Source organism: Camelus ferus, chromosome 12 (genome assembly GCF_009834535.1).
Source record: "Camelus ferus isolate YT-003-E chromosome 12, BCGSAC_Cfer_1.0, whole genome shotgun sequence".
Classification (NCBI taxonomy): Eukaryota; Metazoa; Chordata; class Mammalia; order Artiodactyla; family Camelidae; genus Camelus; species Camelus ferus.
In genome coordinates this window covers 3,682,063-3,811,236 of record NC_045707.1, presented here as the reverse complement: position 1 = coordinate 3,811,236, position 129,174 = coordinate 3,682,063, and the positions used below count along the sequence as shown (strand labels likewise).

General features: G+C 51.3%; 6 protein-coding genes and 1 non-coding gene across 12 annotated transcripts; 2 read left to right on the top strand and 5 right to left on the bottom strand.

Moving 5' to 3' along the window:
• Positions 1–33,503: 33,503 nt before the first annotated feature.
• On the bottom strand, positions 33,504–37,005 carry LOC102521933. Its single transcript, XM_032493859.1, is given in 6 exon segments — positions 33,504–33,734; positions 33,736–33,997; positions 33,999–34,099; positions 34,101–34,232; positions 34,234–34,388; positions 36,843–37,005. Coding segments are annotated over 6 exon segments (1,044 nt in total).
• On the top strand, positions 36,195–46,749 carry SOX10 (SRY-box transcription factor 10). Of its 2 annotated transcripts, XM_032492227.1 has the most exons (5): positions 36,195–36,419; positions 36,534–36,579; positions 36,926–37,437; positions 42,034–42,302; positions 44,851–46,749. In XM_032492227.1, the coding sequence occupies exons 3-5, from the start codon at positions 37,004–37,006 to the stop codon at positions 45,552–45,554; spliced, it is 1,407 nt and encodes a 468-aa protein (XP_032348118.1). In that variant the 5' UTR covers positions 36,195–36,419; positions 36,534–36,579; positions 36,926–37,003; the 3' UTR covers positions 45,555–46,749. The 2 variants fall into 2 exon arrangements, with proteins under 2 accessions (XP_032348118.1, XP_032348116.1); XM_032492225.1 differs by lacking the exon at positions 36,534–36,579.
• Positions 46,750–50,449: 3,700 nt separating this feature from the next.
• POLR2F (RNA polymerase II subunit F) lies at positions 50,450–59,207 on the bottom strand. The gene is made up of 5 exons (XM_006174901.3): positions 59,053–59,207; positions 57,558–57,627; positions 54,753–54,883; positions 51,086–51,157; positions 50,450–50,631 (listed from the first exon to the last, which is right to left on the bottom strand). Exons 1-5 carry the CDS (start codon positions 59,070–59,072, stop codon positions 50,541–50,543), a joined length of 384 nt encoding a protein of 127 aa, XP_006174963.1. The 5' UTR covers positions 59,073–59,207; the 3' UTR covers positions 50,450–50,540.
• Positions 59,208–59,223: 16 nt separating this feature from the next.
• C12H22orf23 (chromosome 12 C22orf23 homolog) lies at positions 59,224–66,280 on the top strand. Of its 4 annotated transcripts, none has more exons than XR_004324326.1 (7): positions 59,224–59,382; positions 59,712–59,823; positions 60,568–60,630; positions 63,460–63,642; positions 64,354–64,485; positions 64,615–64,791; positions 64,961–65,097. XR_004324326.1 is itself a non-coding variant. In XM_014550797.2 (7 exons), the coding sequence occupies exons 2-7, from the start codon at positions 59,721–59,723 to the stop codon at positions 65,198–65,200; spliced, it is 822 nt and encodes a 273-aa protein (XP_014406283.2). In that variant the 5' UTR covers positions 59,232–59,382; positions 59,712–59,720; the 3' UTR covers positions 65,201–66,280. The 4 variants fall into 4 exon arrangements, 3 of the variants coding, with proteins under 3 accessions (XP_014406283.2, XP_014406282.2, XP_032348129.1); XM_014550797.2 differs by having other exon boundaries at positions 59,232–59,382; positions 64,691–64,791; positions 64,961–66,280; XM_014550796.2 differs by having other exon boundaries at positions 59,233–59,419; positions 64,691–64,791; positions 64,961–66,280.
• Positions 66,281–66,983: 703 nt separating this feature from the next.
• MICALL1 (MICAL like 1) lies at positions 66,984–90,844 on the bottom strand. Its single transcript, XM_032492212.1, is given in 18 exon segments — positions 66,984–68,370; positions 69,404–69,450; positions 69,647–69,761; positions 72,310–72,383; positions 72,536–72,626; positions 72,765–72,891; positions 73,512–73,646; positions 76,284–76,699; positions 78,102–78,306; positions 78,308–78,479; positions 79,122–79,179; positions 80,444–80,889; positions 82,055–82,158; positions 82,160–82,198; positions 83,320–83,408; positions 85,404–85,545; positions 85,996–86,044; positions 90,346–90,844. Coding segments are annotated over 18 exon segments (2,577 nt in total). The 5' UTR covers positions 90,492–90,844; the 3' UTR covers positions 66,984–68,248.
• Positions 90,845–103,556: 12,712 nt separating this feature from the next.
• Positions 103,557–124,686, bottom strand: EIF3L (eukaryotic translation initiation factor 3 subunit L). 2 transcript variants are annotated; one of them, XM_006174902.3, is made up of 13 exons: positions 124,575–124,686; positions 123,989–124,037; positions 122,899–123,109; positions 121,766–121,845; positions 119,173–119,234; positions 116,609–116,678; positions 116,339–116,412; positions 113,068–113,239; positions 111,330–111,484; positions 110,394–110,564; positions 108,931–109,428; positions 104,629–104,709; positions 103,559–103,780 (listed from the first exon to the last, which is right to left on the bottom strand). In XM_006174902.3, exons 1-13 carry the CDS (start codon positions 124,605–124,607, stop codon positions 103,742–103,744), a joined length of 1,695 nt encoding a protein of 564 aa, XP_006174964.1. In that variant the 5' UTR covers positions 124,608–124,686; the 3' UTR covers positions 103,559–103,741. The 2 variants fall into 2 exon arrangements, with proteins under 2 accessions (XP_032348102.1, XP_006174964.1); XM_032492211.1 differs by lacking the exons at positions 121,766–121,845; positions 123,989–124,037; positions 124,575–124,686 and having other exon boundaries at positions 103,557–103,780; positions 122,899–122,977.
• Positions 113,433–113,505, bottom strand: TRNAA-CGC. Its single transcript has one exon. It is a non-coding gene; the product is annotated as a tRNA-Ala (tRNA).
• Positions 124,687–129,174: the final 4,488 nt, after the last annotated feature.

Genomic DNA, 129,174 nt, shown 5'->3' with positions numbered 1-129,174 from the left:
TTTGGAGCTGGACGCAACCTCAGAGGTCATCCAGGTCACACACGAGGAAACAGGCTCCAGGAGAAGCAGCCACTTGGCCGGGACACCACATAGTTTGATGTCAGGGCTGAGGCTGGAGACCTGGCCTGGGTCAGTCCTGGAGGCGAATCAGACCCAGTCCCCTTCCTCAGGAGAGTCAGGCATAGCCACAATTACCACGTGGTCAAACAGGTACCCACACGGCAATGTGGGGACGCAGATGGCCGAGCCTACTTTGAGGGAAGTGAGGGGAGGGAGAGCCACCAAGGAATCACCGTTACCAGAAGTATCACATTAATCAGAAGTAGGGCCCCCTGCACCACGCGCATCTCGTGTAATCCTCGCAACCATCCTACAAACTATGTAGTTCATTGTCCCCATTTTACAGATGAGGTTGAGAAAAACTAAGCAGGCTGTCTCACAGGTCTGATGATGCCCAAACTCGTGCTTTTCAGCCCTGCTCTTTGGAAGAGCTGTGCTGGAACTGAGGCCTGACAGATGAGTAGGAGTTTTCTAAGCAACAGGGAGGAAGGGGGCAGCACCAGGCAGAGGGACCAACATGTATCAAGGCCCAGCAGCCCACCCTTCCACTGGCAGAGTTTGAGGTGTTGGTCTGTAATCGACTTCAAACCTCTTGCCCAGGGCATCCTCCCCTGACCCTCCCCACCCCCATCCCCAGGTCCTTCACTTCACAGGACCCCACCTGCCCCACCCCCTACCGGTCATCTGATAGAATTGCCAGGTGAATGAACTAGGGGTGGGTGGGGGTGGGTGGGGGTGCGTGGGAGTGGGTGGGCCTGTGCCCCATCCCCAGGGCACCGTTGCCCATGCTCCCGGGGCCTTCTCAGCCCAATGTTGCCCCATCCCCTCTTTCCCACAGCACCATCTTCTCATCCCAGGAGTGATCCTGCAAAGTGAGTCAGCCCGAGGAGGGAGAGGTTGGCCTGAGTCACCCAGCCCGTGAGCAGCTGAGCTAAGGCTCAAAGCCACAGGGCCTGGTCTCAGTCTGTGGGGGAGCTCCCTGAGCTGGGACAAACCACGGAGTGGTCCCTCTCTTACTTCTCCGTCCTTGGGCTCCCATACGTGCGGTCACCGTGGGAGTGAACCAGGAGAGAAGGAGGGCTGAGCGCTGGAACCACAGCTTAAAACTCAGGACGCAGTAGTAGTGCTGGCGTCAGCTCATACCAGCTCATGAGAGCCAATTACTAAATCTGGAATTTTCCAAGCCTGCTGATGTCACCTTGGAGGCTTGAAACTGGCCCTGGTGGGAGTGCTTACATTGTGAACATTAGCAATCTGTCCCTCTATGGCCAGCCCCCCATCCCTGACGGAGCTGGTTGTTAAGCACTTGCCAGCACACCGCTGTCCAGGAGCCCCACCTCCCGGCTCCCCTGGAGGCTTCTGGGTTCTCTCAAGCTCCCAGCCCAGTCTTGGACTTTTGGGGGAGTTACTCTTGCTCTAAATCCATTGGCATCTCCTGCTTGCCACAGATGAAAGCCCCAATTCCCCCTCTGGGCTGTCCAGTCCCAGCATCAGCCAATCTTTCCTGCTGCGTCTTCACCTGCCCCCTTCCTGCCCTTGTGCTCCAGCTACACAAAACCAGACGACGCTTACTGAATAAGCCCTAGCTTTCCAGCAGCCACGCCTTTGCTCATACTGTTCCCTTCTCCTGAAACACCCTTCCCTCATCTCTGCCTCTTGAAATCCTCCACACTCTGTAAGGTTTATTCATAACTGGTGATCAATAAACATTCTTTGACTGAACAGAAAGGGGATGAATTGAAGCCTCTGCAACCGGGATTGAAATGGGGTCTTGGCTGAGCCTGGGGCTCTGGGAAACCATGGATCCATTCCCCTGCCTCAGGACCGAGACACACCAAAACCCTCCTGCCGTCCCCAGCCTGCTGGTGGCCTCTGAGGGAATGGGGTGTTAATGGAGGACAGACTGGTCTCTGCCCTCAGGGGTGGCAAAAACAGGAATCAACTTAAACCACCCAGGTTACCTGGAAATTAATCCCTTCATTCACCGTTCAGCCTTTTGAACTCCTCTTCATCCTTCAAAGCCCAACCCAGATGCTACCTCTGCCAAGAGGTCTTGCCCAGATCATAGTCCTCCATTACCCCCTTGCCCCTCTGCCTTGAGCTTGCTTTGATGGTCACACTCATGGCACTAAGTAGTGCTTATCTGTCTGTGTCCATTTTCCCACTAGACCACAGCTAACTGAGGCATGACAGGCCCTTTTGTAAGGGTGAGCCCTCAGCCTGGTGCCCCACAGGCTTAGGAACAGCTTGTTGAACTGACTCCATCACTGTCTTGGGCATGTCCCCTCTTCCCCTTGGGCCTCGATTTCTGCCCTATATGAACTAGACTTGAACTAGGTAATGTCCAAGAACCTACCTCTTATACCCTAGGATTCTGTGAATGTATACATATACCCTCCCACTCCTCCTCAGTCTCTAACCTTCCAGTCTCCTTCCCCAAGTTCCCCGTGGGTGACACCCCTTCCTCAGCTGGCTTTGCCTCCCCTCAACACACTGTGGCAGACCACACCACTTATGCCTCAGATCCCTGGACTCCATTTTCTGGATGCTCTTTTCTCTCAGACTTGGGGTTCCTCTGAAAGGGCAGAGGCCTTGTCCACCTGCCCCTGCCCCACCCACAGGCCAGGCACACAGTCAGCATCCATAAGTGCCCGTCAGTCTGCTGTGATGGAGAAGCTGGGACTTGCAGGGCCTTTGGCGAGTCTCAGCGCCACTGTTCAGACAGGCCTGGAGCTGCCTGCCCCTCAGAGCCAGGCTCCCCCTCAAGCCCGCAGGGCAAACAGCCACATCCCGCTCTCTGCCTGTTTTGCTCTGACCCTCAGAGGGTGTGTTTGTGGGAGTGTGCAGGGGCAGATGGCAGGCCCTTCATCTCCATCCCACGCGGAGGACTCGGGTGGCCGTGGAGCCACTGTCCCCTCCCACTCTCTGCCCTCTACTCACCTCCTGAGCACACCCAGAGCCAGAGGCAAGAGCACGCACACACACACACGAGTCATGAAGGCACAGATCAGTTACCCTGCACTGACATTTGGAACATTGGGAGTTGTCAGTCGTGCCATTGGACATTTTGACCATGGTGGGGACCATGTGGGATTGTTACAAGGGGCTCTGCTGGTCCTGAAATCCAAGTACCAGAGGCCGTCCCTGCCCCTGAGGCAGCGCTGTGCAGCAGGAAAGAAGCAGCCTGGCCTCCCATCCTGGCCCTGCCTCTTTGTCTAAGTCCCCAAGCCCCTCATGGTTCCCAAGAGGCGACCTCCTGCAGCCAAACCTCAATGTCTAGCCATCTCTCACAGGTACACGGGGCAGAGTCAGGGCCCAAGGATGGAGCAAACAGAGCTTGCCGCAGGATGAGGGAAGAACTCAGAGAAGCCAGTCCATCCCGGAAGGCTCCAGGGAGCGGTGGCTCTCAGGCAATGCAGATGTAATGGCTTGCAGCCCAGACTCTGATGCCTCTTCCCCTGGGAGCTGGTTGATCTTCAGCAAAATCCCAACTGCTCCGTATCTCAGTTTCCCCATCTGTAGAACAGTGATGTGTCATAGCTCCTACCTTATAAAGCTGTTGCAGCTGAATAAGTTAACAGATGTGCCCGCAGTGTCTGGCAGGCAGTAGCTGCTCAGTAAACATTAGCCCTGCTATTAGAAATATAGAGGAGGGGCGCCCAGCCCTCCTTGCTCCCTTCCTGGGCACAGCCCTGGTGCTAGGTGCTGGGAAGACACGCAGGGCCCTGACCTCGATGAGCTCGTGAAGATGGGGGAGGGTGCAGACAGGTTGAGAGCAGCTCACAGCCCTCTGTGTGTTTGTGCCAGGGGGACAGACGAGGACAGCTGAGGAGCCAGTCCTGATGGAGGAAGGTCAGGGGCCAAGAGCAGAGGTGGAGCTTCAGAACAGAGGAGAGTGAGAGGAGGGAGTTCCAGATGAAAGGAATGGCCTGAGCAAAGGTGCAGATGGTGAACTGTGGTCAGGGAGGGCGTGCTGCAGAGTCCACCAGCTTCGGGACCATCAGCACCAGCAAGGGAGGCTGTCCTTGACCCTGTGCCACTTTGTGCACAAGGCCTCCCTCCCCACGCAGGACGACACGCCTATTTCTCATGCCTCTGCACGTTTGCTCATGAAGCCCCCTCCATAGATGCACCTCCTCTAAGCAGTGCTGGAACTTAGCTCGATTTACTGTAATCTTCGGGGTCTCTTTATCCCTCCAGGACAGGAGCACCCGAGACCTGCCCATGGTGGCCACTCAGTAGAGATTAGTTGAATGAATGAATGAATGAATGAATGAATGAATGAACGAATGAAAAAATGAACAAAGGCAGTGACTGCCACTTGCCCCCTACACACTGGTGATTCACCTGATGACAGACACCATCACGTACCCTGTGACCACATGGCACAAGCCGCAGGAACACAGACACACACCCCGCCAGGCCGTCACCACCCCAGCGAGCCACGTGGAAAGCTGCTCTCTCCCCACATGCCCCCTCCCCATCCATCCTCCCACCCACGCACACTTTCCCTCTCGCCTGGGGCAGCTGGTGGGAGGGTGGGGGCTGGGGTGGGGCAGGGCCAGAGGGGCCTCAGAGGCAGTGGGGGCAGAGGGCTGGGGGAGGCTGGGAAAGTCCAGGCTCTCTTCTGGGGGGCGGTGAGCGGTGTGGTGGGGCGCTCGCAGGGATGAGGGAGGGAGGAGGGTCTCGGCCCGGTACAGCTGCGGTCCCCTCCCCAGCAGCCTGCCCGGGTGCAGAAAGGCCTCTTTGTTCTCCGCCTTTAAAGGGTAAGAGAAACACTTATGCATGGCAAATTAGCCCAAAAATGTATTTCTCTAAAACACCCAATTGTCTCACCAGGCCTGCAGCTGCAGGGAAGTTCCAGGGAGCCAGGGGAGGGGGCGTATTTGGGGTGACCCTGAGGGACAGGGAGAGGTGGTGGGGAGAGAGGGGCCATCTCTCCTTCCCGTCTCTGCTCTCAGACTCCCACAGTCGCAGAAGGGCACAGCTGGGGAGGGCCCTAGGATCAGCGAAACAACCCCCAGCAATACAGAGAAGGAAACTGAGGCTCAGGGAGGTAGCTGGTGGCAGAGAGAGGGCTGATCCCAGGTCCCTTGGACTCTCCTCTGTACCCACTGCCTTGTCCATGCTGGGAGGGAAGGGGCCCCAGGTTCCCAAGGTCAACCAATCCAGCTGTCCTGGGCACGCAGGGGAAAGAAAGAAACCAGGTGGCTTTGCTCATAAGCTGCGCACTTGGGGCTTCGGTTCCCAGGAGGATGGCCAAGGGCACCGACCAAGGTGGCCTCCTCTCCAGCCTGGTACATCTGAAGGTCAGCATGCATGGGGTGATGGGGGATTCGGGCAGTGGCACCTGAGGGGAGTCCTCCACCAAAGCCTTCCCGGAAGCAGGCAGGAGAGCCCTCTTCGGCAGGAAGGGAACCATCACATGTAGGGAGAAGGCTCAGGATCCTACACTGTGCCTCCAGTCAAGGCACATTCTCCAGGAGCCTGCTCTGCACAGGCCCCGGGAGCATCTGGGCTCCCAAAGGTGAATCAGAGACAGCCCTGTCCCCAGGGAGCTCCGAGCCCCATGGGGGAGACAGATGAGTAAACAAACAACAATCTTGAAAGAGTCTCATGGGGAGGTGAAGTCCAACTGAACGACGCAAACATGATGGATCAGGATTTGGGGGTAGGGGCAGGGTTTCCCAAGAATGGCCCGAGGGCTGGGCCCTGAAAGGTGAGTCTGCGAGTGGAAGGAGGGACATTCCAGGCAGAGGAACACAACGTGGCTCCTAAGACCCCCCCTTGACATCAGAATTCAGAGTCATTGATTTAAGATAATTTACTGAGCATCTTTAGAGTTCCAGCCCATGTAGGAGATACAAGAGAAGGAGACAGCATGGTTCTGACCATGGAGGGGAGGTCTTGCCAACTTGATGAAGTGAGCTTATGACAGAGAAAAACCCCTGAGCTGGCCATGAACACTGCTAAGAGGACGCAGAGTCAGGGCCCAGCAGCTCCTGCAAGGACATCAGCTCCCCAGCTGTTTGCGCATCTGTACGCTGCGGCGACTTAACCACCCAGGGAGACTGTCATGAGGAGGCCTGGAAAGGGCAGACCCATTGACTGACACCTCATAGATTTCAGTAATAGTTCTGGCCCCCACCCCAGAGAAGTCTGGAAATGAGAGAGATGGGGAAAAGTGGGGGAGGGGAGATTGTGTGTGTGTGTGAGTGTTGTGTTCATGTGTGTACGTGGATGAGAGTGTGTGTGTGTGTGACCACATGCATGTGTAGGTGTGGGAGTGAGAGGGTATTGTGATGAGTGTGTGCATGCGTGTGAGAGGGTGAGTTGTGCACGTGCATGTGTGGGTGCTGTGGTTGTGTGCAAGTGCACATCTGTGTATGGGTGTGAGTGCACACCAATGAGCTTGGGTGGGAACAGTGAGTGTGCATGCAGGCGTGTCTGCGGAGATGGGATCACATCCAGGATGCTTCCTGGGAAAGGGCACTAAGACTGAAAAGCGTGAAGAGGCCAAGCAGACGGAGCAGGTCCACTCAAAGCGGCGGGAAGGACCACAGAGGAGACCAGACCCCTTGGGCAGGCGAGAGGTCGGGGACACCACGGAGAAGGGAGAAACCTGCTGTGGGGCGGAGGCCTCTTCCTCGCCGGGTCTTCCCTGTTCCAGGAGGCACCAGCAGTTGAGCCTGACCTCAAGAGTGGGGTGAGTCTTACCTAGGCCCCCCTCCCTCACTTACCCAAGAATCTTCCTGGCTCCCTCTTCCCTCCAGGAGAAATCTGGGTTCCTCAGCATATCAGACCATGCCCTCAAAGGTCTGGGCCCTGTCCCACTCTCCCCATCTGTCTCCTCCACACCCTACCCTTCAGCCAGGTGGCTTCACCTGCGCAGACACACCAGCCTCCCTCCATCCTCTGAGCTTTGTCCTCCCCACACTGTCTGCCTGAGGAATCCCGAGTCAGCCACCAAATTCTGGTCTTCCCCCATTTGTCCTTTCCCTGCCTTCCTGCACCCTCATAACACTGTCCTGTGCTTCCACGTACATCTGTGACCATCCTCAAAGCATGCTGTAATTTACAAAACTGTGATCACTGGACCCACAACCACGGGGAAAACCTGTCAAAGGAGCTTCTCTGTACAAGGCACCAAGGAATTGAAAGCAGGGACTTGAACAGGTATTTGTACACCTGTGTTCACAGCAGCATTATTCGCAATTCAGAATTATTCACAATTATTCACATTTCATCCACAAAGATGGAACCCACCCAAGTGTCCATTGACAGAGGAATGGATAAACAAACTGCGCTACATACATACAATGGAGTATCATCCCGTCTTAAAAAGGAAGGAAATCCTGATATATGCTACAACGTGGGTGAACCTTGAAGACAACGATGCTACTAAGTGAAAGAAGTCAGACACAAAAGGAAAAATAGTGCTAGATTCCACTCATATAAGATACTTAGAATGGTCAAATCATAGAGACAGAAAATAGAACAGTGGTTATCCGGGGCTGTGGGGTGAGGGGAAAATGAGGAGGTATTGTCTAATGGATAGGGTTTCCATCTGGAAGATGAAAAAGTGCTGGAGAGGGATGGTGGTGATGGTTGTGCAACGTCGTGAATGTACTTAATGGCTCTGAACTGTACAGTTAAAAATGGTTAACATGGCAAATTTCATGGCATGTGTAATTTACCACTGGGGGGAAAAAGATACCAGGCACAGATAGTTTTTTGAGGAAGTTCTTTTTAGATTTTAAGAAACAGTTTCTTTCTGTGTAGCCTGTTCGGAATAATCGAAAAAGATGAACATCACCGAACCCCTTCAGGCAGATGTCGTATCTCCTTCTCTTTGGGGACACAGCATAGGGTGGTGGTGGGACAGTGTGTTGTGTGAAGTGTGTTGCTGACCAATGGCTCCTATGACTAGATTCCCTCAGACCCTCCCGGATAACCATCCTTCCCTCTCCACACCCCCATTTCAGCCCAGGAATCCTCCGAGAGGGGTAGAGCACCCCAAGGGAAACACAGGATGACCCAGTGGGGTTCAGAAGGAAAATTTTCTTTCCATTTTAATTTTTACTCTCATTTTTTGGAAACTTCTACTCTGCATATGTTCAATATAGTAGTACCTGTATATAATTTGTAAGTAAATAAACAAACAGGTATACCTTGAGATCTGACTTAGGAACTGAATAGATTCTGAGAAATTCTTTGCAATATCTTTCCTATTCCAAGACTCAGGAACCAAATGTATTTCAGTAATGGCCTCGGTAATCAAGCTTGGCATCTGATTCTTGCCATTCAAACTCAGGAGCTAAACAGATTCTGATAGTGAGGAATATTGTACATATTCGGGACTTTGTGCCCCCACATTTTTACTGAGAGGGGTACATAGTCACAAAAGTCAGAGACAGCTTCTTGGACCATTGGAGTAGTGAAGTCTTATGGCCCCATTTAACAGGTGGAAGAGGCGAGACTATCATTTTCACACCGCTCCCAGGAGACAGATGACATTACCCCTTTAACAGATGATGAAATTGATGCTTAGAGAGGTTCATTAACTTCTCTAAGATTACAGAAGTCAACCCACCTGGGTCTATTCCTCAAACTATATTGTTTCTTCCAGACTTCTTGCTGAACCAAGGAGGAGCTTGGCAAAGGCAGCCCCGTAGCCAAGTTCCCTCTTTATCAGCAAGTTCTAGGCTGCTCCCCAACAACACACACACCCTGCCTGGCCAGTTCTTCCTTATCTACACACCTGAATAAATTCCAAGATTGCCTTTCCCCAGCTGGACACTCCCCTGGCCTGGCCTCCCTTGCTGGCTGTGGTCCCCCTCAGTGGCAGTGGGCTCCCTGAGGACCCTCCTCTGTGCCCTGGATGCTTGGTAGGGGTGCTGGTACACAGTAGGGCTCAGCGAATGGTTGAACGAAGGTGCAAGAGTGACACACACAGAGCAGCCCTCATACTTGGCCACCCACGAAGGTGTGGGACTCCGGTCCCTTCAGACAATGACACCCTACAATCACCCAGCCCCCAGCCCCCAGGTAAGTGAATGTGCAGCCAACCCTCAGATCAGAAAGAAACCGCAGCGGTTGCAGGGGGGAGTAGCTGAGAACGAGAAGGAGAACACAGAGAGGGGGAGAGGACAGAGACTTCCCGGGGGCATCTTCTACCTATTCAGCCCTTGGACGGCAATGGCAAAAAAGACCAAGAAAACAGCGGCAATGGGGGGGTGGGGGAGGATGGGTACGCAGGAGACCTTCAGATCCCATCCGACCTTCTCAAAAAGGCACTGAAGACCCTGGTTGCAGTGGACCACACCCATGTGACGAGGGGATACCACCTCCTCCCTGACACTGGCCTGACCTCAGCTGGTGCCCCCACTCTGGGCTCCCCACTGTCCTCCCACAGACTCCCCTCTGTTTGCCTCGGGGTGGTCTATTGCCCTCAGCAGTCCCTGAGAGCGGTGTCAGTTTTAGGCTGTGTTTGGGTGATCTGGGAGGTGCGTGGTCCACAGGGTCATAACCATGACCGGAGAGTCTCACTCCCCTCCACCTCCTGAGAACATCCTTGGTGAGGTCATGCAGTGTTCCAGAGAGGGCTGCTCCTGGACTGTATCCTACTACCAGGCAGTCGGTCACGGGCCCTCAGCTGATGGGCTGTCAAGGGCTCAGATGCCAGTCATGTGGGATGGCCAGGAACCCTAGGGGATGCAAAGGCTGCGGGCTGAAGAAGGGGCATCAGCAGCTTGGGGATAGAAGGGATGTAGAGGGTGGAGGACAGTCATCCTGCCATCGTGACCCCACTCACAGCCATACACATGCCCCTAAACACACATGCTGTCACCATCACACTCCCAGACACAGGTACGTCCATACACACACGCCCACAGGCACAAGAACATCCCCATCATCACCTTCCCAGCACTCATACACGCACACATGTCTACACACACATTCTTGATTCACCATACAAGGCACGTCTGCACAGGAAGAAGCGCCAGATGCCCCCGAAATCGCTCTTTCTCTCCTGTTCCACTCTCTTCAACCCCACCCAACCCTGGCCATTCTTCTCCACATCAGCCATGTTTCCCAACCAAACCACCCACAAAATCCGCTGGAAATCCTGAGAGTGGTAGCTTGTTTCTCATGCCCCTGGAGAATCAGGATTTCACCTGCCCAGGCCCCGTATCTGACCCCCAGCCCCCCTTGCTCACACACACCACCCCCTGGTCTCCTCCCGTGGGCTGCCTGGAGAGATGCTGCCTCCCTACAGTGCTCTCCTGGCCCACCTGGTGCTACCAGCCCTGGGGACAGCTTCTGGAGATTGGGGTCTGCCCTGAAAAACCTGGGTGAGCTGAGCCATTAGGGAGCAAGATGCAAAAAAAAACAAGCCATTCAGGAGTTCAGCCCCAAATGATGTCACCTAGTAGTCAAAAACCACCTCCGAACCCTGACCCAATTGACAGCTGAGCCCTAAGCTTAAACCAGCCACCGATGGAGCCTCGATTCTAGTTAGAGATTGCCCATCAAACCTGGGTGATAGCCTGAGACTCGACCCCAGTCTGGGCCTCAGGCCTGACCCTGACCCTGACCCCGACCCCAGACTGAAGTCTGACTTTAAGCCTCAAATCAATGCTAATAAACCTTGATCTTGGCCACAAAGTGGATCCTGATCCTGACACCAAAAATGAACCCAGGTCACAAACTGAGCCCTGACCCCAGACTGAGATGTCACCTTAACTCCAGAATGAACTATCTCAGACACTGTCTATAAACTGAGCCCTGTTCCAAACCACATGATCCCGACCTTGACCCCAGAATGAACCCTTGGAGGGGAGGGTATATCTTAGTGGTAGAGTGGGTGCTTAGCATGCGCAAGGTCCTGGGTTCAATCCCCAGTACCTCCATAAAAAATAATAAACAAGCAAACAAACAAACCTTATTATCTATACTCAAAGAAAATAAATAAAGATAAATAAAAGAAACAAAATTCTCATCAGAAGAAAAGAAAACTTTTTAGAAAAAAAAAGAGAGAGAGTGAACCCTTGATCTGGCCCAAGCTTGAGCCCTGATCTTGAGCCCAGACTGAGCCCTTAACCTCTCCCAGAATGAACTCTTACCCCAGATACAGCCTGAGCCCTGACCCTGCAGCCTAGTCCTGATCCTGGGCAGAGTGTGAGGCCTCCCCCTGAGCCAATCCTCTCAGAAATCTCTCCCTTTATTCAAATTAGGAATGGTCCTCACCTTCCTTCCCCAAGGACACGTAGCCCTAACTGAAGCCTAGGAAGATCTGGAGAACTTTCCACAAGAGCCACTTGACAGCCTTTGCTATGTGGCAGGAGGGCAGGGACTATCCTTCTCATTTTACAGGTAAGGAAACCGATTCTCAGGGAGGCTTAACTTTTTCCATGTGGTTCCAATGAATAGAACTGAAACCGAAAGGCAGAAACTATAGGGAGATAGATTTCAGAAAGAATTTCCTGATCATCTAAACTGAGTCCAGCTAGCTTCTAAATATAAAATTTTTCTCTATTAAAAAAAAGAAAGAACTTCCCAAAATTCTGGGCCAAGCCAGGACAGAACCAGCAGCGTGCAGAGGCCTGACTTGAGCTCTGTGTCACTGGAGGTGAGCCAGCAGAGGCGGGTGACTTGTTGGCTGGTGCTATGGAGAAGCCTGCAGGAAGCAGCAGGGAGAAGCCCATGGCCTCAGAGGGCTTGTCCAGTCCCAAAATGTCAAAGGGGCCTCACGCCTCATTCAGGTTCTCTGAGCTCTTCCTCCCAACCCAGCAGACCCCTAGGTACAGCCCATTTGGCCAGACCTGGAATGCTGAGAGTCCCACCATCTGACAAGGGAGAAACCCAGCCCAGCCAGGTGGGATCAGAGCTCCACCCTGCCCCACGCAGGCTCCCCTCACTGGCCCTCTACTTTGTCTGGACCAGGTGTAGATAGGAGATGAGGCCCACCTTGCCAAGCTGGCATTGGGCACTGTCACTCTAGGGCCAGGCTCTCAGTCCCAGTGTGAGTTCCCACTCTGCCCCAGGCTCAGAAGTAAACACCAAGGACTGGAAGGACACATCACTGTTTTCAAAATGCTAAAGCAGCCTTTCCTCCCCAGCATCCCCATTTTGTAAACCTTGAACACCAAGACTCAGAGAGGCTAAGCAGCCTGCCTTGGGTGGCACAGCCAGGCAAGGGGCACATCAGGATGCAGACCCCAGACCCTGGCACCTGCCCCACTTGCTCAGCCTCACAGCTGCCCCAGGGGAGTTGGAGGATGGTGGGGGAACCTGGTGCCAGGCGGCAGAGGCTGGGGTTGGGGGCTGGATGGCCCCTCGTGCAGCCGCCCCCCAGGCACCCCAGCCTGGCTCCATCCACCGGCCGCCCAGCTGCCGGCACATCCGCCCAAGCCCAGACATCAATCTACACCAGGGCCCGTGCTCCCTCGTTCTTTTCTGCCCTTCTCTTCCCTCCCCAACTCGCGTCTTTTTTTTTTTTTTTTTTTCTCCTCTCTCTCTTCCAACATGTCATTACAGTAGAAACAAAAAGCGCGGGGACAATGCGGGCATTGACGACGGCCCCCTCCCCGCCCCCTCCCCCCACGGTGCGTGCCAGCACTCTTTCCACCCGCCCAGGGCTGGAACCGCTGCCAAAGGAGCCCTGCTAATAAACAAGAGGAACCAGATAAACCAGGAACACAATAGAGGGATTTGTTGCACTTAGAATGGTGGGAACAATGTCAACGTCGCGCGCAGCTGCTTCTAAGCCCCCACCCCACTAAGTCCTGCCAAGCAGCCCCCTCGTCCCCCAGCCCCTCTGATTTATGAAAGGTCAGAGGGCATCATGGCTAAAGGGCCCCTTCCTCGCATCCCTCGTTAACCCTTCGGACACAATGGTCCCTTCTCTGGGAGGTGGCGGGTGGGGGCGGGTGTCATGCACAGCACTTCCTGGAGCATCCTGGGGCTGGCTGGCTGTGGGGCAGAGGGCGGAGGAGTGGGCTCCAAGATGCCTTCAGGCCAGGGGCTTCATTTGGAGTCACAGCCTTATGGTCAGAGGCCTTCTTAGTGACCCCACAAGGGTGTGGCGAGAGCCACAGTTGGGTCTACAAGATGGCGACCGAGGCTGCTGCCCGAGCCATATGTTCAGGGCAAAGGATTCATTTGCTGATGTTCTAGTGGCTTCTGGTCCCTCACTAGATGCTGGGCTGTGAGGATAAGCCAGACATAGTCCCTGATTTGGGGAAACACAAGTGATGGGTGTGTGGGAGCTCAGGGAAGTGGGCCTGACACTGCTGGTGCAGGGCAGGTAGTAGAGAGGACAGTCGGGGGAGAGTTCCAGGAGGAGGTGATGCTTGAACTGAGGGCGCAGCACAGGCATGACAGAGTTCCCAGCAGAGGTCAGGAATCAGACGCCTTCCTTCACCACTTTACCACAGCTTCTTCATTATTAATGTTGGGATAATATAATACCTATCTCACAGGGTACCTGGGAAGATGAATTGCTACAAATGAGGTGCTTAGAAACTTAGGTATGGCCATTAGGTATTATTACTATTGTTGTGGTGGTGGTGATTGTGGTACTCACAACCACCCTGAGCTTCATATCTCAGTCCGCACAGATAGGAAACTGAGGCTGGGATTCCCCTTGGGTCACACAGCTGGCCTTTACAGAGCCAGGATTCCAACCCAAGTCACCATACTCCAAACCCAGGAATCATTCCTGCCTGCTCAACTGCTTTGGGATGGACACCCAAAATTAGGAATCCAGGATTATGGACAGAGGAGTGCTAAATGATCTATTGCTGATCCCAAAACGAAATTTAACCTGTCTTCCCTCCTAAAACAAAACAAAACAAAACAAATGGAATCCTCTTAGTCCCTTCACATTTAAGCCCAAACTGGAAGAAGGAAGATGCATAGGAAAGTCTCCTGTTCACCCACCTCTCACCTCTGCTAAGCAGGTGCCTCCCTACAACACTCTGACCATTCCTGCTCCCCCACAAACCACCCCCACCAACCCTGCTGGGGCTTCAGGCCCCTTATGTGGGCACCAACTATTTCTCCAGCAGAAGAAAGTCAGTGTTCATAATAATCACTAAACTCCAGTCCTTTAGGAAGTTATCTTAGCTCTATCTTCAAAACATATCCAGAATGTCCAATCTCACTTCTATTCAGCATTATACTAGAAGTGCTAACCAATGCAATAAAGCAAGAAAATGAAATAAAAGGCATTATAGATTGGAAAGGAAGAAGTATCACTACCTTATCCACAGTCAACATAATCATCTATATGGCAAATCCTAAATAATCTTTTAAAAAAACTATTATAAAAAATCAGTGAGTTTAGCAAGGTTACAAAATACAACATCAACATACAAATATATATATGTATTTTTACATACTAGCAAAAGCAGTCAGAAATTTAAAATTTTTACATAACATTTAAAACAAAACATGAAATACTTAGGGATAAATTTATATTACAAATGCATGCTAGAATGACACTGAAGAGGGTAGAAAAGACCTGATCTAAATAACTTTGCACAATGGTGTTTTTACTAGGTACTTTAAAGCAAGAGAGACAAAAGGAGCTATAAACAAATACTATATATTAGTTGGTAAATTTGTTTCTCTCAAGGCATGGGTTGGCAATTCTGAGGCCATTTTACATGTACACTAAGTTTGAACAAATAGATAAATATACTATAAATATATGAGAGCCATATTTCTGTTAGAGAAAGAAATTACAAATAAGTAATGGGGAAAGCCTAGAATAAACCCTGTGGTGCTGGTAGTGGAGCTTAATTTCCTCTCCTTGATTGTGAACCAGACTTAGTGACTCAATTCTAACAGACAGAGTATGAAAATGGAAAATAATATCTTTACAGTTGAGAAACATGGGAAACACAACCTTAACTAAGTGGTCCAAGTTGACACCACCATTAATAAGGCATATCAATATCATGTTCCCCCCAATATGATTCACTAAGAAGAGCACATCCTCTACGTAGTGTTCTTCCCCCAAATTCATACCTTCAGATTAATAATGAGAAAATATCAGAAAGAGCCAAATTGAGGGATGGTCTACAAAATGCCTGACTAGTACTCTTACAAAAATGTCAAGGTCGTGAAACACAAGGAAAGACTCCTGAGGAACTGTCACAGATGGGAGGAGATTAAGGAGACATGACAACTGAATGCAGTGTGGGATCCTGGCTTGGATCCTGGAACAAAAAAAGGACATTAGAGGAAGCTGGGTGAAGGATATACAGGGACTCTTTGTACTGTCTTTACAGCTCTGCTGTAAGTCTAAAATTATTTCAAACCAAAAAGTGTTTTTTAAGTTTATCACTTAATATAGCATAAAAATACAAAATAGGGATAAATTGGACAAAAAAAATGAAACCTATAAAACATTGTTGAGAGACATTAAAGAAGACATAAATAAGTGGAGAGATATAACACAACATTGTTAGGCTATCAGTTCCCCCCGACACACACAACTTACTCTATAGGTTTAATTCAATCCTAATAAAAATCCCAACAAGCTATTTTGGAGACATTAACAAACTGATTCTAAAATTTTTAGGGAAATGCAAAGGATTTAGAAAGTCGAAACAATTTTAAGGCAAAAAAAGTCAGAGGAATTACACTGCCTGATCTCAAGAATTATTATAAGGCTACAGTAATCAAGACAGTGTGGTACTAGCATAAAGAAAGACATAGAGCTATTATATATCAAATATATAAACAATAAATTTCTACTGTATAGCACAAGGAACTTTATTCAATATCTTGTAGTAGCCTACAATGAAAAAGAAGATGAAAAGGAATATATGTATGACTATGTATGACTGAACCATTATGGGGTATATCAGAAATTGACACAACATTGTAAATTGACTATACTTCAATTTAAAGAAAAGGGAAAAAAAGACATACAGATCAAAGGAAAAATAGAGAGCCCAAGAATAGATCCACACATATGGTCAATTGATTTTCAACAAAGGTGCAAAAGACAAGAATCTTGACACTTACCTCACACAATATGCAAAAAAAAATCCAACAGCCTCCAAGCAGATCACAGACCTAAATGTAAAAATCTGAAACTTTCAAACTTATAGAAGAAAATATAGGGTGGAGATAGGGTGGAGGTATGTAACTCAGTGGTAAGGTGCATGATTAGCATGCATGAGGTCCTGGGGACTCTAGTACTGCCATTAAAAAAAATGAAAAAAATTTATATATATATATATATATAGAGAGAGAGAGAGAGAGAGAGAGAGGTGAGAAAATCTTTGGGACTCTTGTCAGGCAAAGATTTCCTAGATACAACATTAAATTCACAACCCATAAAAGAAAAAAAAATAGAGTGGAATTCTTCAAAATTTAAAAATTTTGCCCTTCTAGAGACACCATTAAAAGAATGAAAAGACGAACCAAAAATTGGGGGGAAAATATTTGCAAATTGTACATCTAACAAAGAACTGTAATTAGAATAAATAAAGAACTCTCAAAACACAATAATAAGAAAATAAACAACCTCATTTTAAAAATGGGGAAAAGATTTGAAAAGACACTTCACCAAATAAGATATACAAATGGAAAATAAGTACATGAAAAGGTGTTCAGGATGATTCGTCATCAGGGAGATGCAAATTGAAACAACTACACATTTATTAGATGGCTAAAATTAAAAAGACTGACCATGCCAAGTGCTGTCCAGGCTGTGGAGCAAGTAGAACTCCCATGCACTGCTGGTGGGAATGTAAAGTGGTAAAAAACACTTTGGAAAATAATTTGATAGTTTCTTAAAAAGTTAAATATACACCTAGCATACAACCCAGACATTCCACTCTTAGGCATCTGCCTGCTACAAATGAAGGCATGTGTACACAACGGCTTGTACATGAATGTTCACAGTAGCTTTATTTGTAATAGACAAAATTTGGAAACAAGCCAAATGTCCATCAACAGGTGAAGAGATAAACAAATTGTGGTCTATCCATACAATGGAATATTCTTCAGTAATAAAAAGGATAAACTATTGATACGCACAACTACATGGATAAACTCAAAACAATTATGCTGAGTGAAAGAAGCCAAGCCAAAAAAAAAAAAAAGAGTACATACTGTATGATTCCATTTAGATACAACTCTAGAAAATGTGAATTAATCTCCAGTGATTGAAACAGATGTTGGTTGCCTGGGGATGGGGTTGGGGCAGAGAGAGGAGGGATGGACCAAGGGACAGGAGGAAAGTTTGGGGGTGATGGATATTTTATTATCTTCACTGTGGTGATGGTTTCATGCATGTATGCAGATGGGTCAAAACTCATCAAAGGGCACATTTTAAATATGTGCTGTTTATTGTATGTCAACTATACCTCAATAAAGCTGTCAAAAAATATTAATTTTTAAAAAGGAGAAACAAACACAGCCAGGAATCTGCCTACCTCTCACAGCAACACTGAGGGCACCCTGGCCATCGCTGCCACCACCTGTCCTCTGAATTACCTCAGCCACTGCCTCACTGGTCTCCTAGCTCCTGCCTGGCCCCTCAGGCCATTCTCAGGCCCCCTCCCTCACTGCTCCTGTCCCTCCAACGCCCCAGGCAAGCTCCCACCTTAGGGCCTGTGCCCTGACTGCTCCCTCTGTCTGGAATGTTCTTTCCCAGATACCCATATGCCCAACTACCCACAAAAGATCAGGTCGTCATTCAGCGAGGCCAGTCTTAATCACGCTGCTTAAAACTGTGAGCCACCCTTCCCTCTACTCCTGACACCCCTTGCCCCACTTGACTTCCATATACAATTAACTTATGGGGGTTTGTTTATTTCCCTCAATTGGAGTCTGCGCTTGCGTTATAGTCCACTGATGTAGTTTGGGGGCCCCTAGAAAGTGTTCCATAAATGTTTGCTAAAGGAATCATTGTGTACCAGGGGTTCTAAGTGCTTTTCCTAGATCACAATAACCTCCAGGAGGGGGTGCTATAATTCCCCCTCACTTTACAGATGTGGAAACTGAGGCACAGGGAGGCTAAGCACGCCCAGGATTATGCCATGCTTTTAACCAGCGGGCTCTGCCACCTCCTCCCCAGGGACTGGGTCACCCACTCACAGCTTCTGATGTCTACAACCTGATTCCTCCCAGCTACTGGGGGCCAGGCCCTGTCCCTACCCCGATTCCAGAGGTTGAACCAAATCTTATAACAACAAGAAGAACCCTTCCTGGATTCCTCTGGGTGTTCTCTCTGCCTTGGTCCAAGAGGAATGTGAGGGAGACCAGAAGGGTCCATAATTAATCAATGGTTTCATTAAAAAGAGGGCAGGGGAGTTAGCGAGAGAAAGAGAGAGAGACAAGTGGGAATGTGGATGGGGCCCTAAAGGGAAGTTGGCGGCTGCAGACCACAGTCTGAGTGGGGCTCTGCATCCTGCCGGCAGGTCCCAGGGAGGCTGACAGTGCTGTGGCTCACAACATCCTCAGGACAGAAATCGGCCTGAGCTAGGACCAGTTTGAGCCCCCTCCTCCCGCACTCAGGCATTCGTGTATTCACTATTCATTATTCTGCAAGTCTTTATGGGGTATGGGGCCTGCTGCTTTTGTGCAAGGCCCCTGTAAGGGGCAGAGCGCCTCAGGCCCACCTTCCCGGGAACCTGGAGCCCCGTGGCACCAGCTGTCACTGGCCCCCACCAGAACCCCGGGAGGCATTGCGCCCACCCTCATCTTGCAGTTGTGGAAGCAGGTCTTGGAAGCACGGGGTCTGCTCCACGTTTGAGCCCAGCCTGACCCCACTCCTCAGACCACCAGATTCTTCAGCTTCCTCCTACCTCTCGTGTAACCATAGTTTATGCCCCCTCCCCACCTCCTCTGAACCCCGGACCTTCCTTTTTCTGGCTCATCCTCACAGGTCAGGACTCTGGTCCCTGCAGCTGGGGGCCCCTCCTGCCAGGCAGCCACCCTGCCAGCCCCTTAGGGTCTGCCCTGTCACCGAGTCTGCTCCTGCTCCACCCACTGCCTTCTCAGGAGGTGTCCCCACCCAGATGCAGTCCAGGGCGGGCGCTGTCCAGAGATCCAATGAGGAAGGGGTAGGGACCTGCCAAAGAGATGGTCCCTGCTGCCCTGCTGTCCAGGTGCCAGCACGGCTCCCCTCAGGCACCATGTGCTGGACCTCAAGTCAGGAGTCAGGTGCAAGTTCCCAAGCTGCTGCTCACCACTGGTGACCTCAGGCACACCCCTTGCCCTCTCTGGACCTCTTGGTTTTATTCACTGAAAAATGGAGCTCTTGTAACAGGTAAAATCCAAGTTCTTCCCAGATTTTTCAAACCTGTGACTTCCTGGAACATCTAGAAGACAGGAGCAGGGCGCCTTCCCAAGTCAGCCTACTGCCCTCTCCAAAGCTCCTTCTAATCACGGTGTCATTCTAATTTCAGTTCTGCGAGGTGAGGATGGAGGACCCCAGGATCCCCATCATGTAAAAGGAGAACCTGGAGATCAGAGAGGTGACAGACTTCCCCAGAATCACCGCACAAATGCAAGTGACAGACTGGGACCACGGCTGGGACCCAAGCCCTGCGCTCTGTCCCTCACCCTCTACTGCCTCTGCCCTGAGCCAAGCCCTTCCTGGAGGCCCCGTGTGGGTAGGGTGCATGGGGTGATAGATCAAGTGGATGGAAAAGCTACTCATTGCTCTCCTCCCCTGCCCCCTCCAGAGCTGAGTTGACCCTCCCTAAGTTGGGACTGAAGTGAGAGGTGTCGGCTCTCAGTGGGCCAGTATAGCTGTGGCTTGCCCTCCTCCCTAGTCACATGTGTGACAGCCCCTGTCTTGGCACATGGTGTGTGCGCCATCAACGGTTGCTGAGTGAATGGTCGGAGAAGGATGGCCCTCGACAGGGATGGGTGGTTTGCACAGCTGCCTGTGATCACTCTGACCCTCTGACTCCAGCAGATAATCCCAAGGTCCCTTGGGCACATGCACAGCCACCCATATGCCCTCTCACTGCCCTCTCTGTTCAGTTCACTGCTCAACCTGATACCAGCTGTCCATCCAGACCAGTGTTTCCCCAGCCCGCTGGAGGGAAGGACAAACTTTTTAAAAAAAAAAACCAATCCTTTGTGGGCCAATGCTTTTATAAAATACAATAAAAATAAATTATTAAAAATTGATCACTCTCTTGGAAATTGCAGCTATGCTAAATTCTTACACAAGTTTCTAAGGTCTGTACTTAGCTAAGTTCTGTATTGACAGGGAAGGTACCAGTCTGCAGACCTCACTGGAGGGTGTAGATTTCTGCTGCTGTAGATTTCTTCATTTCAGGTGCTAGAATCACCCTTCCCAACCCCACTTTGCCTGACAACCTCTCACCCTGCCACCTACACAGACCAGTCAGTCACCAACTTCCTTCCATCCCAATGGCCTATCGGTGGGACCCCTCATGTAGAAATCAGGTGCTCCACCTGACACTTGTATCAGTTCTGTATCTGAATGTGCCCTCACTCCACAGGCCCTGTAAGCAGCTGCTCAGAAATCAGCACAAGGCCCTGCAGACAATGGGCATCCACTCATAACAATCTTCTATTTTTAATGCAAGACTTTTCTCCTTAAGTCACAACAGCCCTATGGAGTTGTTATTAGTCTCTTTCATTGAAAATGGAGATTTTAAACCTTAAGATTTGACCTAGTGAGTGTCAAAATCAGGATTCCAACTCAGTTCTGCTGGCCTCTGGAGTTCAAACTTTTAAATATGTAAACTGTATATTGCTGATGGTAAAGGCATATCAAGAAAACACAGATGATCGGGGCCTGAAACCTTATGATCTGACAAGGTTAAGTTTAGGCCAAAAAGCATTAAAAATGATGAGAAAGCAGACTTTATAAAACTAAACTAAACATAATAAAGATATAAAAGTAGAAATACTGATGCACCAAAATAACATAGTGTCAACATCCATAAAGTGGAAACTATAGGAGATTCAAGGAGAAATTGAAGCATGCCAGGAAAAGGAGACTTTAACCGACTTCTCCCAGTCCCTGACAGATCGAGTGAGCAAAAGTAAGTAAGAACCCAGAACAGCTTGCTGTCCATGGAGCTGATGTAAACCCAAACAATCAGAAACACACATGTACACAGATGAACCCCAAACGTCTACCTTCTCCTCCACCTGGAGACAAGCTCAACTGCTGTGCGTTGACCTACTCAGACAGACACAGTATGCACACATACAGGGATAAAAGTGTGAGAACATTTACACGAAAATGTTACCACTCTGAACAGTGGGAGTAAGACTGAGTTTTACTTTCTTCTTTTAGTTTCTCTATATTTTCTAATTTGGCTATATATCACTTATACAGTTTTTTTTTTTTTGACATTTTTTAAAATGCGGGGCACATAGGACTATGGTTCTATATGGTTCTATATCATCGTGGAAGGATCACACGATGCATTTCAGTTAAGTGAAGCCTGCCTCGCATTATGAGGATTCAGCCAGGAGACACATCATGAAAGCGCCAGGCCCACAGTGAGCACTCAGGGAACTGCAGGTGTTGCTATTACCACCTGTTCCCAGCTTCTTTCACTCCAACCACTGCCTGATTAGTTCTCAAATCTCTCCTCCTCTTCTCTCCCTACTGTGGCCCTGTTCCAGCACAGGTCCTCATCGTCTGTCACTGGGATTAACACCTCAGCCTCCCAACTGGCCTCTCTGCCTCCAGGCTCTTCCAGCACCTCTCTCCCCTCCCCCCAGCATGCATCTTCCAAGATACTTTTGAGAGTGAACTTAAAAAAAAAAACAGCTGACCGTGTCGCCACCCCCTCTCCTTTTTATTTTTTATTTTTTGTATATATATTTTTATTGAAGTATAGTCAGTTAATTTCTGGTGTCCAGCATAATGCTTCAGTCATACATGAACATACATATATTTCTTTTCATGTTCTTTTTCACCATAAGTGACTACAAGATATTGAATGTAGTTCTCTATGCTATATAGCATGAACTTGTTGTTCCCCCTCTGCCTCTTAAAACTTCTCCATGGCTCCCCATTGTCCTCCAGATAAAGTCCTCTGCTAACCTTTCTAGTGTCACTCTGACCCCTTCCCTGTTCTCCACCCTAAATCCAAAATATCTTGCTTGTCTCACAAATTCTCCCCATGCTTTCTTTCCTCCTTATCTTTGCTCAAGCATCTCCTTCTACTTCAGCCACCATTAGGTTGCTTTTCCCTCTGTTCAACCCTTTCTCTGTCTTTAAGATTTGATGGAAATATGACCTCCAATCAGAAGCCCTCCTTGATTGCCCCAGGCACAGCTCCCTTTGCTAAGCACCCTCAGCCCATGGCACATGGAATCATTTCCTAAGACCCTTGTATGTCCCAGACGGACCCCACATCATATCAAGCATACTAAAATGTACCCACATCACATACTAAATAGAACCATTTGGCTATAAACAAGTTTTACAGGATTTTTGTGAATCTTCATTTGAAATTTTGATTAATTTCCATTTTGCTCTTTTCTTCCCATACTTTGAAGCTAGTGATTTTTTTCTTTAGTTCTCAAATATTTTTGTGGGTCAATAAAAAACTTCCCTTGCCAAAAGTTAAGACGATCCCCCTGGTGCTGTCTCCACCCAGCGCTGACAGTATTGGATAGAATGAATTAGGTATTTATCTACCTAACTCCTCCTCAGGACCATGAAACTCAAGGTCAAGGGGCAGAGTCTGATTCCTCTCTGTGTCCCTGGTGGCCAGCCAGCAAGGAGCAAGCACTCAGGCACTGTCCATATAATGAATAAATTCATGAATTCCCCTAAAAATCTTTCTCCTGATGAATCTAAGACAATGCAACTTATATTTATTTCTGTATCTGTCAACTGCGCGTCTATAAAATATTTCTATAATTGACATCTGTTCTCTCCAGAGAACCCTGTTCACATCACACCGTTTGAGTGTCCAGAAGCAGGCAGTTGATAGCCTGCATGTATTACCTCTCCTGAGCCCCACGACAGGCCCCTCTCTTTTCTAGACCTTAGTTCCCATCTCTTCATCACCATAAGGGGATCTGGCTGGACCACCTCTAAGATCCCTTTAGGCTTCAATATGCCCAGAGTCTACCATGGTGAGGAAAGCTGGCCGTGTTACTGAGGAGGAAACTGAGGTCCAGAGCTTTCTAGAGCTCCCACTGCACACTCTGCCCCTGCCGCATGCTGTCTGGGGGAAAGGCACCAAGTTCCAGCACGACCAGCGGGATGAGTCACCAAGTGTGGAAGTGATGTTGGCACCAGGAGGCTTGGGGGCTGGGAATCTCACCCCCACCAAAACCACAGCCCAGGAGCAGCAACCATGGGATTCTGAAGATGTGCCCAAGAGAACGCAGCCTGCCAGCAGCAGATTTAGGCAGTCAAATGGTACTCAGGTGAGCTTTTCAGCCCAAGGGCAGTGGAGGCCACCCAGACCTCCAATAATAATGATAATCAAAATATGAATAACAGTGCTCAGCGGTCTGCTATTGTGTGAGGCACCGTACACCTGCTGCCGCCTCTCAATCACCACAAAGCTGCCAGGTGAGTGTTACGTGACCCCGTTTACAGATGAGACCACCGGGGCTCAGGAGACTGAGGAGCTCTGCCCTCATCACACAGGCAGGGAGGGAGACCCCTGCTCTGACCACCCCGAAGTCTGCATCCTTTGCATCTGCCGGGCAGCTTCCACCCAGTGGCCTGGGAGGCCCTCTGTAGGGCAGAGTCAGGGCACTGGACTGAGAGGCGGATGACCCAGAGCGGGACAGGCTGTACCTTCCTGGGCCTCAGCCTGCAGGTTTGCAAAAACAGGAGTTTGACCTGGAGCGTCTCCGAGACCCTTCCTAAGGCTGTGACATTCAAGATGTCTCAGAGGCCTGCAGGACCTCCCCCAGGGGCCATGGCTGAGGCCGACACAGATGGAGGGGGCTGAGATCTTGTGGTGGCTGAAGTGCCCCAGTGCCTGCCATGTGCATGCAGCTGAAGGTGCCTGTTGTCACCAGGCAGGAACACATCTAGGCTGGACCTGGAGCCAGGCCCCTGGACCCTGGGACAGATGGTACAACTCAGGAGCCCAAGCTGGCACTCCACAGCGCCAGCCTCAGGGCTCTCTCCAGAGGGAACACCACAGACCCTTAGGCAAACATGGGTGCAGACCAGGGGTGCCCAGGAGAGCAGGCCGGTGGCCCGCCCTGACAGGCCCATAGCCCGGGCTGAGCTCCAGGCCTCTGGGGAGACAGTCACATGGCAGTAGAGGCTGCAGCCATTCTGGGGAAGAGGGAAGACAGAAGGTGGAGACCCTTGGTGAGGGAATGACAGGAGGGGGTCTCCATTCCGAGTTGGGACAGGGGTACATCTGTGACAAAAAGCAGGACTCCAGTATCAGGGCCGTGGATGCACCTGCCAGGCAGGGCCTGTTCCCAGCCGGACCCTGATGCCCTTCCTCTGACATCTCTGCCTCAGGCCTCTCCACCCCCAACCCCGACTCTCTCTCTCTCCCTCTCTCTCCCTCTCTCTCTCATTCCTCTGGGAGCCGATCAGGGCTTGAATGACACCCCAGATGACTCTTTGCTATTAATTCCCACACACAGAATGGGCTCCTTGTTCTCCTCTCCCGGAGGAATAGCCGTGGCCAAAGCTATCCCAAGAGTTCCTGACTTAACCCTTCTCCGGGCCGATCCTCTGCATGTCCCCACCCCTGGGGCCATGGGGCCAGCAGGGGGTTGGGTACAGAGAGGGCATCTAGGAGAAACAAGGTGCTCTTCTAGCCCACAGCTCCTGGGATGAAGTCCCCACGATGGGAGAGCAGGACCACCCAACCTTCCTGGGGGAGCCTGACCCCAGCTCCTCACCTGAGGCTCTCAGCCAGGCCCTGGGAGCCAGAAGGCCTCTCCACCAAAGTATGAGAGGCCCAGGGTCTACAGCCTCCCCCTGGGGTCAGCCTGAGGTCTCTGGCCACCAGGGAGACTCCTTCAAGGGGTAGCTGGGAGGCTAGGGCCCTTGGCCCCACCCTGGCCCTGAGGGGGTTAACAGAACAGGAGGCCTGACACCACCTGTCCGGGCAGGTCACTGAGGAGAGACAAGAGGTGCCCCGTGGCCTCTTTTGATCCTCCGAGCCAGGAGGACAGGGAGGAACTGGTCTGTTGAGTAAAAACCCACCATCTCTTCATTCCCTGTCCTCACCCCCACCCCTCCCAGTTTAGACAATGAGAGTAGGAAGAGCCTCAGAGACCACGAGGCCAGCCCCTCCCTGCTCACCTGGGGAAACTGAGGCCCAGAGATGAGGAGAGCATAGCCCCGTGCCTCCGCAAGTTCTTGGCACAGCCCTGTCCCCAGGTCCCTGGCTTCTGGACCAAGACACTGTCTCCCTCCCCATCACCCTCCCCTTCCATGACCCACCTCTCCCTGTCACTGTCCCAATTCCGCAGGCCTGCTATGCGAACCTGAGCAAATCCTCTTGGCTCTCTGGGTGCTGGGTGCACACATGAAGGGGACGCAAACACCTGCTCTGCCACCAATATCTGCCACCTTTGCCTCTCACCCTAGTCCTTCAGTTTGACCCAGTGATGACTGTTCGGGAGGCCTGACCTCATCCTCCGGCCTCATCTCCTACCTGTCCCCCACCCAGACTCAGTGCCTTGGGAGCACAGGAAGAAGAGTGACGCTGGAAATCAGAAGGAGACAGGGTACTGGCACTGGCCTGAGGGAGCAGCTGGGTGACCAGGGCATGGGGTGGCCCGAGCAAGGTGGCCTGGGGAGAAGCAAGCTGGAAACGTGGGCTGGAGCCAGGCAGGGAGAACCCTGAAGGTCGGGACAGAAGGACCAGCGCCTTTGGCCCCAAGAGCTGCGCTGCATCTTTCACACAAATCTCAGTTTCTCTAAGTCGTCACATCTCCCCACCGCTCTCATTTTCCCAGGGCCCTCCCGCCTCTGGTAGCCTCCCCACAGTTCCTGGTAGACAGGGACAGGGCAGGTGAGGGATGGTGGGGGGGAGACAGAGAAATGCAGAGAGAGAGAGACAGAGAGAAAGATGAGATTCTGAGAGCAGAGCCAGAGGTTGGAGAAGGAAGGAGAACAAGGACAGAGATGACAGCCAGCCAAGGGCAGAGAGGGCCAGAAAGGGAGGGACACCAAGACAGAACTACCACCTATGGGGGCAGAGTAACAGAGACTCCCAGAGAGAGGGGGCTGTGGACGGAAAAAAGAGGAAGCGGAAGTGATGGAGAGAGAGAACGAAGTCAAGGCAGAGAGAAAAACAAGGCTGTGGACAAGAGGCAGAAATACAAGTGGAAAAAGGAGAAAGTGGAGGTCAGGAGGAAGAGGAGGAGAGAAGGAGGAGGGAGGGGCCAGCCCTGGTCTCAGGCCCCTCCCAGGCTCCTCTGGGTTTCCAGCAGGTCCATGAAGCCCCCACCTGGGCCCCTGCAGCCCGTGCACCTCCAGGGCTCCAGCGCCACTGAGAGCCCGAGCCGTGCCTGCTTGGGTTGCAGCAGGGAGGAGGGCTCCACAGAAGCCCAGAAGATCAGCCTGCCCAAGAGGTGGGAGATTTGAGGCTGGGGATGGGGGCCTTAGAGACCATCTATTCCAATATTTCCCCCACCACCTGCAGCATAATCACCGTGGAACTTTCAGAAAGAAATCCCACCCAGATCTACGACTTGGAATGGGACCTGGGAATCAGTATTCACAGGAAGCTCTGCAGTGGGCTTGCAGTGACGCCAGGTTTGGGCCACACTGACAGATGAGGAGGATGCTGGTGGCCAGAACAGGGGTTGTACCCCACCCAAAGTCACACAGCAGTTCCCTGCAAAGCTGGACCTCACGGCGAGGCCTCCCAGGTCCCAGCCCAGGGCCACAGGGTGGTCCGCACAGTGCCAGGCACACAGGAGGGCTTAAGTGGGCAGTGCCCTCTCCCGGGCCCTCTGTCCCTCTAGCCTCAAGGCCCTGGGCCCAGCTCTCCAGGGGGTGTCTGAGATCCAGAAATCAAATGGGGGAGAGGAAGGCATTGGCCCAGAATGGGATTTCTATCCCCCATTTCCCCACCCCCGTCCCCCTAGTGCCAAGGCCTAAGGCTGCCAGCTCTAGCCAGAGATGGGGGTGGAGGGTGGGGCATGAGGGAGGAGGGGAAGACCTGGGTGCTTCCTGTCCCCCACCTCTTTCCCTCAGCCTCCTTGGGCTCAGGGCTGGGTCCCCCGGGGCAGTGGTGTCTGAAGCTGACAGATCTGCCCTGTCCTTCCTGCCTGCTGGGGGAAAGGGTGGAGCAGGCTGGGGAGCTGGCTCAGATGCCCTGTCCCCTCCTCTTCCCCTTCTCTAGGTCCTCAGGGACTTGGTGTCCCACTAAACCCAGACTATCCCTCCAGGCGCCCCAAGTTCCAGAAGGAAGAAGAGCAGTGGACTGGGAATCAAGATGCCTGCCTCCGACTATACTTCAATTAAAAATATTAATAACTTTAAAAAAAGTAGATGCCTGCCTCCATCCCTGGACAAGTTTCCTCCTCTGACCCTCAACCTCCCTCCTCGCTTTTGTCACCTCTCCAGGCCTCCCACCACCCCTTGCCTCTCCCGTCCTCCCCACGAGGCTGTCCATTCATTCATTCATTCATTCGGCATGTCTGGTGTGCCTGGCACTCAGCTGATCACCAAGGGTTCATGAAGCTGACATCCTTGTGGGAGGAGAGACAGTAAATAACTACTCTCACAATAAATATATAATCATAAGTTGCAGTGACTGCTCTGAAGGAAAAGACTGAGGGGCTGTCAGAGAGAAAAGGTGATGCTGGAGGGTTGGGGAGGTGACTGCAGATCTATAGGCTAAGTGCAAAGGGGAAGCCAATGAGGTGATGGTGGAAGCAGGTTCCGTGGAGGGAGACCATTTGGGGGAGCTCAGAGGACTGCGTTTAGGGAGGTAGAGGGTGGCCACTCTGGCTGGAGTCTTGGATGAGAATGGGGCCGAGTCATGCCAGATCAGGCTAAAGATTTGGGATTTTGATCCTAAGAGCCATGAGAAGGAAACATTTATTTACTCCATCTGCAATCTGAAGTTTTATCTCCCTCTGTGCAGGTTTGTCTGTGGCATCTGTGTGCGTTAGAACAAATGAGTAAATGGCTAACCATGGAGAGCGAACTGTGGGCCCCGCCTGCAAAGGGCTAACAGGACCTGTGACCCAGGCCAGCAGACAGGCTCTTTGGGGAGAGGAGAAGTGGGGCAGGGCTCTTAGTGGGTTCTCTCTCTGGTCAGTGAGATTCAACAGATTCAAAAAGCACTTACTGAGCACCTGCTATGTGCTCACATGTCCAGCCCTTAGCAGCTGCCTCCAGGAGACAAAACCAGATGTGAGCATTTTCCTATAGAACCCTAAAACCTCTGACAGTAAATCTGAAAGCACCCACAAAGATCTCAGGGGCCAAATCCCTCATTGTACAGATTGAGGAACGAGAGAGCCCAGAGAGGGTGGCTGACTTGCCCCAAGTCACACAGCAGAGTCAGGACCTTGGCAGAGTCGGGAGCAGCTCCTCCCACTGCACTTGCCAAAACTGAGGCACAGAGACTTCCATTCAGGGTTCTAGTCCCAAACAGGAGACTTTCAAACTCTTGACTTCTCAGCCTACCATCTGAATACAAAATTTCCCTGCCTGGCAGCCTCATGGACATACATTACACTTTCTGCCTGAACCAAAGCACCTTGGCAGGGGGCACACCCACAGGCTGTGCCCATGTCCTTTGCTCTTATTGCAGTAAATGCAAGTCTTGCCCCTGGAAAGGGAAGAGGTTTTCCTGGGTGCACTACATCCAAGGCATTATTCTACCCAATACGACCAGGAAAATGCTGGACATGGAGCGGCCACTGAGGTGACTGAGAGAAGGCAATTATCATGCCTACCTTTTGTCCCAGGCACTGTGCCAAGCACCTGCATTCCACCTTTCTTTCACCTCTGCAACCTTCCCATGAGGCAGGGAGTGTTCTCCTCATTTTCCAGACTAGCAAACTGAGGTGGAGGAAGATGACGTGACTGTCTCGATCCCACTGCTGGTTAGTGGGGCAAGGACTGGATTTGAACCCTGGACTCTCTGGCTCTGGGTCATCACTCAGTTCCCTTTTTCATTATGAACTGACATCGTCGAAAGATAGGGTAATCTTTTTGCGAGGAAGCCCCTCTGAGTTCACATAAACACTGAAATCCCATTAGATCACCCATTTTCACTGTCAGGGGACAGAGGTAGCCTTGTGAGAACAGGGGTGCACTCACCGTGCCAACCTCAAATGAGCGTCCTGGGCTCCACTCCCACCCAGCCTGCCCAGCCCCTGCCCTTTGGCATCCACGGCCCTGGTCCTGGCTAAAGCCCTGGATGACAGAGTGAAATGACAGGGAATCCATAATGAGAAGACCCAGGTTTCCCAGTCACCTCCTAAACTGGGCAACCTGGACAGCCCCTCCCCACAAGATGCCCTGCTGTTGCTCGGAGGAGCAGCCCCTCCAGGGGCAACACAAAGGGTCCCCTCTCAAAAAGGCCATGCTTGGTCCTCCCATATGCTTCATTTTTTCCCTCCACCTTCACCACTCTCTTCATCCACACACATGTCTGCACTATGTTGCCTAACAGGTGTGTGGGAAAGTCTGAATGAATGAACCAACTCCCAACTGGTCCACAAGCTCCCCAAAGACAAGCTGAGCACTTGCCCCCCTTGACAACTACACAGACAGCAGAGCTTTGCCAAGGGTGGGTCCTCAGGAAACCTGGGGCAAGGAGTCCTGGCAGAGAGACCAAGTTGTGAGACCAAACAGTCACGTGACCTCAGCCAATCACAATCGATCGCTTCCCTTTCTGCTTTTGTTTCATGGGATGATGATCCTGCCCTTGCTCTGCCAGCCTCCAAGGTTAGTGATCACAGCACTTAGGACAAGAAGCAATGGCTACTATCAAACCCAAGGTCAACCAACGGCCTCCCTTTGGGGCAGATGCCAGAGATGCTGATAACAATAGCTTCTATTTGCTGAGCCCCGTAATGTGCCAGGCACTGTCCTGAGTGTTTACATACAGTATCTGGTTTAATCCTACCCCGACCTGGAAGGAAACTGAGCTTCAGAGACATTAAGCCATTTTCCAAGGGCACACAGCCGGTAAGCAGGGGTGCCAGTATCCAAACCCAGAGCCGCCTAACTCAGCAGCACCACAACTCACCGCATGCACGTGTTCACTGACCCGCACGCCATTCACCCACTTGCATCACGCGCATCATCTCTGTGCCGGCGCCACGGAGGACGGTGAGAAAGAGCTCACAGCAGATGATGTCCTGCTGGAATGGTGAACGAGGTGGGAGACGAGGAGGCCCTAGGCCTTAGCCAACAGGCAAGGTGTCCCGTGGGCCAGGCTTGGCCTGCTGGGTTTGGGCAGCTCAGCGGGGCTGGGGAGAGTAAACCTGGCTGCAGCTTAGGTCAAGGGCGTGCGTAGGGGAGGTAGGGATCTGGGTGGGGACTGAGGGGACAAAGGAACTGAGGACTGTGCCCTAAGGCATGTCCAGGCCCTCCGTGGCTCAGAGCTCTTGACTCTTAGGAGAAAGGACGGAGGAGAGAAAAGGACCAGAGTCAGAGGAAAGGAGTTAGGAGAAGAAGGAGGAGAAAGAGGAGTTGGAGATAAATATTTTAAAGATCCATTTCTTAATAGCAGCAGTTAGCGCTTGTAACACCCTAAAAGGCCCTGCATGTCTAAAAAGAAAAAGTGGAAAGCAGTGTTTCCCAAACTTGCTTTCCCACAAAACTGTCTTTTCAAGAGATGCTGCTTCTGAGGAACACAGCAGGCTCGGAGGCACCACTTCGGAAACACTGGGTCAGGCATCGGCCTCTTGTTTTGAAATAGACTTCTTGGGCTATCGAACCTGGAAATGCCCTCAGAGATAACCCAGCCTGCCCCTCACATTATGCACGAGGAAGACAAGGCCTGGAGAGGAAGGAAGGTGGCCGAGGAGACACAGGGCCCCCACAGCCCATCTGGGACTTGAGCCTCCATCCCTGTTTGGCCATGGAGGACCTTGGCTGTGACAGCATTCTGGGTTTCCACGTCGGTCTCTCCCATCAAACTCTGAATTCCTCAAAGCCAGGTCTGGCCCCCATCACATCACCACCCTAGCTCCTGGCCCAGAGTCCTGCACAGAGGGTACAATCACAAAAGTTCACTGCAGCATGAGAGGTTCGAGCAGACACCAGGAAGGGCTTTCCGGCAGCTGGGTCTGGATGACAGGAACAAGCAGTCTCCACTCAGTGCTTCTAAGAAGAGGGCAGAGGCCAGCTGCCCCAAGGCAGCGCTGGGCACTGGCCCCGGCTTCCTTGTTCCCGGAGTGGGTGGGGTTGGGAGGGGAAGGAAAGCTTGGGCCCCAGGAGCTGCCTTCCTGGCCCAGGTCCTCGACCCTAGGCTTGGACCAGAAACAGGGACGGGCAAGAGCCCTTGTTGGGACAGGCCTGGAATGCTGTCCCTCCTCCCCGAGTGCTCAGGCCCTCCGCCTCCAGGAAGCCACTATCCCAGCCTCCCCTATCTTTTTTGTCCTTGGAACTCTGACTGCAACTCAACCCAGAGAAGAATCCCTGAGGTTGTGCTGGGCCCTGGAAAGGCTGAGACCACGAGGAAGGCATGGCCCTGCCCTCAAGGGGGCACCCCGTAGAAAGTGGAGACTGAATGCCAGGCTGTGAAGTGAGGAGGTGAGGCAGGAATGAAACCATCTCCCTCTCCTCTCCGGGAAAGTAATATAGGAAGAGAATTCCAACCAAGGGGTGTCCAAGAGTGCGTTCCTAGAGAGAGGGCCTCTGAGCTGGGCTGTAAGCAGTGACTAGGAGCTCAGAGCAAGTGCAAAGTCCTGGGGGAGAGGGGCCGGGAGGAGGACGGAACAGCCCCCGGGGCTCTGCGCGTGGGTACCAGTCCACTCCCTCCCATCATTAGCTGGGTGAGCCAGGGCACGTCACTGAACCTCTCTGTGCCTCAGTTTCCTTCCTAGAAGGAAAATAATGACAGCACCCACACAGAGTTGTTGAGACTCCATGGACAGAGGCGCCCCGAGCTGGGCCAGCCCCTGGGGGGCTCTGGAAGTGTGGGCCTTCGCTACTGAAGGGGCACAGACAGGAGAGGCCCACTCATGAAGGTTTATCACAGACCGCCCTGGTCCGATGTCGGGATTCAACAGGCAGATTACAGGCTCCTGAGGCAAATGCACCGCGGCTGCGCAGTAAACACTTGTGCACTTGAACTGAAGTGAGCATTCCCCACCTCCTGGTTCCTAAACTACTTTTCTAATTACCATTTATCGGGCATTTATTCCGCACCAAATGTGTGTGTACGTGTGCACGTGTGTGTGTGTATTCTTGTTTAATTCTCCCATCCACTTGGGGATATGATATATTAAATTATCCACGTTCTATACACACAAAAACCAAGTCCTGAGAGGTTAACAGCATCATTTGCCCAAGGCCATGTGGATACTAGCAGCAGGATTTCCTAACTCCAAGACCAGTGCTCTTTCCACTGCACCCAAACCCAGAAGAACATACTGGGGGGGTGGGGGTGGGAGTGGGGGAGCTAGGAAACGTTTAAGGGAGCTTCCACCCCTCATACACTCACCCAGACTCAGCTCCTGTCTCAGTCATTAATGTATCCTTGACCCTGACCCGTGCCCCTCAGCCCTCCCCCTCCCCAAACACAGCCCCTCCCCTGCCACATCCCCACAATTCCCTGCACAGCCCAGGGTCCCTGCAGTTCTGGCCTCCAGCTCTGGGGCCCACAGCCCAGCCCCCTCCCCTCTCCCAGGAGATTCTGGGTTCTGCAGGGATTCAACACAGCCTTGGTGTTCCAGAGACCCCAGAGAGGGAGAGCAGGGCCTCCTAGGGAGCTTCAAAAAGTAAACATTTCTGGACCTCATCCCCAGAAATTCAGAATCAGACAATCTGCAGGGGATCCAGGCTTTGTGTGTCTTTAAGACACCGCAGAGACCCTCAAGTGCAGCAAGGATTAGAAGCAGGCTCAAGGCAACCGCCAGGGAGCTGCTCAGAAACTGGGAGCGGGGCCCAGGCCTGAGGGAGCGAGAGAGGACAGCCTGGACCATGCAGGTCTCACTCACGTGGTGCCTAGAGGTGGCAGAGTGCCTTCCCAGCATCCCCTCCTCGGGCCCACCGCCCTGTCCTCGGAGGGAGTGCCCACCTAGGGAAACCAAGGCCGGAGTGGAAGCTCGACCTGACCAGCCCCACCCCTCAGCCTGCGCAGCCCTGGCTTGGCCGAATAGCAGATTTCCCCTTCTCATCCCAGAGGGTCCTGGGAGGCAGGCAGACGGGAGGTGACCATCGCCCCAGGGGACAGACAAGGGACTGGGGTTCAGGATTGGGAACCAAGGGTGGGGACTTCCACAAAGCAGGACCAGCGCAGCTCCTCCAGGCAGGGTCATCAGGGTGTTTACATCTGACTGACAGAATTTCGTTCACTCTTCTCCTGTCAGGGGCCCATCCAAGGTATAAATCTGGGACCAGCCTCACAGAACCCAGGTTTGATCCCAGAAAAAACCCTGCTACTCCTGAAAGGCCTCTGCCCTGGGAAGGAAGCCTGAATCTCACCATTACATTCACACTTTTGGCCCTCCCTGTTGGGGAGAGAGAACAGGCTACTGAGTCCACCAGTCACCACGCCTCACCCAGGATGGGGGTTGCGGTAAGGGGGACACCAGCATCCTTGGGGAAGGGTCGGGAATGAGAGGGAAAAGGACCCCTCCCACCCTGAGCAGAGAAGGGAGCAGAAGGTGGCAGTGGCCACCTGGTTGCTCTACCAAGAGCTGAGGCCCTGGTGTCTTCATCCTGGAGCCCTCCCCCTCTCCAACTCCCTGCTCTCCAGGGATGAATATGGGAACTTCACCCTCCCCTGCTAGAGAGAGCTGGGCCCCAGGGCCTGCAGTGGATGGAGGGGATCAGAGTTGCCAGCATGGTAGGTAGTGTGTTTACAGCAGGGGGTGCCCTCCACCCACAGCCCTGGGCATCTGACAGCACTTCCCCCGCACCCCTGCAGGCCCACCTGCTTCACCCAGCACCTCTCAGCAGAAAGCCCAGCACAGCACTGTGGAAACAGGAGGAGAGAGAAAGAAAGAGACAGAGGGAAGGGGAAAGAGAGGTCCCCTCTGTCCAGTGTGGCTTCTCTGCAGACCTAGAGCGCCCACTGCCACCCCCACCCTCATCCTGGCACAGCTGGGCCCAGAGGGTAAGGGTGGAGGCGGGGAGTCAAGAGGGGAGCTGTGGGACCCCACACCTGGCTTCCTACCCTCCACAGGCACCCCTCTGTGCTCCAGGGGGTCTCAGGCCGAATCACAGACAACACAGACACCACACCTCCTCAAGAGGAGGAACCAAGGGGTGGAAGGATGAGCGGGGACCCACCGGGATCAAGAGATGCCAGGCAGGCGGGCAGCGGGCTGGCAGCAGCGGGTGTCGGAGACTGCTGCGGGCAGCCGGACACGACTGGCTGGATGCTTGTCCCTCCGTCCCTCTGTCCATCCAGGGCGGCTCCTCTCTGGGCGGTTCTGAGGCCGGGCGGGCGCTGTTAAAAAGCTTTTTATGTGTGTGTGTGTTAATCACATGATTGCCGTTCACCTGTATTTCGAACAAAGACAGCTCACTGTTTCAAGGCCCCGAACAAGAGTCTGGGCACAGGGAAGAGAAGGGAGGCGGGGGGAGGAGGGTTGGCAGCGCCGGGGGTGGCGTCGAGGAAAACTGGGGGGAGATTGTCCAAGGCCGGCGAGCGAGAGAAAGAGAAAACCCTTATCAAACTCCTAATTCACTGGGCTCCGAGGCCCCAGACACACTGGCCCGATTGTCTGGCTGGTTGTGTGTGCGAGCATGTGTGTGTGTGTGTTCCAATGTCCGCTCCCCCCACCCCCAACATGCCTTCGCCTCGTGTGACTACCTCATTGTGTCCCATTACCCACCCCCTCCACCCGCTTGGCCTTTCCCAAGCTTAAGGCCTTGCCTAGACCCCCTTTCCAGCCTCACTCCAGACAGGACTCCCTTGGGGTGGGCCTGGGGCCTTGCCCAGCTGCTGAGGAGCTCAGAACTAAATGTGGCTACCAGCATGGCCCAGGCTCCATCTATCCTCCCTGCACATCCTCACCTCTGCCTCAACACCCACCATTCAAGAAGAGAGAGGGGCTGTGATCTTTGGAGGAGAGACCTGGGAAAGCCTTGGATGATGGGCAGGACAGAAAAGTAGAGGGGTCACCCGGCTGGGGATGGGGCTGAGAGGGGAAGTGGGTAGACAGGAGGAAGAGGGAGGCAGGGCAATCCCCCACCCTTTCTTGGGGTGGGGGAGTGGGGGACTTCATGACAAGCAGAACTGGGCCTCCCATACCAAAAGCATGAACCCAGGATGGTAGGAGTTGGGTCCCAGGAAGTGGGGCCCCAGAAGCCTTTCAGATATACTTGAAGAGGACCCCAGCCTAGCTCACACCCAGCCTCCTGTGCACTTTAGTCCTGTCTTTCTACCTTGAGCCAACCCAGCCCAGCCCTTATGTGTGCTGAGTGTCTGGTGAGAGAGGGCCAGGGGTCAAGCTGGGGCTTCTGCCCTGGGCAGGGGGTGTCCAGTTGTGTCCTGCCTAACCAGGTATGGACCTGCGATCTTCTCTTAAGTTGAAACAGAAAGGGCAGCCTGGGTGGGGGGTAGGAGGTAGGTTGACACAGGTTGGGAAGCAGTGCCTGGCCACTGGCACTCAGTCAGGCACTCAATAAGAGGTCTTAAGTGAAGCAACACAGGCCAGAGCCCTCACATGCAATAGAATCTTCACTTGCCTTCTCCTCATCCCTCCCCAATCCTTTGCCACCTAAGGCAGCGGGTTGGGGGGTCCTAGTTGGGCCCAATATTCCTCCAAGCAACAGGTTCTGACCCTGCCCACCTGCATCCATTGGCTTTCCTGGCCTGACCACCCCCACTCCTACACCTCCCAGGATGGGCCTGGGGCAGCAGCAGGGGAGCTGGGGTGGGGGTGCCTGACGGAGGAGCCCTGAGTGTTGGGGATGAAGGAAAGCGCTGGAGGCTCCACCTTCTGCCCTTCCCTCCCTCCCTTCTCCCCCTCCCCCTCTCCCCCTCCTTCCTTCCCCAGCCCTCGGCAGCAGCTCAGGGCTCAGTCAGTCTCAGGCTGTCCGGCCAGGGTGGTTGGTGGTGAGGATACAGGCTCTGTCCTGACGAGGCCGTGGCCTGAGGCTCAGGGCCCCCAGCCCCTCCCTCCCAGCCCACCAGCGTCACCCCCCCAGCCCCGAGCTGGACCGCACACCTTGGGACTCGGTTTTCCACTTCCTAAGGACAAGCCCCAGACTGGAGGAGAGGTCCGAGGAGGTGAGTGAGTGCGCAGCCCGCTCCTCCGCTCCTCCCTTCCGGGGCCCAGGTCTGGGACCCTGCTGTGGGGCGTGGGGTGGAGAGAGGCTGACACACGCATCTGTTCCCCACCAGGCTCCTCTAGACTCTGTCGTGGGTAGACGGAAGGGAAGAAGGAAAGGTGAGAGAAAAGGTGGGAAATTCCAGGAGCTAGGATTAGAGCAGAATAAAGAGTCCGTTTTTCTTCCTTTCCATCAACAAACCTCCACCCAAGAGGAGGTTTAAAAAAAAAAAAAAAACACCCAAACCCACCCACACCGAGAGACGGTTGGGACCAGGTGGTGGGAAGACGCGGAGGCGGGAGCTAGGAGGCCGAGCCAGGGTCTGGCATGTGCGCGGGCCCAGGGGCTGCTGTGGGTTTAGGGGGAGCAGGGTGGGTGCCACCTCGGGGTTGTGCCCGCATCGCGTCCCAGGCCGCCGTCGGGGCTGCGCGCACGCTGCCCCATCGCGCCCTCCTTTCCGTCCAGGTGGGCGTTGGACTCTTCACGAGGACCCCGGCGGCGGGCCCCGGGGAGGCGGCCGAGGCGGCGGCGGCCGGGGTCGACATGGCGGAGGAGCAGGATCTGTCCGAGGTGGAACTGAGCCCCGTGGGCTCGGAGGAGCCCCGCTGCCTGTCCCCGGGGAGCGCGCCCTCGCTGGGGCCCGACGGCGGCGGCGGCGGCGGCGGATCGGGCCTGCGAGCCAGCCCGGGGCCCGGCGAGCTGGGGAAGGTCAAGAAGGAGCAGCAGGACGGCGAGGCGGACGATGACAAATTCCCCGTGTGCATCCGCGAGGCCGTCAGCCAGGTGCTCAGCGGCTACGACTGGACGCTGGTGCCCATGCCCGTGCGTGTCAACGGCGCCAGCAAGAGCAAACCGCACGTCAAGCGGCCCATGAACGCCTTCATGGTGTGGGCGCAGGCGGCGCGCAGGAAGCTGGCGGACCAGTACCCCCACCTGCACAACGCGGAGCTCAGCAAGACGCTGGGCAAGCTCTGGAGGTGAGCGCCCCGACCCGCCTCCGGGGAGCTCCTGCGGGCCCTCTAGCTGCGGGCGGATTCGGGCTAGACGGCACCGCCTGGGCTCTTCTCCTGGGGCAGCCACCTCCCCGATGGGACTGGAAGACCAGCTGCGGGCATCGGGCCTGCCCTTCCCCCAAAGTACCCCCTTGGGGTTGCGCTCGCTCCCAACTCTAGCGGCCTAGGCCCGGCTCCCCAGCCGGGGCAGCGGGCTGGGAGGCGCCCCCTCGCGGTTGGAATTCTGTCCGTGGCAGGCACTCGGGCCTGGGCTTCTTGGGAGACAGTGAAGGCTGGAGGGAGGGAAGGCTGATGGAGGGCTCCACACCCCAGGCCGTCATTAACCCCCTTCCTACAGGCACGCCACTCAAGGGTGCCATTGCCACCAGTTTCAGCTGTCAGCGGGATGCGAGTTGGGTAGGGTGGGTGGGTGGGTAACGCTTGGGAAAGAACTGAGGGCCCGGCTGGAGAGACAGGGAAACTGAGGCAGCCAGGTGGAGAACTGGTGGGGGTAGGCGTAGGCGGCAAACAAGGAATTCAGACCCACGTCTTTGAAACTGAGGGACGGAGAACTGCGGAGGGCAGATCAGCCACTGCCCTATCCCGGCTGCCTTCACCATGCCTTTCTGGCCGCCGCTCCTTCAGGCCCAGAGGTTCTTCATCCTCCAGAGAAGAGAACACATAGAAAGAAGTCTCCCCCTCCCACCGGGTCCCAGAGCTGCCAGGCTGGTCCCTTCCCCTGCCTCCCTCCCTCTCCCAGTCAGGGCGCCATCTTCCTTTCCAGGGCCCCACCCAGCATTGAGTAACCTCCTACCCCTCCAGCTCTGGAGCTGAGAGTCCTGGCCAGGAGGAAACGTTAGACCCTTTCCTACCCACGGTCCCTCAGAGTCCCAGGTTCCCTGGAACCAGCCCCAAAACACCCACCTCCAAGGAGGAAGTCAGCCTCATCTCAGGTCTGGGGTTCAGCCTGGCCCTTGACCAGGGCAACTCTGCCCTCCACCGCCCCCAAAAGTCCTGGGCGTCTCAGAAAGAGAACAAGAGTCCCAGGAGATGCGAGCCTGCAGAAGTCACCCGATTCCCCACTAGACTGCCCAAGAGATAGGCCCAGAAAGGCAAAGGGACAGCAAAGGCCATATAACAGCTGGTGGCAGAGCCAGGGCCAGAACCCAGGTCTCCCAACTCTTCAGCCGGTGGTCTTCCCCACACCATTCTTGGTGACAAGTGGGTCACCCCTTCACTCTAAGACATGGTCAGGAGGTTGTGAGGGTGGGGGCAGAGGAGAACAGGAATGAGGAGCATTTGAGTTTCAGACAGTCTCAGTGTTGTCAGAGGAGCCTGCCACCTTCCCCTTGCCGGCCCTAGCACAGTGGAGGTTGGGTCTAGAAGGCCAAAGGTTTAGGGTGGTGGAAGGAGCAGTAAGGCCCCCAAGAGACCAAGAGGGCTTCCCATTCCTGTCCTTGGCCATGTGTTTGTTAAAGGCCTGGTGCCCCTTCCTCTTCCCCGAACGCTCTTGGGTGCTCTGCTCACCCTGGGAGACCCCAGGTTCAGTAGCCAACCTGCTGCATGGACTCAGAGGGTCTTGCCCCACCCAAGAGCAGAGGCTGAAGTTAGCTCTTCTGCCCAAAGTCCATCCACACCCTGGTAGGGCTCAGCCCAGGCCAGTACCCTTGTTTCCATGGGACAGAGAAGAGCAAGTGAGACAGACAACCAGAAGGGAGACAGGCAGGCAGAAAAGCCCTGGGGACCATGAGCACGCTACAGTGTGAACCCAATGAGAGCGTCAAAGCAAGGATGGACCCCTCCACTCCTCCTGTACCCCACTGCCAAGGATTTAAGATTGGACCCTCCATTGTCCCTGTCTGTCCCTGTTCCCCCAGCTCAGAACCTTGGGCCTAGGCCCCTGCAGGAGGACTTGTTCCTGGCCACCACTCAAGCTATGTGCACAGGGGCCCAGAGTGCCCCCCAGGGGCCAACTTGGGGTGCGGCAATCAGGAAAGCAGGCGCTGCTTGCTCAGGACCCAACCCCAGGGGTAGGAGGGTGGCAGGACAATGGCAAGGATCAAAGGCTATGCCAACAGCGGGGTGGGCTACCTGGATCCTGGATGAGGGGCCTGGGAGGCATCTGGCTATGCACTGGGCTGGCCAGTCTCTCTAGCGGCTCCTGAAATCCCCCCAGGCTCATGACTCCCAGGCTGTCAGGAAGGGGGATGGTTAGGAGATCAAACTGGAAATCAGGGCCCTACACCTGGAAAGAGGTGATGGAAGTGGGTTGGGATCAGACACACCGACATCCAGGTCCTGGCTCCTAAGTGGCTGGGTGAGCTCTGACAGTCATGCCTGCCTGGGAAAGGACTTAGATGCTGATCTTATGGTGCTGGTGGCAAACTGGTTGACCTGTCTGGAGAGAATAACCAGAGCCAAGAGACTGGAAGTGGGGTCACAGGCTGGAGCCCCTCCCGACCCCCAGGCCCACAGGCCTCTTCCCTGACAGGAGCAGATGGAGCAGCAGCCAGTGCCCTTCCTTAGAAGCCCCCCTGTTGGGGATTCCAGTTTGAGTGGGGAATCAGCCTACTCTTTCCCCACCCCTATTCCAAACCTTGGCGACCCAGAGGCCAGAGGTGAGGCGAAGTGCAGATGAGGATGAGGTTCGCGGTTAGAGCTGTGGTGACTGAGTGAGGGCTGGCGCTGGAGTCAAGATTAAATTTGGGATTGGGATTATGTGGTGGGTTTGGTGTTAGGAGACAGGTTGAACAGAGCTGACGCTGGAGGTCTGGGTGAGGCTGGGGTTGAGTTTAGGGGGTGAGGTTAGGGTCAGGCTAGGACTGGGGTTGGGGCTGGTGGTCAGTCCTGGGCGCGCACACACACACACACACACACACACCCGTGCCCTGCTGCCGGGTTAGGTTTCTACCGAGGTCAGGGTACGGCTGGGAACTAGCATGAGAGGCACCAATGGGATCAATGTCGGAATCTTCCCTCTTTTGGCCTGTGCCTCTGCTCCACACCCCCTGGCATTTTCTTGCTGATTCACATCCAGTTGCCAGCTGGGCAGAGGGCACAGGGAAGGTTTGGGGTGGGAGTGGAAGCACAGCGTCCCCAGCCATCCTGGGAGCCTCTGTGCCGGGGCCAGGCTGGCTGAGGCGCCTGCACGTGCAGCGCCCCCTCCCCTCACCATACCCACCTGTGGGCCTGCCCACCTACTCCCTGGGCTGTCTGGTGGGGCACAGCTGGGATGAGAAAGCCTGCATCCCACTCCCTCACCCTGAGGCCTTGGTCTGGGGTCTCCATCCCATCACTCAGCTAGAGGGACCCTTGGAGGAAGCTGGGTTAGGGCTGGGCTGGGCAGCCTAGGGGGAGGGAGCAGCCAGGGGAGGCTAAGCTGCAGAGGAATGCTGCTGCCCGCTAGGAGGTGCCTGGTATGACCACCCCCCCTCCCATCCTGGGCAGGGAGGGCTCAGCCTTCTGCTGACTGGGTGAAGAGGGCGCCCACTGTGGGGGCAGGCAGCTGGAGAGAGAGGCCCTTCGGGCAGAAGGACAGCTGCTCCTGCAGAGTCCCTTATGTCTAGGATTTTATGGGTCTCTTTTCTTCCTCTGAGTCTCCTCTGCCAGGTACCCCCATCCTGCCCTCCTCGCCCTGGGGCAGCCAAGCCCTGAACTTCCCCCCTGGCAGCCCTGGCCTGAGGCTAGAGTCCAGTGGACAGTTCTGCCTTTAGAGGCTGCCATCCATTGGCTAGGCTTGGACCAGGGAGAGAGTCTGTCTGCCCCCATCCAGGTTCTCAGAAAATAGTCTAGCTTCCTTTACCCTCTGCCACCCTGTGGACCAGGAGATACAATCTCCCCCAGGAAGCAGTGGCCCCTACATAGTGAGGGGTACTCATATCCTGCCTCCCTCGGCCCCACCACACTGGAATTCACAAATCCATATTCCAGAGTTGAGGGGTTCCACCCCAGGTCCTCCTGTCCGTCCACCCCACAAGCAGCATTAGAAGTGCACCTATTTCTCAAGGTGCTGGCCCATCCCCAGACCTGGTGCACCGCGTTTCACATCCATTATCTTGGCCAGTCCCACACCCAGTGAAGTAGGTATTATCATCCTCATTTTATAGGTGAAGAAACTAAGGCTCAGAGAAGTGACTGGCCCATGGTCACACAGCTAGTAAGTAGCAGACACTGTGCTCCTCCCCCTCACCATGCTGCTTCTGTTTGCACACCGCCAGTCCCAGGGAGCTCACCCCCTAACGAGGCAGCCAGCTCCACTTGCAGACAGCTTTGATGATAAGAAAGGTTTTCCCTTTCTTGAATTGAAGGAAGTTCTAGGCTTCTCATAAGCTCTAACTCCATCCTCAGGAGCTGCAGGCTCATTCCTCTCTCACACTCCAGCTCCTGAGAGATTTGCGGGCAGAGACCACTGCCCCCTGAGGCTGTGGTGCCTTGGGCTCATGTCCTTCAGTCCATAAATCAAATGACACAACCCCCACCCCAGGCTCTGCCTGCTGAGCTCCCCATCCCAGGGCCTCATTTTTCCCAGGGCAGACACTCACGATGGCCCCTCTGCTGTCTCCCCCAACCACCCCACCCCAGGCTGCTGAACGAGAGCGACAAGCGCCCCTTCATTGAGGAGGCCGAGAGGCTCCGGATGCAGCACAAGAAGGACCACCCAGACTACAAGTACCAGCCAAGGAGGCGGAAGAACGGGAAGGCAGCCCAGGGGGAGTCGGAGTGCCCGGGTGGGGAGGCCGAGCAGGGCGGTGCTGCTGCCATCCAGGCCCACTACAAGAGTGCCCACCTGGACCACCGGCACCCGGGAGAGGGCTCCCCAATGTCGGATGGGAACCCTGAGCACCCCTCAGGTGAGCACGGGGCCGGGAGCCTGGGTAGGGGGAGCCTGGGTAGGGGGAGCCTGGGCAGTGGGGAAAGGCAAAGGCTGGATGGCTTGAGACCTCGGCTCTGGGAAGGGCTGACCAGTTGCCCCAGCTGGGATCCAGGGGCCCAGAAGGAGTTTAGTGGGGACTCAGGTGTCAGGGGAGGTGGCTGGGCACAATGGCTCTGGCCAGGGCTGACAGAAAGGGCCCTGCTGCTGGGTGAAGAGGCCAGTTAAGGAGGCCATGGAGGCTGGTGGAGGAGTTACACCAAGGAATACCAAGAGACAAGATTTTGAGAAACAGGAGATCAGATGGAGGAGAGATCTCTGCCTCTTTCCCACCTCCCAGCCTGACAGGGGAGACACGGCATGTGATGATGAGTACCTGCCATGGAAGAGCCAGACACAGGGTATCCTTTCACTCTGATTAGTCATAATAACAGCTAGCACTGCAGGGAGGGTACAGTTCAAGTGTTAGAGCACATGCTTAGCGCGCCCGAGGTCCTGGGTTTGATCCCCAGTAACTCCTCCAAACATAAATAAATGAATAAACCCAATTACCTTGCCCTCATAAAAGAAAAAAAATAGCTAATATTAATTGAGCACCTACAGTGTGCCAGGAACTGTGCTAATTGCCTGATGTGTATTAACTCATTCAATCATTCTAAAGTTTGAAGAGGCAGCCACACTGCCTGGGCTCAGACCTCAGCTGCGTGGCAAATTACTCTCATTTTAGAGAGTAAACTCGACAGAAAACCGAGAGTAACTTGCCATACAGCTGAGGTCTCAGCCCAGGCAGTATGGCTCCCAGGGCTCTGCTGGCACCATTGCTGCCTCGCTGGTGTTCACGGCGTCCACAACACTGCACGTGGGTCAGGCCCATGGGAAGTCTCTGGGAGCAGAGCTCTGCCTTCGCTCCAAGACACGCTCCGAGTCCTCCTTTGTGCTAGACCCAGAAGCAGACATCAGGTGTACAAATGAGGAGCCATGGTCCCTGGCCTCTGGAGCCCACAGGCTAGAGGGATGAGCAGGGATGAAAACAAGCAAATTAAGTACAGGAAGAAACAAGCACCCATGAACCCCAGACCCAGAGCAGGCATGACCTCTAGGGAGGAGTCATCCATCTGTCCACCCAGTCAGATCTCCAGAAATATCCAGCTATGCCCCAGACGCTGGTCAAGGAGGGCTTCCAGGAGAAGGCCATATCTGAGCTGCTTGGTCTCTGTTTTACTGATAAGTTAAGTGATAAGAGGAGATAGAGGGTCTGCCCAGGGTCACACAGTGACAGAGCCAGGCAGGATTCAACCTCAAAGTCCAGACACTCTGGCCAGCCCAGGACACAGCACTGCCCCAGGTCTGATGGAGGAGGCACAGGCCTGCCCTCAGGGAGTGCCCAGTTTCATAGACCATGAACATGTTCTCTCTCGGATGGGATCCCCAGTCCAGCCATCCCTCCCTCACACTCCTTCAGGAACACACACACCCCAGAAGACTCTGGACCATGTACAGAACCACCTCACAGCATAACTGTGGGCCTGGGCTTTTTCTTCACCTTCAACAGCTCAGCTACCCCTCCTCAGGGAGACCTGCCCCAGGTCAGGATGAGTGGCTTCCCCCGCCAGTCTCCTGAGCCCTGTGCATGTCCCGTCCTCACGGCACTTCTGACGCAGCGCTCTAGCCACGTGTGGGTCCCTGGCTCTCCCCCAAGGCTAGGAGCCTGTGCAGACAGGGACCCATTTTGTTTATGTTTGTATACCCTATACCTGGCACTTAGCGGTGCCCTTAAGTGTCTGCTGAATGAATGTGTGAATGAGAAAACAAAGAACAGGGTGGAGCAGGTCACTTATCTCAGGGCTCCCCTGAACAGGCAGGGAGAAGGCAACTGGAGGAACAACGAGGCAGCACAATGTGTGACGGGAGCTGGGAGTGTGGTCAGGGGCTGGGTCAGAGGGAAGGTTTCCTTGAATAAGGAGCACCTGAGGTAATCTTGGGAGGAGGCATGGGGTTGGATGCCACACATCGCTGTTCAGGGGTCGGAGTGGAAGAGGGACAAGCAAGCCAGCAAAGTGATGAGGGTGGGAGAGGTCGGCAGAAGGAGCAGCCAGTAGAGGCCCAGTGCGCTTAAGAGAGAGCAGGCGAATCCAGACCTACGGCCAGACCCCATCAGGCTCAACAGCTAAGGAACAACGGGAGCAGGGAGGGAAGCCGACTTCAGCTGGTGTGAGGAAGACCTTTCCAATAGGAAAGGTTTTTCAAAATGAAGCAGGTCTCTCCAGGAGGTGGGTGACAGAGGGGAGTCCTATTCTGGGTAGGAGACAGGACCCATTCCTAAGGTTGGAGAATTTCATAAATAACTGGAGATCAACCCAAGATCATTATATAATTAAATGCCAACCCGGGCTGCTGAAACATGTAAAGCTCACAAGGTCATGCAGTGATGGGCCCTCAGCCTCCTGGAGGCATCCTGTCTGAAAGTGAACCATCAGCATCCAGAAGCCTCTCATCTGAGTTCCCGCTTTCTGTCTCTTTTCCCCCAGGCCAGAGCCATGGCCCGCCCACCCCTCCAACTACCCCAAAGACAGAGCTGCAGTCGGGCAAGGCAGACCCCAAGCGGGATGGGCGCTCCATGGGGGAGGGCGGGAAGCCTCACATCGACTTCGGCAACGTGGACATCGGTGAGATCAGCCACGAGGTAATGTCCAACATGGAGACCTTTGATGTGGCTGAGTTGGACCAGTACCTGCCGCCCAATGGGCACCCAGGCCATGTGGGCAGCTACTCGGCAGCTGGCTACGGGTTGGGCAGCGCCCTGGCTGTGGCCAGTGGACACTCGGCCTGGATCTCCAAGCCTCCAGGCGTGGCTCTGCCCACGGTCTCACCATCTGGTGTGGATGCCAAAGCCCAGGTGAAGACGGAGACTGCGGGGCCCCAGGGTCCCCCGCACTACACCGACCAGCCGTCCACCTCGCAGATCGCCTACACCTCCCTCAGTCTGCCCCACTACGGCTCCGCCTTCCCCTCCATCTCCCGCCCCCAGTTTGACTACTCTGACCATCAGCCCTCAGGACCCTATTATGGCCATTCGGGCCAGACCTCTGGCCTCTACTCGGCCTTCTCCTATATGGGGCCCTCGCAGCGGCCCCTCTACACGGCCATCTCTGACCCCAGCCCCTCAGGGCCCCAGTCCCACAGCCCCACACACTGGGAGCAGCCAGTATATACGACACTGTCCCGGCCTTAAAGGGGTTCCTGTCACCACCACCACCACCCTGTCCCTTCCCCCAGCCCTTGCACCCTTTTCCTCACCCATCTCAGGCCCGGTGGCGGCTGTGGAGCAGGCTGCAGAGGCTGACAGCTGGGGGAAGGCCTTCTGTCTGGCTCATTGCCTTTGATGACCCCACCCCATCCAGTCTGGGCTCCAGCCCAGGCACAGCCCTGGGCAACTCGGCTGGGCAGAGGAGAAGGAGGTTGATTGTTGCCCCTAGACTGAAAAATGAGGGGCTGCACCTTCCCCCCAGGAATGACCCTCGGCCCCAGGATCTGAGAAGGCCCTGCTCATCCTCCTCTGGAAGGAGGGGAAGCCTCGAGGGTGGGATGGGAATCGGAGGCCTTGCCACTCTGATGCCCGTGTTTCCTCTTTCGTGGGGAATGAGGGGTCTGACATAACCTGTGCCTCCTGTGTTGTGTGCCCAAGCCAACCAGAGACCTGCATCAGGGCCTGGAGCAGGCTATGTCTGCCCCTTGGGGGCTGAGGACAGCTTTGAACAGCCTTGATGGAGTAGGGGTGGGGTGGGGGCTCAGAGGGCCGTCTCCTCATCCCTTGAGTGCCCCCTCCCCTCCTAAACACAGGAAGGAATTGGCACAGAGGCCCCCTAGATCCAATTCCATGCCAATAACCTCATTCTTTGTCTAATGGAGAAAGAGGGCCCAGGTCCTCCTTCACTGCAACCTCGCAGACTTTGAGGCACATCCCAGGAGGCAAGGAGGCAGGGGCTCCGGGAAAGGATTCGGAGACAATTCAGACCCTTCCTCCCGGGCCCCCGCCAACTCTCTCTTCCCTCCAGGCTCTGTGGCCCCTACTCTGTCAGCCCCAACTCCCTGGGCTTCCCCGAGAGTTACAGCTGCCCAGGCCCAAGCCCTTGGCTCCAGGGAGACCCAGGTTGCTGTCAGCAGGCTGAAGACACTGAACTCCTGACGTGTACATTCTGCCCTGGCCTTTTGCCCTTTGCCTCCCAGTGGTATTTGAATAAAGTATGTAGCTCTGTTCTGCCCCTATTTTCCTGTTCTGCAGCCCCCGTGGTCCACATGTAACTCATTACTGCCTCCCTCTTATTTATCTCAGTAGCTCCCTCTCCCCTCTCCCCTCTCCTAGGTACTCCAGCCCCTATTAACTCTGCATTAAGCATTCCACATAATAAAATTAAAGGTTCCGGTTACCTGCTTGGTGGGCCTGACCTGGCCTGTCTCTTGGTCTCTTATCCCTGTACCTATGCTTCTTCAAACACTTTCTGGAAGTAGCTAGCGGTTGAATGCAAAGGACACATAATCCAAAGGTCTCCTCTCTCCCAGTGCAATGGGTCAGGACAACTGGCATCACAGTGGGGTCAGTGTGTGCTCAGGACTGAGGCCTTGGGTGGGAGCCCTGGCCGCAGCCCAGCTGTGCCCACACTGCAGGTGGGCCACTTGCTGGCTCAGCTGGAACTCACCAGAGTGCCTTCCAAGCAGCCCCTTTGCTCACCCGAGAGAGAGAGGGCCTTGCCAAGAATTCAAGGAACAGGTATTTGAAAGAAAGGTGGGTCAGGCCTGCTGTCTTGCCATCTTGCCATTAGGATGGAGGATGGGCCTCCTCTCACTGTACCTTCCTCTTGCCAGCTCCCCCAACACACACACACACACACACACACACACACACACACACACACACACACACCCAGTGCAGGATCCAGGTGAGTCCTCATAGCAGCTGCCCACGTCTGAGCGTAAAGCAGGATGGCAGACATGCCATCTAATCCTTCAGGGCTCCCTTCCCAAAAGCTCTTTCCTCAGCAGAATTCCAACCTGCACTCGGGGGCTAGGAGCTCCTCCACCTCAGGGACAGGGGAAATGTCTTCCCCCATGCTCCACTGATGGACAGCTCTGGTGGTTGGAAGTCTTTCCTTATACCCAGCTCATAGTAACTAATAGCTACCGTGCACTGCGCACTCCCCGGCTGAGTGCTTTGTACCGTTCAGGTCTATGAGGGAGTGGGTCCAATCATTATCCCCATTTTCCAGATGGAGAACTGACACTTTGAGAGGCTGGTGCCAAGAAGTGCTAGCGCCAGAATATGAAGCCAGCTGACTCCAAGGCTTGCGCTCTTAACCACCATCTCTTCCACCTGCCCTCCTTCCGCTTGTCACCTGGAGCGATGCTTATTTCACCGCTCCAGACCAGCATCCCCAGCTCTGTATCTGTTTCTTCTGCCTGTGGGCTCCAGCCCCTCACCTCCTAGTTAGGACCTCGGGTGGGATACGGAGCACCAAGAACTAGCCCAGTCCCCCAGGGAGGCCAAACTGCCAACTGGAGGCTGTGGCACGCAAGTTCTTCAGGCCACCTGGCCAAAGCTGTGGCTGCCACAAAGCAGAACCCCTGCTCTTGTGCATAAAACCTGCGGCCAAGTCAGATCACCCCCGAACTGTATATAAGCTGTTTTCTGGTGTTTTGTTGATTTTGTTGTGTCGGAGATAAATGCAGGATTTTATACTGACCTTTAACAGATTTCATCTTGTTGGATTTGACCATTTCGTCACTTATCTTAAATCCTTTGGAATTTTCTGAATCCAACCTATAACTCTCCTTCAGAGTTACGTCTCTGAAACTTGAATACCCTCATTCAGGTCACTAATAAAAAAGGTTGGGAAGAAGAGGGAAAGGCCCTGTGTGCGCCACTAAATACCCCTCCATCATCAGTTCTGTTACCTGTACTCTCAAGGAAAGAGTGTCCAATCACTTCTCAGTCTATCTAATTATATCACCTTAAAGTACATACTTCTCCATCCTGGCCACAGAAAGACTGTCTGATGTCTTGTTAAAGTCAAGGTTCACTCTGTCCGTGGCAATCCCCCAACCTACCAGATCAATAACCATTGAAAAAAGAGTATTTGGTTCACTTTCAGCAGCGTTCTTAGAAACCCTACCCTAGCTCCAAAATCTTTTATTATATAAGTGTTTTCAAATATGCAGTAGCCTATTCTAGAACTTTGTTAGGGACAAATCAGTACTAACCTTATGTGCTCATAATTTTTACAACCCACCCTTTCCTGCTGGTGAAAAGCAGGACATTAGTCCATGTCTGGTCTGCTGTCACCTCCGGTCTGCACCTGTGCTCAGTGGGACTGTGGACATGGAGCGGGGCGAGTGGGAAGGGCTACATTGAGAAGGTGAAACTACCACCTCCAGGACCCTGCACCTCACGAAGATCGTCTGGGAAGTCACTGGGGACACGGGAGGCGGGGAAGCGGCCCAAAAGAACAAATAACCCTGGAGAAGTCGGAAGACCTGGCTTGTGTTCATGCCTTAGACCTATGCTTCCAATGTGCTCAGGCCTCAGTAAAGTAGGGGCTCTGAGTGTAAACAGAGAAGGGGACAGGTGTTTCTGGAGAGGACTGAGAAGACTATGCCCAGTCTTGGCCAGCTGAGTAGCAAGGACTGATTCCTTGAAAGAGGAGCAGAACGGGAAGGGGGAGGTGGGAGGAAAAACACCCTTTCTCCATCTCCTCTACACCCTATCCCCTAAGGGTTAACCCCCTCCCTCTCCCAGCCCCTTCTCTCCTCCTCCACCCAAACCCCATCTCCCTTTAATCACATCTGATACTGAGCGGCCCAGCAGGAACAAAGAGACCATTTAGAGAAACGGGGCCGAGAAAATGACCCCCGCACTCTGGGGCAGCCGCCTGGATGCCAGCACAAAGGCGGCATTTCAGAGCTGAAATTTCAGCACCCAACTTGATTAAAGGATTCCACAGGCTTGGAGGAGGGTGGAAGGGGGTGCGAAGTCCACTGCTCCCTGAATTAACCCTTCTCCAGAGCAGCAAACACCCCTCCTGCTCCTGGGGATGCTCATGGCTCCCACCCTGTCCAGGGTGCACCCACCCTCAAGCGCCCTGCCTCTTGCAGAGGTCAGGCAAGCCTGATCCTCCTCTTCCCGGAAGGGGAGCTGGCAGCAGAATGGAGGTCAAGGCTGGAATATTGAGGGAGCCAATCTTCCCTTCTATCCCTGTTAGTGTCAATACATACCCTCTCCCTGAGGTCCCTCCACCCAGCCTGGAGGGAGGGAAGAACCAGTGTGACTGACTGGTCTTCCTGCAGGCTGGGTAAGAACAGGCCCCACTAGGACCTAGAGCAGAGGAAGAGGAGTTCTGGTCCTGATTTAATGTCATGCCTTGAACCCAGAAGCCCTGCTTCCCTGCCCGCCATCATCCCAGCACCCATCCTAGGGAAGGCCTTGTAGGAGCAGGGCCCCACACAGAAGAGAAATGACATCTTTCCAGAGGCTAAGAATGAGAAGGTATGGGTGTGGCAGACCAGAGAGGTGGGTCACCAAGGACAGTGTGCAGGGAGTGGCCTAACAAGTGGGGACCAGGGTTGGGGGAAGAGGTGGGCAGGTGCTCGGCCCTCGCTCCAGCTGCTGACTTGCCCAGCAGGGCTCTCTTGGGGAGGGCAGGAGATCACTGCATCCCCAGGCTTCCTGCTGGGGCACAGGCTCCTGAAAGGGGATCCGAGCCCACGATAAGAGACTCGAGGCAGGTCCTTAGGAAACAATGGGTGGCTTGATGAGACCTGCTCTGTGATACTCCTGAGAAGGGAGAAGCCCCTGCAGCCAGTCCCCACTGGAAAGGAAATTGGGGGTTTCCGTGGCAACCAGTTCCCTGGGCACAAAGGCTCGTCTGTCTGCTGGGAAGGCAGCTGAGGTGTCTCCCTGCAGCCGCCTCTGCTCTGGTGGATGGCGAGATGTAGGGAGAGTCACGGGGGGAGGGCCCTGGTGCCTCTTCAAGAAGTGACAGTCACAGGGCCACTGGGACGAGTGCACCCTCCAAGCAGCAGGGCAGTAACAGGGAAGAAGCAAGAGGGCCTTGCAGGTAGCTGGAGGCAGAGGGGTTTGAAAAGTCAAAGGGTTTATTATTTACACGTATAAAGAATGTGAGACTAGAAACTGGGGATGAGGCACAGCCAGGAAGATGATGCCGGCTCAGTCGGTGATGATGAGCTCGTCTACCCCCCAGTCTTCATAGCTCCCGTCGGGCAGGTAGCGGCGAATGATGATGGGGATCTTTCGGGCCCTGTGGTGGGGAGAAGTCAAGGCACATGAGGGCTGGTGACCCCAGCTTTGCAGAAGGGACAGAACGTGTGCAGAATGCAAGGGAACAGAAGTCTTAGGAGCATCCTCTTGAAACTATGAATGCACTTTGTAGGAACGGAATTACAACAAAAAAGCTCCTGCATCCCTGAGTGTGGGACAGTGGGTCTGGAAGGACCCACGGCTGAAGGGAGGAGGCGGCAGGGTAGAGGGATGCGGTAGGGACAGGAAAATTCTGACAGACAGAAGAGGTCGATGTCTCATCAATGTCCTCCCCTCCCAGCCCCCTCCTCCCTGGTGGGCTGACTCCTGAGCAGACTAAGGGTCTACAGGAACAAGAACCACACTTCCCAGCAGCGAAGTAGGGGGAGGGGGGTACAGCAGAGAACCCAAAGGATGCCTCCCAGGCGCAGTGAACCACGATCTGGGTGACTTACTTGAGCTCTTTCATGGCGATGAGCAAGGGATCTGTCTCCCCCTCCAGCTCCACCATCACAGGGGCACACATCCTGCAGGTACAGGGACAAGTGATGGGGGAGACCAGACGCACAGGGAGAAGGCCCAGCACCAAGTGGGAGGCTCGCTTCACAGACAGGATCAGATCAGCATCCCAGTCCTCCCCTCAAAAGGGCACCTTCCAGGTAGGCGGGTGTGGCGGATGGGGAGCGGCGCTTCAGGGGCACTGACAGTGAGGGGACTCCAGTGGGAGCCAGCAGACTAGTCTTAAACTTTGCCTCCAGAGAACTGAATTTTTCTCCAAATCTCAGTATCCTCATTTGAAAATGAAGACAAAAGCCCTGCCGCGCCTACACAGCAATGATGCTAACACACTGCTGGCTAACGAGCAGAGACTAAGGAAGTGCTATGCGCTGCTTGGTTAAGTACTGTTGTCACTTCTGTTTCACTCCTGCAGAAACTGAGGCACAGAGAGGTCAGCAAATTGCCCAAGATCGCACAGACAGTAAGTGGCAGAGCCAAGTTTGAATGGAGAAGGCTCCTCCCTGCTGTGTTAACACTTCCCATTAAAAAGCTGGTGATCCATAAACTGAAGAAAGGTGTTCCAAGTGTGAGCTTTCATCACTGAGCCCTACAACATTCATCACGTCAGCAACTCTGCCAAGGCCCTTCCCCAGGACCCATCCCAGGCTCCTGAGCCTGAGGCCACGGCAGAGTATTCCAGCACAAAGGACCAGCGTGTGCAAAAGCTCTTCCTTCTGATTGCTCTAACTCAAGCCCCCAGCCCTGCCTCTGGGTCTAGGTCACCTCATTTTCCTTCTCTGTCTAGGCAACACCCCCACAAGCCTCTACGTGGGGCCTGCAGTCAGGCACTCACCCTTCCATGACACTCCATCTGGCCCATGCTTACCTTTCCAGCACCTTCTCATGCTACTTGCTTGTATTTACGCCACGTTCCAGCCACAGCAAACTACCACAGTTCCCAGACACAGCCTGTTGTCTCCTTTTTGCATCCTTACATAAACACCGCCTCGCCCTACAGGCCTGCTCAAATGTCGCCGCTCTGGGAATCCTTGCTGAATCCTCAGTGCCCTGACTCATCTTACAAACACTTTTCTCGGCACCAGTATCACTATACTGCAACTTCTTGCTTGAAGTTTCCAAATTAGACCTGGTGGCCCAGGATCCCATGCCCTAGCACAGCACTTGGCCCACAGCAGAGGCGCTAAAAACAAACAAGCACAAACAGGGCCAGTTCTAGGCCCACTTCCTCTGGGAAGCCAACCTTATTGATTCCAGCTCAAACTGACATTAATGGATCCCAAACCTGATAATTATCAAATTACTAGGAGCATTCTAAAAATACAAGCTCCCAGGAAGTGGCTGTGGTAAACATGCCACCGCCAGGTGGTGCCAGTGAGCCGGATTGAGACTTCATTCAAAAACTATCCAAGAAACATTCGTTCAGCACCTCCTAAGTGCAGGATCGCATGCCCAGTACTCAGGATAAGCTCCAGCCCTGGTTGTCCAAGGGCTTACAGCAGCTGAGGAAGTGCCAGATGGCACCCTAGCCCTTAATCGGAAGGAGCACTAAGCAGAGCCGAGCCTTGCTCCCAAAGAATAGCAGGATGTTGGGACCTGGTAGTGTTCTGAATACCTGCCTCCTGACTTTTAAGTGCTCCACACTGCACACCAGATGCACGCCCATCTTCTGAACTCATCACTCAAGGCATCAGTGACATCTTCTTCAGTCTTGTGCCCCAAGGTACTTGCCACTCCCCCGCCGCAGTCCACACATACCTCCATCTGGACCTTTCCTCGTGCTGTTTCTGGCACCTGGGATACGTTCAAAACCTCCCTTTACTTGTCCTCACTTGAATTCCAATTTCTTCCTGAGGCCTCCCCAGTCACTCCCTTCTTTCCTTTTTGTTCCTTTTGTAAAGCACCAACCCTGCCTGCCCTGGGTTCTGGGTATTTACAATAGGTCCATCTCCCCCACCATGCTGTAAACACCTGCAGGACTGGGGGATTGTGTCTTTAATCAGCTTCGCATCCACAATAGGTGCAAGCACAATATCTTATTGGATGCTGAAAGACTTTAACTTGTATACAGTCTATTTGTTTGAAAAAAATAATTAATGAAGTATTCTTTCTGCTGGGTCATGTTTAGCAGACGTGAGCACTGCCCAACAGAGCGCTCTGCGATACGCAAATATCCTGTCTGTGCTATCCATTACGGTAGCCACAGCGGGCTACTGGGCAGTGGAATGTGGCTAATGAGACCAAACATGAACTTTTACTTAGTTTTACTTAAATTTAAATGGTCAAATGTAGTCAGTGGTGACCATAATTGATGGTGCAGGCCTAGAGGATCCTGACCCCAGTGATACCAAAATCATCGCACCGAGTGCAGCAGACCAGCAAGGAGTGCAACAGGCTGGCAAGAGGCCTACTGGTGCCAAATGGGCAAGGAACAACGTTGCCCACCCAGAAAACCCTCCATTGAAGTGGACAGTGGTCACCTCCGCTCCACAGGACTGGAGGAGATAACGTCCAAGGCGCTTTGAAAACTCGGGGGCGGGGAGCAGTGTGCAGACTGAGCACCACCACTCCTCCAGCACTCATGGCTCCACAATTCTGGCCCCAGCTTTTCTTCCTATTTTTTCTATTTTCCACTATTCCCTACTCAAAGCAACCCCTCCTCCAGATACCCACCATTTCCCACTCCAGCTTGCAAGTTCAGTGGAGAGCCCCTTTCCTTGGCCTCATGTTTCCCCAGGAGGGCCTTCTACAAGAGCAGCAGTAACACACCTGCCCTCTCCATCCTCCCACTTACTCCTCACCAGGATGGAGGGGGAACCCATCTAACAGGGGAGCCTGGGGAAAAGCAGGCATCTGTGGCCCAGCCTCTTCAAGAGTCCCTGCTTTCTCAAAGCTGCCTGCCTGCAGCGAGGGCACTTTCAGATCTGTCCTCCGTGATGCCCACCACCTCAGCAGGCGGGCTCAGCCCTGCAGAGATGGCCTCTGGATGCCTGCAATGCCTATGGCTGATGGAGTGCAGGCCGGCATCGCACATGCTGGTCTCCATCTGTTACTGGCTATCCCTTGAATCTTGTTATTTTTCAATTAGTTCCAAACTTGGGAGAGAAAAGGCAAGGTTGCTCATTTCAAATCCCCAAACCCCCAGCATTGTTCTGTGCTTTCACATCTCTAAGTGGCCTCTGCACAGAGGGCTCTCCCACTCCTCTGGGCTGGCCATAGGCTGGTCAAATCAAGAATCACCTTAAGCCCAACAGGTGCAGCCATGGCTCCCCAACTTACCAGCCCACAATGGTCTAGGGCTGATTTTATATTTTTATTTTTGCTTCCCTAACCTGACAGGCAACCATCAAGCTCTGTATTCTTACCGCTATTCTACTATACTGCTGTTTGACTCCTCAGATGTTTATGTCCTATTTGTCCACTGGATCACAAACTCTGAGGGCAGGGGTCTAGCATAGGGCCCGGCACACAGGGACAGCACCACCCTTGTCTAGCATGTGAGAGGAGGGAGGGTCTGTTTTTGGGGCCAGGCTGGACCACATCAATAGCTCATAGGCTCCTCGTGGCCTGACCGTTGGAAAAGATGGTGAAGAGGCACACACTCACGCGATCTGAAGGGCTCGGGTGCCCAGCACGCGGGCTCGCTCATACTTGGTCATATATGGTGTGGTGATTCGCTTCTGGTTGGCCTGCGGTCGCTCTCCAGAAGGGAGGATCTCAATGTTCTCCTGGCCCTCCTGGACACCAAGGCAGAAGAGGGAAAATCTCAGGTTGCATTATTGGGGGTGAGGGGGAGGAGGCTGACGACAATGGTCATACCCAGCACTACACTACCGCTTGTTACGTGCCAGTGACCACACAACTGCCTGATTAACATCTCATTTAATGCTCACAATAACCTTATGAGGTGGGGATTACAATGCCCATTTTAGAGGCTCAGAGAGTTAGCAAACTTAGCCAAAGTCTCAGACCAAATAAAAGAGAGGAATCATGATAAGGATTCCAAACCCAGCTTCCACATCCGGAAGAGAGAAGCAGAGGGCCTGGAGATAGGGTGGTCCTAGAACACTGACTCTATACGAAGAAGTCCTTGAGCACAGACAACAAATCACCCTTTGCAGGAAGAGGAACAAGCACCCCATCTTCATATATTCATATATTTAACAATTAACTTATTAAGCATCTGTCATGTGCGAACATCACAATACATGCTGAGGCAGAAGCTAAGAGTTCCTGTTCTCAAAGAATTCAGTCTGGGAAAAAGACAAGAGTAAACAAAACACCAAGTGCTATAAAAGTATGTGCTACAAACTTACCAAGAAGGTGAGGGACAGCTACCTCACACTAGGGGTTAGGAATGCAGTCCAGAGCTAAGACTGCTAGTCTAGAAGAATGAGGAGGCGCTGCCAAGCTAATGAGGAAGGAAAGGGCATTCAAGGCAGGTTGAACTGCATTAGTACAGGTACAGAGGAGGGAGAGAACATGCTAAGTTTGGACAACTAATTGTGGAGTATGATTAGAGCAAAAGGTAGATACGGGGTTGCAGGCAGGAGAATAAATTCCATAATAAAGAATAATGTCAACAAATATTTATTAAGTGCTTATGATGTGTCAGATAGTATTCTAAGTGCTTGGGATAGAGCAGCGAGTAAGACAGATAAAAACCCTTTCCCTTATAGAACTTACACTATAATAAGAAAAGATATAAACAAGAAAAAAATTAAAATATGTAAAATTAAAATAATTAAAATGTGTAATATAAGAACAGAGAAAAGACAGGGAGAGCCAAGGGTGGTGTGTGGGAGGAGGGGGGAATGCAGCAATTTTAAATAGATGGTCAGGGAAGGCCTCGTTGAGGTGACACCTGAGCAACTACCTGGAGGAAACGAGGAAAAGGTCGTATGCATATCTAAGGGAGAAGTGTTCCTGGAAGAGGGAAGAGCATGATCAAAGATTCTGAGCAGGAATGCCTAGCATGACAGGGACAGCAAGAAGAGATAAGGTGACAGAGGTGGCAAGTAGCCAGATCATGGAGGACCTTGTACATCTTTTTGGCATTTATTCTGAATGAGATGAAGCCACTGCATGTGGGTTCTGAGCAGAGGAGAGACAATTTGACTTAAGATTTACAGGGATCACTCTGGATACTCTGTTGAGAATATTCTGTAGCGGGTAAGAGCAGAAGCAGAGAGACCACTTTGGAAGACCAATAGTAATCCATCATGTGGGAAGGTGAAAAAGACAACTCTGGCAGCAGAAAGGCAAACAGCAGACTGAAGGCAGAAAACCAGTAACACAATTTCTACAGTAATGTGGGTGAAAAGCGATGAAAATCTACACCAGGCTGAGGCACTAGGAATGGAGAAACAGAAATAGGACTGAACCACATGTAGGAGGCAGAATCAACAGGACAGGGATGGAAGGGACTAGAAGGATAGAGGGGGTTTCTGACTCAGTGGAACAAGCACCTCAGAGTGTCCTGCAGACAGAGGAAATCTGAAAAGAGGGGCTTCAGCTTCCGAGCCTAAAAAATTGTGGATCACTCTCTCTCCAGGACACATAAAGCACTTCTTCCTCCATCAGTCACACAGGACATTTTATTTATGAAGCTCATTCACCTAGTGACTCAAGCCAGAAACCTGGGAATCACCATAATCAGCTCCCACTTTCCCAAACCCACATTCAACCCACCAAAGTATCTCATCCATTTTCTTATCACCAACATTACCAGCACCTAAGTCCAAGCCCCACGTCTCTCACCTGGAGGTCTAGGAGAGCTCCCTAATCGGGCTCTTTCTTTTACTCTTGCTCCTCTCCAATTCATTCCTCACTCTGAGGCCAGAATGATCCTTCTAAAGTATAAACTGGATCATGCCACTCCCAAGCTCAAAGCTCATCAGTGGCTTCCTGCTACCTATAGGCTACAAAATCCTGCCTGATCTAGGCCCTTACTTCTCCAGCTTTCTTTCTTTCCTTTTTGTTGTTGTTGTTGTTGTTGTTGTTGTTGTTGTTGTTGTTAATGGAGGTACTGGGGATTGAACTCAGGACCTCGTGCATACTAAACATGCACTATACCACTGAGCTATACCTCCTCCCCCTTTCTATTTATGGAGCCCAATGCAGAGCTCCTGGCACATAATAAACATTCAACACATGTTTGCTCAATGAATGAAGAGGATATTTCAGTTAGTGAACTAACTGCCCCAGAAGCCACACGCTGTGGTCCAAGTGGACAAAAGCCTTCAAGCCCACCCTCTAGGGGCTCCTCCCCTATCCAGGACCAGATCTTTCCTCACTCTAACTGAGCCTGCCTTGACCACAAATGGGAGGCAGATGCATTCAGTCAGTTACCACCGGACAGGCTATCTGCAGGTAGGACTGCAGAGGGAGGACCCAAGACTAAATACTGACCTCCTCGGCATTCTCCAAGTCATCTAGCCCTTCATCCTCCTCCACATCGTCAAAGTCATCGCCATCAAAACTGTCCAAGAAAAAGAAGCCAGTCAGAGCATGACTTACTAGAATCAAAGAGGGCAGAGATCTGAGTCTCATATGGTATGTAGGAGGTACTCGATAAGTATCTACTTAATGAGTGAATCATTTAATAATCACTTAACAAATCATTTAATTTCCCCATTTTAAAAAACAAACAAAGCTTACTTTTCTACTCCCTCCCTGCAGAGCCCTATTTCCATGCTCCCCTTGGGAGCAAAATTCATGAAAGAGTTGTCTGTCTTCAGTGTTTCCAATTCTTCTCTTCCCATTCTGTCATCATTTCACTCCAAAGACTTCCACCTCCATGGCTCCACCAAAGCCACTCCTTTCGAGTATGTTAATGATTTCCACGTTGCTAAATCCAATGGACCATTCTTGTTGTCCTCTAGCCTTATCTAGCAGTTGGCACATCAGACCACCTCCTCTCACTCAAAACACTCTCCTCACTTGACTGCAAGGACACTTCACTCTCTTGGTGTCCCCCCAACTCCCTGGCTGCTCCTTCTCAATCTCCTTTGCTGGTTTCTCCTCTTTTCCCTTCAAGCACTCCATGTTGGGATGCTCTGACGCTCAGCCATCTCCTCTTCTCTACTGACACTTCCCTGATGATCTCCCGTTTCTCAGCTTTGACTAATATACTTATGCTGAGGACTTCCCGATTTTTCTCTTCAGAATAGACCTCTCCTCCAACCCCACACATCAGGAAATCTTTCTGGCTTTAGCTTCAAAATAAATCCGGGGGTGGAAGAAAGAGTGTAGCTCAGAGGTAGCATGCGTGCTTTGCATCAATCCCCAATACCTCCATTAAAAAATAAATAAATAAACCTAATTACCTCCTCCCCGCCCCCGCAAAAAATCCAGAATTCAAAACCACTTCTCACTACCTCTACTACTATCACCCTGGGACAAGTCACTACCTTTTCTCACCTAATTACTGCAAGCCTCCCAGACTTTTACCACTTCAAAGTGTCCCCAGACCCTCCTCTGGATTACTTCTATACTACATACTTTTACCATGCAATTCACAGATAAGCCCCCGTATTATCTAAGGACATGTCCCCTCTTCTAGAAAGGGATCCCACTGGGAGAGCAAGGATTATGCCTAATACACCTCAGTATGTCCAAATCAAGACACAGAATCCGACTTAGCGGAAGTCTGTTGAAAGATATCTTTTCAGTGATCCTCTCTGGACCCTCGAGCCAGGGCCTGTCTGTGCTAAGCCTCTGGTCGGGTCTATGCTCCCGGTTCCCCGCCTTTCCCTTCTCCAGCTCCGCGGGCCCCCTCAGCGCCCCCCGAGTCCCTTGAGACACTGCCCCTCCACGCCTGGCTCCTCAACTTCTTTCGAGCCAGGCTTCCGCTTCACCCGTCACTTCCGAGGCTCCGCAAAAGGCATTTCGCTCCAGAACTCACTTGTCCTCGTTGTCTGACATGACGCCTGGGCCGCAGCTACCTGGCTCTCTCCCCAGACCCGCGCGGAGGCCCACAGACACAGCGCCTCCGCCTCGAGCGGCGCCGCGCGTACTCTGCGCCTGCGCCGTGACCCAGAGGCAATCACTTCCGGGAGTCTGGCCGGGGCGATAAACGAGCGCATGCGTCGAGCGGTGTGTTCGCGTTACCATGGTAGCCGGAGCGGCAAGTCGCAGGCTCTAGTTGCAGAGATCGGAGAAGTATTTCTGCGGGGCGCCAGCGCACGTGCAGCTGCAGAGACGTGGTTACGATCTCCGGAGCTCAGCAGCCTCTGTGAGGAGGGGCCACCCAGGCGGGGTCTTACTTTAGGGTGAGGTTTTAGTTTGGACGTATCACCCAACAGGCACGGCTTCCCTAACGCCCCCTTCCTCCAGAGCGGGCTTCCCTGACACAGGCGCCAGGTCAGGATGAGGTCTCGGTTCGCGTGTGTATTATCTGCCAGTGGATCTGTTGAGGGTGGGAGAATCGGGCACTGTTGCGATATTGACGCGCGGTGTCACGATTCTCTTGCGACCCGACCCCCGCTCCCAAACTTGGGGTTGCGGGAACAGAGATTGGACCTAAGAGACAGGAGGTGTGTCGTTGCGTTTTTCCCTCCTCAGAGCCCTCCCATGGCTTCCCAGGAGAGGGTGGAGACAGCAACGAAAGGAACGGGGTTCTGGCGCTGCCCCAAGCCGGCCACTTACACCCCAGGAACCTGTGAGCTGCTCAGAGGTCAGTGCATTAAAGGACACAAGAAAAGCGGTGGTAACAGTTACCCTCTGTACCTCAGTTCCCCCCTCCCCCCATATGACTTATGGCTTAGAGTAGTTAACTTCCGTGCATCCCTTAGATCACACTTTCAATTTCCCCAGGGAAGCTTAATTTCCTTCCCACCCACCACCACCGCAGTGGAACCAATTGTTATGTACCCACACACTACTACATACCTTTCCCTTCACTGGGCTTAGTGCAACCTGTAGTCAGATACCTAGTGTGTCCCACTGAATTAACATTGAATTGACATCCTTCCACCCCTCCAGTTTGTGGACTCCACCAGAACACCATGCCTGTTTTGGCTCACAATTTTAGCTCCAGCTCCTGGCACATACTTAACAAATACTTGTTCATTCACTCATTCATTCACTCATTCATTCACTCAACAAAAAATTTTAAAGCCCCACTATGTGCTGTAGATATCATTCTAGGTGCTGAGGATACAGCAGTAGAAAAAAACAGCAAAAATTCTTGCTCCCATGGAGCTACTATTCCAATAGGAAGGTAACAAATACTAATTAAAATATTTAGAGCTTAGACGGTGACAAGTGCTATAGAAAAAAATGAAGCAGGAAAGGAAGAGAGGGTGTACTCAGATGTACAATTGGGGCCAGGAGGCAATACAATATTAAATTTCAATAGGTGAGATGAAGGCATCTGCTTGCAGCCCAGGAGGCCTCATTGAAGTGCTTTATCTTGCAGTGATGATGAAAGAATCCAAACTGACTAACTTCCAACAGCGCCACATCATGGACACCATGAAACGTAAGACGCAATCCACAGAGGCTTTCTGGGCAGAGGGATTCTGGGCCACCATTCTAATGCTTCTCCATATTAAGGGGGAGGGGACTTCATTTTGAAAGACCACAAAAATCAAATAGTATTTCTGACCCTTGCTCCTGGGGAGTTGACCTGATGGGGCCTTTGCTTTGGGCACAGTCCAGCTCCAGCCAGCCTTCCCAACAGATCACAGTCCATTCAAGACTTCCTGCCCTGCCAAATAGTCTGAATGCTGTCCTCTTACTCACATACCATTCAAGCTCTCCAAAGGAGAAGGCTGTGTCTCATTTATAGTTTTATTCATTCTTAGCTTAGCTAGCAGAAACAAGATTATTGGCAGGATTCCAACTTAGGGAAAAATATGCAAAACCTTTCCACAGCTCACCTCTGACCACAGATTTTGTTTCAAGGGAAACAAAAATGTGGCTGTACATGGGCACAAGAATGAGGTTCCCTCTAAGATCTTAAAAACAACCTTTGCTTTCTGAGATTTAACTGAATCAACATTTAATGGAGCAGAACAGAGATCTGTAAAGTTGCCTTTAAGAGAACGCCAGAGGGTCCAAGCCTGCTGAACTTCACTTGAATCTGCCAATAGCTATTGCCTTCTCTTGAGGAAGAGGGTGCCTATCAGGAGGCATCTGATCAACCACAGAAATATAGGGAAGGGAGAGTCAGGGAGGCATCTGAACAACCACAGAAGCATAGGGAAGGGAGAGTCAGAGACAAATGTTGGCAGTGTCTGCCCAGCACTGGCCGAGGTGGGGAGGCTCCATCAAGCCAGTTCAGAAGTCGGATCTTCTTCCTCTTTGTGGACAAGGACAACTCAGGCTGCCAGAGCCTAGTTCCACAACACAGCTGAATCACATAACTCCATGCTCAGTAATCTGTTAATAATTTGGTGTCCCCTACAGCATGGCTACAAAGAGAATGTGCTAGAAATTCAACTAAAAGTAGATAGCAGGATATCAAGAATGTGTCTACCTTATTCACCATGCTACCCCAGCTCCTAGGTGCTCAGAATATTTATTGAAGGACTAATTGCGTCAGTGGTTAGGCCAACGCAAGTCACTGGTTTGCCTGGCAGTTTTATTCTCCTTAGAAGTTTTGTTTCTAAAAACACTGCCTCCAAGCATTGATGTTGAATCTAGTTTCTTCTCCTAGAATCCCTTCTCTTTTACTCTCTTCTTAACCAAGTCCTACTTGTTGTTTTGAGGCTTAGTTCAAATTCTGTTGCGAGCTACAAAATCCTCTCCTCAACCTGAACTCCCAGAATTACTTGAGTCATAAGTATTTGCTGAGAATGGGCCAAAGGAAGAGGTAGCATTTGGCGCTGGACGGGTAGAAATAAGGAGTGGAGAGAGTAGGAGGGACATTTTAGGAAGCGCAGCATCTCTTCAGAGAAGAGAGAAAAACCATGGTGTGGACCACGGTAGAGGACGTGAGAAGGGGAAGGTAGTGGGAAATTACTGTATTTTCAACAGCAGCTAAAGGGACCATGTCATTCCTCTACTCCTCTGTGCAGAGGCCTCCCATGGCTCCCCACTTCACACAGAGTAAAAGCCAGTCTTTCCAGAGGCTATGAGGCCCTGTACATCTCTTGCCCTCCATGACCTCTAGCCTCTCCTCCCCCTACACTCTGCCCCTTGCTCAGTCCATTCCCACACCGTCGCCTCCCAGCTCTTCCTCCAACACTCCAGGCACATTCCCACTTCAAGGCCTTTGCTCTGACCATTCCTTCTGCCTGGAATGCTCTTCCCCAAAATATCTGTGTGGCTGGCCTCTTACCACTTTGGGGTATTTTCTCAAATGTCACCCTCTCCACAAGGCCCTTCCCTATTTATAATTGCAAATCCTGCTCTGATACACCCTGTGCTCCATCCCTGTACTATCACCATCACAATCTAACATACTGTGTATCTTACGTGTTTTATCACCATCTAAACCCCAGGCATAAGCGCTGTGAGGACAGGACTTTATCTTACTTCCCACTTTACCCGCTGTGTCCGGGGCCTGGCACAGGGTACATACTTAATCCAAATTTGCTGGGCGGATGATAGAAGAATGCTGGAAAGTTAGGGGAGGTCGGCAGGAGTCAGATCAAAACAGTGGGTAGGGTCTGCTCTGAGCTGGGCTATAGGACAATTGAGAGGAGGGGGCCAGTCAGCCAGATAGGAGGGGACACACTTGGCTGGCCTGGGGGAGGAGCCCCAGCTCTGGGTCTAGGCAGTGAGGATGGACAGTAGGAGGGGTTGGTGTCTATTACCATCCAAACCATCCCTCCCCGCCCAGGACCAAACAGGTTTTAGGAATCCATCTATAGAAATAAAAGCACCAAGACAAAGGCTTGATGTACAAGAATGTTTATTGCAGCATTGTTTGAAGTAGAGAAAAAAATCCAAAACCAAAAAATACCCCTGGAAACAGCCTGAATTTCTGAAACTAAAAGACTAGTTGAATAAATACTGTATCTATTCTATTTATAAAAAATAAGTTATATATAAATGGAGCGATCTGGAAAGATATCCACGATAGGTTGTTAAGAGTCTATTACTGACTACAATACAGTATGATCCAGTGTTTGAAAACAGAATCTTATGTATGCATATATATCTTTGAACATTAAACATGTAAGCATCAAAAAGAAAGGACCAAAACCACCAAATTGTTGCCATGGCTCATTGTAGGGGGAGGGTTGGAAAGAAGGGGAGACTTCTGTACTGTCTGACTTGTTATAACAGGTAGGTACCACTTTCATAAAATTTTTTTTAAAAAGCCAGGTGGACCCCCTGACCCTCACCCTTCCTTCCCCAGGAGGAGACCCTCTCCCTCTACAGTGCAGCCCAGCTTCCAGCCAGAGGGTCTTGCCTTCCAAGCAGCCAGCCTCGGCCATCTACCTGCCTCCCATCCTGGCAGCTAGGTCCCACCTCCGGCCTGCCAGCAAGTGCCAGGCCAACGGGGCCTACAGCCGGGAGCAGTTCAAGCCTCAAGCCACCCGTAAGTGAGGGGCCTGGACTGCAGCCCCTCCCTTACCTCCCTCCAAAGGGGGCAGGCAGGGAGACCAGCAGCCCTCAGGGTGCTAAGCAGGCATCGTCTAATCAAATTCTCAGGCCAGTTATACCAAAGCTCTTGAGCCTTGGCACACGTTAGCTTGGGAGTGTTCAGAGTGTATGGGAAACCAGCTAGATATTCCTTTTTATACATCTTTCCAGAACTCTCTTTAACAGTTAACTGGTTTCCACCAATTTCTGATGAATGTTTGGCAGTCAGGTGTCACAGCCACTGCTCTCTCAAGCTCACATGGTGCCTGGAGTCCAGGGCTCCTCTGCACCCCAGCCTATTTCACAGAGCCATTCATCCCCCACTTTCTACTTGGCACCAGACATAACTCTTGGCCTAGACCCTCCGACACCTCCACGGAGCCTCTCCACCCAGGCTGCACCTTGGCAGTCACTGCGTTTTCTTAGCCTTGCTCTGCACCAAGGTAGGCTGTGCGTGTTGACAAAGCTTTCTTCCAGGTTCTTTCAACCCCTCCCTGTCTGACATGACATGACCAGCTCAGGGGCACCCAGGGTAGAAGGTGCCAGGACTGCAAAAACCATACCCACATTACCCAGGCACCCTGGAACCAGCGAACCCAATTGGGAACACAGACCATGGATGGGGGTACCCTTTATGCCTTAACTTGGCCACATCTGGGTCCAACAGGAGATCTGGAGAAGGAAAAGCGAAGACTGCAAAATATTTTTGCCACCGGGAAGGAGCCAGAGGAACGGAAAAGCAAGCCCTCTCCTGTGCGACAGGAGGACCCAGCCCCGGAGCTGGACCGCTTTGAAGAACGTAAGCCCCTGATGGGCCAGTTATGCTGGAGAAGGGAGTGTGTGTGGAGGGGCCCAGAACCAGGGAGGGGGACATCCCTGAGGGCCAACGAGTGAGAAACTGACCCCAGAACTGCTTCCTGTTCCCAAGAGAGCCGCCCCTGCCACCCCTCCTGGGAGCCTGACGGTCCCCACTGTCCTGTCCTGATGGCCCTCTCCTTGTCCAGTGGTGAAGGAAATCCAGGAGAGGAAAGAATTCCTGGCTGACATGGAAGCCCTGGGGCAGGGCAGACGGTACCAAGGGATCATCCTCACTGAAATCTCCCAGGTAGGAGAAGCCACAGGGAAGTGGGGTGGGACGTGCCCATGTGAGTGTGGAGGACGAGAGGTGAGTGGAGAGAATGGGTCAGCTGTGGCCGTTTCCGGAGTTCAGCTCTAGCCTCATATCTGTGGTGGCTGCTGGAGTTCCCTCCCTGATACCCAGCTTTCCTCTGCAGAAACTACAGGAAATGGAAGACATTGACCACAAGAGGAGTGAGGAACTTAGGAAGGCTCTGGCCACCACTTTATCTGTCTCAAGAGGGGCGGGAAGCCCAGCCTCCACCACTGGAACACCCACCCCCTTGCCAAACAGGGTCACCCCCAGGTCAGCCCAGCCACCCTGGCCTTCAGCCATGTCAGATGGTTGTATATCACTGCCCCTGCCTAGGGTACCCCAGACAGAGACAGCACCCTAGAAAGTAGACTGATCCTCCTGGATACCTGGCCCAAGGATCCCAGGTCAGCTGAGCCTCTGAGACCAGTCACAGATACAGACACGCACCAAGACACACGACTTGGAGTCTTTTCTCAGGGGAAGAGTCCCCCCATACACACTGAAAGCAAGACCCAGGTCTCACCATCTCGGGCGTGGGTCTAAGGGTGGCCACTGGGCCCTCTTCCCACTACCTCACCCACTGTGTGTCCCCATGTCCTCCACATTTGATTCTCTGAACTTAGGAATGAATGACTCCTTTCTTCCTACGTGTCTTAGGACCTACTTATATGACTTCTTACCACCTTGGGCAAATGTTTAACCACTATGATTAACTGGCCAATGAAACACGTTTAACATAGGTCATTACACATACCATTTTGTTTTCTGAGGGATAAGTCTTATTTATTCAAGGGGTTAGAATTTTTCAAGCCCAGGTGGTTTCTAGTTGTTTGCATATTTCAAGTGAAAACAGGAACCAGCGTTTCTGAGCACCCCAGGCCAGGCGCTGTGGCGGGTGCCAAGGTCACTCTCGGCTGATTCTCTCAATAAACACCTGAGATGGCTGATTATCCCTCGGTAAAAACTGGGGCTCACAGAGATACTATGGCCAGAGTCTTTTAACTAACAAGCAGCTTACTCAGGATTAAAAGTTAGCTTTCTGTCTTCCCACCAAACCCACAGCCCATAGAAGGAAACCCAAAGGGGTGGGAGGGACCCAGACTGAGGGGGCCCTGGGCTTGGAGTTCCACTCCCAGCCCATGTGGTCTAAGCCCCGCAGCCTCAGCTCTGACGGCTCCTGAGACACCCACCCGCAGGGACAGCGCCGTGGGCCTGGCACGCAGCACAGGGCAGTCCCCATGTCTTCTGACAACCACAAGCCCTATGCTCTCCCGGATTCTGTCATTTTGCTGTCCCCATAAATCAAAGTATTTTAGAGATTTCAACCAACCCTCCCACTTGGAGGGATTCACATAATCCTCTCAGGCCACATGACCCAAGTTCGGGTCTGCAGAATAAACATGGCCCTGCAGCCTCAAGCAAATAAACAGTGAGGACCAGATCAAGGGTTGGCTCCAGAACATTCCATGGGAAGCCTGTCTCCACACACACCTTCCAGAACCTGAGGACCAAGCGTGCAACGTGACGAGGACAGCCGCCGTCCATCTCAAAGGCCGCAGCACGTGGCCCAGAGGCAGCGAGCTGGAGGACCCAGGACAAATTCAGCCCACCTGTGACACCACAGCAACCTACCCTTGGTTTAAATTCAGATCAGTTGCCAACTTTACAAATTACACACACACCGTCTGGATTTCTGGTTTCTTTTGAAAAATGGAAAGGTCAGGGCCCACTGGGCTGACATCCCCACATGCTACATTTGACTTAAGGGAAAAAGAACCTCCCCATCTGGCTGCGGCATATCCACCCCAGATCACCCCAGTCCCCACCACCAAGTCCCCTGAAATCAAGTCAGCCTGACGGAGCCCAGCCTGGTTCATGGGTGTCACCTGCCTGGCCCCTGGAAGGTACTGGAGTTGGTGACCCCAGCTCCAGGTCCTCAACAGGCACGTTTGGAAGGAGAAGCCGGGCTGCACAGGTGTGGGAGCCACCTTCCCTGCAGAGGAAGCGGTCCTGCTGCCGTCGGTGGCAGCCCGTCCACGCCCTCCTGGGCAATCAGACAGGCGGGCCACGAGGCGCGGCCAAGGCGGGGAAGACAGCAGACCTGGCGAGGGGAAGGCGCCCCAAGGCTGCAGGACACCAGCAACTAGAGGTGGTCTCTGTTTATTGTCAGTGAGGAAAACCCTCTCAAGTTAATACAGTGCGATCTTTCCCCAAGAGGTGTGCTGAGGGCAAGGGGCCCTAGACACACCCCAGACATAGCTTAGAGCAACAGTGCTTTGACCAAGAGCTGCTGGGCACATTCCCGGGGGTACGGTGGTGGTCCCCATCCGCGGCTCCTCTCCCACAGCCATCCCAAGGAGTGAGCAGCCATCAGTCCTTCGGTGGGAGAGAACGGACAACAGACGAACATGAGGAGACACGCTAGCAGTGACCACCCAGAGTGGGTGCACCATGCCCCAGCCCTGAGGTGGCGGGGAAGGGCGGACAGGAGGGCCAGGCTACCGTGTGGTACAGGACCAGGATTAGCACCTACGGGCAGCACACCCCTGCTGCTGATCTGGCTGAGGGTCAGGGATCAGAACTCCCCAAGGCCCATCCTGGGGGACTCAGCATCCAGGTACCCACCCACCCCAGCACGGCCCCCACGTCCTGGGAAGTGAGATTTCCTGCAGAACAAGGGGAGATGAGGGAAGAACCTCCTAGAACTTCCAGGAACAGAGAAAGGGATTTGTCCATCAGGCCCATTCGCATCTGAGGACACAGTAACTACCTCCAACTTAATTAAGAGACTTCATAAATAGAGCTCCTGAGTGAGGAGAAACAGAGTCAGGGCCGCCCGCACTGAAAGGAAGTTTCAGAACCAGGACCAGGGCGGAAAGAAGCCAGTGCAGCCGAGCCCTGCTCGCCGGCCTGCAGAGAGGGGAGAGCCCATGAGGCAAGACACCCAAGCCGGAGGGCTACCATCGGCCCAAAAGACAGACCCAAAGACTCTGACAGGTAAGGCTCCCATCTGGGTGCGGCACAGAGAGAAGAGGGTCCAAGGAGCTGCCCGGCTCGGCAGAGGCTGAGCGGGACGAGGGGCGGGTGTGCTCAGCGGCTGCCGCTCCCAGACCCAAACCCAGACCCGGACCCGGATCCGGCTTGCTCCTGGGGACGGTCACAGCATCGGGAGTCATCAGAACCAGGCTGGGCGCAACTGAAGCCACCTGGGGCTCAGAGGAGAGGGAAGAAAACTCTTTGGCCCAGACCAGGCAGAGGACCCTGAGGAGGGAGAGGCTGTCACCAAGAAGCCCCCTTCCCTTAAGTCATCTTTCCTCTCAGCTGATCCTGAAGGCAGCGGGGTGCTCCCAGCAGAGCACAGCCCAGGGCCAAGCCAGGAGGGGTGGGGCCCCCAGCTGGCGGCACGCTGTCAGCTCTTGTCCCCAGGGGACTTGCTCTTGGGGTCCCGCTTGTTTCCCAGCAGCTTCAGCACCTTCATGGTCTTGAACTTGCCCTTCTTCTTGCCCTCGGGTTCAACCTCTTTCTGGAACTCTGCAAAAGGGATACAGGAGTCCATCAGGGCAGGCCGGGGGTGGGGGCAATGGCCAGGAGTGCTGGCCCACCTCCGCCACTACCTTGCCTGGAACCATGGGCACGTCCCTGCACCCTTCTGAGCCTCTGGTTCTTCGTGTCTAAAATGCGACATACCCTCCCCAGTGTTTAGGCAGGATTGGGAGACGAGCACACATGAAAGCAACATGGGAGCCCCCCAGCCTGGCGTACGTCCATCTTTAAAAGGTTCAGTTCCCCCAGGCTGGTGCCCACAGCTCTGCGCATTACAACACAGACGCTGACAGTCAGAGCTGGAGAAAACCTCAGAAAATCATCCGTCCCAGCCCCAACTTATTACAGTTGAGGAAAATGTGGGTTTTGAAATGGACTAACACCATCCTAGCTCTTTGGAGGTGTCAGGCCCCGGGCTAAGGGCTTTCTATGCGTTATCTGAGTCATCCTCAGCACACGCCCGGGAGGTGGGTGCCTCTGTCACCCAGGTCTGCAGATGAGGAGAGGAAGCATAAAGGGGTGAGGTGGCCGGCTCAAAACCATCCATCTGGGAAGCACCAAAGCTGGGACTGGAATCCAGTCTAGCTGGAGCCTAGACTTAACCACAGGCCACAACATGAGTCACTGGTGGAACCAAGATTAGGCCCAGATCTCCTGCCTCTCAGTCCAGGGCTCTTTTAACCATTTTAGGCAGTATCTTATCTGCAGGAGGGATTGCTCTTTGAGCCCACAGACCCCTCCTAAGCCAGCTGTAGATCTCAAGGAGGAATGCAGGGTGTAAGGTAGATGCACCCTGGGAAAATGCTCCCATATGCCGCCATCCTCCCCTTGGGTACCAGGGCATCCCACACCCACCCTCCTGGCTGTAGGCTGGCTGGCCTTCCTACACCTGGCCTTCGCGGCAAAACAGAGGCTAGGAGTTTGCACACACTGTCCCTGTAGCACCCGCTCCAACCCTTTGTTCAAACTGCCCCCCACCCTCCAGGAGTTAAGTGGGCCAGGGCCCCAGGAGGGGCCTCACCTTTCTTCTTGATCATGGCTTCTAACATCTTATCTTCCTCTTCCTCCCTGAGGTGAGAAAGGGAAGCTGAGTGTCCCACAGGAGGAAGGACCAGATCATCTCTCAGTCCCCTCCAGACATGGAGTCCACACAGGGTGAGCAAGGGCACACTGGGACGGCTGGCAGTGAGGGCAGAGCTGGCCTGCCTGCTCTGGACTCTGCCCCAAAGGCAGCCCTGGGGAACCCCTCCCCCGATCATGTCACCTCTGCCGGTCCTCATCTAGGCAGTTGACGATGGCGTTGCGCTGCTCGATGAGGGTCACGAGCTCCTGCATCAGCACCTTCTCTCGGCCCCGGTCCTCCTCTGTCCAATCCTTTTCTGCCCAAGGGGAGAGTTGGGGGACATGAGTTCCAGGAAGCAAGGAACCAACACCTAAGGGCTAAGGGTGGCCAGGACCAGCCCTACACTAGACACCACGGGGACAGGGAGGAGGCCCCAGATGGGTGGGGATTGTAAGGAGAAATGAAGGCTGTCGTAGAAGAGATCAAGGATCCCAGCCTGCCTACCGAAAAAACTCTGCAAGGGAGCTCTGGGAAGGCCGGCACACACGTGTTCTAACGGAGACCAGCAAGTGCCAAAGAGTTTCCTGCTTATGTTCATTCATTCATTCAACAAATGCTCACTAGGTGGTTTCTTGGGGGAGGCAGGATTCAGGCTGGGCCTGCTGAGAGCCTCCAATGGTGGGCTGGCCAGAGTGGGGCAGGGTGGGAGATAACAGGGAAACCCAGGGGTCCTCATGCAGGAGAAACAACATGACCCAAGTGGCATACTGGGGCATTCATATAATGCCATGAAGGAAGGCAGACTAGAGGGGACCCTGTGGACAGGAAGCCTAGCCAGGAGGTGTTCCTGATGTCTCATACACTTGCTGCCCCTCCAGCCTCCTCTCAAGAACCCTCAAGAGCCCGAGCCATCCCATAGGACCACCCTCCAAGGCCCGGCACCTGCAGCTTGGTAATCCTCTCACCCAGCCCACAGACTCCCCAGGAATGGATGCCCACACTTGACCTTCCCTCCAACATCTGCCACCACAGGCCGCCTCATCTCAAAATAAGCATCCTGAGACCCCTGAGCCATGACCCAGCCCCCTACCGCCTCAATTTGCCCAAACTCTGGAGCAGTTGGCCCAGCAGAATTCTGGGGATGACATGGGTTTCAGCGTCACCACCTCAGTTCACATCCTACTTTGCTACTTCCCAAATCTAGGGCCTGGGTAAGTTACGTCCCAACCTACATGTGGGAAAACTGAGGCTTGAGGAAGTTAAGTCCTTGACCAGAATCACACAGCAAGAGTAAATATGAAAATGAATATATGTATGTATATGCATGACTGGGACATTGTGCTGTACACCAGAAATTGACATATTGTAATTGACTGTACTGCAATAAAAATAAATAAATAAAATTTTAAAATAATAATAAATAAAACACAGCAAGGGTAGAACCCAGGCAGCCTGACACCCCCAAGCTACAGCCCTTATGGTGACCTGTGGGTCTCCAGCCCACCTGGGGCCTTATAAACCATCTCACCCTCCAAAGGCAGCATCTGGGACAGGATGACAAACTCCAGTCCACCACACAGAGGGCTGGAGAAGCAACACAAAAAGCCCAGGACCAGGCTGGCCTGGGGTACAGAGGTGCTGCGCACACCCTGGCCACAAGGTGTCGCTGCGGCTCCCTCTGAGTGACAGCCATGCCCCAGCCTATGGAGATGGGAGTGACTCATAGATGGTAGGGCTGGGCTGGGACATTCTGTGACCTCCCTAGGGACACTCCTGCCTCTGGGTCTCATCCAGCCTCCCAAGCTCCCCACTCAGTAGAAAATCAAGGCCACTGTCTCAGCAGGCAGGAGAGGCTATGTGCAGGGACAGGCCCAGGTCAGAAACGTGTATAGAAGCCCAGCTCTGTCACCAATGGGCAAGACTCTCAGCCTCGCTGGCTCTCCATTTCCTCATCTGTCAGATGGGAACGTGAATGCCTACTACCTGGGCCACAGGAAGTGGTCAAAGGCCTTGTCTTCCGCCGCTGGACACTCCCTACTCCAGCTGTCTGTCGGCTCACTCCACATCCTGGTCCCAGACCCCAATTCAGCCACATAATAACTATCAGCCATCAGCCCCTCAGAGGGCACAGAGCCTTTCCACATCCACTGTCTCCTGGGCCTAAGAATACCCTATGAGGTGGGTACCCTTCATCCCTGTCTTACACATGAAGTTCAGAGGGGCTAAGAAAGCTGCCCCAGGTCACCTAGCAAGTTAGCGGCAAGACCCAGGACTGTCTGACTCCCCACCCAGGCCCTCCTGCTGCTCCCCCCCCCCATTCTGAGCACATCCCATCCCTCCCTTCCAGAGTTACTCTGAGCCACACTGTGGGGGCCTTTCTACCACTCCTCCTCCCACCAGCAGTCCTGCTGTCCTCTGGCCTAATGGCCATGAGCTCAGAGCTGCCCCTGGAGAAGCACCTGCCCTCCCTCGATCATCGGGGCAGCCCTGGGCCCTGGAGCCTGACCCCTCCCCGCTGGGGTGCTGCCCAGCCACACATCTCAGAGAGTCCGTGGCCCAAACAGGCCAGTCTGCTCCTGGGCGTGGTGCTCCCAGCAGGCCTGTCATCCCACACCACACATCATACCCTCACACTAGCCATGCTGTTCCCTCTCCTGTCATGGTTCGAGCCTATTTATCACCTGTTAGAACCCAGACAGCACCTCCTGGCCCTGTCCTCTGGCCTGTTCCCAGAGCCTGCCTGCGCACCCCCATCAGGGCCCTGTCTGCCCACTTCCCAGCCCGCAGGGGAAGAACCTGGCCCACTCTTCCATGTCACCGGGCCCCAGGGCGGGTGTCAGGGGTGTGGGTGTGACCGCACTCACCTGGCTTGTTGAGGAGGCACCGGAGCTCATACTCCACATCGGCCTGGCGCTGCTCCAGGTTCTGCTGCTTGAAGCTAGAGCATGAGAATAAGGCAGTTATTAGGTCTGCCCAAATCGCCTGCCCTGAGCTCTCGCGATGAGGGAAGAAGGTGCAGATTCTCAGTCAGTCCTAAGCTCCAAAGATTCTGGGGAGGGGAGCCAGGGGCCAAGGGGAGGAAGGACTCACACATAGATGAGCTCGGACTCCCGCCGGACCAGCAGATGCTTCTCGTGGATGAGCTTGAACCAGTCCACCAGCAAGTCATCCTCACGGCCCTCTGGAAGCCAGATGCCCACTGAGACCAGGGCTGGAGGCAGTTTCTCCCTTCAAAGGAACCATGGCGGCTCCTACACAGGGAGAGAGGCTCCCCCCACCCATCTAAGTCCCACCCACAGGCCCCCTACAGCTCCCACACCGTTCACTCCCCCACGCAGCTTCTCCTCCAGCATGACCCCACGGTGTTCCAGGGCATCCAGCTGGCGCTCGATGGTGTCCATCTCTCCGTGGATGTCCTCCTCGGGGATGTACTGGTCGGCCTGGACCTGCCCGACAGCACCAAGTCACCTGAAGGACACAGCCTGCCCTCCCACGTGCCTGCTGCCAGAAGCTTGCCTCTTCTCTCCAGCCAGCACTGGCCACCACAGGCCCAGGCCCCAGCTCTGTCCCACACCCGTGTGGCCAGATACCAAGATCCCAGTGTGGGGAGGGGTGGGTGCAGAGATAGGGCTTGGTCCTAGTGCCAGCAGGCACACCCAGAGACACAACTTCCTGCCTCTTGTGGCAACTTCCTCCCCCTCTTCTGCCACTTCAGAAAAGATATGACAAAGTAAGAGAATGACCCTATTAGAGAGAGAAATTGAGAATACTCTAAGCCGGTTAAGTAGAAGTATGTCATGTGAACACTTTGATCCTTGAACTATTATTAGTAACAAGCTAAATGCATCACCCGTTGCTTTCGGCTGAGAGCAGCTGATCTGCTCAAAATCCCCCTGGCTGCAAGTTACATCTCCCAGCTGGGCCTCACAAGCATCTCCTTCCTCCAGCACCTGAGGGTAGCTGCCCAGACAGCCCATCCTGTCACAGAGTCCCATGGGAAGCCTGAGTCGGCCAAGGGAGGAGGCCCAGGCTCAGGCAGCCAGGTGTCCGGGGTTCCCAGCCGTACCTTGCGTTTGATGAGTGGGAAGCCGTGTCCTGGGGCAGGCGGTCTCGCTGGCTTCGAGCCCTTGGTGGCCTTCTTTATGGTTGGGGACGCTGTGGGTGATGCCTTCCGGTTAAAAGGATTCTCCTTACAGGAAGACTAAAGGCAGGAAGACATGACAGAAGGTAAGTCGGGGCTGGGGGCAGGAAGACCCTGGCAGCCTGATCACCTGGGACTACGGCAAGCAGACCTGTCCCCGGGGAAGGAGGGTCCGGGCAGAGAGGGAACCTCCCAGCATCTGGTCTCTGAGGCACTCAGCCATCCAACAAACACGTCCATTTCCCAGCGCCTCCCTTGTGCACCTGCTGCACCAGATACTTTTCTACACCAGATACTGTTCGAGCCTCACAACCACTTCATAAAGTGGGTAGTGTGAAGCCCACTTCACCGCTGTGTAAACTCAAGTTCAGAGAGGTTAAGTAAATCGCTCAAGGTCACGCTCCTCCCAGGGGCCCAAGCTGGGATGAGACTGTTTCAGGGTGGGGCTGGGGGCAGTGGTCAGGACATGGAGTTTAGGGTCAGACAGAGCTGTAGTAGCTCATTCAGGCCTCACAATCTCCCTTTTCCCAGCAGGGATTCCAGGGCTCAGAGGGGTGAAGCCCCTTGCGTAGGGCCGCCCAGCCAGGAAGTGCAAAAGCAGGGATCCCTCCTTCCACTAGCCGGAAGAGGGAGGAGGAAGGTAGCTCCTGCCCTGCCCAGGAAAGACTCACATCCTCTGCTGCCCCCTAGGGAGATCCCTGTCCTCTTTGAGGCCAGCACAGCCGGGCAGGCCCAGCCCTGGGACAGGCCCCGCCTGCCACACAGGCAGTGCCAACATTTTCCAACCACTTGTCCCAGCTCATCGGAAACAAAGGCATCACCTGAGGCCATGGAGTCCTCCCAGGAGTGATCACCCAGCTCTCCAACAACTGCGGGGAGGAGGGAGGAGCCCTGCTCACCTCACCTGTGCCAGCCCTGGGAGAGATTCTTGCAGGTTGGAAGGTGTTCTGGGATCTGAAGCAAGGAAAGTGCCAGGCCAGAATCCAGGCACCATAGGGAGACAGACCTGCCCAAGGCCCCTGTCTCCTGCCCCGCTGCCTCTGGGATTCTCTCTGAATCCTGGGATTAGGGTTGGGGCACCCCAAGAAGGAAGCCCATGTGAGGTCTGCCCCCACCCTGCTCAATTACACCCAGAGGGGCCCAGCAGGGCCAAACAGCCCGAAGGCCTCCAGCCCCTCAAGGGTTCTCAGCCTTTTCTCAGCCACAGAACTCCTTCAAACCAACCTTTCACAGACCCCAGGACAGGAGACAGATGTTTAAAGGGAGCTGCCTGTAGGGGGGAGGGGAGAGGCATCCAAAATCCACTCCCTCCCCCACCTCCCACACCAAGGAACCCTGGGACTCCTCAGAGCAGAGAGAACCAGAGAAGGGATGGGGCCTTCTCCAAGTCACACAGCAGGTGGGTGGCCGACCTGGACAGGAGGCTGTGGCCTGGGCCAGGGGAGGCTAAATAACCTTCAAGAGGAACACAAGTGGAGGCTGGGCCAACAGCTCAGGCCCCTCCGCAGACTCATCCTCTGTCAGGTCGGTCAGACCAGGACCACAGCCAGCCCACGTGAGCTGTCCTGCCACCCTCCACCTGGGGCTGGACGAGTCTTGGGCCCTCAGAGGGCTGCAGGGCACAGAGGGTGGAGGATCAGAACCTAGTGGCACAAAGAGGCCACGGCTGCAGGAGAGGTCCCCTTGTGAACCAGGTGCCCAGAAGAATATCCTGACCCCTGTGATGCCCTATTCTTGAGGTGGGACTGAGAAACAAGTGCTCCCCCAGCCCACAAAGGTCATCTGGAAAATGAGCTCCCAGGGATGGGTGCCCAGCAGACCCTCCACGTGCCTACTCAGCCCAGAGAGGAGACGGAGCCCGGGGCGAGCCTGGGAGGGGGCCTGGAGAGGGGAGCCCAGAGCAGGGTCTGTCTGCAGCCCAGGAGCTGCACACAACAAGCACTCAGTAAATCACTCCACTTCCTATGGAGGGCTGACCACCCCTCACTACAAACTCTGCACATAGCAGTGTAGTCATTTCAGTAGCCCACCCCGACCTGACTGTGAGCAGCTGAGGGGCAGGGACCACCACAGCCACATCACCTCCGGAGCCCAGGCCAGCCCAGTGCGCACAGGAGGCACTCAATGAACACCAACTGCCCCGTTCTACAGGAGGGGAGACTGAGGTCTCTGGAGAAGGAAAATGACCCCGAGAAGGTAGTCATCCCCTCCTCTCTGTGCTCTACCCCAGGGGACCTTGTAGAACTCAGCTGGGCCTCTCTCTCTGAGCAGAACGTGAGTTCCTAAAGGGCAAGGACAGGGTCTCAATGCCATCCTGCCAGGGTCTGGCACACACAGGGCCTCAGTGAATGGAAGGGTGGACAGAAGGATGTGTGATGAACAGTGGCTGGTGGACACTCCCCGAACGGGCAAGTGCCTGGACACAGCAGGTAAATAATAGCTAGGGCCTCAATACGCGGAGGGCCAGACAGGTAGACAGGGGAACAGATGGATAGGAGGTCTGGCCAATGGATGGCAGGATAGAGAGACGGAGCTGGACCTCAGTGAATGGAGTGGGGAACGGGTAGCTGGCCACAGCCAAGGTCACCCAAGAAGCTAGGGCCAGCAAAGATGGAAGGCCCTGGACACTCCTGCCCTGAGACCAGGCCCACATCCACTGGACAGGACAGCAGCTTTGAACAAGGGTAAGGCACTCACCTTTACCTGGAGCTGCGGGGACAAGGTTCCAGGGGAAGGTGCAGGGCTCTTGTCTCCAACCAGCAGGAGAGGGGTGGGGGCAGCGCCCCTGCAGGGCTTGACTGGCAGGGGACCTGGGCTGCCCCCAGTACTGGGGGCAAGGCCAGGGCTGGCTTGAGGTGTCCGGTCCACGCTGGGTTGCACCAGCTCCCCAGAGGAAGACAGGGAGGAGTTGGTGGAGAGGCTGGCAGAGGTCCCAGGGGTGCCAGGGGCATGGACAGCAGGCTCTGAGGAGCTCTTGGGCACAACTGGTGGCTCTAGAAGCTCCCCACTGGGGGGCTGGCTGGAGCCCTCGGACGACAGGCTCTCCACGCTGAGGGCTGGCGACGGGGTGGCTGAGGGTGGCTCCGAGTGTGACAGGCGGGAGGCGTGGAGAGCTGCGGAAATGAACGTGTGAGTGGGTGCCATGTGAGGGGCAGGGGCAGGGCTTCCAGCCTCGCCTAATGTGCTCTACTCTCGACAGAGCTGCAGGTGGCCCTGGAAACCCACATCCTCCACATTCAGAAAAGCAAAAGCCCAGAGAACAGCAAGTACATGGTAGGACCAAGGTCACTGGCAGACAAATCATCCAAATTTATCCCACGTTCCTCAGGCTCTGATGGGCCACCTCGGGACATGTCCATAGCCCTGGGTTTCTTTCCTCATCCGGCATGGCTGCGGCCTCCACTTCCCCTCCCACGTCCAGTCTGACCCAAAGCAAAGCCAAACTGAAAAGGCAAAAAGCCTCGCTTCTGTCTGCCCTCTCCTCTGCCTCCGACCTGAGAGGGAGGAGTGGGCAACCCTCGCAGTGGCCAGCTCGCGGCCAGGCACTGCCCTGTGCCACCGTCATCCTCAGGCAGATGATGGATAAACCATGTGTCAAGGTATCATCTGCACTTTCCAAATGAGGCAACAGACTCAGAGAAGACAAGGGCTGGGACTGGACCCAGCTGTGTCTGACTCAAGAGCTCATCCCATCGGCTGCATCCCTCGCTCGCCCACCACCTCCACTGGGCCAAGCACACTCAGCGGGAGGGTCCCAGGGTGCCAGCAGGGGCCCGAGCAGGGAGCCTGGACCACCTGAGCTCCTGCCTCTGGTCACCTCCCACATGCTGTCAACCCCACTGTCTGAGGGGCTCCCCCAGAGGTCTTGGAGGCAGCCGGACCCCAGCTGTGGTAGAAGGTGACCAGGCACAGGGCCCAAGGAGACTGCAAGATGGTGAGAGGAAGTGCTGGGCGGAGGGAGACACAGCGCCCTGCAGCTGGCCCATCACCCCCATTTTCCAGATGGGGAGACTGAAGACAGACACAGAGGAGGAAGTGCTCAAAGTCACTAGTGCCATGTCATGCATCCAGGTCAGAGCCCGAGCTGCCTGGTGACTGCAGGATAATGACTACATGGGCCAGTTTGGAGCTAACTCTTGCCGCATGCCTCCCGAGACCCGATACTGTGCTGAGCACTTCAGTGGATAACACATTTAATTCTCACAATAGTCCTGTGAGGTGGGTTATGGAAAGTTAAGAGCCTGGAGTCTGGACCCTGGGTTCAAATTCTGCCTCCACTGCTTAATCGCTGTGAGGCTTTGGGCAAATCACCCTTTCTGTGCCTCAGTTGCCTCACCTGTCAAATGGGGTATGATACCCACCTCACAGGTTTGCTGTAGGATTAGTTGAGGACACATATGGCACCTGGCCTGGAGCGGATCCCTCTAAACCACAGGCCCTTCCTCGGCCCTGGGCTGATCAGATGCCCAACCCCAGAGTCCCAACTGTTGGAGAGCTTCCAGGAAAGGCACTCACCGAGGGGGGACGCACTGGGTGCTCGGGGGGCCGGGCGCTTCTTTGTCTTTGGGCTGCTGGTCGGGGTGATGCCATACCAGGGGTGCAGGGACTTGGGTGTGGACTCCGGGTGAGCCAGGGCAGGGCCGGTGGCCACACTGGGTGCAGCTGAGGGCTCTTCCTCCTCCTCCTCAAAGGGGTTGTAGGGTTTGGGCTCCAGGGCCAGCCGCCTCTGAGCCCCGTGTGGCCACCTCGTCCACACCTCCGTTCTCCACCTGCCTGCTGTCCCGGCCTGGCGGCGGCCCAGGACTGCTGCTCGGGGGTGGGGGAGCTGGCTTCTTCTTTGGCTCTGCCTGCACCAGCGTGATCCACGGGGGGTCCTTCCTGGGGGCTGGCGACCTGGACGGAGGCAGGAAGAGGCAGAAATCATTAGGAGGCAAGGACAGCCGCATCCTCTCCACAGGACAGTCCTGAGTCCTCAAACGGGGTGGACGAGACACCGTGCCCTTCTCTCCCACCCCAGCCCCATGGGGCCAGTCTGGTACCAAAGCTGAAGAGACCTGGGGATCCTCTCTCTTTCTGTCTGTCTCTCCATCTCTGCCCCCCTCTCTCATGGACCATACAGGGGAAGCACGGCTCCCAAAGAACAGCTGGGAAGAGATGTCCTCGCCTGTGACGCAAGGTCCCGGGGGTGGAGGAGCTGAGCCAGGTGCACAGCTGTGCTTTTCTGGGTCTTTCTGTACTCTGCTGCTGATTCTCACACCTCTGGCAGCGAGGCCTAGGCCCCCCACATTACAGAGGCAGCAGAGGCTTGGAGAGGTGAAGGGACCCCAGAGGCAGCCATCTCTAACAGGCACTGCTGCCCACAGGAAAGGGGACCCCAGAGGAGCCACAGGGAAAGGGGATACAGGCACAGGCTCCTGCTGGGGGGTGCGGGTGAGCTCTGCCCATTCTTGAGAGGCTGTGCTGGTGGGTCACAGGGCCTTGTTACCCATCCAGGCCCCAAACAGGGCCCTGAAAGCCCCTCAGGGGCCAGCATACCTCTCTGACAGCTTGGGCGTCCCTCTGGGCTTGGGGACGGGGGGTTCATGCAGCCTCCCTAGATGGGAAACGAGAGTGAGACAGGCCTTCATGAGCAGCAGAGTAGGGCACCCGGAGCAGGCCAAAGTGCCGGCCTCACCAAGGAGTGCCCTATCTTCACACCTGGTGGGCCCTGGACTCCACGGGGCCATGGCAACCTCACCTGGACCCTCATACCTCCTCGGCCCAGGCCTCAGGGAGACGAGATAAGCACCGAAGGTGAAAGGTAGAGAAGGTCAAAGGGGAAAGGCCAGGACACCTGGAGACCCATCTGAATTTCAGTTAAGAAGGGGGAACCCAGGTGCCCTCTAACACTTCCCCACAGTGGACAGGAAATACCGTCTCAACTCAACCCCAGTGTCACATCCTCCTGGAAGCCTCGGCCTCCCAAGTATCCTCTGTGAATCCCACAATAGTCTCTGCTTCCCCCTTCTTAACAGACTTCTACATTCTACTGAAATCCCTGTGCCCGCATCTGTCTCTCCCTCGAGGCTGGCAGCACCTCAAAGGCACAAAGAGGTCTGAACGGTATCTCCATCCCCAGCGCGCAGCTCAGGAACAGGGCCTCCATGAGAACTGAACTGAACAGAACTGAAAAATCCCAGAGGTAGACCCTGGGAGTCTCCCTCCCCCAGGTCCCCACGGATAAGAGCTGCCCGGCCCATCTCAGGTGACAAGGAACCTCGCTTCCATGAGCTCATGGAAGCCCAGGGAGGTCATATGGGAAGGTCTTGCAATGAGGAGGCGGGGCAGGGTCTTCGCTGCAGTTCAGGCTAGCCTGGAGAGCGCCCCAGGGGCCCATCTGACCAGGGACACACCCTCCCCTGTCCCCTGCCCCGACTTTTCCTTGCCTGACATCCACACATGGACAAGCACATGAGCTGGGTGAGGGAGGGGAGGTCACCTGAGTGTGGACACACCAAGTCCCAGAGACACTCACTCGGGACACAGGCACACACAGCATGCACCCACTACACACCCCAAAACTGAAGCATACAAGACAAACACAAAAAACACAAACACCCCAGCACACACAAAACGGGGCGGTCCAGAGCTGGGGTCCGTGTGCCCCCAGCATGGAGAACAGGGCATGCACAAAGAGGACTCAGTAACTATTTGCTGCACCAATTCATAACCTCAGCACCACAGTCATCCCCTGCACATACACAGCACACATAAGCACAAACAGATGGTGTGACCCCACGAATACCAGCAGTGCACACGCAAGATTAAATGCCAGACACACTCCACGAGCTCCCAGCCCCAGCTGGACTGTGGCTCACCGTTCACCAGGCCGCCGCTGCCTCCCTGCTCCACCAGGTTCTCATGCTGCAGACTTGACCGGGGCCGGGGCGTAGGGGGCGTCGGGGCTGTGCTCTCGGAGGCCTTCCTGGGAGCAGGTGTGGGGCGGCTGGCCGGGGGGTTGGCCAGCTCTTGTGGTTTGCCAGGAACACGAGGCTTGGTGGGGATCTGGGGCCGGGTTTCAGGGCTGGCCTTGGGCAGGTCCACCTCAGCCCCTGCAGCCACACTAGGGCCGGGGCCGCCTCCCTCCACATCCTTGGCTTCTTCTGGAAGATGCTGCTGCTTTGGCTGTTGGGGGGGTCCGGGCCTGACCACCGACCGCCCACCTGGGCCCAGCCTAGCGCAGTGCTCTGCACACACAAAGGTGCCCTCCTCTGGCCCATTCTTGTACGCTCCAGGGAGCAGGGTGCTGGAGCACCGTCGACACCTGCCAAGGAGAAAGGGGTGGGGTGGGGAGGTCAACTTAACCAGGCAACCCAGTCCAGGGTGCTGGATACCCCTCCTGCCACAGCCAAGGCTCTCCCTCCCCTACTCCCAACCTTCAGCCTGGACCCTGTCTCAGTGCCCAGGACTTCCCATCGGAAAAGGAAAACAGTAAATGTCAGAATCATAGAACAATAAAACCCCGGGAAGTCAGCAACACAAATTGTGAAACACGACTTCAGTTTCTGCTGCAAGAGGAAGCAAAGGCTTCCCCCCGAACCTGGAGGTTCCCTCCACTGTGCGGGCCGCCACTCATTAGTGGCTCAGGAAATCAGTTTAGTGGTTTTCAACCAACCAGGTTTTTTGTTTTGTTTTTTACTGAAATAGAATAAAATAAATACATCAGAGTGTCTCACACTTGTTTTCTGAAACTCTAATTCCAGTTGTACATCTATTTACACAAGTTTCATTTCAGGGATGCAAGCACAGCTGGTCACACTGTCAAACATTTCTTACTGGGGGGGGTCACCATAAAAAGTTTCTAAAACGTTGCCCTGTGGCCAGACGTGACTGGGTTGATGCAATGGTTCCCTTTCTCAAGAATTTTCCCCCCTGACACCTCAGTTCTGCAGTCAGGTCCCTGGGTTTCCAGGTCCAGCCACTACACACACACACACACACACGCACCCACAACTAAACCACAACTGAATACTCGCTGTAACTCTCAGTCACCGGTTTCCCTCGAGTATTCAATTGCTTTGCTGATGTTGTTTTTAATCACACGTAAAATGTTTCATACATTCTCTAATAAGCTACTTATATTTTCCCTGCCTCTTACTCCATTTGTTTTAAACCTGGCTTCCCCTGGGGGCCACACACTGAAAGCAAGTTATTACTGAGATTTTTTTTTTAATCTTTTCTTTCTCCAATTGTTTTTAAAGCACATTCTGCTCCTTCAGCACCATTAGGTACTTAGTCTCAAAGAGCTCTGGCCCCATTTCTCTCATTATGTGACTAGCAGGACTTCTCCTCTCACTCAGCCTTAGTCTGTTCATCAGGAAAATGGGGATAAGCAAGATGCTTCGGCATGAAGAGCCTGGCAAGAGGTCGGGCACACGTGGTGCTGAATCCATGGATGCTCCCCGCTCCCAGGCTCCCCAGCCACTCACCGGAAGCAGTGCCGGTGGTACAGCTTGCCGTCAGCCAGGTAGCGCTGCACCAGGTGCACATGCTGCTGGCAGGCCGCGCACGTGCTGCTGGGCGTCCGACAGGCAGCCTTGCTCCGACAGGCTGCCCGAGGAGCGCTCCTCGCCCTGCAGAGAAGGACGTGGGCAGACTGGGGGCAGGGCAGGGTCACCAACCATCCTGTCCCAGAACACTCCCCTGGTTCCCCACTCTAATGGGGGCCGTCCCCTCAAGGGTGCACAGTGCTGACTGACTCCATCAGAGTCCCGGAGGGGCAGAGGGTGGGAGGCTATCACTGTTTTGTAGATGAGGTAACTGAAGCCCAGAAAGGGGGAAAGACTTGTTCAAGGTCACTGAGTCAGAGTGGAAACATAAAAATCCTGACTTCCAGTTTCTGGGGACTTCCCTGCCAGAAAGGCAGCTCCTGGATGTAGAATCCCTTCCCGTGAGCTGCTCCTGCCCCTCTCCAACCCGGTAGGTGGGCTTTCCCTGACAGTTGACTGTCCTCTTAGGCCCACCTTGTCTGCCTTCTCCGTTTCCCCAACTAGAGCCAAGGAGATTTAAATCCCAGCTTCTCAGCTTCTAAGCACCGTGACCTTGAGCGAGTTGCTTTCAACTCTAGGCTTTGGGTTCCCACCTGCCAAACAGAACCCTACCCCTGCCTGTCTCAGTCCTGCACACCCTCACTGGGCTCCCACCCTGGGCCAGCTCCCTGTCCCTGAAGAGCTCCGCCAGCAAGGAGCAGATAGGAGCAGATGGGAGCAGCTGGGGAAAGCCCTTGAAACACAGTGAAGTGCAGTCCAGATGTGAAAGGCTGGTGTCACCCCCTAAGCATCTTGGAGCAGGAGACTGACAGTGTGGCCTCTACCTCCCAGCTAAGAGACTTTGGACAAATGAACAAACCTCTCTGAGCCGCAGTTTCCTCATTTGTACATCAGGACACATAATACCAACCTCCCAGTGTTGTTGAGAGGATTAAACAGAATCACACCAGGAAGTTAAAAGCTCTTTCTCACAGGCCCTCAAGGGGAGTGTCTGCTGTGTTGTACATTTAAGTCCTGTCAGTCCCTTGAGGGAAAGTCAGTCCATGGATGCTCTGTGCCCCTTCCCAGGCCTGCGATCCCCTGCCCCTGCCCTGGCCTCTGAGACTCTGCTTCTGAAGCCAGTGGGAAGGGGCCGAGAATGTCCTCTGATACTGCTATGGCAGTCATACCCCCACCTCGCCCTCCCACCCCCAGCCTCTGCCTACCTGAGCCCTGTCTCCTGGTTCCGTCGGGGTGGGCCCTTCAGATGGTGGGGAGGACGATGCCAGGCCCTTTCTAGCGGGTGAGACACCAGCTACCAAAAGACAGGAAAGAGACTCAGGCATCTGGAAGCCCTGGAGTCCCAGGAGGCCCAACCTGGCCTGAGATTTGAGCTCCACTGCCACCACTTGTGGGCAGGCCCCCCGATGCAGTGGGAACAGGCTCCCACTTCACACAGGCCAGGGGACGCCTCCACCTCTGAGCTCAGCGCCAAGGGCAAGCCACCTAACCTCTCTGAGCCTCCGCAAAGTGGGACAGAGGCCCCCACCACACAGGGCAGTGTGAACAGCAAGGCACCAGCCCAGTCCCAGAACCAGCAGTGCCCAGTATGTGAACGGACGGGCAGCTTCCTTCCTGCCAGGCTAAGTGGGCCCAGAAAATACAGAACAGGACCATCTGGAGGCGTCTAACAGCCAGCTTTGCCTCCAGCGTTGGAACACCACGCTGTCTCCTCTGGTTGAGCAGCAGGTGGGATAAAAATGGTTTGTATTTAGGGGCCAAGTTGTACAAAAAACACAAACTGTGCCTTTAGGAACAAGAATTCCCCGTAGGCCCGGGGGGTGCTCTCAGGGCACAGTGCAGGGAACTGGGCCACCAGGGCACCTGCACCCCCAGGGTGTTCAGTGAGGACCCAGAAACGGAGCGGGCACCACCAACAGTATTACTGAGGGTCTTCCCTGACCTACCCACCTGGCAGGTCCCCGGAAAGTGGCCTTCCAGAGAAGAGCTTAGTAAAGAAAGACTGGAGTTTGGCAACATGGAACCTTCCAGAAGGTAAGACTGAATTGTGATTCTAGGTGAGCAAGCTAAAACTCTAACCAATGGAATAAAAAAGTAATAATGCGGGGAGGGTATGGCTTAGTTGTAGAGCACATGCTTAGCATGCACAAGGTCCTGGGTTCAATCCCCAGCACCTCCATTTAAATAAATAAATAAACCTAATTACCTCCCTCCCCTCAAAAAGGGGGCTTTAAAAAAAGTAATAATAATGGTAACCTTGAGTCTTAAATTAGGGCCAGACACAGGTTCACATTTCCTCATTTACTCCCATCAACCCTGTGAGGTGGGCACTGTTGCTCTCACCAGGACAAGAGGTGACCATGTGGCCCACTCTCACCCAGACAGCAAAGGGCAGAGCCAAAATGCTGAGTCCACACTGCCTCTCACCAAAGACTTGGCAGTGGAGAAATACTTTTATCTTGACTTTTGGTAAAATACACATCATGTTATTGGTTGTTATAACATTAATCCCTAGTATTATCTGGGGGAGGGAGTAGATTATTTTAATTTTGAAGTTTTTATGCTTTTTCTATGTTCCAAATTTTCTACAGTAAGCATGTTTTAGTAAGAAAATAACAATCCTGATTTCAAAGAATACTTTTTTAAAGAGATGGGCTGAGACTGTCCTGCACAGAGAGCAGAGGCAGGAGAAAGGACTGACATGGGACAGGGGACGGGCAAGGTGCCCACCACCCACACAACCTGTGACAGCAGTGACACAGCGCAGGAGTCAGGACATCTGGATTCAGATTATGTTTTCCTGCTGTGTGATCTTGAGCTCCTAGATTCCCCTCTCTGAACCCATTTCCTCTGTGTTCTCAGGTCTTGAAGGTCACTGTTGGGAACACAGTGCACAACAGCCCTACAGGATCACTTCCCCACCAGAGGAAAAACTCCAGGGAAGTGTCTGCAAACAGGAAGTGAGGGTGGGTGCCAGAGAGGTGAACTCCCAGGCAGCGGATGACCTTGCCCTGCTCTGTCTCCTCTGATGTTATTTGCTGTTACGTATTTGTTGTGTCTTCCGGACAAGGCTGTGAGCTCCAGGAGCACAGTGATCTCAGTCAAAACTGTACCCCAAGGGCCCAGCACAGTGTTATTTTACTCAATAAATATTTCAGCAAGTGAATGAATGATATAGTGAATGAATGATGGGCTGCCTCCTGGCGCCTGTTTGTAGCTCAGAAAACAATAGGACATATCCCCAGCCCCACCCCCAGGCCAGCCTCCCCAGAGGGTGCACCCCTCTCACCTTGACCGGGGCTAGCAAAGTGGTTGTAATACTGGGACACGTAGGTCATGATACTGAGGCAGTCGGGGACACTCATGGAGACCATGTCATTGGGGTCCAGGAGGGCAGGGATCCCCAGCTCCTTCTCGGCCACTTCAAAGGCCTGGGGTAGGAACAGGTATGAGAGTGAGGGAAGGTCTGGGGCAGAGGCAGGTAAGGGGTGGGGATGGGAGCAGGTGCAGGGGTTGGGGAAAGTTGGGAGGTGTGCAGAAGCAGCCACAGCAGGAAGAGGAAGAGGAGGCAGGGTCAGTGGGCCCCTCTCCACTTAGACCCAGCTTCCCTCAGTAGGATGAGGGGGATCAGGGCAGGGGCAACTGTAGGCTCCCCCCAGCTCTGGCCTTACACTATGACCTAGAGAAGGGGAAGGCCTGTGCTCCAGACACAAGTGAGCCAGAGGGAAGCAGGTGGACAGGGAGAGGAGCAACCAGGGCCCCAGTGCAGGGCAGCTCATCTGGGAGCTGGCCCACAAGCCCTGGCCTGCAAGATCTCCATCCTCCCACCCCACCCTCAACACACACAGCCTCCTGGGCTTCTGTCTGTCTGGGGGACTTACCAAACGGTTATTCTCGAAGACATTGTCCTTGGAAAGTGAGTCAAAATCTCTGCAAGAAGCAAAGGGGAGGAGGAGCACTGAGGAAGGCTGGGGCAGGGGTGTGGAGTGACCAATGGAGGTGACCTCATCCCAGCCCACCTGGGCCTCAGCAGGGCTGGGGGAAGGCTCTGTGGACTCAGGAGGAAACTGAGGCAACAAGCACATCTGACAGAGTCGGGGCTGCCAGGTAGGGCAGAGGATGAGCTCATGGCCTCAGGAGGCCTCCAAGCAGAGGCTGGAAATCACTCAGAAGGGGCGGAGCTGAAGTCTGATCTTTAAGATTATCCCCAGGAAGCCAAGTCCTGACTCAGTGGCAAAGACAAAACTAAGACCAGGACCAATGCTGGTAGCAGGGATATCCATGGATTGCTGACCCCATGCCGGGCACTGGGCTGAGCTTCTGTCTTAAATTTACTCTATTTTCAACTCTACTTGGCAGGTATTTACCCCATTTTACAGACAGGGACACTGAGGCCCAGCGGGTGGTGGGGAGGCCACCTAGCCCTGGGAATCCACATTTCTGGTCCTTTCACTGCATATTACAAACCTGGAGAAGCCACACCAACTTGCCAAATCCCTAACCCAGCCTGAAAAGGAATGTTGTTTTAATGGGGCCAGGAATAGAACAAGTCTGAACTAGACTAGAAAGCTTATACTCTCCAGAGCTGCTGGCACTGAATGGCTGACCCACCCTGCTGGGCCATTCCTGGGGGCACTGTCCCTGGGGGAGCAGTGAAGGGTTTCCCAGTTTCTAAGCTGGGACAGGTGAGAAGTGGTAGGGCCTCCTGGGGGACCCTGGCTTTATTTATCCCCCTCCCCACCTCCCCGCTCCGGCTGCTGGAGTGGCGAAACCAGCAGAGGAGGCCCGGCCATCTTGCTCAGCAGCCTCCTGGGTGCACCCAGTGGAAGCCTTGTCCTTCTATGGCTGAAAACTGCAGCCTGACTGCCCGAGTCGTGGGCCCAGAGGCCGGAGCAGGCAGCACCAGCCTCCAAAGTCTGGGTCCCAGGCACTTCTGCTCTTCCGGGCGAGGCTGTGGGGCCTTGGGCAGTCAGCAGTCCTTGCCGGCCTTCATTTTCCCATCTGCAAACTGGGGAAAGCACTCGTACCAACTTCCAGGCTGGTGGGGAGGACTGGTCGAGTCTGGGTTTGGTAGAGGCAAGCCTCACAGACACAAAAGAGCCTCTCCTGCCCTCCTGACCCCTAACTTCACCAGGCAGAGTCCATGGTACAGCGAACCCTGGACCAAGGCAGGAAACGGCAGCTTGCAAACCCCAGGAGGTGCTCCAAGGCTGGGTGGACTGAGGAGGGAGATGGGGAGGGGACTGTGTATGAGTTCAGCCCCTGTTGTCACCTCTGGCGAGACGCTTCCTTCTCCCCTTAGCTGGGTCCCTGACTCCTCCCCTTGCTTTGCCACTGCCTAGAAGTGTGACTCTGAGCAAGCTACATAACCTCTCTAAACCTCTGGGACACTGTGAAACCAGCTCAGCCTCCAACAAAAGCTTGTTCTGAGCACGAATGAGACAAAAGCAACTTGTCTGGGAGTTTATTTCAGTCTCCCCAGTAGTGTTCCTAGAAGGCTGGGGTCACATTTTGTTCTCCCTGTGAACCCAGCACCCTACAGTTCCCTGTACTTAGTAGGCACTCCATAAATGTTTACTGAATGAATAAATGCTGGAAACAATGTGAAAACTGTAAAGGTCCCCAAGATACTTCGATTTTTTTCCTCCAGCTTCTTCCCCCTCCCCTAGCTTCATCCTGAATCAACATCTGGACTTCGGGAACAGATATTTTCTGAGAGTCTTCAAAGGCCTGGGAAGTTCTATTTGGCTCTGGGGGAGATGAGGAATACAAAAATGAAACCCACATGGTCTCTGACCTCAAGGGAGCTTAAAGATGCTTGGACGGGGGAGGGAGAATGAACCGGCCCACAGCTCCAGGGGCCTGAACCCCTTTCGAAGATGATTCTTACCCTCACACCTACGTCACCCCTATTTTCAGGGAGGTCCTCCCCTACCCATTGCTGAGGTCCTCTCTATGCCTTACGTAGGACCTGGGCCTCAGTTTTTCTCCTGTACAATGGGCTGGCAGCCCAGATGCTGGCCTGCCTGGACCTGATCCTGGATCTCTTTTCAGGAGGGAAGCTGGCCTCCACTCCACACCAACTCTAGCTACATCCCTCCCCTGCTTAAAACCCACATGACTCCCCATGACCCCATCCACCCCCCTTAGCCAGCAGGAGATCCTAAGCACTCTGGCCCAGCCACATCTGGCCCTCCCTGCCATGTACTATGGACTCCAATAGCGCTGCCTATGTCTATGACCACTCAGGCGGTCCCCTCTGCCCAGAACACCCTTCCCTCGGCCCTGACCTGCCTCCTGCTGTCTCCTATGACTATGTGATGTCTGAGAGGCCTTCCCAGCCTAGCCATCTGATACAGCACTTCCCACATGGAGTTATCAGCACTATTTATACCTCTGTTACCCCCAGAGGCTGTGGGAGACTGTGTGGGGTTTGTCTCTTGGTTGGTTGGTTGCTATTTTCATTAGCAGGTACAATGTCCAGCACAGAGTACCACTCTGCAGACACTTGGGGAATAAATGCAGGAATAAGACACTTTCATCCTCCCCTACTGCCTAATAACACTACTTATAATAATTAATGTCAATTGAATGTTCACGATCTCATTTTATGCCCACAACAATCCAGTGACGTGGGTCTTATTATCAACCCCACTTTACAGATGAGGAAACTGCTGCCTGGAGGTATCCAGTGACTTTCCCACGGCTGCACACTCAGCACATGGAGGAGCTGACCGCAAACCAAGCAGCCTGCACTTTGTGCTGGCAGGCTCAGGGCGGTCACGCAGCTTTAGCTTGACACCCAAGTCCTTTCACACACTGGCCCTGACCCTGCCTCACCGCCTGCCTCCCAGCCAAAGCAGAAGACCCCTCTGCTCTAAGGCATGGGTCCAATTTGGGTGCCCTTCTCGATCCTTCAAGCCCCGGCTCCTGAGCCCCCGACCTCGTGTCACATGCCTCAAAGCAGGCAGCAGCCCACCTACACCTTCAACTCATCTCATCCGCTTCTGTGTGCACATCCGCCAAAACCCTCTCCACCAGGGCCCACTCTAGGGCCTACCCCACCACCCCCAGACATTGTACCACATGGTACAGAGCAACTAAGTGCATCTACACCATCGAATCCTTGCCTTCCTTTCTTCCCTCCTTCATCAAAGCCTCCCAGGTGCTGTCCTTGGGGGGTGCAGGTCTGGAGGTGGAAAAGACACACAAAGACTGCAGAATCTGCCAGGCTCACGGAGCCCTGTCCAGGGGACTGTAAGCAAGACAGGCCAGGACCGTGACACTTATCCTCGATTTGCAGATGAGACAGGAAGTACAAGGAATTGTGGATGCCAGACAAACTTAACTCAGTGTTTTATGAATGAATGAATGAATGAGTGAATGAATGAATGAATGAGTGAATGAATGAGTGAATGAATGAATGAATGTAAGAGGTTCCAGGGCCCAAGGAGAAAGTCGAGATAGAAACCTCAAGTCAACTGCTCTGGGGTCTGAATAAATTTTCCCATGGAACCTCACTGGGCAGCTGGGGTGAAGAAGAGGCCATTTCACACCCTGGAGCAGCCCATTAGGGGTGTCAGTTGGATCCTAGGAGTCTTCACTCAAGTAGCCCTGCCCCACTGTGGTCAGCAGGGCTGTGGGGCACACCTGGGGAGGCAGGTCTCGGTCCTAATGGAGTTGGAGGGGGTTACATCCATTCATCGGACCTCTGCTAACCACGGGTCTCCTCCTGTGCTAGTGCCCTGGAGACAAGATCCCATAGGGGAATCAGAGACGGATTCAGACCAAGGGGGCCCCACAGAGGAAACAGGCCTCAGTGTCTCACGGGGAGGAGGCTGCTCAATGCGCCTGTTTCAGAGTTTAGTATAAGAAAGGCCCAGAGTCCCCGAGAAGGGCTCGGTGCCCCTTGAGTCAAGGCCTCTGTGTTCCTCTGACGGAAATCAGTGCCCTGTGGGCGGGGCCAGGGCCAAGGCAGAGGGACCAGCACGGGGGGCTGGTTCAGTGTCCCAGTGGGCGGGGTCAGAGAGGCCAAGTGGGGGAGGGGAAGCCCTGGGTCGGAGGGTCTCAGTGTCCTGCGAGGCGTTGGGGGCCAGCCGGAGGGTCGCCGCCTCCGTCTCCGGGGGCGGCGCCAGCCACCGCCCGGGCTCCGCGTCATTAAGGGGGGCGGGGGTCCCTAGCTCGAGCCCGCGCCGCCCTGCGCCCCGGCCGCCCGCCCTCCCGGCACTCACAGCAGGTCGGGCCGGTGCCGGTGCAGGATGGCGCAGAAGGCCAGGCCGTCCCGGAAGGAGCTGCTCAGGTCGCGGATGTCCACGCCGCGGTAGCCCTCGCACTGGCGGCGGCACCAGGCCAGCAGCGCGCCCCGCGGCCCCGCCATGAGCGCGGGCTCGGGTCCGGCTCCGGGCGCCGCCGGGACCGGGTTTCACCCTCAGGCTCAGCTCGGGCCGGTTTCCGGCTGCGGCTGTGGCTCTGTCGCTTCCCTGCCCGGCGCCTCTCGGAGCTCCGGGCGCGACCCGCGGGCGGCGGGCGGGGGGCGGGGAGGAGGCGGGGCCGCGGCCTCGGTGTCCTCGCTTGGGCTCCGGCGCGGGGTCCCGGCTCGGCTGCCTGCTGCCCGCCCGGCCCTGCCCGGACCTGCCCGAGCAGCCGCCGCCCGCGTGGCCCGGCCCCGCCGGCCGCCGCCTACTCACCGCCGCCCTCTACCCTCGCTGTGGGCCGGCCGCGGGCGCCGGCGTCCCGCTGGCCTCGGTCCCCGCCCGCCGCCGCCGGGGAGCGGGGAGAGGGCGGCGGGCTGGCGCCCCACCCAGCGGCGGCTCCGCCCCTAGACGCGGACCACCCCTCCCCGCCGGCCCAACACCCCACCGCCCCTCTCCTCGGCGATCCCGATCACTCCCTCCCCTCTCCGTGGACCCCTCAAAGAACTCTGGGACAACCCCTGAACCCCTCACCCACAGCAAACTAGTCCCTCGCAATAATGATTTCTTCCACCTCCACCACGCTGCTCACCGGGAACTCTCTTCTTGCTCCCAACCTAATTGCTTCCCGCTATTTGGCTGAAGGACTTGCAAATCTCCCACATTCCCCTGGCCTGAAACTTTGGGGAGGCATTCCCCCCACCTTAGGCCAATCAGGCAGTTTCCCTGCAGACCCCAAAGCACCCCAAGATGACACTAACTTCCCTCACACTGTGTCACCACTCCAGAACACACGCGATTTCCAGGTAGTTCTGTCTGCCGCCATCCCCTCCCCCCTAGAGCTTGACTGGGAAACTCCATGCTCCCAGCCTCCCAACCCCCCCAGTGTTGGTCTAGGTGTCCACTCAGTGAGCATAACAACGGGTCCTGCAGGGATCTGCCCCCTCCCCACTGGGGCATCCTGATTAGAGTGGTAGTGGGTTGGGCTCCCAGGGGAAGGACCTATGGGAAGCAGACCCTTGTCTGTTGGGACATTGGGTGTTTGGCCTTGGAACCTCCCCAGCCTCATTCTCCTGCTCCCCCATCAAGACCTGGGACAGCCACCCTCCCCAGAGGCCTCTCCTGATCCCAGGTGATGAATCAGCTTCTACTAGGCTGCCATTGCGGTGATGTCACTCTGACCAGTGCAGTAGTTAGCTGGGATGAGTCTGTCACACCACTCCCCAAAGGAAGGAGCAGGGTCCTACTTATGTCTGTCAACCATAAGCCCTCGGAGGAATGGAAAGAACAGGGGTTTGGGAGTCATATAGACCCAGGCTCAAATCCTGGCTTTCCCTACTCACTCAGCCATGTGATCTTGTGTCTCCATGAAGCTCAGTTTCCACATCTTAAAAATGGGGATAATTCTTGCTTTACACAGTGGCTGAGAGGAGTAAGAGGTACTGTGCCTCACCACCGGCCATCACTCATACATTCTAACTATTGATTCCGGGTTCTTGGTAAACATGTGGTAAAATGGATTGAAAACATCTTACACCCAGCTTGTTCCCTGAACCTTTCTGAGTAAATTATCAAGGAAAGAGGCAGACTTGAGGAATCTCATCTCTACAAATGTTTACTGAGTCCCAGCCCAGAATACAATTATGACCCAGGGTGGGGGACCCCAGCTTGCCCACTTGGGTCAGCTTCACACCCTGGATCTGTCAGAGGCTAGAAGGCCACCATCTTGGCCCAGAGTGTAGACTCTCCCAGGCCAGCCCTTTTGGCCCCTCACCAGCACTTCACTGCCGCCTCTTGCCCTGTTCCTGTGGGAAAGTAGCCCTAAGAAAGGAGGGTTCCAAGTGCTCTCATTAAATCAGGGATTGGGGATCAGGACCCTGATACCAGCACCCACCTTGGCCTTCAAAGACTATCAGTATGCTTCATTAAAACCCAAGAGGGGGGAAAAAAACCAAAAGGAATTATAATATTCCTGCCCTTCCCAGCCTAAGGGGCTCCCTTCAGGTCCCTGAAGACAGCTTCATTTCTGATCTTGATCCCGCTGCCATAATAATAGTTTACCTGGCCCAGCCTCCGGGCCCCACTTATCTGAGTCAGTTCACCATGATAGGATGTAAGGGCCTGCGTGACCACAGGCCAGACAACTCACCCCTATGAATCCCAATTTCTTACCCTATAAAATTGGGATAATAATCTGCCTTTCCTGTGTCCCAAGGTTTTGGGTAATCAGGTGAGATAATGAATGGAAAAATGCTATGCAGACAAGAAATCCGGGGTTCAGGTGGGAGGTGGGACTATGTTTACAGGTGATGTCAGAAGCCACAGACGGCTAGGCAAGTCAGGTCACTGTCCCCAAATCATGCCATAATTTCAGGATTAAGACCCAGGGATTTGGGCCCTTCGTTTGGTGGTTTGGTTTTGTTTTTTTTTTAAACTATCTGAGGAAGTAAATACATTCTCCTTATCAAAAATGTGAAAACAAAAGAAAACTAAAGTTCCTACTTGACCGTCTCCCTCAATCCCAGTCCTCTCCTAAGAAGTAGCCACCATGGTCAGTTTGAAGTTAGGCCTTCCAGACCCTGTGCACACATTTAAATTCAGACACGGATTCAACAAATATTTACTGAGCATCTGCTCCTCAGCTGGGGTGCTCGAGGGGAGACTAGGAGTGAACAAGACAGGGTCCCTGCCCTCATGGAACTCACATTCTAGTGGGAAAGACAGGCAGGGAACAAATAAATAAATCAACAAAGATCATTTCAGATGGTGAAAGGTGCTTGGAAGAAAATAAAGGAAGAGGCTGTGACAGAGAACCGTGGAAGCAGACGGAGTGGCCAGGGCAGACCTTTGTGGTGGGGACATTTGAACTGAATGATACCCACCCCCCAAGAAAGCAAGTGGAATGCAAGCTAGTGAGAGATGTCACTGAAGGTAGTTCAAATCCTTTCTGATTTATTCCCAGTAACAGCGCAGGGCAGGATGATAGCAGGGGAGAGCTGGCTGGTGTGCTGACTGAGACAGACTACTGGACACTCTTTGTCCAGCATGATAAGGGGCAAGGTAAACGGAAACCCAGGGAATAACAGGTATCCAAAGGAGGCCCCTGACTAGTCTGGGAAAGGGTATCCCATTCTTCCTGCCAACCTGCTTTGCTGTGATGGAGGGAGGTGAGGTGCAAAGGCAGGGTGAAAGGAAACAAACAAAAAAACAAACAAAAAAACCCCATTGAGAATGGGAGAAGCTAACGTAGAATGAGCATTGGTGGGAATGATGGAGTGAATGAATGACCAGCACCTACTGCTTCCATTTATTTTCCTGCACAGATCTATCTCAAGGTAAATTTCAGAAAGATGACAGGGAGAGGAACGGCCATGGAGGGGACCTGGAGAAGCTGAGAGGGGAAAGAATGTCATCATTGCCACTGGGAACCTCTGGCTGTTGAGTCTACCTGATTCTGCACTTGTTCAGAGGCCAGGAGTAGGGGTACTTCACTGTCAGAGCCAGAGGTCCATGTGTGTTTCTGTGTTCCTGGGGGTGGGAGGCGATCCCTGGCTGGTCCCATTTCACACATCACCTTCTCTCTTTGCCGCTGACTTGCTGGGAGACCCTGTACAAAGATGCCACCTATCTAAGGTTCAATGTCCTCATCTATAAAACCTAGAGATTTCCCCACCCTCTGATGTAGCAGCCTGTTTCTAGGATTCTATCCTCCAGAAATACTATCCCAGGGGCCCCAAGATGTACATACAAAGATGGTCATTGTTCGCTAACAGCAAAGCACTGGGAACAACCTAAATGTTCATTAGTGAGGGACAGGGTAACTAAGTTTCAACACAGCTGGGAAACAGAAAACCACCCAGCTGCTAACAAGAGGGCCACGGAAATACATCCTCAGAAGAAGTGAAAAAAGTGAAACCAGCAAGCTGCAGAATAACAGATTAATATTTTTTGCAAAAAAAATTATCTGTATACATATATTATATATATCATATGTATTTATATATATAAACATTTACATGTGCAGATATATGGAATTTCAAAACATCAGGAAGAAACGGGAAAAAAAACTTGCCCAAATGCTGTCAGTGGTCCACTTTGAGAGTGAGATGGGGGTGTGGCAGGCTCACTTTTTACAAGTCATCATGGTTTGAATTTGTAACAATGGCAGGCATAACTTCAAATGCACAGCTTTGAGGTATAACTCACATACCATAAAATTCACTCTTGTGACGTGTACAATTCAGTGGTATTTAGTATATTCACAAAGTTATGTAACTATCACTATTATTTCCTTTAATATAGTTTCATCATCCCCCAAACTCTATACCCAGTAGCACTCACTCCCAATTCGCCCTCCCCCGCCATCCCCTGGCAACCTCTATTCTACTTTCTATGTATTTCACTACTCTAGGCTCCTCATATAGGTGGAATCGTACAATATTTGTTGCTGATTAATTTTTAGACTCTCACTCTGGTCGTAAAATTAAGCAGTCACTTGAAAAAACAAATTAACTTTCTCCCACCAACACAACATTGCAGTTTAATTAATGGTGCTAGCAGCAAATCAGGCTCTAATCTTAAAACCAAACTAGCCCCAAATGAACAAGAGGAAATTTGCCCACACAGCGCCAGGGCCACAGCAGATCACTGGGTGACAGGAAATCCGGGTCAGTCAGGTAGAGCAAGCATCACTTCATAATAAAAACAATAACTGATGAGGAAATAGGACTTTGTGAAAGGGGCCACCCCTCCAGTCCAGACAGCCTGGAGCCTCAGCTCCTGTGGTCTTTGAATTTTAGGATTTCATTTTTCTAAGTTTCTCTGACTCCAAGTTCCATGTGGGTCTGATCATTAGGCTTTTCTCTCCAGGCTGTGTCCCAGGCAGCAGGGCCCTATCCAGGCCCTTGGCTCCGAGCTGCTCCCGGGGGGACAGCCTGGCAGGGCTGTGGACAATAGGAGCATTGTGGGAACTGGAAGCCAGGGCTTGAGGGGAGCCATGGGGTGGCAGGAGTGGCAGCTGCTCCGAAGGTCTGCTCTGTCCTTGCTGGGCCAGAGGCATGCCCTGAGCATGCCAGGACAGCGCCCCATGCCCAGGTCCCAGCCCGCCTGGATGAGACCTGGGCCCCCTGGAATCCAGTGATGTCTGAGGATAGGCGGCTATTCCAAGCCCTTCTCCGTTCTCCGCAGACCCTACTGCTCCCCACATACATTCTGGAAAATTCGTCTGGGACTGGCCAAGTAGGTTTGCATCTTTACCCTAAAATGAATCAATCCTCCAAATGAACCCTCCAGAGCAGAGAGGACCATGCACTGCCCGTTACTGGGAGGGTGCTCTCTGAGCTGGGAAGTACTCACACGTTGCCTTCTGGTTCTGTCTCAGGAAGGAGGACAGGTCAAAGAAGCCATGGAAAAATCCAGGCTGGAAAGGGCCCTTAAGGATAAAGCCCCCCAGTATACAGAGAGGGGAGACTGGGGCGCAAGGAGGGGAGGCGCTTGCCCAGGGTGGTAGAGGCAGTTAGAGGGGGAGCTGGGATGGAACCCTATTCCTCTGAACCCTATTCCCCTGCCCCTCACTCTCCATGCTACGCCAGGGAGGTGTCAGCCTGCCACACTATCCCTCACCCCTTTTGCATTCCCCTGAAATGCCTGTTGCAGCTGTTCCAAATCCTACACAGGCTTCAAGGCCCAGCTCATACATCACCTCCCCCCTGAAGCCTTCCCTGATAGACCCAGACAAAAACCGCAACTCCAGACCTTCTCATAGAATCCCACTGAATTAGATGGAAACTAGAAGGGATATCCTGGCTGACTTCAGAGAGGAATTTCCACATGCCTACCCTGGAGGGGCTGGCAGACCAGTGTGAAAGACAGACATGTAAACAATTACAATAAACAGTCACAGAAAGACAAGAGACATGATATAGACATGGGTAAAATGCTACAGCACTTCCATAAGGAGCCTCTCGTCTCCTGGCCGGGGACTGAGAGTATATGCCTGAAGGCTGCATGGAGGAAGTGGCATTTGGACAGTTGCTCACATTGTGTGGCATTTATTTGTGTATCTGTGTCTCTCCTCATTGGACTGTGAGATCCTTAAGAATATTGAGAGCTAACCTCTACTGCGCACTAACCATATGCGAGATGTGTGTGTGTGTGTGTGTGTGTGTGTGTTTTTCTTGTTAATGTGCATCACGTCTTTGATTTCTCACAACTGTATGAGCTTCACGTTATCCCCATTTACTGATGAGGATAAGACTCTGAGAGGTTAAAACCCACTTCAGCGGTTCACCACTGCACACTTCATTTTCCCTGGAAGTTCATTCACTGTTACATACCTGCGAGCATGGCGAGCAAGAACTCTCCCAGGGACCCCAGGTCCACAGCCTCCGGCAGCCCTAGCCCGCAAGGCTCCTAGCTCAATTCCGACTGCAATAAATGGCATGGGTACAGGGGTTCTTCCCGAAGGCTAACTGGGTTGGTGTGTGGTGTCTATACAGGCCCTAATAATTGGGCTCCTTTTACTCTGCAGGAGAAGCTCAGAGGCAGAAATCTGGCAGGAAGGAGTGGGAGGGAAGCCAGGGGGCCTGATTTAGAGTTGGGTCTGCAAAACCAGCCTCTGTTTGTGCTTGGACTCTTTAGGGGTGCCTGGGGGCTTCCAGGGGAGAACAGGGGCGGGAGCTCTCCCAACTGCTCCTTAGTATCAACCCAGCCAGCTCTGTGAGTGAAAAGCAGGCAGGGTGGAAATGGTTTCTGAGCCTTCCTGACTCAGGCAGGTCACCTCTCCTCTAGGACTAAGTGACAAGGAAGGGGCTGTCAGGCTGGTGACGTTTCAGGGAGCCAGAAGGTCAGCCCTCCTGACAAGGCCATCAGACACCAGAAAAGGACTGTTTGTCTCCCACTTACCTGATTGTCTACACGGAACTGTGAGCAAGTCAGCTCTTCCTGTCTGAAACAGAAAGTGAGACTTCTCGGTAGATGCTCTGAGTGAGTTGTTTTTCCTCTAAATAGTGCACCTCATCTCCAGGTGACACGATGCGTCACATCTGGGATGGACAAGAGTAACCCTGAACTCGTGCATCATAGTCTACGGCTTTATGTGCTGAGACTTAGAAGGGCCCCGGGAGGCAGGTGCGGGGAGAACCACTCTCTCCATTTGACTGAGGAGGAAGCAGAGGCTCAGAGAATTTAAGCAACATGCTGGAAATTTCCCAGCTTCTCAGAGAGCAGCATCAGGACTTGCACCTACATAGGCCCCCTGTCACTTCCCAGGCCGGACCAGGGAGTAGAGAAGTCCACCCTCCAGGACCTCTAGCCCCAGGGAAAGATATGGGAAGGAGGATGGGGACAGGAGGGAGGTACTTTGACCTTAATCCAGTGGCTGGATGGGGGCAGGGTGGGACCCGAAATCAGGAAAGCTGTTTTTTAGCTTCAGGCTTGACAGGAATGTGGAGCCACCGGAACCACGATAACTTGTCATTTCCCACAGCCTGCTTCCTCCTGGAAACCTCTCCATCCAGAAGATTTCTGATCAGGCTTTGGATCGTCAGATTGGCCACCCCCTGTCCCCATCTCAGCCTCTTCCTGAGACCAGCTCCTGACCCCAAGCAACAGCACCGGCCAGCCCATCTCCAGTCGGCAGGGCTTGGGGTGGGGATGAAAGGCCACTGTTAGGAAGAACCTGTGCAGGCAAACCTACACTTTTCGTTTGCTGGAGATCCTGAATCCCTCATCATTTATTCATTCTGTGAGGCTGCATTCTAGAAAGGATTTAAAGCACTCCATCACTTATTAATAAACTTATATTTTTTTTAATGGCAAATTTTTTAAATTGAAATATAGTCTGTTCATAGTGTTATGTTAATTTCTGGTATACAGCAGAGTGATTCAGTTATACATATATATACATATATATATTCCTTTTCATATTCTTTTTCATTATAGGCTATTACAAGGCTATTGATTCATTTTGTGATGCCTGTTCACTCACTTCCTTGTGCATTTCATCATTCATTCATGCATTCATTCAACTAATTCTCTTTACCGCAAAGGCTATTGCTCCCAAATGCTGCCTCCCTTTTCTCAGATATTCATGGGGCTCCTGGCCCATTTAGATCCTAGGATGTTACCCAGAATTATAGAAATGCAGAGCTGCAGCCTTCAGACAACAGCTGGGCCCACTGCCTCATTTTGCAGATGAGAATGTAGTCAGTATCCTCTCAAGGCCAAGGCTGTCCCAGAAAGAGAAGCCCCATCTTGGGCTGGCAGTCTAGTGTATGAGGAAGCCAGAGAGATACAGCAGGAAGAAAGCCAAGGCCACCAGAGGCTGGTCAGTGCGGTGAGGAACTGACCTTGGGGTCTGAAGAGCAGAGTTCCAGCCCCAGCTTGTTCACCGCCTCTGCCCAAGTTCTTACGCCCTGGGCATCTCTGCCTGGATGTCCCACAGGGTCCTTGAACTCATGTCTGAACCCAGTTCTCTACCCACCTGCACATGCTTCCTGTAGTTCCACTGTTTCCCCAGCTGCAAAAACCAGGGGACCAGGCATCTCCTGTCCCCCACCCCCACACATCTGGCCAACTGCCCTCTGTAACCTCCCAAATGGCTTTTGAAATCTCTAACCTCTCTGCACACCAGCTGCCACCACTCTCCAGGAGCTGCAGCTCCTCTATGGCTGAGCTACTCCAGACAAGTGTCTTCAGCCTCTCTCTGAACCCACCTCTAAACCATCTCTACACAGACTTGCCTTCGGTCCACCCAGGAACAGGGAGTGGAGAAAGCCCTGGGGTGAGTCTGGAGGCTGCGAGTCCCAGCTCCTCCATGAAGGAGCCATGCTGATCCACACGTATAACCCATGACTCTGATTTCCAAGGTCATGGCCAGCTAATAATAATGGCCCTCATTCCCCAATCACACACTGTGGCCAGGTACTGTGTTAAGTACTTTATATAATTTAATCAAAGGAATGATCCTGAGGGAGGTGCTACACCCATTTATAGATGAGAAAAGTGAGGCATTGAGAAGCCAAGTAACGTGGCCCATGATAACACAGCCAGTACGTGGAATCAGGATTCAAACCCAGGTCTGACCAAATCCAGGCCCACACACTTTGCTATGCTGCCTTCTCTTGCCTGTGCAGGAACTTCTGGTCACTGGTACTACCCAGAGGTCTCCATCCCTTGCTAATAAAACCCTTGCTCCTTTTATGCATGGGGGGATTATGAACCTGCTGCTTCTACTCTGGGCAAGCTGGGATACAAATCCTGCGAGCTGGCTGCAGCTGCTTAATGCCCTGCATTCCTCAAGTGGTACCAGGCGGAGTTCAGCTGTGCCTGCCTCCTCCCAAGGGCTGCCGACTGCACGGCTCTGCTGCTGGACCTGGACCAAGACACTGGGAAACGGCCCAAGCCAGCGCTCACACACTGGCTCTGTGTGACCTTGGGCTCCTGAAATGGCCCATCTCCTGGCAAGGGAGGAAGAGTGATGAGAAGCTGTGTCAGACACAACACACCTTGACCTGGGATAATTTTAGTGATGGAGACAGGAGACTCTGACATGAACTATGAGGCTCTGGTGGTGAATTCAAAACAAGTTAACCCTGTGGGCGCTCAGGTTGGTCTGTATCCTCTAAGCCATCGTTGCCAAATGTCAGGACTGGTAGTGGGTACAGGAGAGATGGTGCTGGATGGGCCGTTCTTAATGAGGCCAGGGAATAGTAGACAGGCATCAGGGCGCGGTAGGAGCCCTGGCTGGCACTAGCCTGGCAATCAAAATGCTTGGCAGAATCCAGATTCTGCCACTCGTTAGATCCAGCAAGGTAACAGATGAAGTGCTTGGAAAGCTACCAAGAGCTCTCTGAGTGTTTGGACTTGTTACATATTAACTAAGAGGCTGCTTTTGCTTTTCCTTCCTTTCAGAGGTGGGGCTGAATTGCAGGATGGCATCCCAGAGACAACACAGGCTTTAGAATTGGGCTGACCTGGGTTCCTCTTGGGCTGCTCCTGGCTCCTCTTTAGCTCTGGGAACTTGGACAAGTTTTATAACCTCTGTGGTGGAGAATGGCCTCCCAGCCGAGATTCAAGTCACAGCCCTGAGATATGACCCTGTACGATCAGGAACTTCACTGGTCTCTGGCCTCTTCCTCCCTCCCCCTTGTTCACTCTGCTCCAATGGCCTTTTCATTGTATTTTCTCAACATACAAAATATGCTCTGGCCTCAGGGCCTTTGCACATGCAGTTCCCTCTTCCTAATACTTTCCCCAGGTATCTGCAACGTGGCCTCCTTGCCCCTTCAGTTCTGCCCAAATGACACCAATCAGTGTGATCTTTTCTGACCATCCAATTCAAAATGGTAACTCCTACCCTTGATTTTTCTCCACAAGATAAATCGGCATCCAAAATACTACAAATCCAAACTCCACAAGATAAATTGGCATCCAAAATACTACAAATCCAAATGGTTTATCATCCGTCTCTACCCATTAGAATTCAAGCTCCATGAGGACAGGGACTTGTCCTTTTTTTTAATTGAAAAAAAAAAAGGCTTTTTTGGTGGGTAGGGATTTTGTCTTTCACCCACTTCCATTTCCCTCTTGCCTAGCAGTGTCTGGCTGGCTTACTTCAAGGAAAAAAGGATCCAACCTTAAGTGCATAAAATCCTACAAAGTGCCTGATACACAGCAGGGACTGTATTAGCCCCCTAGAGCTGCCGGAACAAATGACCACAAAATTGGTGGCAAAAACAGAAACTTTTTCTCTCAGTTCTCGAGCTCAAAAGTCCAAAATCAAATAGATAAACAAGATTATACTGGATAGCACAGGGAAATAAACACAAGATCTTGTGGTAGCTCACAGTGAAAAAAAAATGTGACAATGAATATATGTATGTTCATGTATAACTGAAAAATTGTGCTCTACACTGGAATTTGACACAACATTGTAAAATGACTATTATTCAACAAAAAAAATGTTTAAAAAAAAAAGTCCAAAATCAAGGTGTCAGCTCTAGGGGAGAGCCCTTCCTCGCCTCTTGGAGCTTCTGGTGGCTCCAGGCATTCCTTAGCTGGTGGCTGCATCACACTAATCTCTGCCTGTCTTTGTGTGGTCCCCTTCTCCCTGTGTGTCTCTGTGTCTAAGGACACTTGTCATTAGATTTAGGGGCCACTTGGATAGCCCATCTTGAGATCCTTAACTCACATCTATGAAAACCTTTTTCCAAATGTCACACTGATATGTTCCAGCGGTTAGGACATGGACATACCTTTTTGGAGACCAGCATTCAACCCACTACAGCATTCAGTATCAATAGGGAAAAAGGATACAGAAGAGCTTACGAGCCAAGCATGGGGGAGAAATAACTGAGCATCTCCTCTGTTCCTCATCCCAGTAAAGCAGATTCTAACTTTTACACACAAGGAACGGGGTTTAGAGGTAAAGTGACTTGCCAACAGGAGCTTCCATCCCAAGAGCCACACTGGTGTCCACCTCAGGGTGACAGGTAACACCCCGGATAAGGAGGAAGCCGTTTGGCCCAGCTCCAGCCACTGCTGACCATCCAAGTCCCCATGTAGCCCCTGGAGCAGGCCCAGCCTCTGCAGACACTAAGGACCCGCAGATGCTCGGCCCAGCAGTGGGCAACATGGCACTTTCACACCCATTTTCATCTCTCAACCTGGGGAGACAGATCTTCCACTTTCAGACAAGACTGCCCGCCCAGAAGTCACATGGTAAATTAGTGACACAATTTAGACTTGAAACCATGTGTCATCCCTTCAAGTCAGTGACTCTTTCCATGCTCTCAAGCTCCCTTAAAACCAGAAAACTCAAAAGGAACCAACCACGTAGCAGGTGAGCACAAAGCCTAGCCTGAGAATTCACAGCGACTCTGGCACCAGGAGGCAAGGCGCAGCCTCACCAGCCGAGCCTTTCCAAGTTCCCGGAAATCGCCCTTTATTTTGCACAGACTTTTATGGGTTATCTATTGCTGTTTCACCCTTGCTGCCTGTCTCAGGGTAGGACTTTCTAGAGTAAAAACACAACTTTGGGAAACAAAAGACCTGTCTTCATTACCTGTACCTTGACCTTGAACAAGTTACTTAATTACTCTTAAGCTTCATTTAGAGCCTCAATAAAATCAGGATTCCAAGGCTACTGGCTCCAGGGTGAGAAAATGTATAAATGGTGTGCAGATCATTCTGAGGGCTTACTCTGGAGTACAAAGGTTTTACAGCTCCAGGAATATCCTATCTTTGATGGGTAGGTTGGGTGAGATGCCTGAGGCAACCAGTTTCAGTGAGGTTTTCAATCATCACAGATCTGTATTATCTGCACTTTGATATGATAAGAAATCAGCTCTGATAACAAATAGTTTTGGGGTGCAGAAGACGTCATCTCAGATAAGTCCCCATGATGGCAGATCCCATGTGGTTAAGGGGCGGATGGCAGAGTGAAAAACAGACATGACTAGGTTGTGACTGCCCGTGAAAGTTCCAGAGACAAGCAGTAGGCCCAAACTCAGAGGGTGGGAGAGTCTGCACACAACAGAAACCGAAGTTTCCAGTGTGAAGGATCAGAAGATCTGGGCAGAAGACAGTAGTCTGGAGCCAACTCAGCTTTTCTATAACTACATGACCTCGATTAAGTCACTTCACTGCCCAAGTCTGTTTCCTCATCAACGAAATGGGGACACTACTACTAAACTCATGCTGGAAAGTGCAGGCAAGGTACACGGATTCCTCTTAGCACAGCCCTGGCAGCAGCAGGTGTTCAGTAGTTCCTTCCTAAAACCCAGGGCTTCCACGAACATGCATGCAAATTACAGCAGGTCATTAATGCTCACAGGATTCTTGTGCAATGCAAATGACACTGAATGTGAAAATGTCCTGTATACTGCATAATGCTTCATGAATTCAGGGGTTAAATAATTCAATTTAAACACCAACAACTGATGCATCAGGAAAAAGTACCATGACACACAGGAAATTATGTACTGTTGCCCTTGTCCACAGATGTTCCCCAACAATAAGGAGAAGACAAATCTGACTCCAAAGATCCTTTATTGAGACCTATTTAAAACACTTCAGTCCTTGATTCAAATAAACTTCAACTCAGTTGACTGACTGGCCAATCACTGAGCTCGGTGAAGGCTTCATGGTGGCAAAAACACTCCCCAACTACAATCACATCAAGACACATTCCTGACTAATGCAAGAGTGAATGTACTCAGGGTCTTTGTCCCATCTTCTTCAGGGTTCGATTGAGCTGGAAGAGAAAGAAAAGCACAGTCAGATATGGGGGTTTCACCAAACCTTTTCCTATCGTATGCATGATGACCAGGTCAGACTCCCAAGCCACCCCTCCGATGTCAGGAGGGGAGTCTCTGATGCAGGCATGGGTGTCCGCTATGTCCGTGTAAATCCTCGGTGAGGTCCTCCACCTGACATTCTTATGGCCCCGCACAATTCATGCAGATTGTTCTTCTACCTGCCCTTCACACCCCCTATATTGCTCTGCCCATTTTATGGACAGGAAAGGGACTCAGGGTGGCTCGACCTGCCAGGACTGTATTATCATCCTGCAGGAGTCTGGCAGCATTGACGACAGCATAGCAGTGACCTCTGCTGGAGGACTCAAAAGCACCAGGACACAGTGGCTCTAGCTATGGCCACAGAAAGTGACCCATAAGACTTCTCCAAGGGCAACACGTAGAATCCACCAAGTTTGTCAAAACAGAACTTCATGGTCTCTGCCTGCAGAGACTGGCCAGACCTGTCTAAGTTGGAGAGTAACTGCCAAATGGGAGGGGATGGGTAAGAGCAGGCAGTGAATCCACCCATATTAGGAAATACCAGGGAAGGAGAGGAGCGCCTGCCACCCGCAGAGGGAGATCTTGGAAAGAGATGCTCCAGAGAAGGCTGACACAGCAGCTCCTACAGGCCCACCCCCACGCCCCAAACCCCAAGCAGCCAGCCAGTCTAGCTCAGAAACTTAAAGGGCCAATTTCAGGCTTTCTTGAAATTAGAAACGAGAGGAGAAAAAAATACCTTAAACTCCCCACCAGTTCCTAACCTCTGTCCCCAGCCTACACACCCCTCCCTCAGACCTCTTACCTCTTCAAATTTGTGAATCTGCCGGATGAAGAAATCCCCATAGCGCCTGGCGACCTTGGTGTCTGCGATGTGGATCATGTCCTATGGGAAAAGCAGTCAGAGAAGAGCAGCAGGACAGCCACTTACGGACTTTCAAGTAACAGTGATGCTGAGTGCTACACAAAGCCCCACCGTGCTTCTCAAAAGCAAGAGGGGGAAGACCCTCTGGAAGAGTGTTACCAATTAATAGCAACTCTTTCTAGAGGGCTGTATTTTTATTTTGTTCTTGTTAACTCATTTATTTTTATTTCCTAGTCTTTTTAATGAACATGAATCTTTTGGCAATAATAACATTTAAAACAGCATTTTATTCTCATACACTGTTTCTGAGTATACAATTGCAAAAAAATCAGTATAAGGTTGCAAATTAAGTCTACATTTTAGACTGGTTTTTAGTTCAAAATATTCTATTGAACACCATTTTACTTGTAAATTCCTACATAATCTAGGTTAAGACCCAAGAACTTTCTGAATCTCTTTAATAGACTTTTTTCAAGTCAAAGATGAAAAAAGAAAAGGCAAAAAAAAAAAATCAGAAAGCAGCATTTTGCAGAAGATAAACCTGAACCAGTATGAGAAACAATGATAAAAACAAAAACATACAATTAAAAACTTCTTCGTGTAGGGACTTGAAATCATATTATTAACTCAACCTGAATATAATTTCACAGTAAAATTTTACTTGTAATAACCAAGCTGCTAACTCTGGGGAGAAGTGTTTTATTAAAGGCCATCCAGACGGTTGGGACTAGTTCAGCCGGGTCACTTAGAGGCAGGGAGCAGGTTACTGACACCGCCAAAGAACACCGCCAAAGAACGTGTAAATGTCAGGTATCGGGAACAAATCTGAAAAGGACTTTAGGTAGTTGATGTGATACTGCAGAGGACAGACGGTTTTGATTTTTAAAAACACAACTTAAAACAACATTGAAAAACTTCTACTATTGACGTGTTGACGTGTTTCTACTTTTGGTGAGTCTGTTCATGGCAGGAATAGCCAAGTTCTGCCAAACACCAAGCCTTCCAAAAACCATAAACTCTAAAATGAGAGGATCTGGTTTAGCAAGATGAGCTTCCAGAACAAACTACCCAAACTGATCATGCAATTCCACAACTAGGTGCTCTACCCAAGAGAATCTGTTCACACAAAACTCGTACACAAAAACCCACAGCAGTGTTATCCATGACAGCCAAAATGTGAGAACAGCTCAATTATCCACCAACTAATGAACGGATACACAAAGTGTGGTGTATCTAAACAGTAGATTATTATTCGGCCGTTAAAAAAAATAAAATACTGATACGTGCTACAATCTGGATGAAACTTGAAAAGCTGCTCAGTAAAAGAAGTCAAACATAAAAAGCCACATATTTTATGATTCTACTTTTAGAAAATGTCTAGAAAAGACAAACCCACAGAGAAAAGCAGATTACTGACTTGCTAGGAACTGGGGGGCAAGGGGGAATTGGGAATGCTGCTAATGGGCAGGGAGTTTCTCTCTGGGACGACAGAAATGTTGTGGAATTAAGACAGCAGAGATGGTTGCACAACATTGTGAATATACTAATAATCACGGAATTACACCCTTTAAAGTTGTGAACTTTGTTACGTGAATTTTATCTTTAAAAACTGTCAGCAAAAAGTAGTATGCTTAGACCAACACACTTTCTTTTTTTTTCTCAAGTCCCATCTTAGCTGTGCTAGAGCTCATTTTCTGCCTTTTATAAGGATAATTATCATGAGCATCAACATCCACAAAGGTGAGAGTAGCTCAAATGACTCATCAGTTTCCTGTACATGATTATTTTTTATCTGACAGCTTCAAAGTAAGCTTTGTATATTGGATTGATTGGTGGTTGTCATTAGAACATAGGGCTGAGAGTGAATTTTAAAAAGCAGTTGTTAGCAATGCATAAACACACACACAGGCACGGTACAGGTCTTGTGCAGTATTTGTCTCTTAGGGTTGTGTGTGTACACATGTGTTACAGACCAACACATTTTCTGAAAATAACCAAAAATGAAAGATATTTTTAAAAATTTCCCCATAGCATCAAAGAGCTGACAAGAGAATAAAAAAAACATTTAAGAGAAAACAAATCATTTTATGAGCAAATCACAGAAGCCCCTTCTGCACTGAGGGCATTTGCTAATCCTAGAAAACTTGGGACAGTCTAACAGAAGATCCTCCTTGTCATGCTGAGATTCTAAAGAGCTGTATCCTCAGCCAAAGGTGGTCCAGAAGCTAACTGCCATCCCATTCTTGATACCAAGCAAAGCTTGCCAAGGGTGGGGGGAGAAGCATAAAAGAAGAAAGAGACCTCTCTCTGAGATATGAGTCTTCTGACAATCTACAGCCTGGGCTTCCCACCTAGCTGGTCTGGGGACCTCAGGCTGTGAATTCAGTCTGTGGTGGCCCCAGCCTGATAATATCCCCAGGCACCTTGTAAAGGCAAAAGCAAATCCACTCTAGAGGAACAAATATTCATCCTAGGCTTCAAAGAATGTCAACTAATATATTTTCAAGGATAATGAACCACATGTGGTTAAAAAAAAAAATAGCCAAGCACATAAGGAAATACTGCACTATTAGTTCAAAAACAAAGAGAAAGCAAGAAACAGAACTAAAGAGATGAACAGGGGTAGAATGTTCAATCAAAAGAAAATTATCTGAACAGAATAGACAAAAAGATGAAAGAAGGGTTTAAGAGACATGGAGGACAGAGTGAGCTCTAACATATATTAGAGAAGCACTCCAAGTAACACATCTCCCTGGAGGCTGACCGCAAACAGGAAATATCTGACTCTATTCCCTCCCATTTTAGTATAAAAGCAGCCTGAATTCTAAGTCGGGCAAGATGGTTCTTTGAGACACCAGTCCACCATCTTCTTGGTCTCCTGGCTTTTGGAATATAGTCATCATTTCTTGCCCGCCTCGCTCCCCAAAAAAGAAGAATTCCAGAAGGGGAATAGAGCACAAAGAATATCTAAGAGTTACTGGCTAAGAATATTGCAAAAGAGATGAAGGATACCGATCTACTGATTTTTATCAGTCCATATCAGGGTTCCAAACATGTCTGAATAGAACATTTTCTTCCCTTTTAAGTGTACGTACATAGGGCAAACAAGGGTGTGTGTGTGTGTTATTTCATGGAAAGAACAACTGTAGGTGTCCAGCACATTTTAAGTCTGAAAAAACTCACTTGAGAAAACAAAACAACTTAGTCCTTTAAAAAAAACCTCATTAGGACATTAAAACGTCCAACTTGAACTTAAAATCCAACAGTGAAAACTAACACTGCTCCTCAACCTGCCTCCCTTTCTGAGGGGGAGCCACTGTTATGCTGCTTGTGCAATCCTTCCAGAAATAACTCTTTGCATATACAAGCATATACAAATGTGTTGCTTTAAAAAAAAAAAAAAACAACAACTTGAATGGACTGTTGACAGCCACTCTATAAAACCATATGTGTACTGTTTCTAACAGATAAACACCACCCAAGTGTCCATCAGCAAAAGACTGGGAAGACCGCAGTCGATAACTGCAGTAGGTGCTGACTATCACAGAACACTAAGCATGGCTGAACGACTGCGACACGTGACGATGCTGGATGGTGATTCTCTTAAATATAATGTTGAGCAAAAGAAGCCAGACACGAAACAGTACGTACTGTGTAACTGCGTTATATGACGTTCAAAATCAGGCAGCACCAATCTAGGGTGGTTGAAGCCAGGATGATGGCTTCCCACTCACTAAAGTACTTCCATGTCTACAAAGCACCCTCCCTCCTCCTTCTCCAACCTCCCCTCCACCACAGCCTCCTCCCGGGCCACTCCAGCCACACTGCAGCTGACTGGGCTTGCTCCTGCCTCAGGACCTCAGCTCCAACTGCTCCCTCTGCGTAGAATGCTCTTCCTCCAGACATCCGCTTGGCTAATTTCTTCACCTCCTTCAAGTCTCAGCTTCAATTTCACTTCCTCAACAAAGTCTATCCTGAGCACCTTACTTAATACTGCATCCTGTGCCTTCCACCACCACCATCCGTACCCCACAGCACGCGGCAACTGCTAAGCTACTACAAGGTTTGCTTAATTATAACCTTATCACCTATCGTTTTCACACCAGAACACCAGCACGAGGGCAGAAATCTTTGTTCAATGATACGTCCCAAACGCCCGCAACAGTGGGTGCTTAATACATAATAACTGCTGAGTGGATGAACAGACAGTGCCCCAGGAACCTAGCTCAGGGGCAGCCATACCTTATCAATGTAGAAGTCAACTTCGGAGGCTGACTGAAATTCGCCATCTAGAGCGGAGATGCCACTGGTCCACACCAGGTTCTTCATTTTATGTTTGAAGACAAGAAGCTGGATTCTGAACTCCTGCTCCGTGAGGTCCAGAAAGCCGGCCAGCTTGGCCACAGGCATGGTGGTGTAGAGCTTGAGGAAGCTGCGGATGGTTGAGAGCTGGGCCTGCTGCTGCACCTCGTCAGAGAACACCTTCAGCTGCTGCAAGAAGGGCTCCTTGTGGTAATTGGGGTGCACATTGTCATAGTTGGGCACTACAGGTGACAGGAATTTGGGGCAGGAGTAGCTGAAAAGCTCCTCATAGACCTGCGGGTCACCTTTCTGCATGCGCAGCATCTTGTCCCCATACTTCTCCCGCAGCTGGAGGTGAATGCTCTCGTCGATACGCATGGGGTACATGGTGAGGGCAATGGCCAGCAGCGCGTGCATCTGCTCATTCTGCTTGTTAATCTGGGGGTAGGGGCAGAGATTGGTGCAGGGTCAAATGAAACGGACTGTGAGGTCCTCACTGCCAACGTGGCCCCCTCACCTTCCCAAGTACACTCTGCACAGACCTTCTGACTTCTCCCTTTGTCTATATTATACCCGTCAGTTAACCTCCCCAATGTCTCTCCCCATCCTCCCTCCAGCTCTACTGAACTCCTGGCCTATTCCAGGTCCTCCTTAGGATTCTTTACTGGTACCTGTCTCGGTCTCTCCAGTCCACCCACATCACTGGCAGGTCAATCCTCCCACACCAGTTATGATCAAGTCACCCAGAAACTTTTTTTTTTTAATTGAAGTACAGTCGATTTACAGTGTTGTGTTAGTCTCTGGTGTACAGCATAGTAATTCAGTTATATACACACATTATGTATTATACACACACACACAGCCCTGCCCAGAAGTCTCTGATGACAGTTCATGCCTACAGAGAAAAGAGTCAATACTTTAGCTAGGTACTGAAGGCGACATCATAATCCGACACTCCAATTTGGCTCCTCCCTTGCCTTCCAGCCCAAAGGGCTTATCGTGCTGCCACATGTCCACACTTCCAAGTCTCAACCTTTGCTCTGCTTAGAAACCTCCTCCCAACTCCATGCATATTTTGGATCCATCCTCCTCCAGGGCAAACTGCTTGAGGGCAGTACCCACATCTAACTGATTTTAAACACCCACAGCCCAGTGAATACTTAACAAACTGTTACTGAATAAATAAATGGAGGCACTGTTGAATGATAAAAGTGAAACAAAAGATATTATCCTTATCATTAAGGTCAACTACCTGAAGTGACAGGTATAACAAAGCAAACTACTAGAGTAGGCTACCCATAACGCAATCATCCTATTGAAAAAGCATACAAAATAGCGAAACTTTGGAAGGCTTTTCCCAATACTGTTGGCATAGTTGTGTCAGCTGGCCAAGGCCTCCTTACCATCTCATATTTGTACGTGGTCCTCTGGAACATGCTCTTGGTTCTCTGGATGTAGAGGAGGATGTTGGCAAAGACCCGGATGGCATCCTGGTAGCGACGCATCATCAAATATGCAAAACCGACATAATAGTACGTGGTAACCTGGCACTCGGGCACACGAGAATACATGCTCTGTGGAAGGAGGCAGAAGCAGTGTCCATGAGTCTCAAGACCAATTTATCCCGGATCTGCAAGTCAGCGGGGCCTAGTGTCAGCTGAGGTGGAAGCGCTAAGAGCTCCCCGCAGACACCCTGAACTACCCAGAGGAAGCCCTGGCTCTGGAGGCAGAGGCTCTGTGTGCAGACTGGCCATTTACTGATTAAGTTCTGTGACCAGAGGACTCCATTTTCTTAGTTATAACAGAAAAGGGTGGGACCAGGTGACCCTAAAGTTTCTCACAGCTCTAAATCCCTCCACACCCCACTTATATATTCTTTCTTGCTTTCTAATCCTTGCTTTTCCAAATAAGCCCTATAAAGGAAGGGACAGATGAGAGAAGACCGAGAGACACACACATCAAACAAAAATATACCACTTTCCCGTGGCCAGGAAAAAACACCACTACCAATCATCCACACCATCTTAGAACTAAGCAAGTCTTTTGTTAACTCTTTAGTGAAACTTGAAGAGTAATAATCTGCCACTATCATTCTGGTTTGAAAACAGAATCAAAAGACTGATGAATATTTTAAGTGTTATTAAGCACCAAAGAGAAACCACCTCATCCAGGTTCAGATTTTCACTGCAGTGGTTTCCCCAATTCTTACATCAATTATCAACCGACATGCAGAGGAATTCTTTTTTCTCCCTGAAATCTGTCCTAATAGATCAGAATTTCTCTTAAAGCAGACAGACTTTCTGGCTCTGGGAAGAGGGCATGAGGAAACAGGGAATTACCTTCTTGTTCAGTTCGATATTCTCCAGCACCTTGATGGCCTGGTAGTAATCCCCCAACAGGGAGTGCAGACGCAGAAGCCCAACCAGGCTGAAGTACCCAAGCATCTTATAGAGGGAGTGCCGTCCATACTCCCCAGCCACACTCTCAGGATCACCTGCGAGAGATGCACAGACACTGTGAACATTTCAGCAGGGGCAGGTGAAGGCAGCCAAACCTAACCCTTGATTATCACTCAGTAAACTCTCCACTGCCAGTCTCTAAAGCTTCCTGCAATAGGGAATCACTCTGCCTTTGAAGGAATACCAAGAAACAGGGCACCTAGCCTTATGTTAATCTTAAATTTACCAACTTAAGTCACATGAAAGGAGACAGCAGCCTCCTCCACACTACACCTGAGAATATGAGGGGATCCCCCCACCCCTTGTCAATAAGAGTTCCTGAGCAAGTCCTTTCTTTTCAGGAAGTCCATTAGATCACAGCTATCTTCCTAGTAACACTAAGGTACTATTTGCTTTCCTCACTGAGTTGACACTTGCACCCATGGTGCAACAACAATGCTGGGTAAAACTGCTGACAACTCAGCATCAATCAGGCAGTGGCACTAAACTGTATGGTCGGCACTGTAGTCTTCACCACCACTCAGCTGTAGTAAAAGAACCAGCCTTTTTTTTTTTTTTTTTTGAGAGAATGACTGACACACAAGCTATGAGCTATAAATATTTAGATCTGGGTATTTAGCATACATTATCTCAAAAATGAATGAAGTAAACCTGTTAAGACTTCAACGAAAACAACTGACAGTGTTTGCTACCAATGTAAACCTGAGCTTTTAAGCGAAAATTAGAATTTTATAAAACTTCTCTCCACCACTATGAGCTGTTAACCAAATACTCATCTGATGAAGTTGATGATGAAAATTGAACAGATGTGGTTTTAAAAAATTGTATAATAAAATGTGTCAACATTTAGACAATCTTGCTAGCTCAATGAATCAGTATTTTACAAAACCATGCATGGCTAGAAGATTCATTCAAGCTGCAGTATAAACCAATAAACCAAAACAGAACAGAGTAAAAGTTCGCTGATAAGGCTTCAGATTCCACATGGCAACTAACCTGTATGAACCAAAGAACAGCCAAGCTACCTGAAAAGGCTGTTAAATTTCTCCTCCTTGTCCCATTAAATATCTGTGTGAGGCTAGATTTCCCTTGGATACTTTAACCAAAACAGCATATTGCAACAGACTGAATGCAGAAGCAGGAGACTCCAGACACAACATTGTAAAATGACTATAACTCAATAAAAAAATGTTAAAAAAAAAAAATCACATCAAAAAAAAAAAAAAAAAAAGCAGGAGACTCCAGCTCTCTATGAAGTCAGACATGAAAGAGATTTGCAAAAATGCCACTCTTCTCACCATAACAAAATTTTTACATAGATAAACTTTGTGATTCTTAATCTTGAAAGTGTAAAGCAGTCCTCACACAGAAAGTCTGAGTGGTGCTTATCTACAGAAAGGCCCTGGAGAGGCAGTAGAAGTGCTTACAAACGCAGGTCTCAGGAAGTGCTGGTTCAGCCTGGCAGACAACAGACTGCCAAGCCCAGTGCCCCCCACATCAGCACTCGGCTACAGTCCCCACCCAAACACTGAAGAGCAGCCCATGACCTGAGAGACGGCGGCTCCTCGGCACACCTGCGGCCTCTACTCTTTAGGAACCGACGGCGAGCGGCACTCACCCCCGCTCGTGTACACCTCCAGCTGCCGGTTGATGTTGGACTTGTCCACCAGCGAGTGAAGGACGTTGAGGACACTGTGAACATTCCAGATTTTGGGATTGGAACGAAGGAAGTCAATCTCCTCCTCCGACTTCTTGGCGGTCTTACAGCGGTACTGACTAAAGGACTGAAACTGTAGAGGAAGAAGGGAAAGATGCAGCAGTGGTGCCAACCCCAGAAGGACAGCCTGAGTGCACAACGCTGCGGCTGCTACTCCTGCTAAACCGTTCCGTAAACATTCGTTCTCTCAAAGCCATCTTTTTTTTACCCCCGTGTTTGTTTTATGAGGGGGAGGTAATTAGGTTTATTTACTTATTTATATTTGGAGGAGGTACTGGGGATTGAACCCAGGACCTCGAGCATGCGAAGCACGCGCTCTACCACTTGAGCTATACCCTCCCCTAACAGCCATCTCTGATTAAGAATTTTGTTCATACTGACTATGTTCCTTATTCCACAGCTAACTAAAAATCTCCAAAATGAGAGGTAGTTTGTGGAATAAAAACATTCAATTTGGCATCCAACACAGCCTAAAGTTAGTTAATGTCTCTGGGCTTCACTATGTAGTCAACCTGGCCACCAGAATCAGGTGGCTTACAGCAGATCTATTCTTACGTGGCTTTGCTGTGCCAGGGTTGGGATCATGAATGACATGGTAGGGGTGGGGTAGGTATCTGCATGTGCGTGTCTTCCCTTCCAGAGCTGACCATCAATTCGCCAGTGTCAGGAGCCCACTCTAAGTCACCTATGTTCCAATCACAGAGCCTGGCCTAGTATAAAGCCCATATAGGGTATATATCACAGGTATCTGTTTGGGGCAGTGGTTCTACCCGGGACCAGCCCTGGGCTGGCTCATCCATCACCCAGAGACTAGCACAAGAGACCTACTTACTCAATCAGAATTAAAAGCTCCCTGGTTGATTCTGGTACACATGCAGGTTTGGAAACCAGTAGCTTAGAATCTAGGTCCTAAATAACGTAGAGTACTCATCAACTCTAAAATATCATCTTCCTCTAAAAGTGTAGGAGAAAATGTTTCCAAATTTACAATAAACAAAGAATAGTATCCAGAATATAGGAGTTCTCGTAAGCCAAAAATAACAAGACCATCCAACAGAAAAATGGACAAAGAATACTGATAATCACTTCAAAGAAAAACAAGCATGGTAAACTAACAGGGAATACTCAGATCTCTCTAGTTACCAGAGAAATGTAAATTTAAATGATTACTCTTTCTTTTCCATCAAATGATAAAAATTAGACTGATAACATCCACTACAGAAAACCTGCTCTCAAACGCTGCTGGGAGTAGTGTCATTTGACACATACTTCTGGGAGGGTAGTATTACTATTTATTAAAATTCAAAGTGAATTTGAATTTTCATAAATTGTTCAATATCTATTGAGTGAATGAATATTCTATATCTATATCTAATGAATAGTTCATTGAAATGTTCTATATCTTGATTGTGGTGGTGTACACATTCATCACATCTCTTTAACTGTGTACTTAAAATCAGTACATTTTATTGCATGTAGACTATGACTCTGTAAACCTGATTTTTAAAAATTTAAAAAGCCAATATCCTTCAGCCAACAATTTTAGTGATCCCTAGAAATAGACTTCTGCATACACATACACCAGAAGAATGACACATTCATATCAGGTACACAGCACAAAAGAATAAGGCAGGTCACTATCTAGGTGACGCTTTTCTTTCCAGACAATAACTGATGCCTCTGCAAAGGCAAGGAAGGAAGACACTCACTTTATCTGCAGCTTAAAAAAGAAAAAAATTCAACAGTAATAACATATTCATGTATTACTGTATCAATATAGATAAATGAAAGTGAGTGGTGGGGAAGAGTCACTCACCCCATGTGGTTTAGCTGGTGTTTTCTTTCTAAGGAGCTTAAAGTGCTCTTGCTGCTAACAAAGACTGGCTGGGAGGAATCACATCTGATCTGCACTGGCCAGTCTTTGTTAGCAGTGAGAGTACATAAACCCCTTAAGAGAACACCAGTTAAGCCCAGGGGATTATGATTATCTTAAGAGGGATGAAGAACCTTAGTACAAATGATCCTCTTTGACTTGCTGAGAGTCAACAGGACTGCCAACCTTCTAAAATTATGCCAAATCACAAGCCAAGGAGCCAGACAGGGCAAACAAGGCCCGTGTGGTTTGTGGCCTTCACTGCACAAAGGCACTGAAGTCTCATCTTGAGCAGGAGGCCTCTTTCTCAAAGAGCCCAAGGAATGTTCTCTCAGCTCACCAATCACAACTTATCAGCACTTTGTATTCACAAAGTCTCTGATCCATGGAGCTCAAATAACAGCTTTATCATTAAACATTTCTCCTGAAATACCCAGTAAGAGCTATGCCATTCCCATAACACACTTGGAAAAGATATTTTTCCAAATTCAATTATTTTATCTTGTTTTTAGTCTATATTATTTTTCTAAAGAATAAAACTGGACTAAAGGAAGGTAGAGAAGAATGATGATTCTCACCACCAGAACTACCAGGCAACATGTACTGAGTAATTATGCTGGGACAGGCACTGCACCATGCACTTTACTCAGAGTGCCCCGGCAATCTTCCCAACAATCTGTGTTTTAGAGAAACCAAAGCAATGTGGCTAAATAACTTGCCCAAGGTCCAGAGCTAGTGAACAGCAAGACTGGAACTTTCACCCCCAGGCTACACAGTTGCTGGATGCTACGTCTAGCCTGGTTCCTGGTGGAGCACTCTGACATAGGTAACACTTCCATTTTGATTAAAATGTTCTATATTATTTTGATCCAGTGTATACACAATCACCACCATCATAATCAAGATACAGAAACTTTCTCTTTTGTAGGCGAGGAAAGTGAGGCCCAGAGAGCTTAAACACGTCACTGCTACAGAGCCACCAGGGGGCAGCCGCCAGACTCATATCCACTTCTGCCTGAATCCAAAGCCTGTGTTCTTCCTGCCAGACCACCTCTCGAGGTCAGGTAAGAACCTGGTCAAAGTCAGGAGCTCAACTCTGACTTCTGAGTTTGTATCTGGAGCTCTTAGACCTTGATGACTCTTCAGAAGACCAAGACCTGGCAACCCACCACCATGCGGTATTTCACACCAGGATGGGACGGTTTTATACCATGTATCTTTTTCACAATACAAACAATGGTAACAGCTGCTCCTTGTTTGGACCAGTTATTTCAAATGAGGCCAAAGCTGGCCAGATACCTGGTAGATGAACTCATCGATGATGTCCCAGAGCCACTGGTTGGGTAGTTCAAGGGGAGCAGGACCATCAGCATCTGTGCAGGGGACCCCAGAAAAGTCAGACTCACAGCAATGACTATGCCCATACAGTAAGGCTGTAGAACGCATTTTGAAATTTCTCTTAAAAGGACTATGAATCACAGAACTTCCCCCGCTTCCCACCTGCACATTAAAATCCTGCTAAAGAGAGCTGAAGGCCAATACCAGGCCTCATCATAACCTCAGACTCACTAAGAATGTAGTTGAAGAGATTGCAGTAGTTGTAATAGGATTCAAACCTCTGCTCCAAGGAGGGTCCTCCCTGTAAAGAAAACAGAGACATCAGGACACAGACACTTAATCTAAATGTGCTCTACTCACAGCCTACCATTGACAACTGAAAACAAATACAGCTGACCCTCGAAAACACGGGAGTTAGGGGTGCCAACGCTCCAGAGTCAAAAATCTGTGTGTAACTTAATAGTCAGGCCTCCATATACTCAGGTCCTCCACGTCTATAGATTCAACCAACAGTAGATCCCACAGTACTATAAATATTTATTGAAAAAAAACCTAGGTGTAAGTGGACCCATGCAGTTTCAACCCACGTTGTTCAAGGGTCAACTGTACATGAAAATTGATGCCTGCTCCCTCCTTTTCTGTGTGTAAAGGGCACTCAAGTGACAAGGAAGACAGCTCCATGCTATAGCAGTTCAAAGCGGCACTGAATACCTGACTACAATGGTCAGGTTTTATGTCAACAACCTTAACCGACCGCAGAGCGCATGTCGATTTGGCAAAGCAAAGTAGGGAGGGGAAGAAGTTTCAGGAAAAACAGGACTAACGTAAGTAAAGGAGTAAAATTGTGGTGTTTGAAGGTTGGGGAGTAAGACAGACAATACTACATTGGGCTACAATGGGCCAGAAAAGCAGAGGTTTTTCAGCACCAAAGAAGAATTAAGCAAATCCACCATCATGTTTTTGTAAATAAAAGCTTAACTGGAACACAGCCAGGCACACTCACTGTCCATGGCTGCTACAAAGCTGAAGAGATTTGACAGACACTACAGCCCTCAAAACCTAAAATACTTACTGTTTGGCCCTGTACATAGAAGGCTGCTCACCCCTGATCTAGACTTCATGTTGCTGGCAACTGAGAACCACTGAAGGTTTCTGAGCTGGGGAACAACAAGAATGGTGTATTTGTGATGGAGTAGAAAGAAGACTTGTAGAAAGTAGAAAGAAGATAGACTGAAGACTGGAGTCTTAGCTCCACAGCTTACTAACTGTGGGGTCTGACAAGGTATTTAATATCTCTAAAACGAAAGATTATGAAGTTGAAGTACCTAACATAGTAAATACTCTTTTAATGAAAAACCTCCCTGACCCTGGGGGTCTAAGACCGGTCATGTATGTGAAACTGCCCCATCTGGTACCTAGCACAGAGGTCATGGGGTCAATGAGCTTCTGCTGAAATCTTCATCTACAGACCAGAGGGAAGATTAGAGGTGGCAAGACCATCCATACTATTGGTTCTGATGCCATGGTCTTCCCAAAGCCATGTTATACAAGGCTAGATTCTCAGCCCAACCCACAAAGTACGTGAGCCATGCCATCAATGGTAGAAGGGAACCTTTACTTTCTGTCAGATAAGGCAGTCAGAGAGCTAGCTCACTGGGATGCCAGAAAAACACGGCCACCCTGCATTACTTTGGGAACAGGAACTCCTCCACCTACCACCACTGATGGTGGCCTCTGTATCAAGGCAAGAGCTCTAGTCAGGTCAAGTGGTCCTTAGGGAGATGAGAAGTGACTGTGAAGCTGGGAACTCTCAAGATGGAAATACTGTAAGGAGGCTGTGGTGCCAGTTTCTTTCATTTACACACAAATGCTCCAACAATTAACCAGTCACCATCAGGGATGAGACAGTGGATCAGAGCAATGAACACGATGAAGTTGGTGCCCTGGTGGAGTTTACCCTCTATTGGGAGAAGCAAACAAAACCCAAACAAACAAGTCAGACAATGTCAGTGAGTAATATGTGTTCTGAAGTGCCACCGAGTATGGCTAAGAGCCCAGAGAAGGAGGGAAAGGTGTAGGAAATGAGACTGGCAAGGAAGTCAGGGGCCAGATGAAGCAGGACCATAACTAAGACTTGGGATTTTATTCTACATATGATGGGAAGTCATGGTCGGACTGTGAGGAAAGGGGTGACTTGATGAGACTACGTTTTAAAAGGATCATGCTGGTTACCAGGTTGAGAATAACCTTAAGTGGGCAAGAATGGAAACTGACAGCAGGTGAGCAGTTATGAAGTAACGCCGGCAAGAGATGATAATGCCTTGAACTGGAGTAGGTATCTGCATTTTTAAAAGACATAATGCTATATGTACACTTTACAGATTACAGTATAGTGTAGCTTAACTTTTGTATGCACTGGGAAATCCAAAAACTCATGTGACTCGCTTTATTACAATCTGTGCTTTATTGCAGTGGTCTGGAACCAAACCTGTAATATCTCCAAGGTATGCCCGTAAGTAGTATAGATGGTATTTTAAGAGACTTATGGCACTCTAAAATTTAGAAACCAGGAAGAGAAGACATCAGCAACTGCCCAACGTTGGAAGAGCGGAAGAAAGAAAACTGATGTCACAGTAAGACAGGCCTCGGTTCAAGGAGTTTTACCGTTTACTAATCGCATGAATTTGAGAAAAAGCAACCTCTTTGCACTTCAGTTTGCCTACTTCACAGTAGGCAACTGTGTTCTGTGGCAAAAATGGCACAGTTTAAAAACTGCAACAAATGTAGATACTCACACTGACTTTGGCATATATATGCCTGTAGTATAATTCTTTGTACAAAATCAGGAAGACAGCATCTGAAAGACATGGCAGAGGGGTGCTTCAGTAATCCACAAAACAGTTAGGGTCTTCTGGCAGTTTTAGCCCTTGGCGGGTTATAAAGGAGTAATCGTGATTTCAGAGACTAAATGACATCTAAACTCTTAACATTTAAATCCCAAGAATATATGCAACAAAAAACTTCGTTTCCCATTTTACTCTTTCAATCTCATCTTAATCTCACTCAGGTCCATTTCCCTTCACTATTTAGCTATTTTTGCCATCCAGTTGCTTAAATAAACCAGGACATAAATAGTAATGGCTCCCTGGAAGGTGATACGACACTATCAAAATTACAAGTAAATGGGTTTCTTTGACTTAGAGATCTTATTTTAAAGAAGATACAACCATTAAAAAGAAAGAAGGAAAAAAAAGAAGCTCTTCAGGTGCCGATGCTGTGCAGAAGTTAGCATACAGGTCTGAGACTTATCCTTAGAAAGGCCTGCTAGTAAAGCTGGTCCTTGGCTGGCACCTGGGAACCTAGATTTCAGGAGGGTTCCCACCAACCTGGTAAGGGTGGACTGCAGTCCCTAAACAGTGCAAACAACATGGTTTACACTGAACACCTGCTTTCTTTCTGGGAGTCTAGAATTTCAGTTCATGCTAGGTAGAGTGTGTGCCTACATGACCAGCCCCTAATATAATCTCTGGACACTGAGTCTGTAATGAGTTTCTCTGGTAGCCAACTTTTCAAACATGTCGTCAAAATTCCTTGCTCAAGAAATGAACAGCATTCCATGTGACTCCATGAAAAAGGACTGTTAGAAACTGAAGCCTGGTTTCCTCTGGACTTCATCCTATGCACCTTTTCCCTTCGCTGATTTTGCTCTCTATCCTCTGGCTGTAAAGCCTCATAGCTGTGGGTATGACTGACTCTTATGAGTCCTCCCAGCAAATCATTAAAACTGGGGGTGGTCTCAGGAATCCTAGAGACACAGAATGCTCTCCAAAAATATAATAAATTTTAAAAGTGTAAAGGGGCATCTATTTAGTCTATGGAAAAAAGGGACAAGTTTTTCCCATTTGCTTATACATGCAGAGAGTACCACGGGAAGGATAACTGAGAAATGGTTAACACTAGACAGCTCCAGAGAGAAAAACTGAAAACTTGGGATGAAAATGGGATGGGGATTTTTATACCAAGTCTTTTACACTATGAGTCCTGTAAATCCTTACCTGTTTTAAAATATGTATTACGGGACTCCTGTTCTTAACATACACAGCATTACATTCTTTATAGGCAAAATTAAATAGAACGTAAGGTCTGAGCAACATGGAAACAAGTATTTCTTTAAGAGTTCTGAAAGTAATGATGATGATACTAATGTTAAGTGTTCAAAAAACCTTAGCTGTAACAAAAATGAAAGACTTGTACATTAAAAACTACAAAACATTATTGAGAGAAATTAAAGACCTAAATAGATGAAAAGACATCCCACATCCATGGATTAGAGGACTCAGTAATACTAAAATGGCAAAATTCTCCCCAGTTGATCTTCAGACCCAACGTAATCTCTATCAAAAATCCAAGCTGGCTTCTTTGCAGAAATTAACAAGCTGGTCTTAAAATTCATTTGGAAATTCAAAAGCCTCAGAAGACCCACAAAAATTCTGAAAAAGAACAACAAAGCTGGAAGACTTATACTTCCCAACTTCAAAACTTACTCCAAAGCCACAATTGAGACAGTGCAGTTGAAGGGGGAGTGGGGTGGGAAGGGACAGACCGGGAGTTAGAAATTTGTAGGTACTGACAGGCATATGTAGAATAGATAAACAAGATTATACTGTATAGCACAGGGAAATATATACAAGATTTTGTGGTAGCTCACAGCGAAAAAGAATGCAACAATAAATATATGTATGCTCATGTATAACTGAAAAATTGTGCTCTACACTGGAAATTGACACAACATTGTAAACTGACTGTAACTCAATTAAAAAAAAGTGAAAAAAAAAAAAAAAAGACAGTGCAGTTGGTACAAGCATAAGGATAGACATGTATCAATGAAGTCAAACTGAGAGTCCAGAAATAAACCTTTCATTTACACGATAACCAATTTCAACAAGGGTGTCAAGACAACTCAAAGGAAAAAGAAGAGTTTTTCTGAAAACTGGTACTGGGACAGCTGGATATCCACATGCAAAAGAATGAAGTTGAATCTTCCTACTTCACACCATATATAAAAGACACCATCAGAAAGTGAAATGTGAGAGAAGGCCAGAGAGCCCATTTTGGAGCAACTATAATGACCCCAAAAATTACAGAGCAAAAAGGAAACAAGTCAAGAGAAAAATCTCAATTTTAGCTTTCAGCATGTGTGAAAGATCTCTGTCCCCTCTTCATTTATTCAGCTTTCACTCAACAAGTTAGTTACTAAAAGTCTACCACGTAGCAAACCCTGGGGAAATAAAATGTTGATCAAAACAGACACAGATTGTTCAAAGCTTTCTAATGAACCCCCGTCACAGGATCCCACCCAGCACACAGGACACAAGAGCTCACACCTACCGTTGCCAACCTGTGGAGCAATGGTTTCAGCTTCAGGCCAAGGTGTATTCTTGAAGAATCTTTCAGTCAACTTGGTCCAGCTGAAAACCAAGCAGAAATGTTCTAGAATTCCAAAATAGAAACAACGTGAGAAGAGGCAACCCTCACATTTTACAGATGAGGACTAAAGCTCAGAAAGGGGAAGAAGTCACAGAAACAGAGCGAGGGCCAGAGTTTCCAAATCTATAACTTTCCTGAACCAATTCTATACCTCAGATAATCTTTCTTAATATAGTGAAACATTCCTTATACATCAGTCAGGCACCCACCAAGCTCTTCAGGATCATCTCCTGCCTCTGTATCATGAACTCTTGTCATATTTCACTGCTTACTGTTCCCTGATTTGAGAACCACTTTTCTGATACCCACAACCCCTGCCCTTAGCTTTCCACTTCCTGGAGCACAGTGCCTCCTCCCCTTCTTCAAACATGGAAACTAATCAGTCTGTTGCAGCCTGATGCCCTAACAGCCCTAGAGCATCCAATTCAAACACTGCTGCCCAAGATGCTTCACAACCATATTTCCTTGAAGGCTTTCCTATTCCCAACCCTGACTGACCCGGCTCACTTCTAATGGCCATTACACAAGGGCAGTCCCCTCAAAACTGGAAGCAACCACTTAAAGCTCGGCTCATCCTGATATGCACCGAGAAGTTGTACAGCAGTTTAGAAATTAGGCTCTGGTGCAGACTGTGTAGGTTCAAAACTCAGCACATCCACTTAGCTAGCTATATGACTTAAGTGTTGTGTGTCCTCATCGATAAAATGAGGAAAACAACAGAACCTGCTTCATGGGGTTACTGTGAAGGGTAAATGAGTAAATACGGGAAAAGTGCTCAGAACATTGCCTGTTTTATACTGATCATACATATAATTGCTATTATAATTATTGACAGTGATGTTATTATTCCAGGCTTTATACAAGTTCTGGGGATAGAGTCCAACAAAATAACATATTCCTAGCTCCCAAAGAATCACAGAAACCTCTTGGACATTCTCTTTACAGAGAAGTGATTAAACATCACCCCTTTTTAGGGACTGCATTACTAAGCCAGGCCCACCTAGTAGGAGGTCATTTTAGCTAGTGGCCCATACCTGTTCTCATAGATGTCTTGGATCTCATATACCTTCTGGTCAATGACATCACTGGAGACACGACTGGCCTGTAGCTCATACACCTTCTGGTCAATCAAATCTGAGACAGTTTTGTGGAAATACTGGATGAAGTTTTTGATCACTTCAGGGATCACCTGATAGGTCTGCTGCTCATACTGACGTTCATAGGCCAGATCCTGCTTTGGGTCTCCTAGAGATTGGATATAATAAATGTTTCAAATCCACATATATGATATGACAAAAGGGCAAAACCATCCCCTAAAGTCTATAAAATTGGATATAATTCCCTTTTCAACACTCAGAAATATAAATCCTCTCCATGTCACCCCCAACCCCCACTGGCCTGTTTCTTCAGAACATTTTCCACTACTTAAAGTTATTTATTTACTTATTGTTTCCCCCACTAGAACCTAAAGTCTGTAAGAGAAAGAACCTTGTGTGTCTTGTACCCAGGTATACCCTCAGGACCTGGAACAATTGTGTATGCTGGGGGGGGGGGGGGAGAAGCAAGTAACAGGCACTTAATATTTTTTGATTGAATGAATGACTGCCATTTTTCATCTGTATGACTTGGTGCAAGTCACTAAACTCTGTGCTCAGTTTTCTCATCTGTAAGACGGAGACAACATTAGCTTATGTACTTTACAGAACTGCTGTAAAGACTAAATGAAGTATTTCACACAAAGTACCCAGCACAACTCATGGCACTAAGTCAAATCAAATCACCATAACAATTCAGGAAACCTCAAAAACAGTCCAAAAAAGATTTCATTTGGACTTGGTTTGAATCGCTTTAACTTTTCACAAGATTTTCTTTTTCAGTTAATAGTTTAAACAAAGAAACTGCAGCCAGGACAGTTATCCTTCCCTTTTGAGACTTTGAGATGGACCACGAAAAAGGCCTCGGTTAATAGGCTCTACATCACTCTCCTGTTGAGAACTAGTAACTAACTCCAAACCTGGACCATCAAGACATAGTTTTAAACAGGTGCCCGTCAGAGCTGTTATGAGACATTCAAGGTGCCGATTCCTAGAAGTACCCAGCTAGCCGACAAACCTGTATACTCACCTGTGTGCATATCATAGTCGCCCGGGTAAGCATAAGGATCATAAGCAGCCTATTAACGGAAGAGACAAAGACAACAGTTACCAATTCGTGAATCTAAAATGCTCGTCCTAGGTTCTAAGGATACAAAGGTGGATAAGGCACAGTACCTGCCTTTCAGGAACTCACGACTGTGAGAAATGAGAACAGACAACGACATTATGGTGTTACGGGTGCAGCTAACTAGAACAACGCACAAAAGGCTGGAGGAATCAGTGGGGTTTGACAAGACTGCTCGCCCAGACCATAACAAGTAAGAATTTAATTACAGGAACACAGAATCCTACAACCAGCCTCCGTCCCGGAGCTTGGAAAAGGAGAGGACAAGGGGACTAGACACGAGGTGGGCGGGCCGAGACTGGGCTGATGAAGAGCCGGGAGCTGTGGGTGGCAGCAGCATGGGGACCGCGCAGGCAGGAAGGCCGGCTGAGGCTGGCTGCGGCCCGCGGAGACTCCCAGAGAGGCCCGAACACTGTCTCCCCGCAGAGCCCAGCATCCAAAGAGCCCGGCCCCGGTCGCGGAGCCCAGCACATGCTTAGGGCCAGGTTACCTCAGACTCGTAATCATCAGCGGGATAAGACATGGCTGCGGCGTTCGGAAACCAGGCCGGAGAGGGCGGAAAAAGCGGGCCTCACAGCTTCTTGAGGCCGGAAGTCCAGCCCCTCTCGAGCCCGCCGGGAAACCGGAAGCTCTTCTGGGGCCGCCGGCAATCTGAGACAGCCATGTTGGGAAGGGCGAAAGCGACAGATGGCAACGTTACTCTTCTTTCTTCAAATAGAGGCCCCACAAAAGAAGGTGACTCTATAGCACTTGCAAAAACTGTGAAATAAGGACATGAAATGTTTCGGCGTAATAAAGGATGGGCAAAGTAAGACAAAAATAGAATACCACACAGAAGATGGCTGACAGCGTCCTCGGGCCGACCACTCGCGTGAAGGGAAATTCGGATACTGGGGGCCTGATCATGGATTGAGGTGTAAGCGGTTTGCCTGCAGCGAATAACGTCTTCAAACGTTCCGGCCTCAAAAGACTAAACTTACTGGGCGTAAAAAGTTGAGATTTGGTCCAATGCAGTAAGAGGGCTTTGAGAAAAGGCGCCCCTTAATTTTGGCTGTAAAGTTTGGAGCAGGCAAAGATGAAGCCAGCTGTGGTGTGAGGAAGTGGTGGTGGGACCCACCCACACTTACACAGAGCTGTCATGCTGTGGGTGGTGTTTGGAATCAGGCAGTACCGTGGATTCGACTCCTGGGGAAGCCTTAAAATTAGGGATGGGGTTATAAAACAGACCAACCTAAACCGGTATGTCTGTCAAGGGCCTTAGTTTAAACATTTACAATGGCAACGCCTCGCTCTGGCTCCTTGTGCCGCGTTTTTGCTTTACGTTTTAGGGCGCCTGGAGTCCCCGGGACTCTCGGCTCAAGTAGGGTACCTGGCGACGTGCTCAGATGGTCATATATTTTTGTAAAATGTGCAGAAGTAATATTTTGTATTGCAATCGCTTAGAACCTCTCTCTACTCTGATTTCTCCTCTGTCAGACTTCCCCGTATGTCTAGTGGCCTTTGGGATTCAGTTAAAGAAAATCCAGTTGGCAACATTTGAGTTTTGTAGGATATGTTTATGTGATACTCTTCCGTGTGTAGGATATACCTACCACCTGCTGTGATCAATGAGTGTCCTCAATGAAAAGAGTATTTAAGGTTAATCAGAGCACTAGATAGCTTGAAATTACCTGAAATCTTACAGTTAATATATGACAAAAATTTGACACAGGTTTACAAATCAACCCTCAACCTTGACAACTCTCAAAATGTTAATGACATTACTAAAAAAGAATTGCGAAGTCGGAGGTTTTCTACATCATCAATAATTTAAAATTTTTTTGAACAGGCTAGAGGAAAGACTTAAATTACTTTCCATTCCCATTATGAAAAATGACACAAAATTGTTGTTATATAAAGAGGCAATCAAAGCTTATCCAGCCTTAAAAAGAAAAAATATTATGGAGGTGTTCAAGAAAATTAAATTCATTTCTTTCTGGATTTTGTGATGTTTATGTTGTCATCTTTTTTAAAATACAAATTGCAGTTTGTAATTGCAAGATTTCTCCCACAATTTATGTTGTGATTTCTTGTTCTAGATAAATATTCTCCTTCCTTCGTAGTTTGGTTTTGTAATTTTCTGTTCTTTATTCTTCACGTAAGCTTCACTCACCAGAAATGTGGATCCCTTGTTTGTAACCATCTAACATATTTATTTATTTAGGACTTTCCATCTCTTCCAGAATGTATACTCAACATAGCATTACATAGAGAATAGTAAGTGTTGTGGGAGGACCTTCCTCACTGGCTACTCTTTATTGCGTTCCTTTGTTGATTCCTCCTCATCTCTCCCATCACTAAATAGTGGACTGGCCTTCCTCCCTGGGCTTGGTCCTTGGGTCTCTTCTCTGTTTACCTTCCCTCCCTGCGTGGCTTATCCAGTCCAGTAGATTTAAGTACCCTCCATATGCTGTTGTCTTCCCACACTTTAATCTCCATCCCACACCCCACCCCTGAGGTGGACTCATAGCCCATGTAAGTACCTGGATGTCTAAAAGTCACCTCAAACTTAACACTTACAAACCAAGCTTCTGATTTTCTGCTTCAACCTCATTCCTCTCCCGTTCTCCCCATCTTAGTTAAAGGCAACTTCATTCTTTCTGTCCAAAGCCTCAGAACCACACTTGACTTACGTCTTTCTCACACCACACAGTAAATGCATCTCCATTTGGTTGGCTCTACCTTCAAAATATTCCCAGACTCAGTTCTCACCATCTGGCCTCTATGATGCTAGTCCTGGCCACTATCATTTCATTTGTATTGTAGTAGCTTCCTCACAGTCCCTGCTTCCAAGTTTCCCTATTTGTAGAATTGTGTTTGAATGGAAACTTAGGACCTTGCTTGGCAGCACATTAAGTCTGCTTAGAGATACAACTTCGACTTGAAAGCAGATGGACCCACATTATAGACTATGACATGTCTGATCACAGGGTGATTTTGCAAGGCTCCCTTGTTAATGGAAAAGCAGTACTTCAAAGGGAAAGAAACTGGGCAGAACAAAGCTCCTGGAATAATTTTACTTGGGAGAGTTGCTGAGAGGATTTAGCAGCTGAAAAGCTACACTATTTCTCTTGATCTTCTTTTGCTTGCGATTTGAGGCAGTAAATTCTGACTCAGAGAAGCCCTAAGTTACATTTGATAGTTTTCCTGTGTTCTTCAGCTGTTATTTATTTCAAGCACCTCACCTTCCCAAGAATCTTGAGTCTGTGGTTCACTTACTGTCCTGCTTGTTTCACTCTCCTAAGATGATCTCAGAAGCCCCTGCCCACCACCCTTTGCAGCAGTAGTACATAGGCCTTGAGAGACCAGTAGCTGAGTCTTTACAAATCAGAACTGGAAGTGTCTTTAGGGATCATCTGGTATAGCAGTCTGCTAGACAGAAAAAAACATTGCAGTGGCAGGCTGTTTCCTGAATATATGTTGAACTGTAGCCTTCTTTCACCATGAACATTGAAGACTATTGTTCTTGCCTACAAATAAATATTCACTTACTTTTCTGAAAACACAAGGCCCTCTCTCTGCAGTCTAAAAGATCAATTCTCAAATTGCTAAAATTGTAATTGCCATGCTTCATATCTTGATTGGGGTGGTGGTCACCTGAGTGTATATATTTGTCAAAAATCATTGGCCTTGTTCACCTAAAATGTGGGAATTTTACTGTAAATACTTGATACCTCGATAAATTTGATTTAAAAATTATCGGTATAATTAGGGGGATGGAATAACTCAGTGGTAGAGCATGTGCTTATCATGCAGGAGGTCCTGGGTTCAATCCTCAATACCTCCTCTAAAAGTAAATAAATAGATAAATCTAATTACCTCCCTCCTCCTCAAAAATTAAAATAAGTAAATTTAAAATGAAATAAAATACATTTTTTAAATTATAGGTAAAATTAACAACAAATAACTAACCAAAATTTTTTGGAACTTACACAATAGACAAAAAATTAATTTGACTAAAAGGGTAAAAGCATAATTCTCATATCAATAAAGAGTAAGCTTATTTAATCTTTAATGAAGGAAATACCACTTCATAGATCCAAGTTCCAGTCTAAAACCCTTGAGGCTAACTGGGTCCACATTCAACCCACACCCTATTCTTCCAAGATAACAATAGGTTCTTGCAACACACAGAGGGTTGGACTATGTAATTCATACTTCAACAAAGTTGATTGAAAAATTAGAAGTAACAGCCACCTCTAGATGTTCAGGGATCCTGTTCAAATTAAAAGATTTCTGACAATGCAAACATCTTAGTAGACCAGATGGCTTGAGGACCAGACCCATTGGTAGGAGGAAGACACTGGTTATAAAGATAATTGGGCCAAAATCATCAAGGGTCTTGATTGCTAGGATAAAAGATGTGGACTTTAACAGGCAGATCCTAGAGATGTGTAGAGGATTGTGCTTTAGGCAGCAAGTACACCTTGGATTCTACAAAGAGAGGCTGGAGGAATGAAGACTATTTTGGAGGTTATTACCTGGGAAAAGGGGAGATATGAATAATAAAGTTACTTCAGGGTACATTCATCAGGAGTGAGGTATAAATAACCAGATGTCACTTAAATTCTCTGGAGGCAGGTTTCCAGTAGGCTCTTCCTTAAAGAGAGCAGTGTGATGAAGAGAGGCCTTTTCTGGGTTCAAATTCCAGCTCTTCAACTTTCTAGTCCTGTACCACTGGACAATTTATATAATATCTCATGACTACAATTTCCTAATCTGCAAAGTGGGTATAATAATATCTACCTGCTAAGGCTCTTGTGAAGGAGAATTAAAGGAAATATGACAATGATAATATATACCAAGCATTTGGTAAGTGGTACACGTTCAATGTTTATTTCTTCCCTCTGTTTACTTATAGCTACAAGTGGATTTGGCATATGTCCTTCTTGGGCATGGGGCAGAGGAGGAGAGTTCAAATAAACACCATTTTTCTCCATACATCAAATGATAAACCTTACAGTGGTGTTCTGAAAGAACTGCAAAATCTAAAAGTGCTTTTCAACTATCAAAGATTACAGTTTCACTGAGTTGAATAACAGGAAAGAACT

Excerpts from the sequence above, each read along its gene's own strand:
- EIF3L (XM_006174902.3), bottom strand. The coding sequence starts at position 124,607 with ATGTCTTATCCCGCTGATGATTACGAGTCTGAG. Across the intron at positions 116,679-119,172 it reads ATATATATGCCAAAGTCAGT|GGAGGACCCTCCTTGGAGCA; the intron begins GTGAGTATCTAC and ends TTTTCTTTACAG. Across the intron at positions 113,240-116,338 it reads TCGATGAGTTCATCTACCAG|TTTCAGTCCTTTAGTCAGTA; the intron begins GTATCTGGCCAG and ends CTTCCTCTACAG.
- POLR2F (XM_006174901.3), bottom strand. The coding sequence starts at position 59,072 with ATGTCAGACAACGAGGACAA. Across the intron at positions 51,158-54,752 it reads ACCCGAGCCCTTCAGATCGC|GATGTGTGCCCCTGTGATGG; the intron begins GTGAGTGTGTGC and ends CTGTACCTGCAG. Across the intron at positions 50,632-51,085 it reads ATCGCCATGAAAGAGCTCAA|GGCCCGAAAGATCCCCATCA; the intron begins GTAAGTCACCCA and ends TCCCCACCACAG.
- C12H22orf23 (XM_014550797.2), top strand. The coding sequence starts at position 59,721 with ATGGCTTCCCAGGAGAGGGTGGAGACAGCAACGAAAGGAACGGGGTTC. Across the intron at positions 59,824-60,567 it reads AACCTGTGAGCTGCTCAGAG|TGATGATGAAAGAATCCAAA; the intron begins GTCAGTGCATTA and ends TTTATCTTGCAG. Across the intron at positions 64,486-64,690 it reads GCTGGACCGCTTTGAAGAAC|TGGTGAAGGAAATCCAGGAG; the intron begins GTAAGCCCCTGA and ends CTCCTTGTCCAG.
- SOX10 (XM_032492225.1), top strand. The coding sequence starts at position 37,004 with ATGGCGGAGGAGCAGGATCTGTCCGAGGTGGAACTGAGCCCCGTGGGC. Across the intron at positions 37,438-42,033 it reads ACGCTGGGCAAGCTCTGGAG|GCTGCTGAACGAGAGCGACA; the intron begins GTGAGCGCCCCG and ends ACCCCACCCCAG. Across the intron at positions 42,303-44,850 it reads GAACCCTGAGCACCCCTCAG|GCCAGAGCCATGGCCCGCCC; the intron begins GTGAGCACGGGG and ends CTTTTCCCCCAG.